Here is a 124,713-nt window from a genome sequence, read left to right on the forward strand (position 1 = left end):
AAAAGAGATTGTGGAGGGAACCACAAGATCAAGGTGCTTCCCCTCTCTGAGCCTCAGCATCCTGGCCTATGAAATGGGGCTCCTCGCACAGAGCAGAAGAGGAGCAGGCAGGGGAGGGTGGCGTGCCACGCTGGGGTGCAGCAGGAGAGGCCCAGCGCAGGGCAGCAGGGGCTTCTGCTGGAGGCTGGGTGGGTTAGCAGCAGTCACCACAGCCACGATGTTTATGCCATGAGCAGGGGGTGATGACATGTCCTGGAACATGTTGTTGTTGTCTCTAGAGCGGGAAAACTGGGTCATGGGGGCAGTAGAGGGGGGAGAGGGAGGGTGTCACAGGCCACAGTCACCAGGCGGGGCCTCCACACCCGAGGCCAGGAAGAGAAAAAGAACTCCCTGATACCAGCTCCTGACCCATGCACCCCCAGCTGTGAAGGCCAGGGCATCAGGAGGCCAGAATGGGAAGTCGCAGACCCAGAATGAGTTCATATGTTTGTTCATTCATTCACCAAACGGGCACCAGGAAGCCAGCACTATGCTACATGCTGGGGACACAATGTTAAGCAAAACAATCCAGGTTGCTGCCCTCATGGGAGGAAAACACACAGGGAGCAAATAATCACACAAGTAAAAGCATGACTATATCTGGGATAAGTGCTTCTAAAGCAAGGTCTTGGGTAGCAGACCATGTCAGAGAGGTCAGGGAGGGCTTCTTGGAGGAGGTGACATTTGAGCTAGCTTTTAAAGTGTGTAGAGGAGTTAACCAGGCAGAGAGGTGAGGGAAGGGCATTCTAGGTAGAAGGGACAGCAGGTGCAAAGGATCCACACATAGTATGGCTAGACCACAGAAGGCAAGGGGGTGCCCCTGGAGATAGGGCTAGGAAGGTGGGCAGGGCTGGGCCTCAGGGAGGGCTCTGGACTTTATTCTAAGGATGGGGAGCCACTGAAGATTATTCAGCAGGTAAGCAACATAACCTGAGTTGTCTCAAAGCATCACTCTGGGGAGGATGGATTGTAGGAGCAAGGGTGTGATGAGAAGGGGGGACACTGTGAGGAGCCCTACCACTGAAGCCATGACACCGTGATGGGCCAGGGTAGTAGCCATAGAGATGGAGAGAAGGGAGTCCAGTTTGGGACTTGAAATTCACAGGATGTAGTGATGGATAAACTGCCAGGGAATGTGGCAAGGGGGGTGGTCCTATAAAAGGTCAGTTGGGTGGGTGGGGTGGTGAAAGGGGAGTACCCCTTTGCCTTGAGTGAGCAGGGCGGCTCCCAAACAGGTGGCTGTGTGCTTATAAGCCCAGGCATCTTCTGCCTTCAAATGGCATCCATGAGCTGGCTGGGAATGTCATGTCCAGGGATGAGCCTCATGGGTCAGGACTGACTTTGTAGAGGAGAGGCAGGATCAGGCCCAGAGGGTGAGCCGGGGAGTTGTCATGGGGCAGAGCTGGTCCCAGACATGGCCGGAGGAGGCTTAGCTGCAGGTTATGTTGCAGGTAAAGCTGAGCTTTGGAAAAACAACGATGAAGAGAACTTGGCCATAGTCGGGAAACAGAAATAAAGTGGCTCATTTGATTGCATGATGGAAAGCACCAGATCACTGGCTCTGTGACCACAGGGCCCTGTGCATTTTGTCTATTGCTGTGTGTCTTGGATCACATGGTAGGGGCTCAAAAATGATGTTAAATAAAGGGAGGGATAGGAAGTCAGTGTGGAACTTTGCTCTTTGCAACAGCAACAAAACGAAACCAGAAAGCAAGTACTGGAATGTGGTCCCACCCTCCTGAGGCCCTGGGTTCAGTCCTGCAATGGCCAAATGGCTCAGGTGGGAGGTCCCTTCCTATCTACCCTTAAGAGCCTACAGCTCAACCCATGTTAATTCAGAGTTTCCCAGAACAGGGATAGGAGTCCAGCAGGTGGGAAAGGGGACATGGGGGAGTGGTGGGGGGAAAGGAGGTCACACCGTCTCTTCCAGGGCCAGGTAACTGGAGCGCAGCACATAGCTGGGCAGCTGAGCAACCAAGTACTCAGCAGGCTCGCAAGGCAGCCTGACCATCTGCCTTCCCCAGTGAAATGTGATCCACTGCCCTGGGGAGCGAGCAGGGCCATGGATGCTCAGCCCATTACACCCAGCCTCATGGTGCCCAGGAATCCCTGTCATGCCAGCAGGGCTCTGCCCTGGCTGGGTGTGGAGAGGACTGGAAAGGAGGCTGGCCACAGGAAGGGCAGCTGCGGGCAGCCCCCAAACTTGCTGTGGCCTTCCCGTGACACTGTTCTTTGCTGCTAACATGTCTGCTGGGCAGCTGGTGATATGCGAGGTCCCAGAAGGGTGCAAAGCACACAGCACAGTGACGGAGGGACCTCTGGGACAAGGGCCAGGAGGCCTGCGTTCCAGTCCTGCCTGGTCTCCCATTTCGGCCTTTATCCAAGCCCAGGGCTCATCTGTTCTGCGCATGAACAGTGAGGGTGGCTAGACCGTAGGAAGGAGCCCTCCGTGGACATGTGGAGACGGGGGTTGAGGGGATGGAAAAGCCATCACGGCTCTGCTGCAGCGACAAATCTAGGGGAGCCCTGTTAGAGCCAGGAGACAGGTGAGGGCACCCTGAGGGAAGCAAAAACCTGGGGGCTGTGACCCAGAGTCAGAGAGAGGCTGGACCAGACCAAGAGGCAAGTTGGCCTGAGGGGGCCTCGGAGGAGCCTCTGGCCAGAGAGGAGGCTGAGCCCCCTGGCTGCTGCTGAGCCGCAGGGGCTGAGTGTCCACAGCCAGGGAAGCCCGGGAAGGGGTAGGCTAGCACCCCAGGCAAGTGGGGCACACAGTGCCCGAGGGAACTACAGCCAGAAGCCCAGGGTAGCTTGAGTTGCCTGAAGGGCCAACTTCAGACCTAATACTTGGCCCAGAGTCGCTGAGACCTGAAGCCTGTCCCTGACAAGTCTCTGTCCTTTTCCCACACTCCATCTCTCCCCATCTCCACATCACTAGACCTTGTCAAGCCTGCCTCCTGAACATCTCAGGAACTCACCCACTCCCTTCCACCTCACTGCCTCCTCTCCCCACCAGGCTGAACTCAGCTGGAGAGCAGAACCTGGCAGCCTCGTAACCTGCCTGCCCATTTTTGATCATGCCTCCCTCACCTACTCTCCTCAAAGCATCCACTCTGCTCAAAACGCCAACCTGGGCCTGGCCCTTCCTGATGTAATGCCCTTCAGTTTCTCCTGAGAAGCCAAGGTTAGAGACCTGTAAGGTGCACTTCCCCCACCCCAGCCTCATCTGTCGTCACTCCCCACATCCTGCATGCTCCAAAAGCCTCCAACTCCCAGATCACCCTGTTCCCTGCTGCCTCTGGGCTTTTGCATGTGCTCTTCCCTTAGCGAGCATGTTCTTCCCACCACCCTCTCCACCCCAACCCGGATGATCCTATTTATCCAATGGTTACTTCCCCCAGGATGCCTTCCCTGCTCCCCCCAGGCTGGGCAAGGGGCCCCCCCTAAGCTCCATGTTCGAATACCAAATACACTGGAATTGCCCTTCAACCTGCTGAATACCCTTTCCAACACCTGCTCTGTGATCTCCTGACAACAGTCCCTGGTCTGGCAGGTTCCTGGGGCAGCCCAGCAAAGGCCTCAAAAACTATTTGACTGATTGTTTTCAAGCTGATGGAGTGCTGACTGGCTTGCTGTTTTCCTGCCTGATTTCCCTCTCGCCGGAGTGACAGCTTGGGGCAAGCTGACAGTAAAGTTGTGGGGAAGAGGGTGAAGGGAGGGAAAAAAGACTCCCTAGCCTAGCCTTACCTCAAGGAATCAAAAAACCACTGGGGACCTCATGCAATTGGCCCTGGTGCACAGGGCCTGACCTCCAACCAGGCAGCAGAGCATAAGGCTTCTCCCTCTCAGGCCTCTCCTCCTCTTCCTCCTCCTCATTCACATGCCCTCCTAGGCCGCAGGCCCTGCTCCCCTGCTCGGAGCAGCCATACACCAGCTGACAGCTGGACGCGTCAGCCCCTGCCAGCCCTTCCCAAGGGTCAGGTGACCTCCCATCCCAGGCCCGCTGGGCGGACCTGGGTCTAGGCAGACCTCTCCACCAGCGCCGTAGTGGACAGTGAGCTCTCTGTGCTGGGGCGCCGGGAAAGGCCTCTGCTCAGGGCCAGCAGTCGGCAGCCACCGAAGGAGATTCTTTTCCACTGGACCTTCTCTTCCACACACTCCCTGCTGTGCTTCCAGGAAGGAGGCCCTGGTGAGTGCTGCCTCAGTGGATAGGGTGGGGAGGGCCTCGTGGAGCTCTTGGCGGTGTGGGAGTGAGGGTCCACCCAGGACAGGACAGCCCCCCACCCCCAACAAGGGGTCTACCCCATGGAGGTGCCAGCCTGCTCATTTATGCGCGTCTATACAACTGTGTATGTGGGGGTGCTGCTGGGTTGGCTCACAGCAGAAATTCTGTTGTTTGCTTGTCTCTCATCTCTGTGCCCTGCCCTTGGAGTCACTCATCCCAGCCTTCCTAGGCTGTCCAGGAGTCTTTAACCTGGGCTCCTGCACGTAGGCAGGGTGGGTTCCGCAAGCTGGGCCTGCAGAGGAAGCTGGGTGGCAGGTACAGGGGTGGGAGCCAATGATTCCCACCGTTTAACCCTTCACAGAGGCAGCTGTCTGGGGAGAAGCAGGCAGCACCCCCTGGGCTCCAGGGACAGTGTGTCCTGTCCCGGCAGCCCCACCCTCCATGGCGGGGGAGGGGTGCACGAAGCCAGGATGACCTCAGCCTGTGGGCAGTGGGCCTATGGCCTGGGTATCGGGTGCCCCCGTGGAGTGCGGGTTGACCACGGGGACTGCCGAGGGCCCCTGCCTGGGGTGGTGGCACAGTTTTGGGGAGCCCCTCCCCATGGACTCTTCTTGACCTCAGTAAATCTGAGACCTGAACCTGTCTGAGCCTGTCATGGTCCTCAGGACCTCCAGGGGATCTAAAAACATCCATCCCAGGTTCCCCCTCCAGAGATTCGGATCCCCTGGGGCAGGGCCCAGGCTTCTACAGATTTTTAAAGCTACCAGTTTATAATTTAACCTTTTTACCATGAAAAACTTTAAGCCTACAGGAAACAGCAGGGGGAATGATATATAATGAACTCTTGCATATCCTACCCCAGGATTCACATGGTTGTGTGACCTTTACCATATCTGCTTCATTGACTACCCTAAGGATAAAGTACTTGAAGCAATTTTTGGACATCAGAGCATTCCCCCTGAAGTACCTCAGGAGGTTCTTACACAACCCCGATGGCCATTATCCCACTGACAAAATGAACACCTCCCGAAGAATGTCCACGTGGAGTTCATATTCATATTTCCCCGATGGCCCCCTGGGTGTTTTTTATTGCTTTGTTTGGACCAGGATACAATCAAGGTATGTGGGTCTGTATGTCTTTTAAGTCCCCAATCTGAAAGTGTCCCTGCCAACCCCCCACCCCCGCCCCGCCTACCCATCACCACACTGACCTGCTAAATGAAAGGGCCAGTCATCCCACAGGAGTGAGAATCTGGCTGAGTCAGACACCTCTCAGTATAGAACAAGCAACTGAGGCCCAGAAAGAAAGGGACAGGGAATCTGAGGCAGGGCCAGGTCTCCTAGTCCCTTCCTGTGCCGTACTCCCCAAAGCCAGCTCCTTATCGAGGATCTGAGAAGCTCCTCCACTGCAAAGGGCCTGAGGCCCCTGGGACCCTCCCAGGGTGCTGCTGAGGACCACGTTCCTCTCAGCTGGGATATGCCCTCTAGGTCCTACGCGCAAACCCCTCTTTGGCAAGCCATATCACCAGCTTTGGGGTCCCTCACCCTCTGAATGGAGCCAGGCACCCCACTCCTCAGAACACGCCTCATCAAGGGCAGGAAGCTCCCCTGCAACCAGACACCCCTGAGAAAAAGTAGGGTGAAGTGAGAGGAGACCGGAACGTGGAAGGACATCGACCTTGAAGGTAACTCCTGAGCTCTTGAAAAACTGCCCCTGGGAAAGGCAGGGGCCTCTCAGCCGCCCTTCTGGGCTCTCTGAGGACAGGCCCAGCAAGTCCAGGTCCGGAATGTGTGACCTGGCAGAGGGCCAGGGCGGGTGGGCTGGCTGTGGAGTTTGGGCTGGCATGTCTGCTGCTGCCCTCTGCTGGGGAAAGGCCCGCTCGCGCTCTCCCTGAACAGGCTGGCTCGGCGGACTGGGCCGGTTCCACCCGGTGGTCTTGCAGCATCAGGACCTCTCGCTCTCACGAACACATGCACTTACACATTCGTCTGCACGCTCACACGCTTGCTCCACCCATTGCTACATTTTAACCTTAAAAGGATGTTTCTTCTTGCAGCCATAAAGTTGCCATGCTAACCACTGACAAAACCTCCTGTCTAGCTCAAAGGCCTCTTATGTAAGGCAGGTGGCTGCTGATCACAGTACTTAGAGAAAGGTGTAGAGGCCTGGGGAAGGGTGTCGGAGGTTGGGAAATGTGCCTGTCTGGGTGGTAAGCAGCCTCCAAGATCCCAGATGCAGCTTCTAGGGGGTCAGGTCCTAAGGGAATTAGGGAATGCTGCTAGAGCCATCAGTAACCATGCCCAAGGTACCCGAGGGCCCATGATGCTGTCACGAGGTTAAGATACCATAGGGGTGAGGGAGGAAGAAGCCTCCAGCCTTAGCCACCCCCGGAGTAGCCCTTCCAGTGGCACTGGGATTCTTGAGTCATCTTTGCCCCATGCGTCTCCCGCCCTGACAGCAAGCTCAGAACATTGCTGCTGCTGCTGCTGCTAAGGACATTTGTCAGTGGCTGAAGGGCTTCTAAACTAATAATCGCTATATTAAAATCGCATTTGGTCCTCAAACTGGAGGAACATTGGGAGATTTTACATGTTAAAGGAAAAGGAGAGGAAAAAAACTTCTCTCAAAGGATAAAATCAGCCCTGAAATAAGTTTGTGTGACAGAGGAATATGAAGCATTTCTCTGTGGTTCTGGCTATCAGGCCTTCCCTGGGGAACAGATGCTCCGCAAAGCCACATATTTCAGCCATGGCTGAGAAGGTGATGTGTGAAGTCCCCCAGTGTTCGGTATTGATCCCATTGGGTAGAGGACCACACAGATGGAGGGCACGCCATCCTACAGCCCTTGAGTCATTTTTAGAGTGGATTTTAAAACATGGCTTTTTCCCCCAGAAAATAATCTTGTGCTTTCCCAGCCTGGATGGCCCCAGATGATACACAACCCTCTGCCACATGAGAAACTCAAAATCCTCTTGCCCATTACAACCTAAGCAGTTTTAAATGGTTTTCAGGTCCTCTCTTCTCTAATAGATTAAAAAATGCTCCCTTGGGCATCACAAAGACATTGAAAGGTACTTGTATCAAATCTCTGGCTCCAGCAGGCCTACGAAATGTACAGTAGAGCTTCAGAGTAGAGAGGGCAGGCCATAAACCATGCTGCTTTTGAATCTGCAGCCTGACACATCTTATACTGCAGTCTTCTTTTGATACAAGCTGTTTCTTTCTTTCTTTTTAAAGATTTATTTATTTATTCATTCAGAGAAAGTGAAGAGAGAGGCAGAGACACAGGCAGAGGGAGAAGCAGGCTCCATGCAGGGAGTCTGGTGTGGGACTCCATCCCCGGTCTCCAGGATCACACCCCGGGCTGCAGGCGGTGCTAAACCGCTGCGCCACCGCCACCGGGGCTGCCCCAAGCTGTTTCTTAATTATCTCTTCCCAAAACACTTCCTGCCCCGCCAGATTTATTGGAATGCAATCCTGAAGGCTTCCTCACCTCACCTTCTCAGGCAACCCCCTCCTCCTTGGCCTGAGCAGGACCAGACAGGCGCTCCCCTGGGCTGGGTGGCCAGGCCTTCTCTCCACCCCTCTAGGCCAGCAAGTAAAGCAAGCCAGGGTTACTGCCACTCACAGCCCTCCCTCTGGTCTCCTGGCCAGCCCTGGCCACTTCCCTATTGCTTCCTGCGTCCCCTCTTCTCCTGAGACAGGCCCTTTTCAGCCTCCCCCAGACACAGGCACAGCTGGCATCTCCCCCTGCTCAGACCCTATCCTGGAAGTGTGACACCATGCCTGTCACAGATGACAGCAGTACCTCTCCTAAACCTTTTCAACTAGGACTCCATTTCAACATAATTTGTTCCCTACGAGTCCTCCTGCGATAATCATTATACTTTTAGTATCCACTGATTGAGAAAATGATGATAAAAACTACTAGGAACTCAAATAGTGCCTTTAAATGAATCTGTATTTTGGTAATCTCCAAAGTGTTCATATACATTTGAGAGGTTATCATGCTCCAAGAGTATAACTGTTCTGGTCTAAAGATGATGCTTGTGGCGGTGTGGCTTTGGGAGGCTCTAGACCGTCCCTCAGGCAGCAGCCCTTTGCCCCTGGCCCTGCAAATCCACAGTGCCGAGCACCCCATCAGACCCTCCACCAGCAGTGCACCGCCCAGCTGGGTATGAGCTCCTGGAAGGCTCTCATGTCTGATGTAGGCCACTGAGGCACACAGCATGAAGAGGGCCTCAGACAGGATCCCAGCCCTGAGGCCTTTAGAGTAGACAGTCTTGAATCCCAGCTAGAGTGCTCAGTAGCTCCTCTAACTGTGCACAAGGTCTTCAACGTCTCAGACCCTCAGGTTCCCCACCTGAGAGTGATTCTCTTCAGAAATGGTGATAGTGACTATAAAGCCAGTGATCCACAGGAGATGCTTCATAGGAGAGGCTACTATTATATAGGATATATTTGGGCATGAAGTATCTGACTGCCTGGTTCAAGTGAGGTCACTTTCCACTTCCTGGCTCCATGATAGGAATCTGGCTGTGAGCTGGTGCACTGGTCAGGAAGCATGAGGCTGTGCTGCATAACAAACCACCCCCAAATCACAGGGGCCTACTAGCACAGAGATGTATTTCTCTGTCAGGCTACATATCCAACATGTATAGTCAGTCACTCAGGGAGTGATGGTGCTTCTGAGATGGGCCAGAGAGAGAGGACATGGGCAATGACTTGCCCTTAAAGTTCCCACTGGAAATGACATCTGTCACTACCATGCACATCATGTCGGCAGAAGCAAATCACGTGGCTGCACTTACCTTCAAAGGGCAAGGGAAGCGCAATCATACCACATTCCCACAGGAAAAAAACAGACTATTTGTGAACAGCGCTGACAATGACCACAGTCAGCCAGCTTGTCTCCAGATATAAGGAGCTGACAGGCTCTCATAAGATACAGTTCATGACGAATTTCGTCTAAGTTTGAACTGGTACAAGTTTGATTTGTGGTCTTGCCTGCCATCTTCCCTACAATGGGAACGGCAGGCTTAAAAAGGGGCAGAGCTTCTGTAATTTTTAATGAACCCGGGTTTAGCATGCAGCAGAGATTATATACACAGACTCTCAGGAAATAAAATGTGCCAACTGGTAGTGATGAGCCACGAGGCACTCATTCCCCTCAGCCTGCTGGTGGCCTCTGTCCCTGTGTCTGGCATCACTGGTATTGTCATCTGTCCCCACTCTGGAAGCCAAATACAAACCCAGGCCCTGCTGTCCATGACCCTCCTTTCAGTCTAGGGAGTGTCCTGCAACCCTGTGGCAGGCTGGCTGTCACTCAGGTCCCAAGGGGCTGCAATGACCGAGGCAGCCCCACGGCGGGGTGGGGGAGGAGGGGCTCATTTAATCACCAGCTGGACAGTGGGGCCCATCAGGGATTTTAGCCCTTGAGTCTCCTGGAGTGAGCCCAGAGTTTTTCATTCAGGACACAACCCAGTGACAGAAGAGGACACAGGGACCTGAGGTCATTTGTTCACTACTCCTGGGGAGGGGGCTCTCAGCTGAACTCTTCTGGCTTGGGGCATCTCCCTCCCTGCCCACCCTCCCTCCCTGTCTCCTATTTCTCCCTCCCCAAGAACACTAGGGTGGGATGCTGGGTGAGGGGCCGGCTGTGGGGCTACAGGGGGAAGTGTGGGCTGGAGAAAGGACATTTGTCTCCCTCTGACACACTGAAGGGAGCCCAGTGTACTCAGTGAGTGTGTCAGAGGGAGCGGAAGGTCCTGTCTCAAGCGGGTGCCTCACCTGCCTCCCAGCACCCTAGCTGAGTCAGTCCTGAGAATAACCCACGCAGTGACAAGCCTCGGTGGCAGAGACACTTGGGAAGAGGACTTCACAAAGGAATTCTGTGCATTTTGTCATCTGAGTATCATGACAAGGCTATGGCAGTGGGTGGGAAATCAAGACTCAGATGAACATTAGGAGTTCATCCTAGGGGCCTCATGAGGCTAGTGGGAATGCCTGCAACAGATCTGGGCTCCTGACTCCCTGCACAGTGCTCTGAGGAAACAGAGCACTGATCAAAGGCCACGGCCCATGCATATAACAGACGTACCTGCATGTAGCAAAGGGAAGGTCTGGGTTGAGAAAGACCTGTCAGCTTGAATTATTTACTTGGGACTTCTGAGGGAGGACTGGGAAGAATGGAGGTCTTCCCTAACTCATTCCAGAGAATGGGAGGTTGCACAACAAAGATGGTGACAGAGAACAACCTCAAGCTTCCTCGGGAATGGAAGGTCAGCATTAGTGCCAATGGGAAGCCACAGAGTGCCTCCCTGAGCAGCAGCAAACCCACCTGCCTAGCTCAGGGGCTGAGGCCACCGCCCTAATCCTCCTCTACCCTTCCCACCAACCTGTGTCAGAACCACAAACCATACAGCTCAGGAGTAGGAGGACCCTCAGATATCGCTTCACCTATACCTTCAGATGACACGTGAGAGGAAGAGCCCCAGTTTCCCTACCTGTTGAGTCTAGATTTTTTTTTAACATTTTTTAAAAAATAAGCTCTATGTCTAACACGAGGCTCAAACACACAATCCCAAGATCGAGTCACATGCTCTATTGACTGAGCCAGGCAGGTGCCCCAAATCTAGAGTTTTAGAAGTATAGGCTGACTACCCAACAGATACCCCATCACTATCAACTCACCCTAAGTTTGCACTGTTGTGCCATGGGCTGCTTGGATGCCCCTGGCTTGCTCTCTGCTCTCTAAGAAGGTTCAGGCAGGGCTCCTGAGAACATCTGGGAATGACAGTGCCTCTTGGGTCTTGTTGAAACCCCTAGCCAAAGAGTCCCAAAAAAGTCAACACCAAGCCCCAGCCCTGCATTGACCTGCCACGATGGTTTCTGTAGAGGTGCGGAGCCCACCCACCACTGGGACATGCACTTACTCCATCAGGTTGGAGAAGAGACAGGCCTGGGGGAAAGGAAACCTGTGTCCTGTCCCAGCAGAGCCAGTGACTTACAGGTGACTTTGGCCAAGTTCCAGTCTCCTTGGGGTCAATTTTCTGACTTTCAAAGTGAATACACAGTAGCCCTCAACCCCCCTGCTGCATGGTGGGTAAGTGTGCTATGGGGCACAAGTGTCTGGGTTCAAATCCCTGCTCCCTCCTTACTGGCGGGAGGCAGTAGGCAAGTTATTTAACCTCTCGTTTTCCCAATCTCTGAAACAGGCTGATAATACTACCTCATGGGGTAGTTGTGAAGGTTAAAGGAGTTGATCTATACAACACACCTAGAACATTGCCTGGCACCCAGCAAGCTCTCTGACCTTATTACCAATTATTGCTATTTCCTCTCCCACACCACCACTGCAAGGTGACACTGATCTCCTAAGGGCTCCTTAGGGAGAGAGGAGTGTGGGGAGGGAGGGTGGTGGGCTGCTGGCATGGGAGCATGAGGGCTCGCCTGGGATACCACCTGGACACATCGGCACAGCTGGGCTGCCTTGGCAAGGCCAGGCCTGGTTGGTTGGTGTTGGGCCACCTTGGTTTTCTCTTCTTTCTTCTTTCTTGCCTTCACCAAATTTGCAAGTAGGGCTGGGTTTGCCAAGCAGTTGTGCTATCTTGTCATATATCAACTTATCCCTGAGCCAATTTCTGATTTGCATCTGCATCGAGATGCCTCCTACTGGCTTCTCAGCTCATGGAACAGGCTCAAGTGGGGCTCCTTCTTTACAGTCTGAGAGCAGACCCAGGGTAGGCCTAGGCTGTGGTGTCAGCACAGCCCCTTACCATCAGGCCTCAGGCTCCCTGAACCCCTAATACCTGGCCCAGCAACCCTAACCTCCCCCATCATGCTCCAGCCATACAGGCAGCTCTTAGAAGCCTCATCCTACATCCAGCAAAGCAAATGCACATACCAGGCAAAACACCTCTCCCTTCCTAAAGGGGCAGGCACTCTGTGGCCCAAAAGACAGTAGCTAATGTGAGAAAGAGAGAGAGAAAGAGAGAGACACCCCTAGGGGGTGAGGGGGTAATAAATGGGCCAGGCTGAGGTTTTCAGCGCCACCTGGTGCCAGAGGTACAGGTGGGTGGCAGGAAGCTCTCTGAGCTGGGGTCCTGAACAAATTGATAGGCACTCCATGCATGGAGCCAGCTGGCCATGCCGACGGTCTGGACTGAAGGTCATTCAGGGCATTAATCACGTCCAGTGCTGCCTAGCTTGGAGGCATCCTTGGCTGGGAGTCCAACAGAGGAGAGAGTATTAATAACTCGGCAGTGATGGGCACCCCTGTAGGAATGTCCTCTCAAACAGGACAGGACAAATGTGGCCAGAAGAGCCTCCCCTCACACTGTCTCCTTGGCACTCTCCTGAGACAAAGTCAGGATGTCTTTCGGCGCTGCATTTCCAGCCCCAAGTTCCAGCAAGCCTGCCCTTAGGGAGGAGGGGGAGCTCTGGCAGGTAGCAGAGAATAAGGCCCAGAGACAAGCAGCCTCCACTTTCCTCCTGCCTCGCTCCTGGCCCGCACCAGGGCCTGGTCAAGGCATTTCAGACCTTGCTTCTCTCGTGTGCAAAGCGGCAGTGAGAAAGTCTGCCTTCCTTTCAACCCAGAGCTGTTGGGAAGATATAACTACCATGGCAATAATGCTAGAAATAACAATGATAAATTACATTTATGGAGTACTTAGCTCTGGGCCCTCAGCTAACCTTTTCACAGTCTTTATCTTAATTTTGTCCTAAGTCCATGAAGTATCCTTATTATTTCATTCTACAGATGGGGAAACAGAGGCGCAGAGGTTTGGTCACTTCTCAAAGTTACACAGCAATTCTGTCGTGAAGCCATGATGTAGATTGACGTGCACAGCTGTGCTGTACAAAAATGAAGCTTTCCTGTACCCCCTAAGCCCTTGCAAGAGGCTGAGTGCCTGGATAGCAGGGACTCTGCTCTCTTCTTGGGCCTGTGACCAATACTCCCTAAGGAAGGCAGGAAACACAACATGAGGAGTTAAGACAATCTGTGTACTCTGGATGCCTACGGTTATGTGTACTGCTTGATTTTTTTTAAAAAATGTTTTAATATTTAAATTCAAAGGGCAGAGAACAGTATTTAGAGAAGTCTACCTCTCATCCTGGCTTCCTGGAGGCAATCATGGTTACCAGTTTCCTAGGACAGATTATTCTAGAAGTGACAGATGCCTCTTTCGAGTCTCGTTCAACTACTGGTGGGTCGTGGCTGGGAACTGTGGGTCCTTCTGTTCCTCTCAGTACACCATCTCCCTCACACCATTTCCACCTTCCTCCTCTGCTTTCCAGGGGCCCACAGACAGAAGGACAGCTGTGCTATGACAGTGACAAAGGCCAAGAAGGAGAAAGCTGAGGACCACTGACGGCCTTGCCTCCTGTCCAGGAACTGCCTCTTCTACCCCAGACCTTCTTCCTGTGGATAGATACATGGTTGTGCAGGACAGCACGGATGCTGGGGATGCCAGAGTGGGCGTGCGGCTAGAGCCCTTCCTGCACCAGGTCGGAGGGCATCTGAGCGTGATGAAGTACGATGAGCACACGGTATGCAAGCCCCTCATCTTCCAGGAGCAGAGGTTCTACGAATCCCTGCCTCTGGCCATGAAGCGATTCACTCCACAGTACAAAGGTGAGTGTCCAGGCAGCCAGACGTGGCTCTGCGCCTGCCATACTGGGCTGGGCTCGTGTGCACGCACCCACTGCTTCCCCAGGCACTGTGGCGTGTGTAAGAGTTGCCATGGAGATATGCCCCTCTCCCACAGACCAGTTGGCCTTCCCTGTCCTAGTTTCTCTGAACTCTTCAAGCCTCCAGGCCCAGAGTCTAATGCCACTTGGCATCCCTACAAATTAGCTCAAGCCACCAGGCTTTGAGGAACTGAGAATGGACTAAAATGACACCCCAACCCCACCCTGTGCTTCGGAAGTGCCACGGCTGGGTCCTGTGACCAGGGCTGGGAAAGACATGGCAGGCTGAGGCCTCCTTCAGCTCCCTCTGGGGACCCAAGTGGGTGGCAGGAACCTCAGGCCTGGGTCAGGGCATGAAGGAGCTGGGACCTGATGAGGAAACTGATGGGAACTGATGTTCCTGATGTTGAGGAAACTGGGATGGGAACATCCTCATATAGTGGCCAAGCCAGGGCCATGGGCTGCCTTCCAGGTAAAATGGGGGCAATGAGGCAGAGAGCAGTGTCTGTTCTGGATCTGAGTTCAAGATGGGTTCAGGGGAGTGAAGGCTGGGTGGGGAGGGCCACCATTTGTGGACCTCCAGGCAGGGGCACTCTGGGCAGCTGGCCAGCGTCCATGGGGCAGGCTTTTTGTCCACACTCAGCCTTCAGGGCATGACTCTGCCAGCCACCAGCCCCTCAACAGGATGATGAGTGCCCAGAGAAAAGACCTCTTTCAAAGGTTTTTAACTGTTGTGACTATAAGCTTCTGTGCTCGTCATCTAAGTATCTGCAAAAAAAGTGATGAGGAAATCCAAATAAGTCAGTCAAAAACTCACTTGCATTTCAATGATCAAGATAACCGGGAAGGACACGGCCTAGCCCTATGAGTGTTTCTCAGAGTATGTGCTGGGATTGACCAAGGCTGATTGGGGGGCGGGGGGGGGGGGGTTAAAATGCATATTCCCAGGCTCCCTTGCAGATCTGTGCACCAGAACCCCTGGGATCAGGGCCTAGGAATCTGTATTCAGCATGTCCCAGAGTGAGATTCATTCATTCATTTATATGCCTTGAGCCCCAGGCACTGCTTCAGTCCTGGCTTGCCAAGACCTTCCGAGAGTCTGAGGCAAGATAGATGTATATGAGCACCACACACAGAGAGGGAGGGGCAGACGGCTGGTGTGCAGTCTGTGCATACCTCCCCTGGGGTCTCTGGAGCCGCAGGCCAGTGTTGCCCATCAGCTGTGGGTCACTGCCCATCCTGTCAGAGCGCCCACTGGAATGAACGTCTGTCCTTTCACAACCGAACTCAACCTAGTAAAAGGGTGGCAGGATCTTGCGTGGGGTGGCTCCTGCCCGCAGCATTTCACGCTTGTTGGACACAGCTCTGGAGCTGAGACAGACCGCCAGGGCAGTCACAGGCAAAGAAGGGAAATGTAAGAGGCTGCTTAGTCTCCAGGACCCCATCCTGATGCCTTCCCTGTGTCCTGTCTACACGTGCCCATTCCTCCACGGTGGGGGGTGTAGTGCAGCCCCACTCTCGGGCACCCTCAGGCACTGGTCTCCTGTCTAGACCCCTACTCTATACTCTGCCTCCTAATCCAGGTCGGGCTCATCTCTGGTACCTCCTGCTAATTTGATAGATTAATTGAAGCCAAGGCATCACAGCTGCACGTATCAGCGGTCACAGAACATGCTTCAACTTCTGTCCTGGGGCTTCACCTGGGGGATGGTGTTTCCACACGAGCCGGGAGGGGGCTGGGTCGGGAACCACAGGACACCCCTCAGGTGAGACCACATAGCCCTGCTGAGGGTGAGGCAGGGTCCACGGACTCGAGTGACTCCCAAACATGAGGTTTCCATGGTGCAGAAACGTGGATTCACTCAGCAGCCAGAACGTGATCTGCAGGGTGCCGTTGGCCAGGCACCACGTAATGAAACACACATCTAGGGAGACAGTAGAGAAAGGCCCAGAACCAGAGCCCTCACACTCTCAGATGCCTGAAGCAGGTGGCTGAGGTCAGGTTTTAGGTGGGAAAAGGTCCCTCCCAGGGCTCTCAGGCTGCGCAGGTTCTCGTTTCACCAGATAAGAAAAGTGGGATCAGCTAACCGTCGGTGCTCACTCAGTGCAGAACACACTGTAAATGGTTTCCACTATCAACTCAATCCTCACAACAACACTCTGAGGCAGGTACTACTACGATCCCCATTTCACAGGTGAGGAGACGGAGGCCCAGAGAGGTGACAGGACTTGCCTGAGGCCATGCAGCCAGTGAGAGGCAGAGCTGGGATTCAGAGCTTCGAGGTCTGGCTCCCAAGGGTAGGCTTGTGGCCATCAAGGCCTGCTCTACCAGCCACTGTTACCCAGGAGACGGGCTCCTCGGATGCCGGGGCTCAGGGGTCATCTAGCCCAATGAAGGAGGGGATGTGATTTGCCCAGTCACTCAACTGGTGACCTCAGGTCAGGGGGACTGCCACAGGGGGCCTCCCTTTTTCTCCCCCATGGGAAGGGCCCTAGAGAGAGGGGCAGTTTCTGTAGTGGCACTGTATGCCATGGAGCACAGCCTCTCCCTTCTCACTGCCCTGCTCTGATGGCACCCGGGAATGTAGGGCATGGACGTCACTCCAAAGGGTAGCCTCCCCATGCCAAGAGCACGCCCGGGCCTTTTGCTGGGCTCCTCGGCACAACGGCATCTCAGGGCTGCATCCCTCTGCCTCCCAGCGTACCTGTCAGCTTTGGACATGCAAGGACATACTTCTAAGTCTGGCTGGTGAACAGATAAGCCAGACTCATACTACAGACACCGGCGAACAGATGCTCTCACGAGCTTAAAAATAAATACAGTGGATGAAAAATCTAAATGTGACACAAGATTCCATCAAAATCCTAGAGGAGAACACAGGCAACACCCTTTTTGAACTTGGCCACAACAACTTCTTGCAAGATACATCATGAAGGCAAGAGAAACAAAAGCAAAAATGAATTATCGGGACTTCATCAAGATAAAAAGTTTCTGCACAGCAAAAGAAACAGTCAACAAAACTAAAAGACAATCTACAAAATGGGATAAGGTATTTGCAAATGACCTCTCAGATAAAGGGCTAGTATCTAAGATCTATAAAGAACTTATTAAACTCAAAAAAAAAAAAAGAACTTATTAAACTCAACGGCAAAGAAACAAACAATCCAATCATGACATGGGCAAAATACATGAACAGAAATTTCACCAAAGAAGACATAGACATGGCCAACAAGCACATGAGAAAATGCTCCGCATCACTTGCCATCAGGGAAATACAAATCAAAACCACAATGAGATCCCACCTCACACCAGTGAGAATGGGGAAAATTAACAAAGCTGGAAACCACAAATGTTGGAGAGGATGCGGAGAAAGGGGAACCCTCTTGCACTGTTGGTGGGAATGTGAACTGGTGCAGCCACTCTGGAAAACGGTGTGGAGGTTCCTCAAAGAGTTAAAAACAGACCTGCCCTACAACCCAGCAATTGCACTTCTGGGGATTTACCCCAAAGATACAGATGCAGTTAAACGCCGGAACACCTGCATCCCAATGTTTCTAGCAGCAATGTCCACAATAGCCAAACTGTGGAAGGAGCCTCGGTGCCCATCGAAAGATGAATGGATAAAGATGATGTGGTTTATGTATACAATGGAATATTACTCAGCCATTAAAAACGACAAATACCCACCATTTGCTTTGACGTGGGTGGAACTGGAGGGTATTATGCTGAGTGAAGTAAGTCAATTGGAGAAGGACAAACATTATATGGTCTCATTCATTTGGGGAATATAAGAATTAGTGAAAGGGAATAAAGGGAAAGGAGAGAAAATGAGTGAAAATATCAGTGAGGGTGACAAAACATGAGAGATACCTAAAACTGGGAAATGAACAAAGGGTAGTGGAAAGGGAGGTGGGCGGAGGGTTGGGGTGACTGGGTGATGGGCACTGAGGGGGGCACTTGATGGGATGAGCACTGGGTGTTATGCTATATGTTAGCAAATTGCACTCCAATAAAAAAATAAATTAAAAAAAATAATACATACATACATACATACATGCGTACAGGACAGAACATTCCTGGAGGCTAGGGAAGCTGCTTGGCCAACCCGAAACTGCTGAGATGCTCTGGGCGACACTTTTGCCTGTAAGCATTCCTGTGCGCTCAGCTGGCAAGACTGCAGGTTGGGGAGCCTGGGGGCTGGTGACAGGCTCACAAGGCTCAACAGGCGGGGGCCGCACAGTGCCGGGAGCCCACATCCCTGCAGGCCCAGCCCCCATGGAAATACAAAGCAAGCCAGAAGCCGGGCCAGGACCGACATGACTCCTGACCAAAAACCAATCCAAGCCCCAAGGAGTCTTGATCCCACTGATATGCTGCTTTGGTGAATTGCTGGCAACTTGAAGTCGTCTGCAAGGCAGCTATCTGCTACAGGTCTCGGGCTTCAGAGGAAGGTCTGGGCTGAGATGGAGATGGCTGTGGGAAACGCAAGGAAGATGGACAGGCAGAGACACAGAGCCACAGGCGTGCAGAAAGGCGAAGCAAGGAGGCAGGGCCATGGAGTCTGGCTGGGTAGCTCTGACAATATGAGGAGTAGAAATGACTTGGATTTTATTGGGGCTATTTTGCAACTCTGCTCACCTCCATTTATTTAGACACTCAGATCTGATGAGATCAGACAAGAGCTGGAGCCTAGAGAAGTGGGTGAAGGTCACATTTCTTGTCCTTCCAGGGAGGCCTCCTGAGGCCGGGGGCTCCCCGAGACAGTGGTTTCTGGCAAGAGTGATACCATAGTCCCACCACGGGGAAGACCAGATGGTGAGCTGACCTTTACAAGACCCAAAAGGGCCTTGCCCTTGTCTGGCACACATCCTGGGCTCCCCAGGCAGCTGGGAGGCTCCAAGCTCCCCAAGGACAAGCACAGAAGCCAGAGCGCTCTCCTTTCCCCACTGTGGAGGGGTCGGCTCTGGGACCTGGTGCTGGCTTCCGGGTCAGGCCCTCTCCAGGGAATAAGCACAGCAACCCTCCAAGCCGAGGAACTAGGAATGGAAACATAAACACCATGTCCTGGGGCCTCTTGGCACTCCCAGCCCTCTGGACTGATGACCCTCTAAGGTACTGGGATCATGGTTTCTCTGTTCACTCTCACGGAACAGACTGGCCAAAACAAATCTGATAGGGACACAGCAGGAGTGTTCCTCACCTACCCACAAGTAAACACAGCATGACGACACTGCTCTCCCGATAAAAGGCTAAAGACCTCAGCTCTGTGTTACAGCTTCTCCCTTCTTCCATACCCACGTGGAGCATGGCCTTCTCAAGAGCTCCACCCCTACTGTGTGACCTTAGGCACCTTATTCCATCTCTCTGAGTCTCAGTGACCGCAGACAAGGGCATCACAGGCCTGCTAGAACTAGGTAGTAACAAACGAAAAGCACAGAAGCAGACACCTGGCACTGATTACTACCACCATGGTTCTTTCTCTGACCTGCCATCAGTCCCCTGTTCTCATGAGCGGAACACCTCTGGTGGGCTCCACCTGGGGATGCATGCCAGTGTTCAGGGAAACCGCAAAATGCCAGGTTCACGTATGGTATTATTAGTAGTATCATTATTAATTCACAAGACTCAGGGGCCTGACATGAGCTAAGGAAAAGCAGAATTCTTTTTAAGGAGCTAGAGAGAACTGAATGTCACTCTTGGGCTGCAAATTTAGGGCACCAGGAATCTGAGATGACAGGACTAGACCGGAGAGACCGCTGAGCTAGGCACAGATGGCCTGAGGAGTGACTTGCTGAATTATAGAGCAGCCCTGAAAGCAAGCGTCTGCACTGACCAGCCAGGGCAGGGACACAAGCAGGAAAATCAGATGCCCTGAGTGCTGGTGCAGCAGAAATTACCACATGTCCAGGAAAGTGACCAAGTGGCCGGGGGAGGAAATAAATACTTGAGAGGACATGATCACGTGCAGCCCCCCCTTCTCTCAGTCAGAGTGCCAGCAGAAAATGAGTGGTATATTGAAAGGGGTTTAAATGAGGAGAATTTTCAAAGGGACGGCTCATAGGAGTGCATGCAGGATTAAGAGGACAAGGGGGGGCTGATGAGGCACAGAGGGGCCAGCAGCACTGAAAGGCTGTGACCACCCCTAGGCCCGAAGGCCACAGAGAGGGAACGGTATTACTGACCCAGCAAGAGGGGGGCCCTAGAGGAAAGGATCATGCTGCAGCACCAAGGGAACCAGTAGGATAAATACCTCCACCTTTCTCCTGCCCCACCCCATCTCCTGCCAATGTCCTTCACTGGCCAAACCCCTGGGAAACCAGGGGCAAGGAAGCCACTGGTACACTCCACAGGGTCAGCCTTGCAGGCACAGAGAAAGGTGGGGACAGGTGGAGGGTAGCTTGGTGACAGAAGGAGCCAATAGAACAGTCATGGCATCAGCTGCAGGAAGAAGTCTAGAGATCCAGTCCTTGCAAAGCCATCTGTGTGGCTGTCTCCCATGCCACCAGCAAGAGTATAACTCCGACTCCACCAGAACTTGGGTGAGGCCAGGCACCCACTTAGCTCTGATGCTAAGCCTACTCCACAAGGGAACTCCTAGACTGTGCCACCAGAGCAAGAAATCCAAAGTGGGTGGCCACGGAGTCATTGGCATTCGTGCCAGACCTAATTACGTGACCTGGCCAATGTCCCGGAGGAGAAGCCCAATTAGCACATTTGTCCACTGGGTTCCCTTGCACTCTGACTCTCACAAGCAGCGAATGAAGCAGGCTGTTGTGTCTCCATTACAAACACCAACAGTCAGGAGTTACCGTAGCTGGAGAAATCCTACAAGTCTCCTGTTTCCTATCAAAGAACCATGTTCCATTAATAATATTCACATGCTGTGTGTCTAGCTGAAGGAGATGGCAGGCATCTGTGTTAAAGCCAGAGACCAGGGGTAGGGGTGGGGGTCTAAATGAAGGTGACACAGGTCCTGGAAGGCTGTCTGAGGTGGGCTTCCTGGAAGAAGAGAGAGGGAAAGGGAAGGGAGAGAAAGGATGATGAAGGAGGCAACGGGGAGGAATGGGATGGGCCCCAACTTCCCTCACAGCCACCCTGAGGCAGAGGGGTCCTCTCTACAGAGGACCAGCTCCAATGACGCCAGGTTGTGCCCCGTGGAAACAGCTGTTTTGACGGGGAAGGTACCACTACTGAGGAGCCAGAAAGTGAGAACAAAATGTATGGGACTGACTTTGTCCAAAGCATGAAAGGGCAGAGAGATGCAATGAAGCGCAGCCTGTGCCCAGATCAGCCCAAGGCTATTTTCTGCAGGTTCCATGGCCCTGGGCTCATTCTGGAACAGTCCCCATAACTCTTCCTTGAGAGAAGAGTTAGGGAAGGGGTGGGGGGGTTGATCAGTGACATTACATTAAACTACAATTCAAAAGGATGTCACCTCTTGCAACACATCCACCAGGTAAATTCCATCTGGTTTCCCCCTCCCTTCCTCCCTCGTGTGCTCTGCAGGCACCATCACGGTGCACCTCCAAAAAGACAACCGAGGCCATCTCAGCCTGGTGGCCAACCCGCTGAAGGAGAACCGGGGGCCCTTCAAGGTCTCCACGGAGTCGGCGGCAGTGGCACTATGGCAGACTCTCCAGCAGACCACCAGCGGCAGTGGTGGCGCCCACTCCCTCACCCAGTGGCAGCTGGCACACTCGCTCGAGGAGAGGTGAGGGCCATGTGGCAGGATGGCAGAAATCCAGCAGGGACCAGTACCACTCCCACCTGCGCCAAAGCTAACGGCTCCCCAGTAGGGACAAGGGAGTGAGAGATTCACATGAAGTCTCTGTCTAGAAGTGCAATGGGACCCAGAAAAGGAATGGATTTTCTTTCCTGTGGTTTTAGAGGGAGGACTGATGTATTTACCTCAGAAGCTGCCGCATGTACAGAGTCCTATGTAGAGCAGGCATTCAGTACATATTTGTTTAATTAAATACCTGTTTCACCGAGACCAGGAAGTGTCTCTGGTGGGGTGTGAGGGTGGGGGCAACGCAGAAACCCAGAAGACTTGACACAAAGGAAAAGTGGCTAATGGCAGTCAGAAATCACCTTTCCCTAGCAATCAGGAAGGGAAAAGGAGAGGTCAGTGAAGTCCCCCCTGGGACCTTAGAGACACAGGCAGCTCAAGGCACCCGAGATCCCAGAGAGGTCTCCAAAACCTCTGATAATGTTAGCTGACCTTTCTCAGATGAAAAGGACCCCTGGGAACTTATAAAACATTTCTGGAAAACAAAAGGGAGCTAATACAATGAAAGTACCTCCCTTCCCCAAGGAGCTCAGCGGATCTAATTAAGCCTCTTGGCTCAGCGTCAGGAAGTAGGTACAGATTATCTCCATTTCACAGATGGGAAAGCCAAGATGCAGAGGACAGGAGAGAGGGTGGACCAAGGATCCAGGATTCCCACCCCTGAGGACACTTTGAGGTCTCAAGGGAACAATGACATGGCACACTCACAGCCTAAACCCCCAGTCTTCTGATTCTAGGGAGGGTTGCTCTCTCCACGCTGTGTCGCCTCAATAGCACAATAGTAATCCAGGTCACTTACAAGTGAATTTAAACCACCTCAGCCCTCTAAGGAGGAGATGACGTTTCCTAATGAGTTCTTCTGGGGTTCTGAGAGACGCCATGCCAGGGCTGCAGTGTGGACTGATCTGGTGCCCAGGGCCTGAATGGGGCAGGAGGGGCATACAGAGGCCCTGCAGGCATCCTGGAGAGTAGGCAGGGACAGTCCGTGTCAGGGCCCAACCCTGGAGAGCCCAGTCACAGAGATGGGCACCCTTCCCCAGTCCTCTGGCCATTGCTGGCCTATCATTCGCTTCTGTCTCCCATAGCCCGGCCACGACGCTCCTGAGGTCCGAGTTCCAACTCAATGCCCAAGTCTCCTCGCTGGTGGAAGATGCTAAAGGGAACCAGTCTGAGAGGAGGAGCTTTAACCCGTGGGGCCTGCAGTGCCATCAGGCCCACCTGACCCGCCTGTGCACCGAGTACCCAGAGAACAAGCGGCACCGTATCCTTGCTCACACTCCTACCACCTATCAAAGGGTGGGAGGATTGAAGGCGGGTGGTGGAGACAGACAGACGGGGTGTACACAGGGCCAGGGGAGGGGGAAGTGTGGGGAGACTGATGTGAGGGACACTTCAAGGCACAAGCCCTCAAACCTAGGACCTAGAAGAAATCTGATCTCTCCAAAAGAAAAATTAGAGAGTGTGGGGAAGTCAGACTGGAAATTGAGCTGAACACAGTGCCCATGGTCAGGCCACTGGCTGTGTCACTGCCACCTGAGCAGAGGGGGCTGGGCTGGGAGGTCTGTGTGTGCAGATAGGAATGATGACTGCCATGCTGGGTGGGGGCAGTGGGAGGCTCAGAGGGATGGGTCGGTTCCCCACACCCCAGCCTCCCTTTTATCCCTCCAAATTCTCCCTGAAGATGTCTTCCTATGGATCTGACGGAGTGAGGGGGGTGGTTCCCCCATCAGGGAAGTGCCCGTGAGGGAGACATTCCTCCCTCATCCTCAGGCTGCCATGTTCTGAGTACATGCAGGCTTGAAACGCCCCCTTTGTCAGCGCTGGGCTCCTTCCTGCAAGACGGGTGACTGGTTTCACAGTATTTACTAAGACACATCTGCAGCCCTAATCCCTAAGAAGCTTTTGCAGGATAATTACTCCGCTGAAATTAATATTCCTGCAACTCATCTCCAAAGCTAACATCAACCTACTTCTCCCAAAAGGTACTGGCCCGTTCAGTGACTCAAGGTTTTAGCCTTATGATTTTCTGCCATAAAATGTAAATTGGGCATGGTCTGCCAGGGATTTCACGCCTGCATTTAGATTTCAACCTCAGAGCAAAAAGGAAAAAGAAAGCTCACATAGTCATAAACTCCCCTAAATAAATGGACTTTTTTTTTTTTTAAATAAATGGACTTATTAAAGCAGCCTGCAAAGCTAATACTTGGAATTCTTAAGAGGGACGATGGGCTTGTCTGTAAGGAGCCGAAAGAGAAGGAATAGCTAGCTTTGTGTTCCCAGGCATCCGCCAAGGCATACTAACTGCCTCCGTAGGGGCAGTGGCCTTCATGTCGGCGGAGCCTTCCTGAACTTGGCATGACCAGGGTTTCTGCTGCTGGAAAACGTCGTGTCACAATATAAGCAACCCTGTATCCTAGACCTGAAGATGGGGACCCGGCAGCACGGGGATGATGTGTCTGAGGAGAAGAAGGCCCGCCACATGAGGAAGTGTGCGCAGAGCACCTCGGCCTGCTTGGGCGTGCGCATCTGTGGCATGCAGGTAGGTGCAGGGCTGGGCATCCTGGCATGTCCACTGTGGGGCGATGAGCGTGTCTCCCAGACACCTCTGTGTACAGAGCCACACAGGAGGCAGCTGGGCACAGCCTGCCCAGGCAGGAAACGCTATCTACCCTAGGATATACTGGGATTTCTATAAGAGCCCCTTTCAGGAAAGTGCTGCCAAAAAGTCACTTTTTTTTTTTTTTTAAACTCTGTCTCAGGGTCTCTGGCAGCTTAAATTTCCCAGTGGCCACATGGGTCCTGTCCATATTGACAGCAGACCTCTGATGACAGTGTGTGAGCAGGGGCTGGGGAGAGACGTGAAAAAGAGCTTCCCTGTGCACTCCGTGACTTTCTCAGTCTCTTGAAGGATAAAGCTGAACCCTCTCCTTCTCCAGTGCTGTACAGCACTCTGCTTTTTAAATTCTTAGAAGCCATTCCTTCTTCCTACTCCACCTTTTCTGGGTTTTTGTTGTTGTTGTTGTTGTCTGCTACCTGTTCTGGTTAATGAATTAAGCAGATCGTAGCCTGCTGAGGCAAAGGAAAGTTAATTTTTTACTGCCCAGACTCTACCCCAGTTTTGCAGCTCTGATGTGGCCTGTGGCAGGGGCTATAGGAAAGGGAAGAAATAAACTTTCCCCACTCGTTTGATTTTGCAGTCTATCTCCCCAAAGCAAAACCAGACACCAATTTGACGATACACGTTAAAGCTTTCCTTAATTGAAACTGCCACCCTTGAAGCTGGAAGTGGAGTCTATAAATTTGTTGCACAGATGTCCCTTGGAAGGTTTGGAATGCAGTCCTCAAGAGAATGGAGTGTGATGATTTGGGGTGTAAATGGAATCTCTCTCTGGACCTCCAATCTTCTGAAAATGATCTGATTTATTTAGACAATGACACCTGTCATGTATTTATGACAGCTAATTTAGCAGCCCATCTTCAGCCCTCCAAAGCAAGTCTATCATATCTTTCTGATTTTTTCAGCACTGGCTTCCCATAAACATACCACATAATCTGAAGGTAGGAAAGACCTGAGAAACTATCTTGGCCAGGTGTGGGCTGGCTGCCCTTCCCAGGTGTGCCAGGTAGAGGTGTGCCAAGTCACGGCCATGCTAGCCACTGGCCTTGGTACAGCCTCTGCCTCTGCCATCTGAATGAAATGGGAGCGGGTGCCACTGTCCCCCCACCCCCCATCAGCATCTCCTCCATCTGTTCCTTTCTGGTGGCCAAGACATGACAGGGGAGAGGAGGTGCTGGTGCCAAGGAGGAGCCACCAGTTCCCAGGGCTGCTGTGAGGCTCCCCTCAGCTGAGCTGGCTGCCTGAAAACCCCACCCATACCTGATCCAGCCCGTCTTTTGATCTTTTTATCTTCAGTCAACCCTGCTTTACCTCAGGAGCCATGATTGTTTCCTTAGAATCTGCAGAGAAAGGACTTTATAAACTTAATTAGGGAAATTTGAATCTAGTTGGCTTTCCAAGGCCATTGGCTGTGATTTCAGATTCCTACTGAAGCTTTCTAGCTTGGGTTTGCTAATATTTGAATTGAAGAGGGCCAGAAGCCAGGGTTTAAATCATGATTTGGAGGATGACACTGGAAATTCACAAGAAAGGTGATCCAAAGCTTTTCTTCCTGGGTGGAGGATCACCTTTGTGGGGTGAAGAATATTTAGACCCTGGATTCCTATTAAAAGCTTGCACAGAAAGCATTTTGAAATGTGAAAGATCCCCTGGTGCTTGATGAAAGATCATCCTTCCATTCATTTCAGCCATGCTTGCCCTGCATCTCCCAGAAAACTGTTTATATATCCTATTAGTTTCTGACACTGCAACCATAGCAGTTCCAAGTCTGTTCTTAAGTTGGCAATTCTTCACATTTTTTTTTATTATAAGGTTTATCAAGTTGATAAGAAGCACTTTCTCTGCAAAGACAAGTATTACGGAAGAAAACTCTCCGTTGAGGGGTTCCGACAAGCACTCCATCAGTTCCTGCATGACGGAACCCGCCTCCGGACAGAGCTCCTGGAGCCCATCCAGCACCAGCTCCGGGCCCTCCTCTCGGTCATTAGGAGCCAGAGTTCATATCGGTTCTACTCCAGCTCTCTCCTCATCATCTATGATGGGCAGGAGCTGCCAGAAAGGACCCCAGGAGGTCTGCATTCTCAGGAGGCTCCGCAGACGACCCATGGCATCTCTGCCGGAGGTCTCACCAAAGTTGACATCCGGATGATCGACTTTGCTCACACAACATACAAAGGCTCCTGGAACGAACACACCACTTATGACGGACCAGATCCGGGCTATATTTTTGGCCTAGAAAACCTCATCCAGATCCTACAGGATATTCAAGAGGGAGAATGAGGCTTGTTGGGCCTATCCAGATTTTTTTGGAGTCTAGATCTCAAAAGGGACCTACTGCCAGCCAGGGTACTCTAGAAACTGTTAGATGTCTTTGTAATAATTATATCCACATTCAAAAGCCATACATGGCAGGTATATTACTGGCTGCTAAAGAAACTAGCTCTGGAGGGAATTCCACGTATGCTGGCATCTTATACTAAAGCTGGTCATTGGAGACTGGACAGTCAGTGTGAAATGGCACCATTTTGCAGTACATTGGAGGGCTGCGGCATGAGAGAGAAGCCAGCATTACAGTAAGATTCTGGAGAATTTGCGTTGAAAATTTTTTTTTAAATTTTATTTATTTATTCATGAGAGACACAATGAGAGAGAGAGAGGCAGAGACACAGGCAGAGGGAGAAGCAGGCTCCATGCAGGGAGCCCAATATGGGACTCGATCCTGGGCCCCCAGGATCAGGCCCCAGACTGAAGGCAGTGCTAAACTGCTGAGCCACCAGGGCTGCCCCAAAAATGCTTTTTTGTTGTCACACTGAAGTCTTGGCAAGCTATGAGGCAAAAAACTCTACTTGAAGAAGACCTGAACAGTGAGTTCACAAGTGTATGATTTTTCTGGAGCTCACGAATGACTGTCTCCTACCTTCCCAAGAGGCATTTGGGTGGGGCAGGAAGGAGTGGGGCAGATCTGCCCATCTCACCAGCTTCCTACCCAGGGTCTGAATGGGCAAGGGCAATCCAGACACAGCCCTGGCAAATCGAGACCCCAGGTTCTCCATTTTTGCCCATGGAGACAAGGGTCTCTTTCTAGACTTCCAAGTACCTATTGGGAGCGATAACTTGACTAGATCCTGGCCACAAAATGGCTCTAACCATGAAATGCAGCTTCCAGTGGGGGTGGACTGCACGAAAGGATGAGCTACTGATGTTAAATTATACTATTTGCTTTCTATTTATTTATTTTGGGGGTAGGGTGGGGGAATCAGGAGAGAGAAGGCTGGAGGGCCGAGGAAACCAGGTGTAATGTTTACAAGACTGGTGGACAAGTGTAAATACGGAAGAGCAAACAGTCCTAATTAATTAGTTCTTCTGCAGTGTGGAAACCCATTACAATGCCCTTGAGTCGAGCATGAAGATACGTTACCCAATTAGGGAAATAAATTTGTTAATAAAATTGCTGAGGTCACCAGTAATTATTTGGTGTGCCTTATTACCCTTTCTGTTTGTTTTTTCTGATCACCACACTGTATGGCAGTTCCAATTTATGGGCGACTAGTGTGTACAGCAAGAACAGTTCCCTGGAAAAAAAAAAAAAGAAAGAAAGAACAGTTCACTGATTTCCTACAATCCTTTGGGGATCCTGGGTGGAAAACGGTAGCTAATCAAGTATTTCCATGTATCTACAAGGCAGGTACCAGACCTCATAAGTGGTCCTTTTATCTGAACTTTCTATAACATAGAGTTAAATAATTTTTGTATTCTCATGGCTAATTACCATCAACCTTCCAAAATCCACACTTAAGGAAAGAGTGGCTTGGATTAAAAAATTTTGTTTGTTTAATTTTAGGATATATTATATGGATTTCAAAGCAAGTTATTAACTTCCTTAAGTATGTGTGGCTGAGGTAACATTGTGATTAATTTGCATGCTCTGCACTCATGATGGGAGAACTGAGACAAAGTATGTTGGGTGGCAAAAAGAAGTCAACCAAAAACTAAATATTTGTTAAAGACAAAATGGAGCCCTAAATACTGCCTTTTCTAGGGCAATTCCTTGCTTAAAAATCTGGTTCAATCAAATCTGGAGCTCCCTGCCTTAGCTTCTGATTCCTGTCCCTGTTCTCAGCCCTGGGTATTGTGGGACCTGCCTGAAGATGGGGGGTGGGGGCGGTTAGCTAGAATATTAGTCTTTCAGGGCTGGCCATGCATGTCACTCTCCTGGCTCCTGTCCACGTGACCCTTTTTCCCTCAGCCAGTCCTTTATCCAACAGTGCCCTTCACAGGAGGCCTTCCCCCTCTGCCAAGCCCTCGAGGCCCAGACCAAATCCCACATACCCCTGAAGATGTCACCAACAAAGGTGGAGTTTGTTGCAAGGGGCAAAGCTGGCTACCAGTTTTAGACTGTGCTTCCCAGACTCAGAGGAGTCTGGGCTCCGGATGTGAGGGCGATCTGGCTGCGACATCTGTCACCCCATTGATCGCCAGGGTTGATTCGGCTGATCTGGCTGGCTAGGCGGGTGTCCCCTTCCTCCCTCACCGCTCCATGTGCGTCCCTCCCGAAGCTGCGCGCTCGGTCGAAGAGGACGACCATCCCCGATAGAGGAGGACCGTTCTTCGGTCAAGGGTATACGAGTAGCTGCGCTCCCCTGCTAGAACCTCCAAACAAGCTCTCAAGGAGTCTGGGCTCAGAGGAGTCACCACTGTCTAAAAATGTGTACAAGGCTTTGCTAACCCAGCTGAAAAAGTCCACTTGAGCACTGAAAATCCAGGCATAAGGAGAAGATCAGAGAGATACGGGAAGAAGAGAAGATCGTCAGCATGAATGCATTTGATATCCAATGGCAGTTTACTTTAAAATGGCAAAAGAGGTGAGGGGGCCCGGAGTATCCAGTAACCATTAAGAGTACACTGAACTAAGGAGCTCTTCCCTGTTTTTGCTAAGCACTGAAGAAGATCCAGCTCTTGGGAGCATAGATTCTAGTATTCTAGGAGGCAAGAATAACACGTGTGAACTAACAACAAACCGCACAAAGAAGGTACCCAGTGATACAGAGGATTCATCTGTGTGGTGCAGATGATCAATCCTAAAGTTCACAGAGGTCAGCTCACAGCTAACACAGAAACACAAATCACAGAAACTGTTGGAGAGGGTGGGACTTCATTTAGGCCCTGAATGGTGATAAGAATGGGGAAGGAGCTGAGTGGAGAGAAGGAAAAGTCCAGCATGCTCATGAGTCTGAACAGACCAACCCATCCAGAATGGGGATTTTGTAGTTGGGAGTAGTAGAATGAAGAGGAAAGAAATGGAGTGAGCCCAGATAGTGGAGACACTTAAAAATCTGGCTGAGTAGCTCATTCATTTATGATTACATTATTCTGTCCTTTCCTTCCATTCATCCAACCAATAAATATTTCCCCAGTGCCTGGTATATACGGCACAGTGCTGAGACCTGTGCCAGAAACAAGGAAGTGTGTGAAGATCATGTCGTTATCCTTAAGAACCTTATAACGTAATGAAAAGGTGAATACCATCATGTGAAAATATCAGGGGTGCTTCAAACAAGGCCTGGGGACCATTTGCTCAGCCATGCAGACTATTATCAGGAGAGGAGAGGCAGGGAGAACTCACAGCCATGTGGGGAGTTCATGGAGGTGGTGTCTGAGCTGTGCCCTGAAAGGGAGGCAAGTCTCAGAGGTTATAAAGAAAGCAGGTATTATGAACAAGCACAGGGATAGGAAGCAAGCATTTTGCTCAGGAAATAGCAGGGTAGGTGTTGGCCACAGGGGTTGATGTGAAGAGGCACCAAGAGAGAATAAGATGGAAGTGAAGAAAACTCAGCACTTGAGGACCATCAAGGACCTCCAAACCTCCCGCCTCTTCTCTTGTCTGGAAGCGCCTCCTGGCTGGCCTCCCCTTCCCTGGACTGGGGAGTCTCTTCTTTTCTAAACTGAGAAATGCACAATTATTAGTCAGGGTGGGCCATTATAACAAACAATCCCCAAACAACAGTAGCTTAACATTACAATCAGGTTTAGTCAGCAGAGAGAGAGCCTCTCTGCTCCACACAGTCATCCAGGGACCTTCCTCAATCAACCAAAAGGTCTAAAAGTCAGACACAGAAAAGGCACACCCACATTCCAGACACAAGAACTAGCCCTGGGCTCAGATGCCAGCAGGCTGAGATGTACTTTAACTATGAGCCTAGAAAAGGAAATAGGTTCGAGGAGACCCCAGCAAATCTGTTATAACCTCCATAATCCTCCTGTCAGCAGTGGCCTGATGCAGATCCTTCGCCCGGCTGCATCCTCACACAGTGAGTATGAGCCCAGGGAGCTGGTAGACTTGCTTCACGTCTCCCGACCCCAGCTGCCCCCCAGGAACTTTCACTTGGTCCTCCAGACAGGTGACATAGAGGAGCAATCTGCTCCTGACCTCCCCACCAGGGAGGACTAGGACGGCCTGGGAGACAGTCACCCAGACCTGTCTCCTCCCTCTGGCGTTCCTGGTGTGATTGAAGAGGAAGCTAAAGAGCAGAATGTTATTATAGCTTTTCCATGACGCGATGTCATCAGGAAGCCCTGGGCCTCTGGGCAGCACGCTGGCAGTCCCATCATTCTTCCCCGCCGCATGGAGTCTTGTAGCCCATGCTGGAAAGGGCAGGAAGCAGTCTCCTAAAACAAATGGCAAGGCAAGACCACTCATCAGCAGCTCTGCAAAATGATCTAAGCTTCTGACTTTTGATTTACATCTGCATCCACAGTGGCCAAAAACATAAAACAGAAGATGAGGAAAGAACTAAAATGAAGGCATGGGTGCCAAGAACTAGAGGGACGGAGGGTGGGAGGGAGGGAAAGCAGCTCTGGGACAGTACCAAGTCGAGCACCAGCTGGGCAGGCTGACCTGCAGCCAGGTTAGGTCCTTTTCATTATAATGTAATTTCATTTCAGAACTTCTCCCTACTGTGACTAGGCTGCCCTGAAACGGCTAATCCAAGCAAGAAATCTAGAGATCCACTTGCTCCTGATGTGTCCTCCTACCTTTCTCCCTCAGACCTCTAGAGAGGAGTGTCTCATGGGGGCAGGTGTCTGGGTGGGAACAGGTAGGCGGGGATATCCCAGCTCCAGACTCTGATGTTGCCGGTTCTCTTCAGATTCATTTAGTGAGAGGTGACTCTCTGCCAGGGCCTGCTGTCCAATAGTGACTAGCGTTTTGCAGGGACCAAGAGTAGCAGGCCTATTCCCTGAAATGGGGGCCAGGGAAGGCCTCTCTCTGAGGTGACCTCAACTAGAGCAGAGTGAAGGGAGGCAGGGCCCAGGGCAGATGACAGATTTCCCACAGAGCCAAGGAACTGTGGGTACATTCACTGGGCTGTGCTTTAGGACACCACTAGCCTACCCCAGCACACCTTAAATACCTGTGAGTCTTCTTTTTAAGATTTTATTTATTTATTTATTCATGAGAGACACAGAGAGAGAGAGAGAGGCAGAGACACAGGCAGAGGGAGAAGCAGGCTCCATGCAGGGAGCCCGATGTGGGACCCCAGGATCACACCCTGGAGCCACCCAGGAGCCCCAACACCTGTGAATCTTAAAAAGCAGCTCACCTCCAGAGAAAGGCAGCAATATACCACCAGCCTGCCCCTTCTGGCTCACCTTTATGCAGGGGCATTAACTGACTAACCTCTTCCATGCAAGTCCAGACCACTTTTTATGGTAACATATCTAGGTATTGTAGCCAATTGTTTCCTCCAGTTGAAAGAGTTGAAAGAAGAAAAATCAGGCAACTATGCTCCACAATACAGCTAAGTGTTTAATTCGTTTTTAATGTTTACATTATTAACACCAGCATTACAAAACGATATTTTTACTTTCAAGCGATTTAAATGTGCAATTTGGTGTCTCAATTACCAGGATCATTATAATTTGAAAAACTGAAGCAGTGCTTACTTTCTCCCCTCCCCTCCCCTCCCCTCCCCTCCCATGGTGTCTGTTTCTATAAAAAGCAACCAGGATTCCATAGAGCCCAAATACCCATTCCAAATGGGTCGGGAGGTACAGCTCTGGGAGGGAGTTTTCAAGGAGCCAGGGGCATTCACTGTGGAATGAGTGACAGTCAGCAGGTGGGTGTTAAAATGGTCATAACTCCCTGAGGACTGGAACTGCCAAGTCCCATTCCAGGCAAGGCTTATTAATGTGTCCAGAATGGCGCTGGGTGACTGACAAGCCAATGGGCCCAGACTCTGGCTCTGACCACCCACAGGCATCAGAAGGTGGGGGTCACAGGTAAAACAAGGCTGGAGGGCCCTAGAGCCCCCTGGGAACCTGTCACGTGTCCCAAAAGACACCATGTATGCAGTTCATGATAACACCGAAGGGGCCTCCTGACAGGGGGTGAGTGTGTAGGCTCTGGACTCAGTCAGCCAGGGTTCAAGTCCAGGTTCTGCCACTTACCAGCTGGTGACCTTGGCAAGTTCTCATCCTCTCTGTACTGTCTCCACCTCTGTACAATTGGAACAATAACAGTACTTGTCTCTGAGAGCCATCATGAACACTAAATGAGCCACTACTGTATGAGGCATTAGGACAGTGCCAAACACAGAGCAAATACCCAGAGAAGGGTTACTTTATCATTATAATTCCCATTTTAAGATGAAGAACTAAAGTTCAGAGAGATTAGGGCCGCCTGGATAGCCCAGCGGTTTAGCGCCACCTTCAGCCCAGGGCCTGATCCTTGAGACCCAGGATCAAGTCCCACATCAGACTCCCTGCATGGAGCCTGCTTCTCCCTCTGCCTGTGTCTCTGCCTCTGTGTGTGTGTGTGTGTGTGTGTGTGTGTGTGTCTCATGAATAAATAAATAAAATCTTTAAAAAAAAAATAAATAAAATAAAATAAAGCTCAGAGAGATTAAATAGCCCACTCAAAGCTGGCTGCCCTGAAGGCTTCTGCTGCCCCCATGCTAGGAAGCCACTCAGGTCTCTCTCATACACAGCCCTCCCCTAGACCACTCAGACCCACCCTGGCCCCAATCACTGTGCACCCAGCACCCTGCCTCAAATCTTATCTTGTTCACTTGCTAAACGACTTAACACATACAAAGTACTATTAGTATTGTTATCATAGTTCTGGGCAGCCCCGATGGCCCAGCAGTTTGGCGCTGCCTTCAGCCCAGGTTATGATCCTGGAGACCTGGGATCGAGTCCCGCGTTGGGCTCCCTGCATGGAGCCTGCTTCTCCTTCTGCCTGTGTCTCTGCCTCTCTCTCTCTCGGTGTCTTTCATGAATCAATAAATAAAATCTTTAAAAAAAAAAGTACTATTATTATTGTTATCATAGTTCTGTTCAGTTGTTGTCCATCTCCACCTACTTAAATATAAAACTCACAGGATCAGGCCCTCGCCTGTCTCGTCTACCATGGGGGAGGAGCCCAGGGCTGCTTCATGGGTGTGTGACCTGTGTGGTCACACAGAGCCCTGAGTGCCCAAAAGCCCCATACTGGTTTAACGCTTGGCTGTTACTGTCTTGAAATTCTTTCTTTCTTTCTTTCTTTCTTTCTTTTTTTTTTTTTTTGTAAGATTTTATTTATTTACTTGAGAAAGAGAGAAAGGGCATGAGCACAAGCCGGGGGGAGAAGCAGGCTCCCCACTGATCAGGGAGCCCGATGTGGGGTGCAATCCCAGGACCCTGAGATCATGATCTGAGCCCAGGCAGACACTTAACCCACTGAGCCACCCAGACGCCCTGTCTTGAAATTCTTAATAATATTTTAACAAGGAATTTTATATTTTCACCTCATCCTGGGCCTCCACAGATTACATAGATAGTTCTGAATGAATGAATGAATGAATGAATGAATGAATCAATGAGCAAGCCCACATTCCAACTCGGGTCTATAAGACGCCAAGGCCTCACTACTGAATCACCAAAACAAACAAGCCTCCAGCGGGTGAGAGAGGTGGGCAGGGCAGTCTGAACCAGGGACAACCACAACCCTTCTAGAAGACATTGTGCTAGGGAAAGGAGAGCCTGAGAAGGAGTTCCAGTTGTTCTGGAACTCAACTGTCTAGTTGTTCTCAACCTCTCAATCCACTTGTGCCTCAAGCGGAGTGAAAACTATTTGTTGCCACCTAATGCTACTCTTCCACTCACTGAAGACAGAGGGACCTCAGGCCCTGCCTCCTAGGGACTCTGTCAGCCAGCCAGGTGGTCTTCACAGCTGTGGTCAGGCCTCAGGCAGAATGACAAGACCTCTAGGTACCCAGCACAGCCCTAGGCACCCAGAACTTGACAGTAAACAGATATAATCCTTGACCTTTAGGCCTCATGGCAGCCATCAAAACTATGTGGCTATAAATACAGCTGATGAGGAGGATAGGGCTGGGAGGTACTGCTGGACTGGGAATGAGGTGGGGGTGCCCGTGAAAGCTTCATTTTCCACTCCTGAGCTCTCCTAGCCTCAGGTAGGCCCTCCCTGAACTCACTTACCTCAAGTGGGCAGTGCACACCCCAGGTCCCCAGAGGTTCTCATTCAATAGGTCTTTACTCTTAAGACCTTCAGAACAGTTCAAAGCTGACTCATTCCTGTTAAAACTACCCACTGATCTTTCCTCAAATTAAACCCCTCCCTCTCATTCCTGCCCCAGGCCTGGCTCTTGCTGCTCAGCAACCTCTTGTTCCCACTTATTCAAACCCTAACCATCCTTCAAGGTTCAGCCCAAATGCCATCTCCTCCAGAAGCCACCTCTGATCTTTCTCCCCTTACTCCCCTGACAGCCAGAAGTAGCATTTCTTCCTCCAAACTCCGCAGCATTGCCTAACACTTCAATCAAAGCCCCTGTCACTTTGAACCTGTGTTTGGGTTGTGTGTTCACTACTCAACAGTCTACCCCTTGAAGGCAAGAGTCTCCTGAATTTACCTTTATATAGAAGGAGGGTGAGAAGGAAGAGGCCTGGGGGAGGCGAGTGTTGCATGCAGGGGATGGTCCTGGCTAAATGCAGACAGTGAAAACAAGAGCCTGGCTCAGCAAAGCTGGGCTGCGGATTTCTTAAGGGAACTGGTGGGGGTAGCTTGAAAAGAAAAATGATGACATTCCACATGATGCTGCAGCTGGAGATGTATAAGAAAAGACTTCGTGAAACAAGTTTCCCAGGCTGAATCAACCCAGCTGACTTTGCTCAAGCTGGCAAATCTGCGCCTCCCAGGGACACGTGCCCGATGGGGGGTTGGGGGGGGGGACTCCGAAAGGGGTACCAACAGGGGCTGGGGAAAGAGGAACGAGAGCTGCGGAGCAGTGCCAAGTCGTAGTGACAAGCACAGGAGCTGCAGAGGGGAGCAGCGGAGGCGAACAACAACTCGAGCATGCTACGGGATGAAGTCCACACACATCTTCATCGAATAACAATCTGCATTTACATGCAAATATATTCGTTTATGCAAATCAGCAGAGGTCTCGGGGGAAGTTTTTTTTAGACTGTGCAGTCACTGAAAAGAGAAGCAAACCTGTCCCTGGGGGTGCTCCGCGTCTCACCCGCCCCTGGGAGCGGGGCCAGTTCGAGGACGAGCACTGAACCAGCTCCACCGCAGAGACAGGAGAACAGCGCCGCCATCCGGAGAGCCCCGGAGCGCCCGCGAAGTCGCGCATGCTCGTTCCTCCCTCCCGCCCCGCCTCCTCAGGAAGCCGGAGAGCCTAAGCGCGCAAGCGCCACCTATTGCGCGGGCTCCTCCCTCAGGGGCGGAGGCAGGCGGGGCCCAAGATGGCGGCCAGCCGCTACCGGCGTTTCCTTAAGCTCTGTGAGGAATGGCCAGTGGACGAGAGCAAACGGGGCCGGGACTTGGGCACTTACCTGCGGCAGCGGGTAGCACAGGCCTTTCGGGAGGGAGAGAACACCCAGGTGACCGGACTGTGGGGTCCGCCCGCAGCGGGGCGGCGGTTGGGGCGAGGGGCGGGAAGGACGAGGCGCGGGCGGGGCCTACGAGCGGAGAGCGGCGGGGTCCGCGCATGCGCGCGCCTTCCTCCCTGGCCGCACGTGCGCGCGGACCCCCCGCCCCGGAACTGCGGAGGGCGGCGACCCAGCTTTGTTACTCAGCGCTCTCGTCTGGCTGCCCTTGGAATTCCTGAAGAAGCTCCTTAAAAATCTAGATGTCCGGAACCATTCAGCCTTCGGGAATCAGAGCCCCTGGGGGCGGGGCTTTGGTCTCTATTTTTTAACTTTCACCAGATGATTCAGGGTGCAGCCTGGGTCGAGACGCACAGCGGTCGCAGGTGGCGACGGTCACAGGCCTCTAGCTTCCCCGACACGGTGCTTTCCTGGCAGTGTTGTGCAGTGACCGAGCTAAACCTCAAGGACCTCTGCAGGGCCCCAGCTAAGCCCGTGTGTGCTCCCTGCGCCCCGGTGAGCCCGGTGCGGCAGGTTCGGGACCTCAGCCCCTGTCCCTGTGTGCGTAGCCGACCTGCGTTGTTGCTCTCCTCCAGGTTGGTGCTACAGCGGCTCTGGGCCTCATTCATACACAGCACATACTCACTGAGCACCCACCGAGTGCTGGGAACTGTGCTAGGTGCTGGGAGACAGACAAGCGCCTGTTCGCCTGAAGTTGAAGTTTACATTCTCCTCTGGGACACAGTAAGCAAGTGGACATAGGTCAGTCCAGATCAATACCGTGCTGGCAAAGCAGAATAGCATGATCAAAGGGTAGTACTAATTGAGGTAGAGAAGGCCTCGCTCAGGAGGTGACACAGAGATGAGACGCGAGGGAAGAGGACGAGCTGACTGTATACTTGGTCGGAAGGGCATTCCACCCAGAGGTCCTAGGTAGGAAGCACACTGGCCTGATAAGGAACAAAAAGGAAGGTTTTTTCGTTTACTAAGAGTTGAAATCATAGGACAAGAGCCAGGCGCAGTACGGTCTTCTAGGCTCTGGTTAGGAGTTGGATTTTATCATAAGGCCAGCAAGAAGCCACCGAGAAGGGGTTGTGAAGACTAACGCGACCTAATTTATTTGTTTTAAAAAAATCATCTTGGTTGCGGGTGGTGAATGGATTATGGGGGCAAGGAGAGAAACAAGGAGGCTAGAGAAAAGGCTATTCTGGCAAGAAAGAGTAACACCAGATGTTTTTTTGGCCTGAGCAACCAGGTGGGAGGAGGTGCCGTTTACTGAGATGGGAAAGACTAGATGAGGAGCAGGTAGGGTATGGGAAGAACATCTTGAATTCAGTGTGAGACATTAAATTCAAGATGCCAAGTGGACTTACCTCCCAAGTGGAAATGTCAAGTAGACAGTGGGATATTTGAGCCTGGGGCTCAGGCAAGAGGTCAGAGATAGGAAATGTGATAAACACAGGACCTGAAGAAAGGACTTTTTGCCAGACTTGGCCACAACAAAGCAGGAACATGGTTTGGTTTGGTTTTGCAACTTAGCCCAACAAAGAGCCAAGCCAGCCCATCTCAAGGAGTTAGAACATGCCCAGTGGCATCAGTGAAACCAGATTCCAGATTGGGTGGAGGGCATGGATGAAGGGTCTGGCTTAGAGCTTGGTGGGGGCACTCGGCCAACACATCTTTTACAAGGGTCTTCACTGGCCCAACATATAAAGATCTTGAAGGCAAGAATTCTATCTCATCCCAGCTCTGCAAACACCCTAGACTTCGTAGGGCACTGCTCCCTACATATTTTTAGTGTGAGCCTCCTGAGAGTAGAGAAGGTGCTGTTTATCTCCCACCCCCCCGCCCCTGCCCAGTCTAGCATAGTTCTTGGTGCATAAAAGACAATCCGTAAATATCTGGATAGATTTTTAAGGATTTTTAAATTTATCTATTCATGAGAGACACAGAGAGGCAGAGACATAGAGGGAGAAGCAGGCCCTCTGTAGGGAGCCTGATGTGGACATGATCCCCAGATCTGGAATCACGCCCTGAGCCAAAGGCAGATGCTCAACCGCTGAGCCACCCAGGCGTCCCTAGATGAATAGATTAAATAAATGATCTGTTATGGCTCATGAGACAAAAATCATTTGAATGTAGTTGCAGGTGTGGTAGCATTAGATGGAGAGAAGCAGTGAAGAGTGAGAAGGAATATTTCTGTGTCCTGATGGTGAGAATTAATTTGAGAGCTTGAGTGTGTGGGGAACCTCAGGAACTCTAGAAGAGGGACAGTCTGCTCCTTACCGTCAAGAAATTTTATAGTCAGGTAGACATGCAATTTAATTTACTGAAATTCAAGTGGTGAAAGCAGCCAGCAGAAAAGCTGACAGTGGTTGGGCCCTTGGGGAGGTGAGAGAGTGTGACTTGACTTAGTGTAAGGGGATCCAGGAAAGGAGGGTAGAGCTTTCTCTTTTGGAGTTGTCATCCTTTGTCATCAGCTGGGGAAATAGTTCTAATCAGTTGAAGGCCCACACAGATTTGAGTCATGGTTTTAGATGCAAGTCCTGGCTCTGTTGATGGTTCTGGAGCCACTGATGAATGTATCCCTAGTAGAGCAAACCAACATATCATGATGGCAGCAAGCACATTACTCAGGACCACTGTCATGGTACCTCATCCTAATGTCACCTGAGAATACTTCTGGGCTTAGTAAATCTTGGTGATATTTTTTAGAGGGAGCAGCCCTCTTGCCAGAATTGAGAACATCACTGTGAGTCACTCCCACTGACACCCCCGGATCATTTATAAACCTTGAGAAAGAAAGGTGGTTCTGGTGGACTCCTCATTAAGCTGGCAGCAAGCAGCAGGCATTAGACCAGTTGGCTGATGGTTAGGGAACTCGCCCTTGGTTGTGCCAGTTGCCAGAAAGACCAGACCAGAGGGGGAGCCTCCTTGTTCCCGTAGAGGAGAGGGACAGGCAGTTCTCTCCGCCTCTTGGCTTCCTGCATCTGAACAGTAACACTGCACACGTGTTCCGTATGCTTTTGCATGCATATTCTCATTTAAATTAATCCTTAGTGCAGCTGAGTAAGTTGGCCATCACTTACTCCCATTTTACAGACAAGGAAACAAAATCAGAAACCGAAACCAGCTTACTCAGGGTCCGCTGGGAGTAAGTGGCAAGCCAAGTAAGCAACACCTGGTCCTGATTTGGCGTTGCCTCCTTGGTGCCAGATCTTTCCTCAGCTGCCATTTCTCCAAGTGGTTTCTTGCTAGAAAGTCTTCTTGATCCATGAACCCCAAGCTACTCCTTTTCCCTCCTGTACAAACCTTTCTGAACCAATGACAGTTTTGCTGAAAGCAAATATCACCCTGTGTTTACCCACCCGCTTTTCTTTGCCCCAGCCGCGACCCCCCGTAGTACAAATAGGAAGAAAGATGACTCTCAGGTAGGACACCAGTGCAGAAGGGCCAGACTCCCTAGAAAGCAAATCAGTCTTTCAGACTTGAAAGCAGAATACAAAAACCACCGCCTCCCAATTATTCCACTTGAGATTGCCCTTTGGGGAGTCTCACGGTCCACCCAGAACCCACCAAGAGGGAAGTGATGGTGGGAAGCAGGAACACACTTAACACCTCTTACACCCTCTGTCCTGTTGTGCGGTATTTTGAAAGTTAATGGTTATGGGTTTTGCCCCCCTTTGAATACAGTTTCTTCAAGAAAACAGGTCCCCTGCAGCACCAGGAGCTTTAATAAATAGAATCACAATGTGGGGGAAGGTGGCAAAACAACTCTAATTGTTAGCTTAAGTACAGGGAAAGGGGCTAGTCCTTCTAATGAGTTCCCTAGGTGCACAAGCAACCGCCTGAAAGATTCTTGACTGCGCACCAGCCAGAGAATTCTTGCATTATAGCCAGGGTTAAATCATACCAATCTCATTGGAAAAAAGTTGAACTGTATCTTGGGTTTGCAGTGATGTAAATGATGTTTCCAGTTCTCTGGGGGAGTATGTGAAGATTGTATATAATCCTGTTGTCTCGGTCATCCAGCAGAGCCCTGGTCCTTGGCCTTCCTCAGTGTGGCAAGGAGCTAGCCCCACAACTGCCTGGCCTGTGCCAGCGGCGGTGATACCATCTCAGCAGTGCCCACCCCCACATGTGGGCCTAAGGATGGCCTAAGGATAGATCATGCTATTTTTAGCTATAATATTGAACCCACTGCAAAACAGGAGTTGTGAGGAGAGTCTTCTGAGAGGGAATGCAGACGACTCCATCTTTTCTCTTCCCCGAGTTCCAGGTGGAGCCAGAGAGAGTTAAGGTAGTGTTTAGACCAAGGGATGTGAGTTTCTGTGCTTGTTTAGAGATGTACATGCTCTTCCTCCTAGAGGGATAAATTATTGATCACTTTCAGTGGGTGTGCACTTTGCACAGAGCTCTCTGGGTCTGCCTCTGCCTCCTGGACAAGTGGCAGGCAGGTTTGTGAGGCCTTCACTGTCCTCTGATCTTTGGTGCCAGCCTGTGTTTTGCCCCTCACCACACCCCAGCATGTGCCCTGGCCTCTCCTTGCCTCCCAGATTGGCCAGCATAGAAGTGGTTCTTAACCCTTGAGAATATAGTGCTCTGAAGACACCATCCCCCCAAACACACAAGGCTTGCCAAGACTTGCTGCCTTCCCATGCCCTCGAAGCACTCCTTGGCTCGCTTAAGACCCTGCTTTACCTAAAACACCTTTGTCCTCTGCTTTTTCATGGGTTCTCCCAGCCACATCCAGCTCCAGCCTTGCCACTGTACTCCTCTCCTCGGTGTGGTACTCTGGCTCCCCCTCACTCTGTGAACTGTCACGGCAGTGGAACCAGACCCCTGCCATACCTGCCCTGTTAGTCAAGCCTGGTGACTCCCACCCCTGATTTTCTGTGTCTCTAGCACTCAATCACACGCTGCCCCAGGGCCATGTTCGGTTTTTAATGCGTGCATTCCTTGTCTCTTCAGCTTGATTGCCAGTTTCTCCAAGGCCGAGGCCCAGTCTTTACGTCCTCTCACAGCCCCTAGCAGAGCAGTCTGCATAGTAGGTGCTCAAGAAATAGATTTGCAATTGAATTGAAGGGAAGAGGCTCCAGAAGTTCATTACCCAGCCGTGAAAACCTTTTTTCATAGATCCTCCTGGCCCGAATCCAGCTCTACCTTAATTAGCAAAGCAATTTGCAACACCCTTTTCCAAAAGTGCTTATGCGTCCCTTTGTGTGACTAGAATCAGGGCCGCTGTGTGTACCAATTGCAGTCACCACCCAAAATTCAATTTTGAAAATGGAAATCATTGCCTGCGGCCCTGATGTAGATTTGTATGTATAAAAGTTTAATATGGTAAAGAGAAATTTTCTGACAACTGAGCAGGGGAAATGCAAAAGGAGCAAAAATAGAGCCATAAAGGACACTATGTCAGTTGAACATCTATTTTATTCACATTTAAGGAGCAGAGCTGAATTTTTCATAATGTCCCACTGCTGCCTTTTTTCAAACCCAGAGCTGCTATTAGTCCTAAAATGTCCATAATCTCATTAGGTGTGAATGCAAAATCAGGTAATTTAAAGCTTGTATATAAGAATACTTCTAAAAGTGCACAGTACATTTCATCAGGAAAACTGTATATTTCAAAATTCAGAAACGTTTGTGCCAGAGTCTGAATAAAGTGTAGGATGTAGGAGTGTGGCAAGGTTTCTGGAATTAGATAGATATTTCTATTGATACCTTTTTAAGTGGTAAACGAGACTGTTTTCATTGCTGAACTTGGGGTTGGATGTGCCCAGGACCCAGAATTGGCCATGGCTGTTCTGCCCTTTGGCAGTAACAAGTGGCTAGAAGTTGGCATGCGTGGTTCTCATCACCTCCATCAAGCTGTGCTTACAGCCTCATACAGACACCTTCTGACCTCAAATAAGAAGTTGGGTGATTTTTTGGTGATTGGTTATTGTTAGGCATTTGGTTCCTTCTTGGATTGTCAATGGAGCATCAGGCATCATGTAAGATATCTAGGAGGCTGTGTCGTTAATACTAAAAGGAAGGAAGAGGACACCTGCTCACCCTTTTGAGGGTATAGTAGGTAGCTGAGCTGAGTAGACCCATGGTAAATTCTCACTGTTAGAGAAGTCAAAGGAGAAGCAGGAGGGGAATTTGCATGGGCAAGATTTCTAAGGGCGAGGAGCTGGTCAGATTGGGGGTTTGATCAAGAAACGTTGTTTTGCTGGCCTGACAGCAGTGATGGGAGCCCAGCAGAGCTGTGAGGAGGGCAAATCCCAGGTGTGAATGCCTTTCCTAAGACCTCGGTTGGGAAGGTGGTCAGATGGTGGTAGAGGGGGAAGGTCCAGACAAACAACCCATTGAGTAAGAAAGGTGCCACAGTTGACTGCTTATTTGGCAGAGACCCAAGGATCAGAGTTTCATCCCCACCGAGCTGACTGGGGTGCCTGGTGGCCGCAGGGACCACCAACAGGGTCAGACCCAACAGGGTCAGAGCCGGTGGCATGATCAGATGGGGCAGTTATCCACACCTTTGTTACTTCTATGCCTAGCCACAGCCCGGTGGTCACACCAGCAACACTGATCCACCCAGAATTATCTCATTGCCTCTTCCCTGGGCGTGTGCTTTAACTGGCCCTGTGCCTGGAGAGCCCCCACTTCCCTCTGGTAGCTGCTGCTCATCCTCAGCCATGACCCTCTGGCTGGCAGGTCTACTCTGGCCAGTGGCCACAGCACCCCTCATTCGCCTGCCCCAGAATCACCTGTCTCCAGGGTTGTCCTGAATGGTTCTACTCTTTCCCCTCATAGTCTGTGAGGTGGAGGCCTGCTACAACTGTTGACTACCAATAATACTAAGAAAAGCGAATCACTCATATTTATAGTGTTCTGGGCCCCAACTTCAGAGCAGTCCAGGCATTACCTCATTTTTTCCTCGCACTGCCCTCAGAAATAGGGACTATTATTATCTATTCTTTTAAAAGAAAGGTTAAGTTGGCAGGTGTGCTTCAAAAATATCGGTGCCTGAAAGACAAAGAAAGGCTGGCGAATTGTCCCAGCTGAAAGGAGAAAGATGTACGATAGATAAATGCCATGGGTGATGCCAGGCCAACAGAATATTTTTTTTCCTATAAGGATTATTACTGAGACAATTGACAGAATTGGAATATGGATGATGAACCAGATAAAAGTGTTGCATCAATGTCAGGTGTCCTGAATTTGATCACTGAACCATTGTTATATAAGAGAATGCCCTTGTTCTTAGGAAACATCCTGAAATATTATGGCATGAAGGAGCATCACGCTTCAACTTTCAAATGGATCAGAAGGGAAAATATGTATATAGAGATGGAGTGTGATAAAGCAAATGTGGCAGTTTTTTTCTAAAGTGTGGGGGATAGGGGGAGAGTGTGATTTGCCCAGCATCCAGTATCTGATAGGTGAAAGAGTCAAGATTCCAGGCCAGGCAGTGCAACTCCACTGCTCTTCATAGCCATGGAGACCTGCACATACCTGCAGGCCGAGCACGCTGCAGGTTCTGGATGCATGATTTAAAAAAAAAAAATTTTTTTTTTAAGATTATTTATTTATTTATTTATTTATTTATTTATTTATTTATTTATTTGAGAGAGGAAGGATGTGTACAAGTGGGGGGAAGGGACAGATGGAAGGGGAGAGCAGACTCCCTGCCGAGCAGGGAACCTGATGCAGCGCTCAATCCTAGGACCCTGAGATAGATCATGACCTGAGCTGAAGGCAGATGCTTAACCAACTGCGCCACCCAGGTGCCCGTGATTTTTAAATTTGTAAGTGAACTCGTTTACACAAGAATAAAAGCCACAAGCAGAAGATAAAAATGCTTGATTTTCTTTTGATAACCGACGTGATATTTAAACCTTGATGCTGGCATTCTTCTCTTTTTCCTTTTGTGTCTCGTACCCTGTTCTCCTAGCTTCCGTGTTAGCTCGCAGTTTTGCATGCTCTGCTGAAACCATAATGTTCAAAATGCTTTCCTCCAAAGTGCCAGCTGCAGAATTCTGTTCCAACTGGACATCCCCCCACACATCCCACCCCACCCACACCCCACTCTCCAGAAAAGCTGTCCTGCAGGGGTCAGAACCCAGTCCTGGTCTCATATTTTTCCATCCATTCTTTCTGTTTAGTCCACAGCACCAGTCCACCCAAGTAATGCCTTTGTTATTCAGCGAACACTGGCTACCTCCTCAGCCCAGAATCCTCTCTTTTCTGATGTGGCTACCTGAGCAATCTCGTGATGAGTGGCCTGAACCCAGGGATGGATCAAGTGAAACTACATGACAGATTGTCTTTTTTTGTTGGCTCTGAAGTGGGGAACCTCATTTGACACATGCACAGAGGCAGAAGCAGAACTGCCTTATTAAAACACTTAACTGCTGACTTATTTATGCTTTGCCTTCTTCAAGAAAGGATTTAAGTTGGAAAATCCATCATTTGAATTCTGGGGAAAAACATAAAAGAGAAAGGGTTTTGTTTTGTTTTTTTCTGGGGAGCTTTCAGAATTCTTGGCAGAATCATGTAAGGAATAGTAGGTAAATAATAGCAAGGGCAGAAGGAAGGGATAACTAAAAAGAGAGATGAACAGGGAAAAACCACCTCACATCTGTGTGTGTCCACCTTTCCTGCAATTTCCAGCAGGGGCACCAGGTTATCTCTTGGTTTTCTCCTCCTCTACTCTCACGGCATCAGTGTTCAGGGCCTCTCCTTTCTAGCAGGACCTAATTGGACTCTCCTCTGGATTCTCCTCAGTTCACCTATCTGATCTTAAACCACGGCCTTCGTCATGTTTCTTTCCTTGTAAAATTGCAATGGCTCACCACAGATGAAAGCTCAATTTATTTTGCCTTTCATAAAAAAATATTTAATACATTTTGTATTGAAGGTTTAACTCAAAAAGCTCTTGCTCTTTCTCCCACCCAGGCTCTTACCTACACATCAGGCCCTCAGCCAGACTGGTCTAAAGCTGAGATAGTATCCATGCCTCCGCTTGCTCATACCCTCCCTCCACCAGGAGGGTCTGCACTCTCCCTTCTGCTCCCCAACTCCTGTACATCCTTCAGAACCCAGCTTAGTGTCATTTGTGTCCTACACTGAGCACACGAATGCCCCCTCCGGTTTCTTGCAGCCCACACCGCCAAAAGGTTCACCCTCCTGATACTATATTTTCATTGTGGTGGCTTCCACTGCAGCCGTTGTAGTAGTCCACAGGTCACAGCTGCTCAACTGTGAGTACCTGATGCAGGTGCTCAACTGATGTTTGTTTGCCAGTTGATTGATGGAGTTTTTCTGAAGGTTGGAGAGTTGATCTGGTGGAGCCATTATGAAAAGGTGATTTCTAATAGCTTTCTAATAACTGGAGCTGTAGGCCAAGTTTGCTCCCCACAGAGTGGAGAAGCTAGTGCTAAGCTGCAGGCCTGCTTCATTTGAATGCCTTTATGTAAGTGGGGTCCATCCTGGAAGTACAGACCCTCCTTGTGGGAGGCAGGGCTTGTTTGCTCACATGGGGGGGTTTCTTTGTTTTTCAGATTGCAGAACCTGAGGCCTGTGATCAGATGTATGAGAGCTTAGCAAGACTCCATTCAAACTATTACAAACACAAGGTGAGTGGGCCGGTCTTTTTTATAACCCCAGCCCTCCTACTGGAAAGGACCAGTGAGAGTAAGTGAAAATCTGATTCTGCGGTGCTTTGTAAAGAATTGGGGTTTTGCTACTTTCAAATGTAACCAGTAATTTCAACCAAACTAACAGAGGCACCTGGTAGAGGCTTTTAGGTCACCTAAATAAAAGCTATTTATAGTTTTGAACTAAAGCCATGTGTTTTATAGACCATTGTATGCTCAGGGTGTATCTGACAACTGTTGGACCATACCCATATTTTCCCATCTACTCTGATGGAGCTGGCATTTCCCCACACTGGTGATAAAGAGGGATGCTTCGGGAAAGTCCTGTCAGACAAAGCTGGGCTTTTCCTCAGCCCTGACATGATTACTGTCAAATTCCATTTAATGTGGTTTTCCCCGAGCTGGAGTATGTTGAGTAACTCCAGAGATATACACAGCCAAATGCCTAGCCTGCAGGGAAAAGGGATTTCTTCTAAATCCTCACAACTCAAAGTGGGGTCTGTGAGCAGCAGTGTGGGCATCCCTGGGGAGCTGGTTAGAAGTGCAGAATCGTGGGCCACACCCAGACACGAATCACACAGGCAGGATTCTTGGGTCCATTCAAGCAAGGCCAAGTCTTTGACCTCTAGGTGGCGCTGCTCTTCTAGCCAGTCTCTGGTTTGTAGAGGCCCACTGGTGAACCGTGCCAGGAGAGCAAGGCTTCTCCCGGTTCGTCAGGTCTCAGGTTGTGTGCAGAAGTAATCCCTCCTCTGTTCTCTCTCCCCATGTGACCAGTACCCTCGCCCCAGAGACACGAGCTTCAGTGGCCTGTCTGTGGAAGAGTACAAGCTGATCCTGTCCACAGGTACTGAAGCCCTGCTGCCCCTTTCTGGTTGGTTTGCAAATGATTCTTTGAGTTTGAGCAGCCAAGGGGAATTGTCTATTAAGACTGCTCTGCTTGATGGAAAGTCTTGTGGAATAGCCCAGAGGAAATTCTGAAGCTTCAGGGCATGCTTTTTGGCCATAGAATATGGAGAAGGTCAAAGACATTTATTTAAAAAAAGAAAATCCATCTTTAGAGCTTTTAAATTCAAGGCTGGGCAGCAAGGAACAGGGGAATACATATTTGCAAAATGGAAGTAGTTTAAATCAGGATGGAAGGAAAATAATTTTATTTTTATGGTCCTAAGGGAGCTTTATAAACAATGAGGGTTTTAATTAAAACAAAAAGGTATTCAATAAACTTGTACAGGGATATCGTCAAAGAGTTTTTTGACCCAGGGGACATGGTTTGTGGGTTAGATATGGGTTTAACTAGGTACATTTGGGAGTTGTTGACAGACCTCAATTAACAGGAAAGGAAATACCCTGCCTAGACATCCCCTCCTTACTTCCCCATCTCCATTGTCACCAAAGGAAGAGATGGGGGTAGTGACAGTTGGAGCCTGGGTTAAAGTAGGCAAGTTCTGGAAAATTACGATTTGTATTGCCAAGGCTAGCATATACAAAAATAGGCTAACCTTTTCTGGGAGGGCATAGCCCTGAAACATTTGCCTTCCGGTACTCTGGAAATTTCTCTTTCCTATTCCTTTGGCAGCTTTTTAGCAACTAAATTTTGGGGATTTGGCCTTCCAGAAAACGCTTACCCTCTGAACAGGTAAAACCTGGTGGTGTCAACTCTGATCCTCTTTTTGTTACAGTACTCTGGAAAACTGGGGTAAAGATATTTTGGCCAAGCAGAATTACTTTATCAACAATTTTCTAAAACACATACATAAATTTATTCCCATCTCTGGGCCCACATAACCACCTGCATTGATGCCCTGTGTCACTCTTGAGGGTCCCAAAGGGTTTGAACAAAGTTTGGGCTTGAAACTAGAATGGAAATAAGTTCCAGAATCCCGGCCTCCATCCCCTTTGTCAGGGCCTGGACCCCTCTGTGAGTTGGGGGGGGCAACAGACTCCCCACTATCACCCTGTGCTGCAGCTTATTTTGGCCAGGAGTTCAGCTCCAGGAAATTTGCTGATAATTTGTTTTCACGATAAGCCTCATATTTTGTTGTGACTATGTGGCATAGGCTTACTGATTATTTCCCTGACAAGGCAAGATTACACACCGTACAGTGTTTGAGGGCCTGGCGAGTCTGGGGCCCAAGTGTGTTCACCTGGGCTTGGGGTCATGGGCGCCTCTGAAAGAGGCCTCAGGGCTTACACATGGATGGGGCCCCTCAGCATCCCACTTTGTGCCCCTGAGGAAACCTGGACTTCTGGGAAGGTTTCAGGGTGGGATGTTGGGCTCCTGGCTGCAGTAGTGTATGTCCTAATTTAGTCAAGAGGCCACTGATGATAATCTAAGTTGCCTTTTTGTTCCTAAAAGCTATTCTTTTTTCTCTAGAAGTTTGGTTAACCCGTGAAAATCCAGGCTGAAATTTAAACAATACTGTGTGAAAATCTAAATTTAAAATACAGATAAAATTAGGTAGTGTAGAACTTTAGCCCTGGAGAGACTTTAGACTGCTGGTTCTCCACTGGTTGGGGGGTGGGGGGTATGACAAAACTGCCACATTGCCATGTGACAGTGTCTGGAGACATTTTTAGATGTCACAGCTAGGGGCCGGGTAGGGGGCTGCTACTGACATCTAGTGGGTAGAGGCCACGTTGCTGCTAAACATCCTGCGATGATCATGTCAGCCCCACAAGAAAGGATTGTCTGGCCCAAAAGGTAAGTAATGCTGAGACTGAGAGAGCTGGTTGTGGTGCCTATGGATTGTGAGTGTGTTTGCGTTTGTGGGGTCTTGCGGGCCAGCGTACTGCCACCTTCGTAGCTATGAAGCTGGCCACCTCTTCTTGAGTGCAGGCCGGGTGCCAACACATTCTTCTATTATTTCCTTCCGTCCACGACTTTTGAGGCAGGAGTTTCAATCTCCACCAGATGAGGAACCTGAGGCTAGCAGGGTTAAATCATTTGTTTCCCAGTGAGGAATTGATTGGTGGGGATCCCATCCCAGGTCTGTTCCCCCACACCCATCCCCACCCTGCTCCACCACTTCTGAGCTGTGCGACCTGAGCAAATTACCTCACCTCCCTCTGCCTCCATTTGCACATCTGCAAAGTGGAGACGGTTAGGTCTATGTGACACAGGCCAAGTTTTGAGTGAAAGCCTCTGGGCCCCTGGGCCTGCAGGATGTGTCACTGACATGGCAGTGCCATTTCTTTGCTGCTCCTGCAGAACCAGGCAGCAGGGGCCCCAGCTTAGATGGGGGCAGAGACTGGCCATCGAGAGGTACAGAGTGCTTCGCATGGTGCCTGCTATGCAAGTGATTCATACGAGCAGTGATTTTTCTCTTAGCCCATCTGATTTGCTTATCAGAACTTGGGGCCGCACTCCCTCTCTCGGGAACACACAGTGTGAAAATCAAGGTATATCTGGATGGCAAAAGCCTCTGGGGCCAATTGACATCACCGAATTGTAAAACGCAGTCTATTTATGTATTTATTGTCTTCCCCTATTACAGACACTTTGGAAGAGTTTAAGGAAATGAATAAAGGAATGTGGAAGAAACTGCAGGAGAAGTTTGCCCCCAGGAATACCGAGGAGAAGCAGAAGGCCTGGGCTCGGTCCTTGTCTCGCCCGCACACCTAAGTGTGGAGTCTTGTATCTTGCCATCATAAATAAAACTGTCCTGATTTCCCCATCCTCGCAGTTTGGGAATCTTATCCAGCCTTCACAAAAAGGAAGCCCCTGCGCCTCTAAAGGAAGCTTCTGCCTTCTTTTTTTTTTTTTTTTTTTTTCTTTTTAACTTCTGCCTTCTTTAGAAGGGAGGCCATTGAGCATCCACCCCGCCCACTGGTCAGGTAGGGAAGTCTTCAGAGGAGAGGAAATGAGGGCCTCTGTCTGGGCCTGAGAAGGGAAGGTGAAGGGACCTCTGGGCAAGGTGCTTCCTGAGCAGCCACGGGAGCCCCACCTGCCAGCTGGGGGGTCTGGCTGGCTTCTGGCAAGATTCTCAGGCTCCCTTTTGTTGTAGGAGCTCCTGGGGGAGAGCCAAAAATAGCAGTAAATATTGAAGAAGGCATCCTGCTGCAAAGGGAAAGATGGCAGAGATGAGAAGAGCCCACTTGGCCCTCATTCTCACTGATTCAGGAAGATGCAGCTCAGTCCCCTGCCCCTGACCTTGTAGGAAAACCAGGTTGTTTCAGGTTGGCTTAAAGGCTGGGGCAGGGCTTCGGATGGGCCTTGGCCAAGCGGGGCCTTGGGTTGCAGTCAGCTTCAGCACTCTGAGCAGCTTCTGTGGGAGGCCACAGGACAAGAGCCCCCGAGCCAGGGCCACACATGGGATCACCTTACTATGGAACCTTAGCTCTGTATTCAGTGTTTGGTCCCCCACCTGCGCTTTCTTCTGTTAAGGACAGAGCTGAGAGAAGGTGTAGGGCAGGGGCTGACAGCACCCCTCGGGAACAAGGGCAGGGGAGTTCTTAGCCTCATCTGTACCCCTCAGTATGCTTTGAAATACATACAATAAAATACAAACCAGTTACAGTGCAGTACAGCTCTGTCCAGGAATTGCTGCGAGACAGGATGCACCCAGGGCATCTACCAGGAGCCCAAGGTGAGGTGAGGCCAGGGGGCAAGGGCTCAGAACCTGTCCTCTGCCTGGGTGCCACATGAAGCCCCTCAGCCCCTGGGGAGTGTCGGAAACCACATCCCTTTCTAATGGACTAGAGTTCTATTAATTTATTTAAGGCAATTGCCATATTAGTTCTCAGGCCAAAGGATTTGTAAAATGTTACACCAAGAGATCAAACAAGCAGTCAAAAACCAGCCACTCGAACACACCCCTGCCCTGTCCTCTAGGCCAACAACTCTTCTCAGCTGCCTACTAGGAAGAGGCAGGTCCCAGGAGCAAGGCTCTTTGTCCTCAGGTCACCAGTGTACCTGGGCCCGGGCCAGAGGGATGGCCTGGACAGTAAGGTCTCTGTGCAGTCTACAGCAGATCTGAGGCCCGGGGAGCCTTGCAGCCGCGGCCAGGGTTGAACACGGCACCCTCGAATAAGTTAAATAACGAAGCTCTAAGATCACTAGCAACAACAGCATTACTGCACCTCCCCCCGGGGGCGGGGGGGGGCAGGCAGAGAGCAAATGTAGTGCTTAGAATAAAGAGGTGACCTCACTCCTAATGACCCCCGAGGAGGAACACAGGAATGTCAGGTACTGTTCTAAGGGACAAAGCAGTCCTTCCGGAGACTTCCTCTAAGGCATTAGGGTAAGCTGAGTCCCAGTGACTGTCTAGTTGTCTCTCCAGCTCTAGGCAGGACTGCCGGCTCTGTGGCTCCCCACTCCGTGCTGGCCGAGCCTGGGATGGCCTGGGGGTGTCCGGCAGGGTGGAAGCCAGGGGCCGAGTGGGCACTGGGCCTTGCGAGGCTGGTGGGCTGGTGCCACCCGACCCATGGGGAAGGGCAGTATTCCAGTCACACTGTCCGGGATGACCATCCCCTGTCGGGGCCTCGGATGGCTCTCAGCGGCTCATGCAGTTCTGGACATCCACAAAGCCCAGGCGTTGCCTGCGTTTGCGCTGCTCCGTCATCTAGGATTAGATGGAGGCCTGCGGGTCGGATCGGGCTGCCCAGCACCCGCCCTCCACCTCACCGCCCAGCCTCTTGCCCACTGGGCCCAGCTGCTGTTCAGCACTGGCAGCAGGCCAAGCCCCCCTCCCCCCGCCCCCAGGGTACACGGAGGATGTCAACCCCAAACCCTTGTCCTTAATTGGTGCATCGCAAACCCCTGATGCGCAACTGGGAAACCAGCCCCCCACCTAAACGAGGCACTGCCTAAGGCCACTTAGCCACTGCCAGCTGGAAAGAAGGGTGTTCTAGGCAAGAGGAGGTCTTGACAAGTGGAAGGATGCCTTGACTTCCCCAGTCACTGGTAAACCCCTCAGAGAGCCTCCCTAGCAGCTTCTAGGGTAAGGGGTGGGCAAGGGGGAGGACCCCTCACACAGCACCAAGGCTCCACTCGGCCATGTCCTTCAGGGTGCTTACAGGGGCTGCGAACCCCAGTCTAGCTTTCCACGGGGGGAAAAGCGTACCGAACCTGTCTTCCACCCCAAACCCAAGAAGGAAAGGAAAGAATGTGAAGGTCCCAGCACCCTCCCCTCCCCGCCGTGGCAGGCTGGGCTGCAACCTCCCAGTGAGGGTCTGGAGCTGCAGAGTATGGGACCCTAGGGTGGGGCCAGCATAGGCCTGGGTACACACCTGCTCCTTGAGCTCGTTGAGCTGGGCAGTGAGGTGTGACACCAGCTTCATGGTGGAATTGAGCTTGTCCTGAAGAATCCGGATCTCATTCTGCTCCCCTTCCCCCTCATTGCTCACCAGTGACATGGCCCTCATCCGGGGGAACCAATCCAGGTTCTTGTTCTGAAAAAGATCCCGGGCAGGATGAGCAAGCTTGGGCCTGGCCTCGGAAGGCCTTGTTTATAGAAGCAGTAATGTAGGGGGAGCCTGCTGTCACATCCTGGACAAACTGCTCCCCAGGGATATGTCACGGGAAAATCTGGACCGACGGGGTCCTCCCTGGAGCCAGAGAGCTGGCCGTGAACCCTCAATGGGGTGTTGAGGCCAGAGCGTGGTGACAGGCCAGTTTCCATTAGACAGCCTCAAGTCCCACTGGTATTGACACCATCTGTTTACTCTCTTCACACCCCACGAGAGGTGGAGGGGGGCCTCTGCATCAGGCCCTGAAGCTCCTTCCTTCCTCCCTCCCTTCCTCCCTTCCGCCCCACCCCACCCTACACGCCCCACACCCCAGGAAGCTGCGAGCCAGACAGATGGCACGCTGAGGGACAGGAGGCTCTGCCGAGGACAGCTGGCATCTGACACGTGTCTGAGAGGCAAGGCCACGTTTCCCAGGACAGAGGAGACACAGGAGAAGACCACCAGTTTCCTGGCCCCTTGTCACAAGCCATGAGTTCTCAGACCGACAGATAAACCTATACTAAAGATCTGTTCAAATTACAAACTTAAGAAACAAATAGAACCCTCCCCCCGTCCCCTGCCCCTGCCATGCTGCTAAATACGTCTTTTCTCTTAGCCTGCAATTTATCCATTGTGCAAGAATTTGAAGATGTACTACATTTGATGGAATGGATGGGCTTCATTTCCCCAAAACACTGCAAGATTTTTTTTTTTAATTTACTGCCTTCCCTCCCTTCATCACTACAGAAATTGCACAGATTAACTTTGATTCCTCCTAGGTCTGATAGTTTCAAAGTTTTTCCAAAAGCTCTGTCTCAGCCTGACCATACAAAGCTCAGGGAAGCTGCCCTTCCTCCTGCTGAGCTGGCTCCCTGAGGATGGTCCACAGAGCGGTGGCCCCTGCTCCCCGGATTCCTCAGGTTCGGGCACCCACAGGCCCTGGGGACACCATGTACATTTTTCGGGGCTGGCAGGTCAGCTGTGGGCTTTTTCCAGACAACAGCGCCCAAGCAGAAGAGCTCAGAGTCCCCTCCGGCAGCATAGGCAGCTGGCGGGGCCCTGGTGAGGATGGCATCCCCACGAGCGTGCCCAACTGTCCCGCCCACCCCCGGGGTCACACCTTGATCATCTGGGCCACATAGCTCTCGGGCCCTGTGTAGTCCGTCTTGTTTTTCACTCGGACCAGCACAATGAAGTACAGGTAGTTCCACATGTTATGTTCAAACTTGATGTGCTCCTCAAATGACACTGTCTTGTTATCGAATTTGTCTCTCTCCAGACCTGTGGGGGTGCAGAGGGGGAGTGAGGAGGACAGAGAGCCGAGGTGGGGCCACCTGGTGGAGTAGACACCGCCTCTCGGTGTGTAGCGGGTGTGTGTCCTCGGCCTAACAGGCCAATGAAGGTGAGTGACGGCCCCCCCGGCCCCCACAGTCGCAGCCCTCCACCTGGGGGCGGAGGCCCAGGGCAGCCAGCGCTCCCAGCAGCTGGGCAGGCAGGAATGGCTGAGAAGGGTCTGTCCCACAGGTGACACCTGCTCCTTAGCCTGTGGTGAGCCACTAGCACTTCACAGCAGGAGCGGGAAAAGCCCTGGAACGGGGGTCAGAGAGCCTGGGTTTCCTCCATAAACTGAGAAGGCCCTTCTCAGGGCCTTTCTGAGGCCCTTTCCCACCCCTTCTATGACCTCAAGTTCAGGCAGGGTCCTGTTCACCTCAGGACTGGCCTGAGCAAAAAGTCCCGGAGCCACCAGCCCCAGGGCAGGGCCCTCTGGTGGCCACGCGAACCTGGGAAGGGCCAGACTGAGGCTGCCATGCCCCCCCCACACGCCCAGTCAGCCCGGGAGGCAGGAACCAGGCCTCACCACAGATGAAGCACGTGGTCTTGAGAATTTCTTCCTTCTTCTGCTTCTCGCTGCGCAGGTCAGCGAAGGTATCGATGATCACCCCAAAGATGAGGTTCAGCACGATGATGATGACAATGAAGAAGAACAGGAGATCATAGACCACTCGGGCTGGGAAGAGAGACTCCTGCAGGGGTGAGGCAGGGAGGCTGGGCCCAGTTCACCAGAGCAGGCCAGACTCAGGCAGGGGGCAGGGCAGTGACAGAGGAGGCCAGGCCCTCAGCAGAGGGGAATGAAGGCCTCTGGCTCCCAGGACCCTGAGGGAGGCCAAGCCCACCCAGCCAGGCTCACTCTGAGCAGCAGGACAGCGAGCACTGCAACCGCAAGCCCTGAGTGCAGGTCAGGAAAGAGCAGATGCCGGATCCCAGCTGGGCTGAGCCCCATGGAAGGAGTCCAGCACAGGGCAGTAAGGCTGGAGGTCGAGGCTTGTCTCTGCCCCTGACTCTTGGTTGGGGGCAGAGCCAGTTCTGAACTCCTCTGCCCCACCCTGGGGATGCCTGGCCTCACACATTCTGGAAACTGTCTGGCCCAGGGAAGTGGCTTCTCGCTCCCATGCGACCGGGGACAGACTGACTACCGGTGATGCCTGGCTGCCTAAGTCAAATCCTGAGGCCTCCTTGTGGAGCCAACTCAGCTTCCCCACCCTGCCCACCCCAAATGTGGGCTGGGGCCCTGCCTCACAGAGGAAGCCAGGGTTGCCGGGGATCCGCCCGATGTCTGACTCATGCCTTCCCTAGCCTGGGCAAAGCCTGGTTGCCAAGGTTTTAGAGCAGCTACGGTGAGCTGGTGGGGGGTACAAGCGGAGTGGGGCGGGGAAACCCAACAAGCTTGGGAGCGCTGCTTGACTTTGGCTCGGTGGGAGAGCAGAAGGGGATGCATGGTGGGGACCAGCAACACTGCAGATGGTGGGAGGGCCAAGCTGCTTGCTCTGCCGGCCTGTGACCTGAGGGCAGGACCCCACCATGGCTGGCTAGGCCAGGCCTTGGGCAGCATGGATCTGGGAGTGGGGCCAGGGATGCTCACGTCTTTGGAGGGCTTGCGGAGAATGTCGCCCACGCCACCTCCGTTGCGCAGCCCGTGGTTCATGACGGTGACGATGCACATCAGCAGAGTGTCACAGGCCCGCTCCGTGCTCTCCAGCTCTTCGTTCCCTACAAGCAGAGTGTGGGCGCACACCCACATCAAACCACCTGCCTCCACGCCCCTCCCCCAGGCTCCCTGAGACACACTGCGCTCACCTTCCAGGACCTCGGGTACCGAGACCCCGGAGTCACAGTTCAGCTGGTCCCCACTGCACGTGCCCACAAACGTGGCAGCTCCATGTGGCATCCCCAGGGGGCTGGCTAGAGAGGACAGGGCTGAGGTCAGCAGGATAAGGACATGGCTGGCCTGATGTACCATTCCCCTCGTCGTGTCCCCAGCATCACATCCTCCACGAAGCCTTCCCCCATCCTGCAAGCTCCCCACTGTCAGGCTACGAATGAAGGGTCTTCATGCCCTGTCCCCCCCGCCCAGCTCCGGGCTGTGTACTGAGGGCAGGAAGGGGGTCCACACCCTTGAGCCTGGCACACAGGCAGTCCCTGCAAATACTGAGTTTAACATGAATGCCAGGGTCTGCAAGCAAGAAGCTCCTTAGGGAGCCGAAAACCAAGGCTCTCCCACCCCCTCAGCCTGTGCCAGGGCGACTGGTACGAGCTAGCCCTCCACAGGACCCAGGAGGAGAAACTGAGGCAGGGAGCCTGGTTGGATAAGCACTCCCAGGGCCTGATCATTTGTGCAGCCCCCCTCCCCCCACCCATCACAGAGAGGAGCACCAGACCTCCTGAGTGATTGCCGGGCAGCCGGTCAACCTCGAGGATGAAGTCATCCTTGAGGAAGAGGAAGCCAACGATGGAGAAGAGGTAGACGAGGATGAGGGCCAGCAGGGCGGTCAGCAGGATAGAGCGGCCATTGCGGGTCACGCTCTTGATGACATTGAATAGCGTCTCCTCACGATAGATGAGGTCAAAGAGCTGCAAGGTGGGGATACGGCCTTGAGGGCCTGCAGCAGCCACCAGCTCCCGGTGGCTTCCCACAGGCTCTACCCGAAGGAGCTGCGCTCAGGCAGGTGGAACCAGCCTGGAGGACCTGGAGGGGGAGGCCACTCAGAGGAACCTGGACTTCTAAGCCCAAGGGAAGGGAATGGCCCCGGAGAAGGCGTAAAGGGTGAATGGGCAGACAAACCCGCACAGCGCTGGGGAGATGGACAGCTCCTAAAGTGTGCCTGCCATCTGCCAGGACATACTCTGTAGAGTTTTAATGCATTAGCTCATTTCAGCCTCATGACCATTCTAGAAAATAGGTGCTGTTAATTATCTGTGATTTACAGAGACAGAAAAGGAGGTGTAGGGCAATTAAGAAACTTGCCCAAAATTACAGAGCTGAGAGTGGCCGAGCTGGGAAACAAACCTGGGCAGTCCAGCTCCTCGGGAGCTGGGCCAGATGGGAGTCAGGAGTGGCCATCAGGGCTCTGAAGGCCAGGCTGGGGTCAGGCAGAGGAGGACTCTGGAAGTCCATGCCTTCCAGCCCCGCAGCAAGAGGACTGGACAGAAAGACCAGTGTGGGGGAACCGCTAGCAAGCTGAGGGGCACACGCCCCTGCCAGCCCCACCCCCAGCAGACTCACCAGGATGCTGTAGAAGAGCTCATGGACAAAGAGGCCCAGGACACTCGTCAGGATGTAGCCCACGTGGTAGAGGAACTCCACGTCCATGACCATGGCCTTATAGCCTCGGATGAACGTGCCGCGGTTGCCCACAAAGCTCACCACAAAGACGATCTTGTTGGTCAGCTGAGGGCAAGTATAAGGCATGGGGATCAGTGTCCCACCACCCACCCCAGATGTCCACTCTCTGCAGCGGTGCCCCTTCTGTGGAGCAGATCTGAGCTGGTCCTGCTCACACTGGCAGGCCTGGCATTAATGAGACTGCTTCTGGAAATGTATCTGGGCTCCTGGGATAGAATAGGGGAGAAGCCCCTGGGGCCCCTGGCTCCAGGAAGAAAGTGAGATATAGGTGAAGGAGGATAGAATCGGATAAATCAACCTTGGCCTTTATGGTGACTTGGTAAGTTAGGAAAAGGCGCCTGCCCCACCGCCCACCCTTGCTCCAGGTACTTTTTATTTCCAGCTGTCAGGAATTGTCAGAACATACACATCTTTGATGTCTACAGTGTGAATAGTGCCCAGCAGACACCATGTACACGGCAGCCCTGAAGCTGGTGCCCCAAAGTGACCCCTAGCTGACTGGCTCCAAGTGCCAGTTGCCCCAGGTTGTCTAAGGAGATGGAGGAGGCACAGATCAGTCCTGCCCCTGGATTTTTAACAAGCCTGATCCCAACACAAGGACAAGGGGGGCTGGGCAGAGCAGTGGCTGCTGGGAGGCGGCCGGCCTGCGTGAGGGCCAACAGCACCATGAGCATGGGGGAGGCATCAGGCACTCACATTGAGGGCACCCAGGATGTTGAGTGTGGGCCCAATGCCCAGGTAGTAGATGGAGCGCAGGATGAGTGCCACGATGAGGGGGCGGATGCTGTAGCGCTTGGTGAACAGGGCCACAATGGAGAAGCAGATGAGAATCCAGAACAGCAGTGAGATGAGTGGGGAGCCCAGCACACCTGGGGCAAGGGGGCAGGGGTGAGCGCTGGTCAGCTAAGCCCACCACAGCCCCAGCCCCCACAGACTCCAAGAAGCCACCCCCTCCTGGAAACCTTCCCTCATAGTATGTTCTTGGTCACCTGGTAATAGGGCCCCCACCATCACACCTGCCTGTCTAGGTTTAAGGCAGGAGGCCCTACCCAGCTGCTGCTACCATATCTGAGCTCTGCCTCATGTTTGTGTGAGAGAGAGACAGAGAGATATGTACTGTCTCCAGAGGTCAAGGACCCTGCCTGTGCCACAGACCACATCTCTCTCCCCACAATGGAGTGCAGAGCCCAAAGAGCAGTGCAGGGGTGCTCTTCCCCACTCAGCATCTGGTCCCCTCAGAGCCTGGCGGCCCCATGGCTCTGCCCAAACCCAGGGAGGGGGCGTGGTGGGCTGCCAGCCTTGCATCCCCACCTGTGGACGCGCCCTCCATGTAGGGGTAGAAGAAGGCAATGATGATGTTGATAAAAACTGCCAGGTTGAAGGAGATACTGCCCCACAGGGTCATGCGGCGGGAGAACCAGTAGATCAGTGGCATGCCTGAGGGAGGAGGGTGGTGGCAGGCTGGCGTGAGTGGGGGTCTCTGATCAACACTGTCCACCCACCGCACGCAGGCCCCTGGTGCCTGCACGAGTTCCAGGCCCCACTGCAGGAGGAAAACGTGGCTGGAGCCCTCCTAGGGGTGGCATGCGGTGAGACAACCACGGGTACGTGAGGGGGGGGTTCTGCAGGGGGCATCACTGAGCAGCTCCAGGCCCAGCCTTGCCCTCCCGCCCTGCTGGGGTCCTCACTGCGGAGCTTGCGCTGCCATTCCATCTCATTGTGCAGGAACGAGGACTGGTCGAAGAAGTCGCTCACTTTGCTGCCCTGCTCATCCTGCTCCGTGGTGGTGAAGAGCCGGTGCTTGGTCTCCTCGGTCAGGAACTGACAGATGCCAGGCACCGGAAACACGATCTGCTCCATGCTGCGGTCCTGCCGCACAATCTGGGTGCACACAGGCACGTGGTCACACCTAGGCCGCAGCCACCGAGGGCCAGGTTCACCGCCATCACTCACAGCCCCCTGCTGCCCTCAGGCCCACCTCTATCTGGGAGGTGTGGTTCTCGTAATAGGCCAGGGGGTCCTCCTCCTCCTCCTGTGCTGGCGCCGAGGACTTGAGCATCTGGGACAGCTGCTTGTTGTTGAGGCTGAGCTGGGGGTAGAGGGGCCGCTGAGTCAGGCGGCAACTCCCTACTGCTAGGCCTGGCCCCGGAGCCCAGCCAGACCCAGCCCAGCCCAGCCCAACGAGGATGAAGCCCCAAATTAAGAGGGGGGAGGGGGAGAGCCATGTCCAAACAACCCCACAGGACAGTCAGCGCCCTCCGCTGTCCTGCTCTGGGCTTCCACTCCGTCCAGGTTTCACCCGGGGCCACCAAGGGCCACCGGGCCGGCTCCTCCCGCCCTCAGCCCTGTCCTCTCCCCCCCAATTCTAGCTCTTTACTCAGCTTCAGGCCACGTCCCCGCCGCACTCCGCCCGGAGCCCCTGGCGCCGACCCGCCTCATCCCGGATTCCCACGGGCGCCCATCGCCGCCCTCAATCCCTAGCCTCACCCCCAGATACCGGCCGCTCCAATCTCTCGCCCAGCCCCGCCCCTAGATCTAAGCCCTGCCCCACATCCTGCCTCATCCTCGGGCCCCCACCATGGAAGAGATGCCCTCGGCCTCCTCCTCTTGGATGCGCTTCACCGGCTTCAGCAGGTGCTGCAGCTGCTTGTTGTGCCTAGAGAGCTGCGAGAGGGCGGGGCCGAGTCACGGGGCGGGGCCGAGTCACGGGGCGGGGCCGAGTCACGGGGCGGGGCCGAGTCACGGGGCGGGGCGGGGCGGGGCCGGTACCTGCAGCGCCAGGATGTAGATGTTGTGGCCCACTTCCCGTGGGCTCACCTCCGAGTTCTCACGCTCGTCCTCCTGCAGGTAGGCTTTCTTGATGACGTCCACCTGGTGGGACAGGGCCTGGTTGAACGCCGTCTTCCTGGGGCTAGGGAACTACCTAACACCCACCCACCCCAGCCCACCCGCACCTCCCCCAACTCCCGCCTTCCCACCTGACCCCTGGCCCAGCCTCACCAGCTCCTGGGGCCGCAGGCTGATGAGGATTCGCTCCGCGTTTTCACTGTCGTGCCGGCTCTCCATCAGAGCCAGGAGCAGCTTGGAGGCATTGTCCTGTGGACAGGTGGGGAGGAGGGCAGGCCACAGTCTGAGGGCCCCCATAGTGACCCCCACAAACCCTTCCTCTGTCTACTTCACAACAGCCTCCCCCGGCCCGCAAGATGTGTCACCACCTTTGCATTCCCCACTGTTCCCCAGGACTTGCTGAGAAGTGCCCTGCAACGCCAGCCCACCCGCTGGCTGCCTTCACCCCCACCCTGAAGCGGGTGCACACAGTCCCCCAGATAGCAGACACCTACACAGGAGGCCCTCAGATAAACCCAGAACACGTTTGCTCACACTCTCATTCGTGTATGCTTATGAACACGTACACATTAAACACATCACCACACCCCAAATGCACACTCAACACATGCACCCACGTCACATGCACACTCGTGTGAGCTGCCAGGAGCCCCACCTTGAGCTGCAGCACCAGATCCATGCGGTACTTGCACAGGGGACTGATGTCATTGAGAATCAGCGCAGTGATGATGTCTATGCCATTGGACTCGTGTGTCACGATGCAGGTCTGGCAGGAGGCAGTGGGGGTACATGGGGCCCGGGACCCTCAGAACTGTGGCAGCTCCGGAGCCCTCAGTCTCTCCCCAGCCCTGCCTGCTCCATCCACCCACACGTCCACGCTGCCATGATGGCTCACCTGGTTCTCGTGACAGGGGCCCTGGCAGTACTCAGTGAGGGTCTCCAGGGTCTGGATGACGAGGCCCACATTGTCCTCATTGATGTAAAGGCCCAGCAGCCCCAGGCCGCCGGTGGTGCTGCCGCACATGATGTCTAAGAACTGGAGTGTCTCACACACCAGGTTGTAGTTGGTCTTGTTGTTCTGAGAGCGCAGGAAGTTCTGCAGGGCACAAAAGGGTGGGCACAGCCGTCACAGGGAGGGAGAGGCCTGGGATGGCGGCCCTGTGTGCGGCAGATGGCAGGCGTGGTGGTGGAAGGGGCAGGTGCTCACCTGCAGGTCCCGGTTGTGATTCTCACAAAGCAGCTGCAGAAAGCGCAGGATGGGCTGCATGATGAGCACGGACATGCCCATCTCGTTGCTCTGTACGCGCTCACCCACCTCGTGGCCCCGGCGCAGGCTGGGGCCCAGTGAATAGCGGGATGGGGAGCCTGGCATTGAGAAGGAAGCCACGCGACCTGCAGGGCAAAGCCTGGTGAGGCTGGGCTGCTGGAAAGGACCTCACTCTCACCCTATGTTCACCCTATGTTCCCACCCTCAGGCGCCTGCCTGCACCTCTTGCCCTGTGACCACCGCACCCTATACCCTCTGACCCCGGCCGGGCACCCCCATCCTGTACCGCCATGACCTCTGACCTTTGGTGGTGGGGCCTGCCGGTTCCCGGTCTTCACGCGGCTGGCTGCCCAGGTCGTTCATGTTGACAGCCACCGTGGACTTGGTCTCCTGCTGGGCCCGCTTCATGCGGTCGTGCAGCACTTTGAAGAAGCGCTCTGACTTCTTGTCAGTCATCATCAGGTTGTAGAAGGATTTCTGGGGAAAGGGTGGCTCTCAGCACTGGGCCTGGCTCTGAGCAGCCCCTGGTGAGTCCCTGGAGGGCTCTATCCCTTGCTGCAGGGATGAGGTGGGGCCACAGATGGGTCCCCAGACAGGCTCTAGGACTACTGCTGGGGCTGGGGTGGCCGGGATTGGCAGAGGCGGAGGGGAAGGGTCCCAAACTGCTATCACAGCGATGCTGGAGGCCTGCACCAGCCTCCTCACACCATCTGCATGTACCCTTGGCCCTCCATCAGCTCCCCACACAGCAGGTGCCCCTCGGAAGTCTGAGTCTTGTCCTTCCCCTGCCCGAAACCCTGCAGTGCCCCATCTCACCCACAGGAAAAGCCGCACCTCACAGCAGCCACAAGGCCATCTGAAGGCCTGCTACCTCTCTGACCCCAGGGCCCACCACTCTCCCCTTCTCTCCCTTCTCCTGCCACATCAGCCACTTCCCCTTCAAACTTGGCCCCAGCTGCCTGCTCCACCCTGATTGTTGTCCCAGCACCCCCTTGGCCCTTCACCACTGTCTAACACACTCTCTGCATCGTGTAGGGATTGTAGTTATTGGCTAGTGTCCCCCCCAGGATATAGGACCAATCCACAGGATGTATGGATTTTGTCTTTCTTGTTCACTGCTGAATCCTTAGTGCCTTGAACACTGACAGGCACTTGGAAGGCATGAGTATAGCCTTATTAAAACAACACGTGGGGGCAGCCTGGGTGGCTCAGTGGTTTAGCGCTGCCTTCAGCCCGGGGTACCATCCTGGAGACCCAGGATCGAGTCCCACTTCGGGCTCCCTGCATGGGGCCTGCTTCTCCCTCTGCCTGTGTCTCTGCCTCTCTCTCTCTCTCTCTCTGTGTGTCTCTCATGAATAAAAAATAGATGATAGATAGATAGATAGATAGATAGATTAGATAGATAGATAGATGATAGATAAAATTTAAAAAAAAAAAAAAAACATCACATGGAGGGTGCCCGGGTGGCTTAGTCAGTTAAGCATCCGACTCTTGGTTTCGGCTCACATAGTGATCTCAGGGCCGTGTTGGGCTCCACGCCTGGCAGAATCTGCTTAAGATTCTCTCTCCCTCTCCCTCTGCCCCTCCTCCCTTGCTCACTCTCAAATAAATAAATCTTTAAAAACAAAACAAAACAAAAAATCCAAGGCCTGAATGAACGAATGGGGCTAGAGCAATCCTAGGGGACTTTTCAGAGGAGGCAGTCCTTCAGTTAGGCACCAGAGGCCAAGGAGGATGTAGAGGGGGAGGCAAGGAAGCCTGAGCAGAGGCTGAGAGGCAGGGATGATGGATGTGATGTGGGCAGTGTGCTAGGGAGACAGGCGCAGGCCTGGCTTCAGCAGGATGGTATGCGTGGGTAGAAAGAGGCCACGTGACACGGGGACAGTCACGGGGGGGATGTGTGTGGACCCGCCCACGCACAGCCAGACCGTGCAGGCCCCCAGCGCCTGGCCCTGCAGCCAGGCCCCGGTGGTCCCAGCAACATGGCACACCGTACCTCCTCCTGAGCAGGGGGTGAGCCCCCCAGCACCCCCAGCCGCTCCACACCTGGATCTCGGTGTTGCCACCATCCAGGAGGCGGATGGCCAGGCCAATGCTCTCCTGGAAGATCTTCTCATTCTTGGTGCTGGTGATCAGGTCACATACCAGCTTGGTGGCCCCCTCCTTGTCCAGCCGGCACTGGGTGGCCGCAATCGCCGACCAGTCTTGGTCCAGGCCTGCAGTTGGGGAACCCACGTGAGGGGGCGAGGGGCAGGGGAACAGAAGGGAGGGCCACCCAGAGGCCCAGTGGCAAGGAGGCAGTACTGACCGGTGCCCATGGGGTCCGGGAGGTCCCCCCTAGAGCTGGACTTGCGGTTCTGGAGATAGTTCTGTAGCAGCATCTTGCGCAGCTGATTGCCCTGTGGGGAAGGGAGTGAGGCCCCACACTGGCACATTTCACCCTTTAACCACCAGCCCCGGAGCTGGCCCTGAGTCCTTGGCCCTTCTGGCCGGGCTCTCATGACGTCCAGCTCACCGGGGCACTCACCCGGTCCCCGTACTTGGCCTTCTTGAGCAGCATTTGCTGCAGGGTCCGCAGCACCTTGACACACAGCTTCTCCTCCGACTCCATGAGGTCCTTGGTATGCTGGATCAGCCTAGCGGGTGAGGAAGGGGGGCACGCTCGGGGCATCCCCAGCCGCCTCCCTGCAGCCACTCCCCCTGCCCCGTCCCCGGCAGGAGCGCACACGGCCCTCCGCCCGGGGGCTGTCGGTCCCCACGGGCCCCTTCCTGCCCTTTCCCAGGCTGCCTTGCACCTGCCGCTCCCACCCCCGTGCCCGGCTCGGCATCTCGCTCACTTGGACAGGAAGCCCCCACTCTCGCAGCGCTGGTAGGCCTCACTGCCCTCCAGGAAGAGCAGCTCAGGCCAGTGCAGGACGTCCACCAGCACAGACAGCTCAGCCTGGACCAGGGGCCGCAGCCGCTCCTCCAGGGCCGTGATGATGTCCTGGGCAAGGCACGGCTCTGTCACTACTGGGCCAGGTGCAGGCCACCCAGGCCCAAGAGAGGAGTGAGGCCATTTCTCCATATCATTGCTCCTGCCCCCACGCCAAACAGCCCTGCGATTGCTCCCAGCCTGTGTGAGGGGCCCTCACCCACAGAACCACCCTGAACAGTGCAGGTTGTCTGCGGGCTCAGAGCCCCTGACTGGGAGCCACCCACCCAGGCTTTTCTCCCAACCCCTCCTCTGGCTGTGTGACCTGGGGCAAACCCCTCGTCCTCTCTGAGTCTCGGCCTCCTGCTGTGGATAGTAAGAAGTGTGTAGACCGTGGACTGGAATGTGTTGCATAAACACGAAGTGTTCTCAGGACTGAGAGGTGTCCTGACCCCCTTTACGAGCACCCACCCTACTAGGGGATGCCTGGGTTCTCCTGGCTTCCCCTTAATGATGCCCCACGGTCCCGTGCCCAGGGCCAAGCCCCACAGCCACCTGCAGCTTCTCGATGATATTCTTGTAGTCCCACTGGTTGGCAGTGGGTGTGACGCGGGGGAAGGCCCGAGTGGCCGCCTTGTAGTTGGACGCGTTGCGCTGGGCAGCGGCTACACAGCTGGCACTGCTGCTGAGCAGCGAGCTGATGTGTGCGTCCAGGTCCATAGGCAGGGAGATGGCCCGGCCTTTGGCTGGGGAGAGAGACGGGGGCGCTGGAGGGCACTCGGGGTGCAGGCTTGGCCAGCCAGAGGGGCCAGGGCTGCCGTGCTGGGGGCAGGGAGAACTAACTGAGACTCGGGGACATGCTGGCCCCCACTTGGCCTGAAGTGCCCTCTTCCCCTTTCCAGGCAAAAGGAGGGAGTGTCTGCCTCTTTGATTCTACCCTGCTCCACCCTGACCCATCCCTCCTGTCTCCCACCTCTCAGTCCCCTTCCCCAGTGTTCCCCAGCAATCTGCCGGCCTCCCTTCTGCCTGAAACCATCCACAAGCATGCAAGAGACCTTGGCTGGGGGATGTCACACAGCATTGTCCTCCAGGGAACTGACTCAAAGCTCAAAGGAGATAAAGCTTCTGTCAATTGCTAAGATGCCAAGAAGGACTTACTGAGAACTACCTGGGAGCAGATGATGGGGGAGCTGAGGAGTACCGAGTTTTATTTGGAGGGCAGGTGTCCCTGTGGTGAAGGGAGGGGCAGGGGTTGGACTTAGCCAGTCCCCAGGGCACACTCACCCACCATGGCGAGGGTCCGGATGCAGGCCTCCACGGAGCCCTTGTGCTGCTGCTGCAGCCACGGACACTCGAGCAGCCGTGTGGTGGACTGCAGCAGCTGCACCACAATGGTCTGGTGTGTCTGCAAGAGGCAACACAACCACTGCTACAGCCTGCCCACCCTCTGCCCTGGGCAGCCCTAGGCCCGTGACCAGGGCCCACTGGGAGTGGGCATGACGGAGGAAGAAGGCTTCTAATAGCTACCATACGTCTCTGTGCCGGTTGGAAGAAGGCACCCCTTTTCCTCTTGGAAGTGCACAACCTGCCCAACCGTACGTGCAGCCCTGTGAGAACTCCCTGAGGTCCAGACCTAGGGCTTATAGACCTATTGCTGAGCCTTTACTTCCTTTAAAAAATTTTTATAAAATAAATCAATATTGCAAAAAGGTGATATAATCCCATGGTTCAAAACCGAAAGTATGCAACACAAAAGCATGACTTTGAAAAGCCTCACCCCGGCCTTGATCCCATCAGCCCATTCTCCCACTTCTGCCCGGGACGGAGAGGTGGGAAAAGCTGACACAAATCGTTCATAGTCCCGAAGAGGTCCCAGGGTCCAAAGACGTGTGTGTCAAGACAACCCGCCCTTGTGGACAGACGAGGACCCATTCCACCCTCAGGCCCTCTGTGTGTAGGTAACCCCTCTGTGGGTCTCTTGTGTCCATGCGGGGACTTCTGGTGTTATGATTTATGATTTGTTTTGCGGGCTCCCTCCTCCAGGGAACCTGCCTCTCTTGCCTTCAAGGGGCTCTGGGCTATGAAGTCTGGGGATCCGAGAATAATTGAGGGGACATGACTCTTCAGTGACCAAAGGCAAACTTCTGCTCCCTAGCCTCGAGCCTTTCTGCTGATGCAGGTGAGACTGCAGAAGGCTGTCTTTTCGGGCCTGGGGCACCCGATCAACTAAGCCAACACCAAAGATCTCTGCATCGGGCCCTCTGGATTACTGCTCGGGCTCTGCTATCCATCACAGTAGACATGACCGCCCTCTCTTTGGTGAGGCGGTGCTGCCAGCTCTCCCCTGCCACCCTGGGGCCCGTCATGCGAAGTCAATTTAGGAATTCCTGTTCCAGGGTACTGTCCCCACTGTAATTCCTGACCCACAGAAGTTATAGGAGAATAAATGTTGTTTTTAGCTGCTAATTTTGGGGGCAATTTGTTACACATACACAACTAACACACACATGTGTGTCCTTGTGCTACGTCTTTATGCGCCACAAGCAAACATGAGTATTTACTCTCCTTTTCCCCTTCCCTGCACACAAGTTGTGCGGGTGGGAGAAGCTCACCTGCAGGGAGGTGCTGTTCTCAGAGAATGGAGAGCTGAAGAAGGCATTGATGGTGTCCAGCACGACTGTCAGCACGTACTTCTCCAGGGTGGGGTCAGCCAGGCGCTTCTCCCGCTTACTGCAGACCTGGGGTAGGAGACAGGCCCCTCCACTCACTCCCCCTGGAAGGCTGCCTGGACTCCCACCCATGACCCTGCCTAGCACGGCGCGCCCACAAGCCCACGCCGCCCCCCGGGGACAGACCCGAGCCATGTCCAGGGTGAAGTTCTCAAAGAGTGTCCAGATGTGATTGCTGGTGTAGATCTCCTTCATCTCCACCTCTGTGTCCACGTAGCAATGATTCACAAAGTTCACGTAGGCCATTTTCACCTGAGCAGCCAGGAGCCAGGTCAGGGGCGCTAGGGGGGGCACCTGCCCAGGCTCTCCTCTGCACCCTATCAATTCTCCCCTGACCTCCCCGCTTGGTCCTCTGGCCATGCCCCTCCCATCACCCCATGCTCCTTACATCCCAGGACTGAGAGGCTGCCCCCGCCTGGCTCTACCACTGCCCTCCGCCGCCTCTACCCTGGCCCTCCTCCACTCCCCCACGGACCACCTCTCCCAGTCCCCAGAAGACCTCCGTGATGCAGTCCTCATGCGTCACCACAGACACCACATCCTCCAGGGGCAGCAGAGAGGTGCACTTGATCTCAGTGTAGACGTTCTTGCCCTCAGCGCAGGCGGCCAGCAGGTCCACCAGGGAGATGTGGTACATGAGTGGGCTGTGGTCCTCCACGCCGTCCCGGGCAGCCTTCATCATGTCCAGCAGGTGGGCCAGTGAGGCCTTGTCATTGTAGAACACGACCACGTCGTCACCTGCGTTGGTCAGCTGCAGGCAGGAAGGGTGCCCCGTCAGACCCCCCCGCCTCCCCAGTCCAGCAGGCAGGCCCCAGGCTCCAGGGAGAGATTGGGACTCTGACCCCGGCCCTCACCTGACTACTCAGGAACACCTTCCCCTGCATGGCCCCCAGGGCTGTGGGCTGATGCCTCAGGCCCTCTACCATCAGGGCTGAACCTGGACCCAGATGAAGTGCCCCCTCCTCCAGATGCTGGGCCCATACAGAGAGCATGAAGGATGGTGCCCCCCTGACATCCCCCAGGTACACATGGCCCTTGGCATACAGCAGCTGCTTTAACAATTTTTAAATACGTGATAATAAAAGGATAAAGAGAGGAGTGTTTGGGTGCCTTCAGGCCTGCCGTCTGAGTCCTCCTAGACCTGCCCCTGTGACCTAAGTTCTCCCTCCCCTGGGGCTAATGCCTTCAGTGTCCCTTCTGTGACTCGCTATCTGACTTGTCTTAACTTTGGATCCTGCCTCCTGAGTTCCCTGTCTGCAGCCACCAGTGGAGCTCCCCTGCGCCCCTTGGCCTCGTCCTCACCTCGGTCATGATCATGTCCTGGCACTTCTTGACGTACTTGCCCTCGGCCTTGATGACAGTGTGCAGGAAGTCCAGGTACTGAACGTGCCGCCCGTGGGTGGCCAGCAGATGCACAAAGTGCTGCAACACGGGCTCGCTGATTTCCGAGCACAGCTGATAGTTGTTAAGGAAGATGTGCTGCATGGTCTCCGCCTCCAGGAGCTGTGGGCAGGTGGGCAGTCATGAGAAAGGGGGATCCAGGTCCTGCCTCCCCCCGCAGCTCCTCCCACCTTGTGCCCTTACTCCCGGCGTGAGGAAGAGGTGCAGGTGCTTATGCAGCAGGGCCTGGTTGCCGGGGTTCCCTGCACAGAACTTCTGCAGAAACTGGTGTGTGTAGCGCAGGATCTCCATCATCTTGGCATCTCCCTGGGTACCGGGAGAGGAGGGGGAGTGAGGCCGGGCCTTGGGCCTGAGGTCCAACAAGTGTGGCAGCAGGTCAGGGCTTGGGACTGGGACCACAGGGAGGCCGGGCTTAAGGTGAAAGCTGGGCCTCCAGGTCAGGATAAGGAAATGTGTGAGGGGCTAAGGGTCAGAGGCTGAGGTGAGGCTGGCATGGGGGAGCAAGGCTGAGGGGTCAGGGTCAGGGTCAGGTGAACCCTGGGTGTAGGGCTCAAGAGCCAGGGAGAGGCTTGGCACACATCAGGATCAAGGTCAGTCAAGGTGAGGCATGGAAAGTCAAAAGGTGAAATGATGCTGAATTTGGAGTCTGGGGCCAGGGTGTGTGGGAGACAGGTCAGGGTGAGAGATCAGAGCGAGGCTAGGGTATGAAATCATCATCAGCAGTCATTATGAGGAGCTGACCTCATGAGTCACAGACAGGCTGGGATCGGATTAGGATCAACATGGCTCAAGATGCAGAGACAACAGTCAGAGGTCACAGGGAAGCAGAGATGGTCAGGATGTAGCCAGAGAGGGAAACTTACTGGGGTCAGGGTCAAGGATTGGGGTGAGGCGGGGCTAGGTCAACATTCGGGGTTACTGTGTGGTCAGGGCCTGGCGGGGAGCTGCCCCAGGGAGCCAGAGGTCAGAGGTCACCTTGTCATAGGGGATCTGCAGCAGGTCCAGCATGACCTTGTGGGCATCCATGTTCTTGAGCAGCCTCTGCTGCTTCTTCCTCATCTGCTCCCCGACGCCGCACATCTTGTTCAGCCGCTCCAGGATCTGGCAAGGGTGGGGCGGTGAGCCTGGAGCGCCTTCCCTCCGCCCTGGCCCCCCTGCTCAGGCTGGTCAGAGCCCCCTGCCGGCCCAGCCAAGCCCCAGGCCACATCAGGGACGGGAAGGGGGAAGGAGGCCACGGTCACTGAGTCAGATCACCGCAACAAGGCAGGGGAGCACTAAAAACCCAATTCTGCCCATAAAAGTAAATAGAACAATATGACTGTGAAATGGAATTTCATTAAATTCCTTTAGCTTTAAAATACTTCCATCTGGACCTTGGCAGGGTTGTCTTTAAGGCACATGCAAAGCCAGAAGATGTGTACTTTGAGGGCCAGCGGCCGGCGGAGTGGGGAGGCAGGAAAGGCCCGGCTCTGGGGCCTCCGGGGGACCTCAGGGCCCCAGAATACTCACGCCCTTGACGATCTGGTAGTTCTCGCTGCTCTTCTCCCCAGGTGGGTGCAGAAAGCCCTCCTCGTCCGTGGGCCGCTGGGGACACAGGGAATGGGGCCGGGGAGGGGGCAGGGGCAGTTAGCCAGGCCCAGCCTCGCCGGGAGCCCTGGACTTCCAGCTCCCTGTCGCCCCGCTCACCTCCTTCTTGTCTTTGGCTGCACCTGTGTCCACCTCCTCGCCCTTGCCGCTGCCCTTCTTGTCCACCCACAGCTCCGACTTTTCCACCATGGTCCGCAGCCGGTCCAGCTCCGATTTGATCACCTTGTAGTTCTCCACATCCTGAGCCGAGATCAGCAGCTGGACCTGAAGGTTGATGGAGGGCGTGCCAGGTTGGACGGGCACCCCGGCTCCACCGCCTTGTAGAGACCACCCCCCATACTCGGGGACCTGCCCTGTTCCAGGCCTCCACTCCCGGCATCTCCATTCCACTTCTGCTCCTACCCAGGGCTGATGGCTCCGCCATGGTCCACTGCCTCCAAGAAGCCTTCCCTGATGGCTGGAGGCTTCCCTGTATTCCTCATCTCAAGCCGCCCCGCCCCCTGGCTTCAGTTACTCACTGACTTGTGCCACTAAGGCCTGTCACTTGGTCACTTCGACCCCGAACAGGGCAGAATCAAGCACACTGGCATCACTGAATGCCGGCTACAGGAGGTACGTGAACCTCGGCTCCCACTTCACTCGCCCTGGTCAGGGTGAGGGAGGAAAGCTTCCTGGGCCTCCACGCCCCCTCCATAAAACAGGAATGAGAGTCGTAACCACGTTGCCAGGGGCTGCTGCATGGTGCCTGGCACCTGCTGGTGGAATTTCCGGGGGCGGGGGGGGGGGGGAAGCTGTCAAGACCACACGACACAGCAGTCACAGAGCCAACCACCTTAGCGAGAGCTGACTGCGTGCCAGGAATGACTTGAAGCACCCAACAAAGGCGCATGTGGTACGGTTTGTAAACTCTAAAGTGCTGTCCACCTCATAAAAAAAGTGACAGGCCTTACGTCAGGCCAAGAGGTCATAAAGGTGGCCAACCGCGGGCCTTTCTCTTTAAGGACCTCAGCAAGACCGAGAACACGAAAGAAATATCTTGAGCTCCCCTGAGCTGTGAGCTCCTCTGCGGTGGTCAAGCCTGAGCGCCCAGCACCAGCCAGAGCAGGGCTGGGGCACCCCACCACCACTCGCAAGCCCCCCAGGCCCAGGGGCTCAGATGGGAGCGGCACCTGCTTGAAAGTGTGCATGGCCTCCTGGCGCTGGCTGAAGTGTTTGAAGAGCAGCTGCAGGGCCCCCGAGACGAGCGGCGCATAGTCGTGCATGGTGAGGTGGATGAGCACACGCAGGAACGTGCGGCCGCCCTCGTCGTCCACCTCCAGCATGCTGCTGGTCTTCCTGTGATGCCGGACGAGGGGCACGGTGGGCACACGAGCTCCCCACACCCCTTTGCACATGCAGCGCCCAGTGTCACACTCGCTCAGGACAGTGATTTCTGCCCAGTGTGTGCAGAGCCACCAGCCCCGAGGGATCCCCACATCCGCTGAGACCCCGCAGGGCTCCCCTGGATGAAGCAGCTCAAGCAGCTGCTCCCCGTGGGGAGACCCACACTCACCCCCAACAGAGGTTCGTGGGGATGGGCTGAGGGCCAGGAACGGGGTGGGGAAAGTCACATCTCTGGGTTGACCTGCCTCCAAAAGGCAGTGTTGCCTCCAGCGAGAGGAAATTAGCAGTACGTATGATTTTGTCACCGAGAAAAATCATAGATGTTCTCACACCACCTTACAGTTGTTACAGGAATTGTGAATACCGTTTACATTCATCACTACTTCGAAATCATGCTCCTAATTATACCCCCGGCACAGCTCGTTGCTTAATGTGTTAATAAAGAGCCAAATATCTGTCACTTCAAATTTGTTTTCTTCAATATTTTGATAACTGCATCTCAAAGCTCTTGGTTTCCTTTGTAATTCATGCACTTTATTTTGTGAATTTATAAATGCCATTCCGAGCAGGGTCCAAGAGCTTCACTAGGTTCCAAGGGCAGCAGAGAAGTGGTTAAGAGCGCCCAACCCCCCGGGGCGACCCCTCCCCATCGCAGCCCTGCCTACAGGCCCTATCCTCCTCCCTTCGTCCCCGCCCCCCCCCCGCCCCCTCCGGCTCCTGGCCCTGGGCCCAATGCCCACACAGCCATGACGGGCCTGGTGAGGGCAGTGGAATGACCAAGATGACATTAGGGCCCCAGTGGCCCCCACGTCCCTGGGGCCAAGTAGGCACGAGAGAGCAAAAGCACACAGCCAAGGGGCTGCAGGGGGTGGGAGGAGCGGCCAGCCCCAGCCTTGGAGACCCAAGAGGGGGTTCTCACACCCGTGCTGGCACCACCCACCAGCCCCACCACCCCCCCGGCCTCACCCCACTCCGAACATGGCCTCCGCCTGCTCCCCGATGCGGTCCAGGTTCATGTTGGCAGCTGCGGGGAGCAAGTGGGTAGATGAGGGCAGGTGGCAGGTCCGTGCCCAGGAAAGATGGGGAGCACACAGCTGAGGGAACAGGGAGGACCCCAAACCACCCCAATCCCTGTACCCCACTTGCATGCTCCTCGGTGGGGGTGAGCCAGCCAGGGCAGGGGCCTGAGCATAGTTTCAAGCTGGGCCCCAGGAGACCTGGGTCCTGGCCTGGTTCAGCCTCTGACAGGCTGTGACCCTGGGCAAGTCCCCGCCCCTCTCTGGGCCTCTGTTTCTCCATTTAGGAGATGGAGAGAATGATGTCTGCCCTTGCCCCTTGCCGCGACAGTTGGATGATCTGGGAAACAGGCAGGGCTGGGGAGCTGGCCTCGAGGCATCTCCCAGCCTCCACCCCACTAATGTGCACCCCTGGGTGAGTCATGAAGCCTCAGCCTGAAGGTGGAAGGTGGGGGGAGGCGGGGGGTGCTCACTGGTGGAGTCGAAGGCCGGGGCCGTGCCATCAGCCCCGCTGTCCTGCATGGGAAACACTTCCACAAACTCCTTCTTGAAGACGGACAGCAGGTAGGAGATGCGGTAGTCCAGGCGGACGTTGAGGATGAACTGGAGACGTGAGGAGGATGGGAGTGAGGACGGGGCTGAGGTGGGGAGGCCAATTGTGCCCCAGGACGGGGGAGGGGGACCCAGAATGAGCTCAAGCACAGGGATCTCGGCACTGATGTTCCAGATACTGCAGAGCATCAGAAGCTAAGAAAATCCAGACTCTTCTCCCTGGGGAGGTCCAGAGCACCCTCTCCCCCGCTCCTGCCTCAGTGCTGAGGGACGATGACAGCGCCTCTCCAAATGAGGCAGAGACCACTCTGTCCCTCCTGCGCAGGGAGGACAGTGACGGGAATGAGAATGAAGCTCCCCGGACCCAGAGGCCAACCTCATCCTCCTACCCTGCTCTGCCTGGGGCTGGACGGCAGGGGGCTTGGAACTGAAGACCCGGGGAGGGGGTTGCAGGAGATGCCAGTGTGGGGCAGGGGGTTGGGGACAGATGGTTTGCAGACACCCTTGACTGGCCTCTATCCTTATGGGCCACAGAGCTTCTGACCACACCCCAGGATGCAGATCTGGAAGCCCTTAGCTCCTAGAATGAATCACATCCTCTGACTCCCCTGCCCAGGCCCCTGGCCAGCCTGGGTCCCCAAGGAGATCACTGCACTACCCTTCCCGTCCTCTGGTGGCAGCAAGGCAAACGCAAGCATCCTTACCAGTCCTGGGGACCCTACAAGCCCCTTCCCCAAGTGTTGGGGGGGTTCTCAAACAAGACCCAGAACAGGAAAAACTGTCTGCCTCACCAGGAAACGGGCTCTCAAAGCTCTAGCTTTGCTTCAAAATCTCTGGCCACTGGCAGTAAAGTCCCTGCTTTTCCTTTCCTCAGGTGTACAGTGGAGGGACGGAGCTAGGCTCTAGAGCGCACCAGCCATCACCTGGGAGACTTGTCACAGCACAACTGTGGGCCTCCTCAGGTGCTTCTGTTCTGCATGTAGGTCTGGGGCAGGACCCAAGAATATGCATTTCTGAGTTCCCTGGTGAGGCTGCTGCTGCTGTTGGTCCAAGGACCACAATTTGTTTTGTTTTGTTTAAAGATTTTATTTATTTATTTGAGAGAGAGAGAGAGAGACCGAGCATGAGCAAGGTGAGAGGTGGAGGGAGGAGCAGGCTCCCGACTGAGCAGGGAGCCCAACTTAGGGCTCAATCCTGGGCTTCTGGGATCATGACCCATGACCTGAGCTGAAGGTGGACACCCAACCCACTGAGCCACCCAGGCACCCCAAGGACCATACTTTGAAAACCATTGGGCTACACAACCAATCACTATGGAGCCCTACAGTACTTGATACTGTGATCTGAGCTGGGGTTCAGCTCCCCACAACCTCCTTGTCCCGGGACCCAGTCTCCTGCCCTGTTCCCAACACCTCCAACTACTGTCCTTGCCCAGCTACCTGCAAGATCTCCAGGATCTTCAGCTTGGTCTCCATCACCACAATATCTTCATTGTTCTCGAACTTGCTTCTGTCCAGTGGCTCCGTGGCACCAGTGCCCCCAGACAGGCTGGGGGCACCAAAGACAGATTGCTTTCGGCTCAGCACCATGGTGGACATCATGTGGCCCACGCCCTGGATGGACCGCCGCACGTTCTTGCCTGTGGAGAAGCATGAGGGGATCACAGGGGGTGCACAGCAGGGCCCTGCGGCCTTACTCTGTCTCTGTCAGCTGCAGGGCTAACCCAGAAAGGCTTCCTGGGGGAGGTGAGCTTCAAGCCAAATCTGAGTAAAGAAGGACTGGCCAGGGCAAAGGTACATTGTGTGGGGAAACCAGTGAGAACCCTCATGCAGGGCACCCTAAGGGCTGCTACAGAGCATGCACAGCCCAGGGGACACCATGTGCAGAGCATGACACACCAGGTGTCAGACTCTGTGCACATTTTGATTAGGGTTTATGCCCCCTAGGGATGTCCCTGAGGGCAGGGCCGTGGCTGCTGTCAGACGGTGATTCCTCCGTGGCAGGGCTATTTCCCCCACCTCCCCTGTATGACTGGGAGCCCCTCAGGCAGGGCCTGTGTCTCCCGTCTTCCCCCATCATCTCCCCTCAAGACCAAGCCGCGTTGGAAGGCGACTCCCCCAGACCTCGGGGTCTCCACAGAGCCTAGAGAGGGGCCCATCTGGTCCAGGAGAGGCCAGAAGGCAGGCTGCTCAGGGGGCTGATCAGAAGGGACTTCGGCACTAGGAGAAGATGGAGGAAGGCCAGGGCTGGGGGTGACCCTGGCCACAAAGCCTCACCGCCCGAGTCATCGTAGGCCTGCAGCATGGCCGGGGGGCCCTGCACACAGTCGATGATGCCCAGCAGCGTGCGGGTGAGCCGCAGCAGCTCACTGAAGCTGTAGAAGCCGAAGTAGATGAGATTGTGCGCTAGGCTGACCACCTGCGGGAGGGGGCGGGGCCGAAGTGAGGGGCAGGGCGGGACTGGACCGGAAAGTGGGGCCCAGCAGGTGTCAGGAGGTGATGAAGTTCCTCCGAAAAGGCAGGACCTCCGGGGGAGCACAGGGCTGCAAGGATGCAGCCGCCCACGGTGGGCTGATGAGGCAGCAAGGACCGAGGACCACAAGGAAGGTTACCCGGGGAGCCCCAGCGGTCTGTGCCGTCTCCCTGAAGTGGCTGGGGCATAGAGGGAATGGAGGTCATGGAACCCCGGGGACACCCCTGGGGACAGCTGACTCCTAGTGAGGGGGCAAACCAGAGGCCCCCTTGCACCCCCCTTGGCCAGAAACCTCGAAGGTGAGCTTGTTCTTCTCCTCATTGGCAAAGGGCACGGCTTCGCTGACCACGTTGTTGAGGTAGTCCTCCACGAAGTCCATGGTGCTGGCAAACTTGTTCTTCTTGTCATCGCGAGAGGCATTTAGGTTGGAATCATAGCTGGGGGTGAGGCAGTGAGGCATGAGGGTCACAGAGACGCCCCCCAACCCTGGCCTCGCCTGGCCCGCCCTCCCCTCCCCATCTCACTCCTTGATGGTGATGGCTGTGGGGATCTCAGTCCAGAGGCGGGCGAACTTGACCGGCGTGACCAGTTCTTGGGGGTCCCTGTCCACATGCACGTGCAGCATCAGGTGGCAGAAGGAGGCGCGTAGGTCAAAGGGCAGCATCTCGTCTGCCATGCACAGGAAGATCAGGTCAACACCCAGCTGCTGGGAGATCTCATCGATGGCCAGGTACTGGCGGTCCAGGCACATGCGGGCAAAGAGCTTCAGCTGGTACCTGCGGTGGGGGGAGGGGGCACAGGGTGAGCACACGACAGGTGAGGGCCTAGGAGGGCTACCAGTACTACCTGAGGCCTTGGGAAGGTGACCAAGGGATTTAGGGCAAACCGGGCACCCGCCAACGCAACAGGAAAGACACAATTCTGAGTGAGGATTTGCAGCTTTCCCCTCCTCGAGAAGGAGGAGGGCACTTTCTGGCTCAACCAGAACAGGTCATCATGGGAGGAGAGCTGGCTGAGCAGAGAGGCTGGGAGCTGCAGGGGAGGGAAGTGCAGCAGGGGGACGGGCCTCGGCAGGGCAGCAGGTACAGGGGTGAGCTCCGAGCAGAAGAGGGGCTGAAGGTAGGCTCTCAGGTGGTGCTGCTCTGCACTGGGTGCTGGCCTGCCCTCAGCTTCTGGCTCAGAGCCCTGCCTCACTCACTGTGGCCCTGACGCCAGATTTGTACTGTGGCCCACCACTAAGGAAGTGTGAGCTCTGGCAAGCTCTTTCACCTCTCTGTGCCTGTCTCCCTAACTTTGAGGGTGCTAATAGTCACAGGGCTACAGTGAGCCTTCCCTGAGTGGCCTGGGATATGGCCAGCATTTGCTAAGTGTTATCCACTAATTTTTTTTTATTATTATTTTTTTAATATTTTATATATTTATTCATGAGACACACACACACAGAGAGAGAGAGAGAGGCAGAGACACAGGCAGAGGGAGAAGCAGGCTCCATGCAGGGAGCCCGACGTGGGATTCGATCCCTGGTCTCCAGGATCACACCCTGGGCTGAAGGCGGCGCTAAACCGCTGCGCCACCCAAGCTGCCCTAATATTATTTTTTAAATAAATATGTTTGGGGACAGGTCTGGGGTGCTTTCAGGCCCTGTCACTGGGCTGAGCTCTCAGGGTTACACAGTCATCCTTCCCTCAGTCTCCACGGTGAAGGCCACAAAGCTGCTTGAGCTCATCCCTCAGCAGGGGTTGGCTGACAGCCTTCTGAGAAGGCCCAAGGGCATGGGGAGCGCTGAAGGACAGGCAATAGCTGGGCCCACAGGCACCTGTAGTAGCTGAGCACGTTTTCGTCGTGGGCATTGCCAGCCCGCGCCTCCTGAGCCAACTGCCTCACACTCTTCTCGTGGTGCTCGTTATTCTTGTCCGTCCAAGTGAGCCACACCTCCTCCTCTGAGTACTCGATGCTCAAATACTCGTGGGACTGGGCCATCTCCTTCACTGGCCGCAACCTGCAAACCAGGGCCACCCATCACAGGAGGACCCCCTGCCCAGAGCCCTCCCCGAGCATGCCCAGCCACAAAGACCCTGCCTGGAGCTCGGCCAAGTGCCAGCTCAAACACACTTCTTAGACAGTGAGCTTCTCCAGGACAGAGGACTTGGCTCATTCCCCAAGGCCCCTTCCTCACAGGGGCCCCCTCTGGTCCAGCAGAGGCCAGAAGGCAGGCTTCACAGGGGGTTGGGCACAGAGCTGGGCATGCAGCAGGCAAGGGTACACATCCAGAGAGCCCAGGGCCAGTTCTAGCCCAGACATGCACAGGGCCCAAGCAGGGCAAGGCAGCGGCTCACTCGGTCTGGATGAGAATGTCGCTGTTCTTAGGGTCCAGCACACACTTGCAGATGAGCTCCTGGGTGACGGCGATGGCGATGTGGTTGGACACACATAGGTCAGAGAGGTAGTCCAGGAACCTGGCGTGGTGACAGCAGGGGTGCGAGGGGACTCAGGAGCCTGTCCCCAGTGGGGATGAAGCCCACCCTCCTCCTCCTGTCCCCACGGGCAGCACAGGCTCCCTGGAGCTAATTTACTTGCTTCTGTTCCTGCCCCAAAGCTTGGGAGATGGGCGTGATGGACTCCAAGCTGCCTGGGGAGGGACAAGTCATGGGCATCACCCTGATCACCCTGGGCAGGGGGAAGCCAGCTGGGGATCCCGGGGGCCAGGGTAAAGGGGGCACAAGGACAGGAGGGATATTCAAAATATTTAACAACTGGCTAAATACAGACACCAATTTCGTCACCAGAGAAGGGTCTTAGGTCTTCTCCTGTATCGGGTGTCAACTCTCTTGTTCCAAGATTGGGTCAAATTTGGGAGGGGTCCAAGGAAGGGGCTGCAGAGGCCAGGATCTCAGACACGTGGACAATTTACCCATGGAGGCCATGGTTTTTCACTATTTTAACGACCAGCACCAACTGCCTCTGTGCCCTGGGAGGACCGGGAAGAAGGGAGTGGGCGCAGTCAGGGAACAGGTGGGCTCACCTGGGCTCCCGGTTCTTCCGCACGAGGCTGACGAAGGTCTCCACCTCCGTCTTGGTGATGTGCTTCTCTAGGAGCTTGCGGTTGTTGTGCAGGAGAGCAGTGATGGTGTCTTCGGCCAGGATGTCATAGCCGATCTGGGACTGCATCATCCCAAACTGCTTGGCAATGTGCTCCTGGAGACCAGACGAGCTGAGTGGAGGGGGGGCGGCTCTGCTCTAGCCCACTACCCCAGGCAGGGAACCCCAACCCTAGTCAGGTGGAGGTCTGGGAGAAGAAACAAGCACTGGGCAGAAGAGTGGGTTCACATAACATAGTTCTTCAGCTCACAGCCTGTCTCCTGACCAGAGGGAGGCCTCCATGAGGGAGGAAATTGGCTGGCAGGACTGGCTACATGATTTGTGCGTCCCTGTGCAAAATTAAACAGCCAGACCCTTCTTCAAAAACTGAGACTTTCAAGATGGCAAACCCATCTTGAGGCCCTTCTGAGCACGGAGCTGGATTGCACACCCATGAAGCTGATGCTCCTGTCTGGTTCCCTGCTGCATCCCTGGGGTCCTGAAACAGTGCCTGGCACACAGCAGGTGTATGCCTCAGAAAATGTTTGCTGAATGAACAAAAGCAGGAGGGAGGGAGTGAGCAAGGCAGTGAGCAAGGGAGTGGGGCTGCCCAGGCCAGGGAGGGTCAGGCCAGGGTGAGCCTAGCACCTGGTTCTTCTTCTTCTTCTTCTTCTTCTTCTTTTTTTTTTAAAGAGAGAAATGGTGTGGCGGGGGAGGAGCAGAGGGAGAGGGAGAACTTTAAGTGGAGCCTGACATTCACGGCCTGAGTCGAAATCAAGAGCCAGACCCTCAACCAACTGAGCCACCTGGCGCCCCAGCGCACCTGGTTCTTGCGGTAATCCTCCTGGGAATGCCGCAGCACACGGTAGCAGAGGCGGAACATGTGCTGGTAGGGAGCGTTCTTCTGGTCTGACAGCTCCTCCAGTCGCACCAGGGGGCCCTCACCACCCTTGTCGCGGAAAGGGGCCTTCAGAATGCCAAAGATCTGGGGGAGCAGAGAGAATAAGGAGGGATCCCCTACACCCCTCATTTTCCCAGGAATCCTCGGCCCCAAACTCACCCTGCCCCAAGGCCATACGGACATGAATGACCAAGCTGATTCTAATCTGGAGTGAGACCCCAGCCCACCCACCATCGGCCCCACTTCCAGCCCCCACTCCCTTCTCCTGGCCGATATCCCAACGCTGGCCTCAGCCCACTCATCCCCACATGACTAATCTCCACTCAGATCCTGGGCCTGGCTCAGCATCTGGGGCTACCACAGCTCAGGGGTCTGAGGCTAAGAGAAAAGGCAGGCCAGGTCAGTGTGGCCAGCACCAAAGAGCCCAGACACAAGCCTGCCTCATCAAAAAAAAATGTTGATGTAGTTAATAAATTTTAAAAGCATGGATTGGGTGAGCATGAAAAACTGTTCTAAAACAGAAACCAAAGAAATGCAACCAAATGGAATGAGAAAACCTTAATGAGATCCTGGCTCAAAAAACAGGCTTTTTTTCTTTTTTTTTTTTTTAAGATTTTATTTATTTGAGAGTGAGAGACAGAGATAGCTACAGAGAGCACAAGTGGGGAAGACAGGGAGAAGCAGGCTCCCGCTGAGCAAGGAGCCCAACACGGGGCCAGATCCCAGGACCATAGGATCATGACCCGAGCCCATGGCAGATGCTCAACTGAGTGAGCCACCCAGGCACCCAAAAAAAAAAAAAAAAAAAAAAAAAAAGAAAACAAGCTTTAAAAAGACATTTTGGGTAAAGGAGAGAAATATGGTACAGATCATCAGATCAGTATTATTACTAATTTTTTACATTTGATAACAGTATTATGTTTATGGAGGACAGTGCTCTTATTCCAGGAGATGCACACTGAAAAACTCAGGGGTGAGGTACACCCCATTTGGAAATGCCAGGGTGGAAGGGCAGATGTACACATGTACAGTTACATAAAGCCAAAATGGCAAAATGATAACAGGTGGATCCAGGCAGCGGTTGTACAGTGTTCCCTATACTATTCTTTCACTACTTTCTCAATATTTGAAAAGTTTCACAATCAAAACTTAGAAAAAAATTTTTTAAGATTTTATTTATTTAAAAAAATAATAAAAATAAAAAAATAAAGATTTTATTTATTTATTCATGAGAGAGAGAGAGAGAGGCAGAGACATAGGCAGAGGGAGGAGCAGGCTCCCTGCAGGGAGCCTGACATGGGACTGGATCCCAGGCCTCCAGGATCAGGCCCTGGGCTGAAGGCGGCGCTAAACCACTGAGCACCCGGGCTGCCCAGAAAAAATATTTTTTTAAGTAATCTCCACACCCAGCATGGGGCTTGAACCCATGACCCCAAGATCAAGAGTCACATGCCACCAACGGGCTCAGCCAGCCAGGCACCCCAGAAAAAAAAATGTTTTTAATTTTATTTAAAAGTAAGTGCACAAACAGAGGGGAGGGGCAGAGAAAGAGGGAGAGGTAGGCTCCCCCCTGAGCAGGAAGCCCAATGTGGGACTCAACCCCAGGACCCTGAGATCATGACCTGAGCTAAAAGTAGACACTTAACCAACTGAACCACCTAGGGGGCCCCTATTTTTTTTAAAAGCACAAGTTCTGAGGACACCTGGCTGGATCAGTCTGTTGAGCATGTGACTCTTGATCTCCAGGTGGTGAGTTCAAACCCCACATTGGGCATAGAGCTTACTTTAAAAAAAAAGAAAAAAGCACAAGTTCTGGACGAAACATCCTGAGTTCAAATCCTGATCCTGCTGCTTCCTAGCCTCATACTCTTGGCCAAGTTACTCCAATCTCTGTGCCTTCACCTCCTTACAGGTAACATGGAGATAATTACTGTACCTCCCCCAAGTGGAGAGGATCAACTGAGCCAGGACACATAGGGCACTTAGGGCAGTGCCTGGCATGTGATCAGTGTGCAACAGATACTAATTTTCTACAAAGGGGTGAAGAGAAGCTGCAGTGAGACTGCAGGTCCACGGCAGATGGGACAAGGCTCCTGTTCTGGACAACCCCCCCCCAAGACCTGGAGCTGCAGGGCCCAGATGCAGCCCACCCCATCCCCCACACGTGCACACAGGCACCTGTTTGAGGATGTTCTGCTCCCTCATCAGCTTCTGCCGCTCTCGGTTGGGCTTGGTAACCATGATGTCCAGCACGTTCTGCCCATTGTTGGGGACGTCGCTGACAAAGAACACCAGGTCCTCCAGCAGTTGGATGACAAACCTTCATGAAGGGACACCAGAGATGACAAGCGTGAGGCACTGATTCTGGGAAACACCCCCCGGGGACCCACCTGTCAAGTGCCAATCATGGGCAACCAGCCCTTCCCCAAACATGCTCTCATTGAGTCACCCGCCCACCCGGCTATCCAAAGCACAGAGCCCATCATCAGCCTTCAACTTCTCTTCCTGGCTTCACCCCAAAAGGCTCTCAATACATCCCTCGCACCGCCCCCCCAGCCCCCACCCGCTGGATTCCAAAGTGCCCAAGACAATGAATCTCAGTATACTCCATTCTAGAAAGGAGCAACAGGGCACCGGGTGGGGTTTGGTGTGACTCTGCATTTCCATCCTGACCCTGCCACTTACTAGCTATGTGACCATGGACAAATCTCTTAATCTCTCTGAGCATCAACACAACATCAGGGTGAGTTCTGGGAGTACATAAGCAATAAGGCAAGGGCCTGGGGCCCACATCTATCTCCCCCATCCCAGCCAACCAAGCCTGCCCAGCATCTTCTTTGTTCATGAAACACAGACCCTTCGAGGACCCCGCCCAGCGGCCCACCTGCGATCATTCTGGCTGATGAAGCCCTCGTTGAGCTTCTCCACGGCACTGGCCAGCATGGAGCTGGCATCGTTGGCAAAGTCCAGGTCTCGGATCTCGGATACAGGAACAGACACGATGGCAAAGGCCTCCTTGTCCTCCTTGGTCGGGCAGGTGCCCAGCTGCGGGGACAGAGGTCAGCAGGGCACCCAGGAACAAACCAAGGGCCCAGCCCCGGCCCCCCCAGCCCTGGGCGGCCCGCACCATGAGCCGAATGGGCCGCTCCTCCTCAATGTCGATGGGCACGTTGGTGCTCTGGATCCATGTGTTGGTGCAGAGATGCCGCAGCCGGACATAGGAGTTCCTGCAGGCGGGGCCGGGGCAGGACACAGGGGGCATGTCTTGGATCATATCCCAGCCAGGGTCTGCTCTACCCAAGGACGGCCCCACATCCCCCCTGACTTCACAGCCATGGGCGGGAGGAGCCCAGGCCAGAGCAGAGGGGCCAGCAAACAGCCCCCAGGCAAGCGTCTCACCTCCACTCCCAAACCCAGAGCATCCCAAAAGCCTGAGCTTGTTTGTAAACTTGAAACCAAGATTCATTTAGACAAATGAGACTATTTAGACTATTTATCCCACTTAGTGTTGAGATCCACACATCTCAGAGCAGAAACACTCTTGTCTCTTATTATGAAATGTAATTACCTTTCTGAAATAGAAAACAATCTGAATCTGAATCTCAACATGCACCTGGCCCCAGGATTTTCAGGTAAGGGTGGGTGGGCCTAACGGTGACTCTGTCACTTCTCCCAGCAGCCCTGTCTAGGGTGGACTCCATATGCTCACTTGACAGAGCGGGAAGTCAGGGCAAAGTGATTGGGTAAGCTGCCCGAGGTCAGACAGCTGGTAAATGCTAAAGCTTGAGTGACAGCCAGGAAGTTTGTTGATGCTATGTCCTAGCGTTTCAGGGTTGGGAAGGGCCTGAAAGATCAGGGAGCCTGCACCCCTCAACAGTGCACCGTGGACAAACTGGTGCAGCCTATGCTTGAATATGCAGACCAATGGGGGCAGGTGGCTGATAAGAACTCTGGAGAGAAGGCATTTTGACAAAGCAGCTGGCACAAGGCAGCACCCAGCATGCACTGAACCCAGGGTCAGGCACACAGTGAGTGTTCGTGGTGGTCAGCTGTCCCCAGCTCTGAAAGCTCGGACCCCAGAGGGACAGGACACGCAGGTCCTGAGGCCAGAGGACGTCAGGAGCACAGAGGAGGTAGGATGCAGGGAGACAAGGGACAGGACAGCACAGCCTGGGCACCCCCGTCAGCCCTTGGGGCACATGGCACTTACTCACCGGGGCACAAAGGAATCAGTTTTCTGCAATGTGGTGGGGTCCAGCTCAAAGAGGGAGGCAATGTCGTTGCCATGGGGCACAGCCACCAGGCGGTACTTGATCTTCTCCCCAGCATTCCGGCGACCTATACGACCCTGAGCACCCTGGCATGAGCATCCCAGCTCAGAAGCCCCTCCTTGCTCTTGGGCCCCACGAAACCACCTGGGGTCCCACCTGAGAGTCCTTCCCCCTCCAGCTCACCTCCCAGGGTTTCATGGCCAGCCCCCATGGTCCCTCTTCCCAGGCCCTGGTCCTCACCATTCCTGCTGCCTTGGGTTCACAGACATCCCCCTTGTAGCTGGGGTTCTCCTGGATGGAGACACAAGGTGGGGCAGCTATTGGACACTGAGCTATGCTCACATGACCCCCATCCCAAAACAAGGTCCACACAGAGCCCTACGCTGGGGCAGAGAGCCTCCACCGTCCCAGGGGTGCCCACCCCAGCACTAAAACCCAAGTCACTCCTGAAGAAGCCACCAATAAGAGCCCCCAGACCCTGCCCTTCATGCCTCTGTTCATGGTTCCACAGATGAGTACACACACACACACACACACACACACGCCCCAATATGCACGAATGCCCCAGTATACACAAGCCTGTGTGGTGGACAGACATACATATGGAATGTAAGTTATACGAGCACTGGGAATCTGGCTCACTGTGGTACCCCCAGTGCCGAGAACAGCTCCTGGCACGTAGTAGAGGCCCAGTAACATTGATTAGGCTTATTTGCAGTCACACAATTATCTGATAGTATTTGTTAAATGCAAGAGTGCAAATAAGTCACAGAGACACGTGTGACTACGTGTGCAGACGTGTACCAGGCCCGCATGCTCATGCATGCCCACATGCATACAGCCTGAGCTCCCAGGGGGCCCTCTACCTCCCCACTCACCTCAGCAGCCAGGTAGTTGCCCGTGGCCAGGTGCTTGAAGCGGTACAGGCCATTCCAATGGCCAGCTCCTCCGCGGCAGGGGTCGTGGTGGACCACCTGGGGGGTGCAGGGGTGAGGCTGGGAGGAGACACTGGCCAGGGAGGAGTGGCTCACACTCTAGGGAGGCCTGGAGAGCTCTGGGTCAGCGGCACCCAGATCCCTCCCTGGCTTCACACCCTCTCCCCTATAGGGTGATGGGAGAAGAAGGGGCGGGCCCAGGGCTGGAGAGGAGGGTTGGGTCTGGGGTAAGGCACAAGTTCTGACCTCCACCTCCCAGAGGGCATTGGAGCTGGTGGCCGAGGTGGCAGACTGGCGCAGTGTGGTGCGCAGAAACACCTGCAGCTTGCCCTTGTACTCATCACACGTCAGGAACTTCTCCTGCTCCGCGTGGAACAGGCGCACCACATCACCCTGCAGGTGTGGGTCACGGGCTCAGAAGGGGCCAGGACCTTCCCGGGGGCCAGGCCCAGCACCCCCACCTCAGATGCAGGGGGTGAGATGCATGCTAAGCCCCACTGGAGGGTGGCCAGGGCCAGAGGCACTCTGCCCAGATCCCACATCCAGAACCTCCAGATCACATGGTCTTATCCAAAGCCTTCCTCGGCTTCCTCGGTCAAACCCACCCTTGATCATCTTCTTCCCTGAAGGGTACCTCTAGAAACCCACTCTATGAAGGCAGGAGAGATATCACCCCGCGGGGGTCCCCCCAGGCCCATGGCTGTACCTCCCTGGGGCCCCTTCTGCCTGAATATAGGTAGTTCTTGCCCATTTCTTCTGCTCCCACAGGACTGGGACAACTGGAGGGCAAAAACTGTGGCCTATTCATCTCCAGGGCTTTGGACACAGAGACCAAGCATGGATCCTGGTTCTGCTTCACAAGCTGTGTAACCTTGGATAAGCCCCTTAACATCTGTGAGCCTCAGTTTCCTCTTGTGTAAAATGGGGATACTATGGCCTCCTTGCAGACACTGCGAGGATTAGAAATTAGAATTCACAGTTTTTTTGTTTGGTTGGTTGGTTGGGTTTTTTTTAGTGGTACACTCAAGATGCGGTGCGACCATCACTTCTGTGTACTTTTTTTTTTTAAGATTTTATTTATTTATTCATGAGAGACAGAGAGAGAGACAGGCAGAGGGAAAAGCAGGCTCCATGCAGGGAGCCCGACGTGGGACTCGATCCCAGGTTTCCAGGACCAGGCCCTGGGCTAAAGGCTTCACTAAACCGCTGAGCCACCCAGGCTCCCCAGAATTCATGGTTTAATGAAGTGACACTGTATGCTGCCCACGTGCCAGCTGCGGTGTGAGTACCTTACACGGACTTTCTCACTTGACCCTCACACAAACTCCCCGGCTGCATATATCATTATCCCCACTTTACGGGCGGAGAAACTCAGGCAGAGCAGGTAAGTGTCCTGTCTAGGTCACATAGCTAGGGGCACTAGTTAGATTCACCGAAACCAGTCCAGGCAGCACCCTGCTTTATTATCTAAGTGCCACACAGATTTGGGACGGGAATGTGTAATCAGAGAAGGCTTCTGGGAGGAGGTAGCACACAGACTGAGGCTTGATTGGTATGTGGATGGTATGCAGGCTTAAGGGAGGGAAAGAAAGGTACTTGGACAGAGCATGGTGGACAGGAGATGGAGGGGGGCGGGTGATGGGACACAGTAGCCTGATGGGGGCAGTAAAGTCTGACACAACAGCCTGGCTGGGAGCAGAGGGTAAAGGGAGCCAGGGCAGGCTTCTAAGCAGGAGAGGATGCAATGAACACAGAGCAGCCAGCCTCCTCGGGTGGCTGCTCTCAGGCCTGTCACCTGTCACTATGTGTCCCTTTCACGGCCAGGTGCCTGCCAATTCCCCTAGCTGAGGAGCCTCACCCTCTGCTACCCCCAGATCTGCCCCTCCCATCTGCCCCTCTGCATAGGACCTCCACTCCAGTAGGCTAGTTCGATGCCCTAAAGCCCACCTAAACCTCTGAGCCCCCCTCTCTCCACCACATCGCCACATCACCACATCGGGTTTTCAGGGCTTTTCTACTGGCCTCTCCAGCCCTCCTTCCCCATCACTCTGCTCCCTCCATAAGTCATTACCACACTACCCAGCAGTACCCTGCCTCACAGGCTGAACCCCTCTGTATCTGCCAACCCCTATGTCCCAGCACGCAAGCTAGCAGGTCTGGAACCAGGGCACAGGCCCTGACTCACCAGCCTCAGACCCTTGCCTAAGAGGGCACAGGGCAAAGGGCAGGGCGCCGGGCCTGGATCCATGGAACAGGCATGGGGGTGGGGGAGCTGGAGAGGTCAAAGGATGCAGGCCCCCATGGTGAATGGATGGGGACCCCTAGTCCACTGGCACACCCTTAGCAAGAGACAAAACTGAGGCTAGCCAGGACCCCGAAGGGATGGAGAGGGAGGAAGCAAGGTTAGAGACAAGAGAAGGGGTTGTCCAACTTATGGAGGGGGGTCTGGGGTGCCATGGGGGTGGACGGTGGCTGAAGAGGGTGCAGAGCCAGAGACAGAGGCGCATGGAGGGGAGGGCCAGAGGAGGAGCAGAGCTGGGTATGGGGAGGCGGAGGGAAGGTGAGAAGGGGGACCTGCAGGGGAGGGGCTGGGCAGCCAGCAGGCAGGTGACAGCAGTGGGGGCCCCCAGTCCTTACCCCTTTCAACACCTCCTCCAGGTGGTCTCGGAACTGCATGAACAGGTTGATCTTCCAACTGGTGTTACAGTTCACGGAGTTGACCTGGGGAAGGGCAGAGTGAACCTAGATGCAAGGCTGACCCCCAGCGGTTGGAGACTGGGGCAAGTGAAAGGCCCCAGGTGAGGGGAAGAGCAGCCCATTTCCCATGAGGGCACCAGGAAGAGGTGTCTGCTCTCAGCCAGGGCCCCCCAGGCCCCACCCGGCTGCCCTGGGGCTGCCAGCCCGGAGGGTGCAGAATAGGGCAGAGGTGGAGAAACAGGCAGAGGAATGGAGAGAAGCAGTTCATGCAGCAGGCAGTGGGGGATGGGGGCTGGGGGGCTGGGGGATGAGACTGCAGTGAGGAGGGGCTGTCTAGGCCCTCAGGGACCCCACTAACCCACTCACCTCCTTGCAGCCCACATTGTCACTGAGCTCATAATTGCTGGCATGCAGAGGCTGCCCGGCGTTGACAGGATTCAGGATCACCTTGTCCCCCACAACCACCTATGGGGACAGGCGGGACAGGTGGAAGGTGGGGGGGCCAGGTCTGACCCCTCTAAGAAATGGCCATGACCTTACCCAGTCCTCTCATCAAAGACCCCTCTGGAGCTGTGGCCTGAGCCTCCCATCAGGCCCCTCCAGCCAGGCCCTGTCCTTACATTGTCCCCGTTGCTCCGCAACTTCCAGAAGGGCTGGATGAAGAGCCAGGAGCCTTCATTGCCTGTTGCATCCAGCGTCACCCGCATGGCATTCTTCTCCAGTAGGGCAGGCAGCCGCTTGTTCACGGTCAGGTACTTATTGCTCTTCATGTGCAAGAGCTGGGGGGCAGGCAAGGTGCAAGTGAGGGTGCCAGGCCCCAGGAGGCCAGCTTGTCAGGGAGGGGCACTCTAGGGGGCCCACTGGTCACAGCTGGACACACATACAGGGTCAGATACACAGACATAAATACACAAATGGAGACACATGCAGCCACAAGCACAAGAACACATATCTTCCCGCATCAGGTACCCAGGTGATCACAATAAAGGAAGCCAGCATTTCTAAATCCTTTCTCTGTATTAATTCGTATAATCTTACAACAATCAAAAGGGAAGTACTACCACTGGCCTGATTTTACAGATGGGGAAACAGAGGCACTAGGAAGTTAAGCAATTTGCCCAACCAAGGTCACAGAGCCAAGATTTGAACTCAGACTCCAGAATCTGTGCTGGTAACCAGTGTGCCAGAAACATGCCCATGGGCACAGCTACTTGGGCCACACAGCAAGAGGTGCACACAGAGCAGATATGCAGTCACAGAGACAGTCCCAGGGCCACCCACTGGGGATGCAACCCCCAGAGGGCATGCTGCTGGCACCCCCACCCAACACCAGCCCAGTCTCTTCAGGGGGAGATGCAACTGGGTCTCACCTGGATTACACTGCCATACTTCACAACATCCCCATGCACCTTCTTGTTCTCTGTGTCATTCTGTTTCTGCTCCATCTGGGCTGCATGCTGCATAGACATGCACAGAAGTGGAAGGCAGGCTCAGAAGCCTGCTCCTGCAGGGTGACATCCCCTACCCCCACACATGTACACATGGGCATGCTCACAAACACATAGAGCTCCTGGCGCTGGACTCAGAGTGACCCTCCCACCCACCCAGGGGCTACCTAGCCTATTCCCTCCCTCTGTTGATAGGGTCTGATAGTCAGGGTATGGAGGGTCAGTCGGAGGTCGGATAGCATGAGGCCCAGGGAACTGAATCCCAATCCCCTGCCCCTTCCTCCTCACCTTCTCTGGAGGGGGCATGCCAGCAGGCCCTTGGGCTCCCTATGCCCTCTGATACCGCCAGCAGACAACCTAAGCTGTGCCTCACTACCCCCATCTTAGCAGACTCCTGATGCTCCCAACACAGAACCCCTGCCACAGTCCAAACCCTGACAGATGTGCCTGGTGCTACTTCCTCCTCCTCCTCCACCCCTCTCCTCTAAGACACTCCCTCCCAAAACTCTATGTGCTCCTGGCCACTGCCTCCAGGAAGCCCTCACTGGTGGGCCATATCCCACTCTGGCAGATCCAACTCTAGTGGCCTTGAGGATTTGGGTGGCTTCCCATTAAGGACCTTTTTCTAAGCACTTCTGTCACATCTGACTGGAAGCTGCCTAAGGATAGACTGACTCCATCTCCTCTGTCAGACTGGGGTTCCTGGAGACAGGGCTCCGTCTCCTCCAACAGACCGGCACTCCCTGAAAGCACCGGCCCCTCTGCCCCATCTTCTCCTCAGCCCCATTATCCAGGCCTCACGGCTGAGACTGGGATGAGGGTGGCTGTTAGGGAAACTAGCCACATACCACATGACTTCCCACCAACCTACAGTGTGTGACGATATGACCATGTGTGTGCACACATGTAAGCGCCCTTACACCCAGGCCAGGTCCCCAGTTCAGTCTTGGCCCATGTTGGCAGCAGGAAGGAAGCCTGTGACAGCCCCCAGCCCGGGAAGAAAGACGGGGTATTTACAACAGACCTCAGGCAGCCCCCCCCCACCGCCCCGTCTCTTCAGCCCAGCTCACAGCTCTAGGGGGAGGCCCACCCTCTCCCATTTCCCACCCACCTCATCACAGAAGGGGACACAGGGAAGCAAGGTCTACAGGACAGGGGGTGGGGCACCAGGCCTGAGGGAGGGCCTCAGAAAACAGGCTGCAAAGCTGCTGACCATCCAAACCCTCCTCCTCTCTTCCCGGGGACTGGGCCGGGGCCCTGGGGTCTGTCTAGAGAGGGCTATCTAGGATGTCAGCTGAGCCACTGCCCCCAGGAGGCCCATGACCAACCACCAGGCACTTCCATTGTGCACTGTCCGTGTGTTCAATGAGCCCAAGGTGGGTCAGAGACCTGGGGCCATTCAGGCCCTACCACAAACTCACAGGATGAGCATGGACACCCCGGCCCCCTCTAAGGGCCCCAAGATCCAACTCCATAACATGAGGGAGGAGGTAAAGATTGGTTCTCGGGGTGCCTGGGGGGCTCAGTTGATTAAGCATCTATCTTCACTCAGATCATGATCCCAGGGTCCTGGAATCAAGTCCCACATGGGCACCCTGCTCAGTGGGGAGTCAGCTACTCCTTCTCCCTCGGCCCCTCCTCCAGCTTGTGCTCTGCTCTCTCTCTTGCTCATTCATTCTCTCTCTCAAATAAATAAATAATTTTTTTAAAAAAATTTTATTTATTAAATCATGAGAGACACAGAGAGAGAGAGAGACAGAGACACAGGCAGAGGGAGAAGCAGGCTCCATGCAGGGAGTCTGACGTGGGACTCAATTGCAGGACTCCAGGATCACTCCCTGGGCTGAAGGCAGCGCTAAACCGCTCAGCCACCCTGGCTGTCCCAATAAATAAAATCTTTAAAAAAAAAAAATGGTTCTCAAATCAGGTTCCCTGGAGCCACGGTCACCAGGAACTACTGGTAACTCCATGTTCAGGCTGTTCACTGCACCACAATGTTCAGCTGAAGGGTTGTAGGGGAGCTGAAATCTAGTCTACATTCCACTCACTGAGCCATGTGCCCAGAGCAGAGGGCTATGCCAGCCTGGAGGAAGGAGCACCTTCTCCTAACTGGCACAGAAGGTCATAGAGATGAGCGGATCACCGGGAAAGCACTCTACTTCCCCTCTTTCACCTCATTCACAGCCCAGCATACCCATTGCTCTCATACTGGGGTTTTTGACTAGGCCACGGCCCCCTTTGGCTTCGATGAGCAGCGGACCCCAGTGTGTGCCCAGTTCCCGCAGTACACATGCAGCTGCACACCTGAGCACACCCACCTGCAACTTCTGGAGAAGGACCACATCGGCGATCTTCTCCTTGTCCTGCTTGGTCTGTTTGGCCTTCCAGTACTGCTTCTGGGCCGAGTAGCGGTTCATGGGACACACCTTGAAGAGGCAGTCTGTGGGAGGGCGATCAGTTCACGCGGGGCTCGGCCCGTGACCCGGCCCCCAATCGCACCTCCACTCTCCCCATCCCTCCTCAGCCTCTCTGCCCCACCAGGGTGGAGAGCTAGTGGTTGGAATAACCCCGAAGAACTTGGAGAAGGCGTGAGAGCAAGATCCCACATGGAAGGCAGACACGGGCCCTCTCCCCCATGGCAGATTCATCAGAGGCTCCTGGGGCCCCACCCCTTGTCCCATCTGTGCCAGCTCTTGTGGACATTGGTGGCTGCCAGCTAATACCTGCCATCCTTCTCTGACCCACTGCCTTGTCGCCCACAGATATCTGGGAAGTTATAGCCTATCCCCCACATGGCTCAGGAACAGCTCGCTCCAAGTGGCTGACACAGGCACAGAACCATCTGGCCTCTGGAGGTGACCCGTCTGCACTGCTGGTCACTCCCCAAATCCCCGCAGGACCAGGCTGAGGTTCCTATTCGCCCTGAAACCACATCCTTGCTTGGCTCTTCCCCTGCCCTGAATGGGCAAGGCTCCCTCACTCCGTCCTCTCAAGACCCCTCCTTAATCAGTTCTGCTTCCAGGGATCTCGACCTGAGATCAAGCCCATCAAAATTTCAGAAGCAGCTTCACCATTCTTATTTTTATTTTGCAAAGTAGACAAAACACCTATGATTTTATGTAAGCCCAAACTCCAGATAGGGCGTCCGATGTTTCTACTTATCCAAAGGAGGCATGAGTTGGAAAATCCTATTCTAAAGCACGGCAGGGGCACCAGGGTGGCTCAGTGGACTAAGCATCTGCCTTCGGCTCAGGCCATGATCCTGGGGTCCTGGGATCGAGCCCCACAGCAGGCTCCCTGCTCAGGGGGGAGTCTGCGGCTCCCTCTGTCTCTGCCCCTCCTCCTCTGTTCGTGCTCTGTCTCTTGCTTTCTCTCTCTGAAATAAATAAAAAGTGTGGCAGGAGGAGATGGAAGGTTCTGGGTCATGGGGAAGTGCTAGCACAGTGGCTGGGCCGCGTTGACAATGCCATGGGCTGTGCTACGAGGCAGCAAGTTCCCTGTCACAGGAGGGAATCACAGCCTGGACAGGGAGCTGGGTTCATGGCCCGTGAGACCTCTGCATGACTGCTCAGGCTCCAGGGGCATGTGCCCAGGACGGGGATGGCTGTGCTGGAGCACCTGGAAGGGAGCTGCTGGGGAGCCCCTCCTTCAGGCCCTCTCCTTCTGCCCTCCGAAAGAAGGCCAGATGCCTGCTCGGGTCAGAGCTGGTCATCCAGCCCCCAGGAACTAAAAGCAAAACTGGGTTTTCTATCTAGCCCATGAACAGGCAGAAAGACTGAATGAGTCAAAATTCAAAGACAGAATTTCCAAGAAGGGAGGGGGGAAACACAATTCCATAAGTGGATAGAGTCACCAAGGCCTGCCATGCCTGGCCCACCTTGGCACCACCAGCACGAACGGCCATCACTTCTGGAAATAAGCACTCAGTTTGCTGGGGAGAGTATGTCTTTACAAGGACCTGCTTAGCACTCAAGAAGCAGCTCAGGTGTCACCCCCTCCAGGAAGTCCTACTGCTTCTTCAGGCTGGGTTGGAGCTCCCAAGGGCTCCCCAGGTCCCCCAGTTACCACATGGAGGCCACCAGTTCCCAGCAGAAGTCGGAGAAGGGGACCATGCCAGGGATTGTTTTGCGAAGGGGTAGGGAAAAGTGGTTGTCCCAGTAGAGGTAACAGTGGGCGTTCAGTGGTCAGGACAGGGATGCTGACCACCTGCACCATAAATATTGTCCGGCATGACTCCTGCCGAGAGCATCCTGCCACACTCTGGCAGGTAGATAGCCGCGGGCAGGGCTGTGAGCCCAGAGGGGCACACAGAAACACAAAGCATTTTCTGCATGGTTTTAGCAAATGCTGAATTGTTTGGGAATGCAACTCAGATATAAACTGAGGGAATTTGTGTTCTTTGTATTGTTCCAATTTTACCAGGAGTTTTTTTGTTTTTCTTTTCATTTGTTTTGCTGTTTCAGAGAATGTATCACTCGTGGCTGGACCACATGCTTGCGTTTGTGGCTGCCCTATTCATGATTCACAGGCAAGCTCTGACTGCTTCCTTGGGTCTTCTAGTTGTGTCCAACATCTACTTCTAAAATGTGTATTATTTCATTATAAATTGCTCCCCTTTATTCTTTTTTATCACACTTAGGACATTGCATTGACCTCGCTCCCTCCTCCCAGCTCCAGGGTCACTCAGACCCTGCCCCTGGACGCCCATTTTATATTGCATAAATATAGACATGCATCGATTGTGTTATTTTTGAATTCTACTTCATAATACTCTGATTCTGACAGGCTCATCTGCAGGTGGGCAGGGCCATGTGGAGCTCATCACCATGTCCCCAGCCTCTAGCCTGGGCTCAGCGAGTATCTGCCAGATGAATGCATGAATCTAGAAATGACTCTCTCATGTGGATGAGATGGGGCTGAATTTATAGCCGAGAAGGGAGGAAAGGGATGAGGCACTGCAAATGGAGGGACGGGCAAGAGAGTGGTGGAAGGGGCAGTGAAGTGTCAGCAGCCAGTCACACTTGGGGTCTGGCCAACTGGGATGGGCGGAGGCAGGCCAGGGCCCTGGGTCTGAATGAGCCTGGAGCCCGCAGGTCTTGGTGATCATGAGATCCCTGGTCTCCCTGCACCCCTACTCCTCCACACCCCCACCACTCCCAGTCCAGAAAGGTGAACAGAAGGAAAGAGAGATGCTGCCCCAGGTCGCCCTAGAGCAGAGGTTCTCAAGCTTTCTGAACTGGCTCACCCAGGAAATATATTTTTGGATCACCATTTCATGAAACAACATGGCAGGAGCGTCTGTCCCTGGTAAGGGGGGCAGTCTCTGACAGGGCTAAAAACCGTGGTTATGATATCTTTTGGATCAATCCAACCAGAAAGCAACTAACACAACTGGATTTTTCAAATGGATATTATTTTAAGACTTCTTAAAGAACTGACAAAATAGTGAAGAATTATTGGGCCCAAGCAGAGGATCAAAGGGAAGTCAGAAAGATATAGAAACACCCAAGCTACTTTCACCCTGAGGATATTCACTGATTCCAGAAATAGGCTTTTATTTGGATGGCTTCATCAGGTGATGGAGGGTGGTGGTGCAGAAATCCAAACCCAGGCCCACAGAAGGTGAGAATCTAAGAGGATACCCTCCGTTCAATAAGCTGGAACTGCGCTGGGCTACACCCCCAAGTGAAGGCTGAACCCGAGGCAGAACAGCTCCTTCTAGAAACCAGAGCCTTGCTAGAATCTCCTGGATGCTACAGAAACCCCAAACCTGAGCCCAGCTTCAGGCAGTCTTGGACAAGTGGAGTGCCAGGAGTCTCGTAATAGGATACACACACACCCGTCCTCTCTGGAGAAAGGTACCTTCCTCCTAGTCCACAACCAGTCACACCAATTTTTTCAAACACTGACTGCACTCCAGTGTGCAGTCAAAGCTAACCAGGAACTCTCAGGAACTAGCTGTCATGAGAGAGAACCAACCCACCAAACAGAGAGTAGAAACAGACGCGAAGAGACTTCAGGCACAGACAACATCTGCAGAACAGATAGCCTACTCTGCTTAAATCCACAAAACTTTGAAGATCCCTGCAGAGAGGAGGAAACTATAAAAAGTAACATAAGTAACATCAAAGGCTGAAAAAGAACGCCATGGAATCTCTAGAAATAAGAAAGCTTCAATAACCACATTTAAAACTCCTTGAACATATTTAACAGGAAGGAAGGAGCTGAAGGAAGAATTAATGAAATATGAACGACCCCTCCTATGGTGATGCACTCGAATTCTATTCTATGCAGGTCTTTAAAGGATGGTGGAGCCCCATTAGAGGGACCTCACACGGCCACTAAAGGGTCAGAGCCTGAGTTTGAATGAAACACCCCGCCCAGGAGCATCCTGGGAGTGGGAAGGAAGCCAGAAATGAGCCCTCCCTACTCCCGACTCTCCTGTCTTGGAAACAGACTCCCTAGCACTTGTCTAACCTGTCTCTTTCTCTCACACACAGATCTCCCTTAGAGCCTTGCCCATAATACCTGTCAGGAAATGCTTGTTGGATGAACGAATGACTTGAGTCCCCTAAAACGTCTGTGGCCCATCTCTACACACACCTCCATGCTTTCACGGTGCTTTCGGCCCAAAGGCAGCCCTGCCAGGACCCCAGAAGGGGCTGGAACCTTTCTTCTCACCAAACCACAGGGCAGAAAGGCAGAGAAGAAGAAAGATGGGAGGGTGGCCAGGAGACTGGGCTCACACCGGAGCAGCAGCATCGAAGGCCAAGAGAAAAGTCTGGGTCCAGGGAGGACTCCAACAGTAAGGACTGTGTGTGTTGGGGGACATGAACTTGCAGTTGAGGGGGCACAGGGCCTGTGAGGCTGCAGACAAGAGGATATTCACATAGTAAATGAAGTCGAGTGACCTTCCCTTAAACTCAAGTTTGTAATACTCCAAAAGCTACTGCCAGTGGGGAAGCTTTAGAAAACAAACTCCTGGGGCACCTGGGTGGCTCAGTCAGGTGAGTATCTGACTCTTGGTTTCAGCTCAGTTCATAATCCCAGGTCATGAGATCGAGTCCTGGGTCGAGCTCTGCACTCAGCATGGAGTCTACTTGAGATTCTCTCTCTCCCTCTCCCCCTAACCCTCCCCTAGTTCATGCTCTCTTTAAAATAAATTAATTAGGGACATCTGGGTGGCCTTCAGCTTAGGCATGATCCCAAAGTGCCGGGATGGAGTCCCACATCAGGCTCCCTGCATGGAGCCTGCTCCTCCCTCTGCCTGTGTCTCTCATGAGTAAATAAATAAAATCTTAAAAATAAAATAAGTAAAATGAAATAAATTAATTAAATCTTAAAAAAAAAATACAAACTCCCAGGTCCTGCATAGATTCATGAGCCTGAGGGGTATGCATTAGTAAAGGCACCCCTGACCCCAAATAGTTCTGCTGCTCCAATACGATTCAAAAGTACCAGTGCTGAGGACTCGAGATGAGAACAGAGCACAGGGAATAAAGTTCTACAGTCATAGTCACATATAAGCTCAGTGTAAATCATGTAAACATCTGCTTCTAATTATTTTCGACAGTTAGAGACTCGACCTATTGAACAAAACACGGAAGACTTCATTGTGGTTACAGAAGAGAAAGGCAAGGTTGTTCAGTCTCTATGTAAAACTGAAAGTGCACCTGATAGCAGAGGGAGGGGGTGTGGGGCAGCATCCGGGGTTGCTGGCTGCAGAGAAATGAAGGTGGAACTGATGATCCCTGGGTTCCTGGAGGTGACAATGGGGAATCGCCACCAGGCTGCCTAGGGAGGATGGGGCAGAGGAAGTGGAGGAGTGGCCAAGGGAGCTAAATTCTCCTGGAATGAGCTAAAACACTGAGAGATCTGGGAGGGAACAGAAGGAACAATGGAGAGTTGGAAGGGGCTGCCTTCTCCTATGACACTGATTCCAGCTGCCCCTGCCCCTCGACTCAGCCATCTCACTGCTGGTCCACCTTCCAAGAGCGCACCTCCGTTTGTACAACATGACAAAAGACAAGGGTCTTCACCCACAGCACTATTGGAGAAGATGGAGATTAGGAAGAGCCCAAGTGCCCATCAAAGGGGACTGGCTGGGATCCCTGGGTGGCGCAGCGGTTTGGCGCCTGCCTTTGGCCCAGGGCGCGATCCTGGAGACCCGGGATCGAATCCCACGTCGGGCTCCCAGTGCATGGAGCCTGCTTCTCCCTCTGCCTCTCTCTCTCTCTCTCTCTCTCTCTCTCTCTCTCTCTCTGTGACTATCATAAATAAATAAAAATTAAAAAAAAAAAAAAAAAAAACAAAGGGGACTGGCTAAATACATTCCAACAGAGCCACATAATGGAATGCTCTGCAGCTGCAAAAGAGAGAGAGAGGTCAGAAATTCTGACACACACTACACGTGAGTAAACCTTGAGGCTGTCATACTAAGCAAAAGAACCCAGTCACCAAAGGACAAATATTGGATGATTCCACTCATGTGGGTACTGAAATAGTCAAATTGATAGAGATGGAAAGTAGCATGGTGGCTAAGGAGGAGGGATGCGGTGGTAATTATTTAACAGTTTAGAGATTCAGTTTTATAGGAAGACAAAAGTTCCTGGATGGTGGTGGTGGCTGTAAAACAGTGAGAATGTGCTTAATGCCACTGAACCATACACCTAAAAATGGTTAAAGATGGGAAACTTTTTCTTTTTAAATTTATTTATTCATGAGAGACACAGAGAGAGGCAGAGACATAGGCAGAGGGAGAAGCAGGCTCTCTGTGGGGAGCCTGATCCAGGACTCGATCCCAGGACCCCAAGATCACGACCTGAGCCAGAGGCAGATGCTCAATCACTGAGCTACCCAGGTGTCCAAGGATGGAAACGTTTTGTTATGGATCTTTACCACAATTTTAAAATAAATATTTTCTAAATGTTTCAAACCAGGCAAGTCGTAGAAACACTATTTTCACACAGTTGTCTGGGATACAGAACAAAAATGAGTGTTTAAATGAAGGAAAAAACAGAGAAATCTCTATATGCTAATATGAAAAGGTCTCCAGTAGGATCCATAGTAAGCTTTATAAAGAACAACAAAAAAAAGAATGGCGTATACAGAATCCTACCTTTGTGTAAGAAAAGTAGGGGGTGGGATCCTGAATATATGTTTATATTTGAAGAAACCTGGAAGAAGCATAAGTAACTCAGGAAAGTGGTCACTGGCAGGGATCATGGTAGAGGAGGGAAGTGAGGAGACCACGCAGGTGGGAGCAGACCCTCTATACTTCTTTGTACAAGGTTTTGATGTTTTAACCATATGAATAAATTACTAAGTCTGTTTTTCTATATGGTTGCCCCTGGAAAGTGTTTGCATTACTTTTATAAACTGGGGGTGCGGGAGAGGGTGGGCAGGTAAGTACAGAATTTTAAGTGGCCAATAAACATGAAAAGATGCTCCATTTCACTAGTCATCAGAGGAATGCAAATTAAAACCACAGTGAGATGCCATTTCACACCCAGCAGGCTGGAAGAAATTTAAGTGGGACAGAACCAGATGTGGCAAGATCGCTGGTGGGAGTGGGGGGGGGGGGCGTGCCCACAATCTGTAGGGGGATGAGCACACACAGCCCCAGAGGAAGGCTCAAAAGGGCCTCCTCACACCAGGGCTCCCCCTACCTCGGAACACACCCAAGAAACTCTCGGGCACACGGGCCCAAGGAGACATGTATGGGAATGCTCACTGCAGCATGGCTGCCAGCTGCCAACAGCTGGAGATGAGCTAAATGTCCATCCACAGGAGAAAGGATAAATGGCTTGCAGTTTATTCACCCAGTGGAATATTACACAGCAATTAACCAGATGAACTAGAGCCACATGCATCAACATGGAGAAATCTCAAAAACAATGCGGAATAGGGACGCCTGGGTGGCTCAGTCAGTTGAGCGTCTGCCTTTGGCTCAGGTCATGATCTTAGAGTCCTGGGATCGAGTCCCACATCTGGATCTCCACTCAGTAGTGGAGGAGGGGTCTGCTTCTCCCTTTCCCTCTGCCTGCCACTTCCCCTGCTTGTGCTCTCTCTCTCTCTTCATGTCAAATAAAGAAAATATTTTTTTAAAGTGCAGAATGAAAAATGTGCAGAAAAAATTTAATATACAGGGTTATAAAAATGGGAAATACTCTGTGTTAGTTATAATAGCCCTATGTATTAATAGCGAAAGTATAAAATCAGGCTCTGGAATGATACACAACAATTTCTTTTTTTTTTTTTTTTTAAGATTTTACTCATTTACTTGAGAGAAAGCATGAGCAGGGGATGGGGGGAGGGGCAGAGGGTGAGGGAGAAGCAGAGTCCCCCCTGAGCAAGGAGCCCAACATGGGGCCCCATCCCGGGACCCCAGGATCATGACCTAAGCCAAAGGCAGACACCAACCTGACTGAGCCCCCCAGGCGCCCCGATACACATCAATTTCTGATGAGTATTTGCCTCTGGAGAGGGAGGGAGGGAAGAGGGGTCAGGGAGAGGACCGAGGGCCTCAGCGACAGGCATAAGATGCTTTAAAAATGACAAGGTCGGGATCCCTGGGTGGCGCAGCGGTTTGGCGCCTGCCTTTGGCCCAGGGCGCGATCCTGGAGACCCACGATCGAATCCCATGTCGGGCTCCCGGTGCATGGAGCCTGCTTCTCCCTCTGCCTGTGTCTCTGCCTCTCTCTGTGTGTGTGTGACTATCATAAATAATAAATAAATTTTTTTTAAAGGGTCATTTAAAAAAATAAATAAAATAAATAAAAAATAAAAATGACAAGGTCTGGGCAGCCCCGGTGGCGCAGCGGTTTAGCGCTGCCTGCAGCCCAGGGCTTGATCCTGGAGACCCTGGATCGAGTCCCACGTCGGGCTCCCTGCGTGGAGCCTGCTTCTCCCTCTGCCTGTGTCTCTGCCTCTCTCTCTCTCTCTCTCTGTCTCTATGAATGAATAAATAAAATCTTAAAAAAAAAATGACAAGGTCTGGGGTACCTAGGTAAGTCGGTCGATTGAGTCCAACCCTTGTCAGGGCTCACGGATGTGGATGGAGCCCCACATCAGGCTCTGCGCTCAGGGTGGAGTCTGCTGGAGACTGTTTCCCTCTCCCTTCCCCTCAGCTCCTCCTCCTAGCTGCGCTCCCCCAGCCCCCCCCATATATATAATAAAAAAACAATAAACTGGGCTTGGAAGGCAGGACATGTAGAGCAGAAGCACAGCTTGGGGGAGTTGGGGGGCACCCAGCCATATAAACACAGGAAGGCCGGTTCATCAGCCTCCTCCCCAACACCAACTCCCCACTGCAACAGTCTCAGGGGGTAAGTGGCCCCTACATACATTCCTGGGGTCCCTGTAGCTTGGTGTATGGGCTCTGAGCCTCCCTAAGGTAGACTGGGAGGCGAGAGCTGCCCCTCCCCATGCCCCCACATGGGAGGGAACATGCCCAGGCTCTGGACCCAGTCAGCAGCACACAACTCAGAGCAGCCATCTCCCCAAGACTCCTACAGCAAAGCAAAGGTCAGGGATGGTGGGCTGGAGTGAGGTGCCCTACACATTGGAGCACCAGTAGCCTGGGCCTCCCCACAGCCTGCAGACTCTGGAAAGAATTCCCAGAACATGTGAGGGCTTGGAATGGCCTCAGATGATGGTTAGAGCTGAAACCACAACCAAGAAGCCAATCAGGGGCTGATGGAGGCAGGCTGGAAGCTTCACTGGGCTTTGCCCACTCAGCCTGGGGGCCTCCAGGGTCAGCATGTGAGGACAACCAAGCTGTAGCAGGAGAAAGGGTGAAACCAGAGTTCCTCGCAATGGCGGGGTCCAGCCCAGGATGGCAGGACAGTACTTACGGGGCCTCAGGACACAGCCATCTCTAACAACATCTAGCCAACTTCCAACACACCTGCCATGGTCCCCATGGCTCTGCCAGGACCTCCTTCCAGTCCAGGGTATTTAGGGAGAGATGCAGAACAATGAGAACCAGGACTCCCAGGCGTGAGGCCAAGCTCTGCTTTTCTCTCCTCCGGGCTTCAGTCAAAATGAACACGTTGGAGGCCATGTCTCTTGTCCCAAGTTCTAACACTTCAACTGTACACACCAGCCACTGGGCTGCACAGAGCCTGGGTTCTGTCTCAGAAAATCAGTTTTTCTCAGGTCCAAATAGGGCCACAGGGAGTTCAGATGGGCCTCTGCTTCAGGACACCTGGGGCAGAGAGGGCAGGGAGGAGGCTGGAGGCTGAGTCCTCTCTCCCACCTCTCTGAGCTGGCTGGGCACGGTGAGGCCACAGGGACCATGGGGCATTTCCCTCTCCCCCCACCCCGACCTTGGGGAGGGCCCCACTCACAGGCTTTGGGATGATGGAGAGGAAGAGAAAGAAGAGACTAGGAAGGACCAATGGGAGAGGAGGATGAGAAGTCAAAAGAGTATTTGTTCTGCTGAGCGGCTTTTTTGTGTCAGAAATTGGCCCCAAACTCTGTCCACTGGAACTCTAGGGCAAATCTTTCTCTGTCACACCCACCTCCCTGTCACCACTGTCACACCACACAGCTGGCTACATACACCTTGACACATGCACACACCTTCCCTTTCCAGTCCCAGGCCCCTCTCTGCCCTGGCACAGCCCACCCTAGGGACCCTCACCCTTACTAACTTCTTCCCAAGAATTTACCTAAATCCCCCAACTAGAGTGGAAATCTGCCCCTCTGTCAGTGGCTTCAAAGCTCTCCTACTTTTTTTTTTTTAAGACTTTATTTATTTATTCATGAGACAGAGAGAGAGAGAGAAGCAGAGACACAGGCAGAGGGAGAAGCCTGTAGCAGGCTGTGTGCGAGAAGCCTGATACAGGACTCGATCTCCAGACCCTGGGATCATACCCTGAGCTGAGGGCAGATGCTCAACCTCTGAGCCACGCAGGCATCCCCAAAGCTCTACTACTTCTGCCTCCAGGAGAGACACAGGCCCCGTCTCAATCATCAGGACCCAGAAGCAGGCATGGTCAGAGCTGTGCCTCCAAGCAGGGCACCCCGCACGAGCACCCTGAAATCCCCAAAGCCCGGGCCCAGTGCCTTCAAGGCTGGGTTCAGCTGAGAGATTCCGGACGGGTCATCACAGCAGTGGGAACTAGAGCAGCCAGGCCTGAGAGAGGTGGCAGGGGTGGGAGGAAGCCTGAGGAGGGGCTGCTGCCTGCATTTATTCCTCAGATGTGTACCACCCACTGAAACAGTGAACAAAACAACCAGAATACCTGCCCTGGTGGAGCTGACATTCTAGCTCCACGGATGGAAAACAAATAACTAAAATACGCGGAGTGTGTCAGACTCATGCCGTGAAGAGAGGGAAAGCAGGGAAGAGAGACAGGGGTGCAATTTTATATGAGGTGATCAGGGACGGGCCCACTGAGGACAGGAGACTGCCGTGCAAGCCAGGTGAGTATTTGGAGCAAGAACCTTCCAGGCGGAGGGAACGAGTAAAAAGGTGCAGAGGTAGATACATGAAAACAGCAGGGAGGCAGTGTGGCTGGAGGGAATGAGACAGGGCAAGGGGTAGGGGAGGAGGTGAGAGGGGCAGCGGGGCCAGATGGCGCAGGGCCGAGGCGTGTTCAGTGGTGAGGCACGTCCAGTGCCAGAGGCGGTTCCCACACACCTGGGCACAGCCTGACCTGAGACCCCCACACAGCCCCACTCAGAGGCCTGGGAGAAAAGCAGAAGCAGAACAGCAGGTACAGGGCCCCCCTGCGGGCGAGGAAGGTCCCCCTCCCTCTCCTCCACCCTCCGGTGGATGGGCAAGGCCCCAGCAGACAGACGGCCAAGGATGCCACAGGATTATCTTAAACCCCGCTTCCCTCCCAGCATCCCCCTGGAGGACAATCCCAGCTAATCTCTCCCCAGAGGAGCAGCCACGTGGGCAGGCAAGGTGGCAGCAGCCCGGCATGTCCCTGCTTGCTCCCACCCTGCCCACCACGCCCAGGATCCGTCTGATTGTCTGTCTCAGCCTCATAGGCAATCACAACAATACCTCACCCCGGCTGGGCACGGTGACAGCAGGATATCATTTAATTCTCTCAGCGCCCTTGGGCCTGCGGGGCGGCTGAGGAGCCCACTGACCACGGAGGACACGGAGGCCCCTGCCCAGTGTCAGGCAGCAGGGCCCTGCCCGGGATCCATGAGTTCCCCCAGGGCTGGCGTCATCCACATGGGGCTGGGGACACAGCAGGGGGCAGGAGAAGGGCCCAACAACCTCACCAGGCAGATGAGGAGACCAGAAGCCCCCAGGAAGAGCTCTCACCCTGGGCCTCCTGAAGCCTGAGGAAATTCTCCCACACCCCTGCCAGCTAAGAAAATGCCCAGTCAGGCAGACAAAGGTGGCCTTGTGGCTGATGGGGGGTTTGGGGGAGGACGGCCCTCTGCCAGAAGTGGGTATGCCCTTGAGAAGTTGGGGGCGGCCCCAGACAACCATGGGGGGCTTCCACAGAGAGCAGCATGAGGGCTGCCGGGCCGTGGGAGCGCTGGCTGGGGTTGAACGGGCTCGTCCCAGGTCCAGGACCTACAGCCTCGGAGGGGAGGCTGGTATGGGGGCGGGAGTCTCACCTCGGAACTTCTTAGGGGGGTTGTCCAGGTCCCCCGCGGCCGGCTCCACCACACAGCGGTCATCCACCAACCTGAGGGACAAGGCAGCTCGGTCAGTGGGAGGGAAGACGCCATCTCCCCAGGGCAGGGGATGCCAGGGCACCAGGGAAGCCTCCAAAAAATCCCTCTCCATCACTGTCACGCTCCCCCCTCAACGCATCAAGGCTTTCCCTTTCCTGGCACGGAGGTTAGAAGACAAGGTCTTTGGGGGCTGGGGCTGGGGGACCCCAGGAAAAGCACAGAGACACACCCAGGCCACCCCCTCTGCCTGACAGAGCTAGAGCTGTCTTGTGAGGGGGGTCTCCTCCAGCCTGGGCTGCCACATGCTGTAGATGCAACTCCCGTGAAAGCCCTGAGACCCTGCCGCCCCGACCTAAGGGCAGTGGGTAATGGAGGAAGGAGAGGGAAAGGCGCTAAGAGAGACGGAGATGAAGTCAGACAGATCAGAAGGGAGAGACAGAGAAAGAGAACAGAAAAGATCAATAGAATCAGAAAAATAAGTAGGATACAGAGGCAGAGAGACACTAGAGATAGACAAACAGAAGTTTATGAGACCTCAAACTAGGGGGACAGTCCTTTGGTCTCCAAGACAGGACAATGAACCTTGCACTTTCTCAACCTCAGTCAGGCTGCATTCCATTCCCTCCCTATAGGCCTACCCTAGGGCCCCAAATCCCCTCCCCCCTTAAACTGCAACTGGGCTTAATCCTGAATCTCTGGAGGACATCTACCCACCCACCCATCTATCTATCCAGCCAGCCACCAATCCATCCATCCACCCACTCACTCACCCACCCATCTACCCTTCCTTCCATTCCTGCATTTAAAAGTCTTCAATGCCATCCCAGCCTCTAGGATACAGTGATGATAACGATCCACCATTTCAGAGGCCAGGTCTATTTCAGCACTTCACAACTGTTCCCTATGAATTCTCACCAACTTCCTCCCAGGGTCTAGTCATTAACACCATTTAACAGAAGAGGAAACTGACTTTGAAGGTGAGATAATTTGCCTGAAGTCAAAGAGCTGATTCCAAAACCTCCTTCTCCTCCCCTCCTTGGGTTGGCTAACAAGGTCTTTTGTGGTCTGACCTCTATCCATTCCCTAGCTAGCCTCACAACTTCTTGCTCCAACCATGCTAAATCTCCAGTTGATCCCAAGGTCCCTGGAGCTCTCATCTCTACAGAGGTGACCACCTCTGCAGTGGCAGCCTACAATGCCGTTCATGCCCAACCCATCCTGGCTTCCCACCAAGACCCAGGCCTAGCAGACCTCACTTAATTCTTCCACACTCAGACCCTCCCTCTACTCTGTGAAACCTTCCTTGGCCAGTGCCAGTGCCCTCCTTCCCACTGGGCCTCCTTCCTCCATGTTCCCGAAGCACCTGGTCCTGCCCCCCCCCCTCTCTTTTTTTAAAGATTTTATTCACTTATTCATGAGAGACACAGAGAGAGGCAGAGACACAGGCAGAGGGAGAAGCAGGCTCCCTGTTGGGAGCCCGATGCGGGACTCGATCCCAGGACCCCGGGATCATGACCTGAGCTGAAGGCAGACGCTCAACCACTGAGCCACCCAGGCGCCCCGGTCCTGGCCTCTCCTGTTGCCATGTCTCTTCCTACTGCAACTAGTTGCCATGTCTACACTATGGGCTTCTTGAGGACAGGACCCTGTTTTTCTCTTTGGCATCAACAGCACTTATGTCATCAATAAGAATAATGAAAGCAAGCAGGATTTTGTTTCTAATATTTTCATATATCATTATTTAATTTTCTAAATCCACTTTGTTATTATTTCCATTTGGTGAGCAGGGAAGCCAGAGTACAGAGAGGTAAACAATCTGGCCAGGGACACACAGCCAGCAAGCAGAAGGATTGGTTTTGAAGCCGGCTGAGAAGCGTCAGAGCAGATGTTGTGCAGGACCTCACAATGATGGGGAGCAGAGAGGCAGCTTGCTCTGTGAGGAGGACCCTTTGGTCTCCTTCCCTCTCTCTGGCCCGCAGCACTGGCTCAGAGCTTGGCCCTCTTCCCTCTGCTATCTGCTCGCATACCCTTCCTTGCACATCTCAGCCACACTCACAGGTTCAAAGGACCACTCAGACACTCATCAATGACTCCCATATCCATCTCCCCCACAAAGGCCAGATCCTACATCTAACACCTCTGCTTGGCTGACCACGGGGATCTCAGACTCAACAGGTTCAAAACTGAGCTCCTCGTCTGCCACCTAAATGGGCTCCTCTTAAAGTCCTCCCAATCTCAGTTGGTGGCAATCCATCCTTCTCACTGCTGGGGCCAAAAAACCTTGAGCCAATCTTTGGCTCCTCTTCCATTCACCTCTCACACCCAATATGTGAGGAAACCCTGCAGGTTCTATCTTCCAGATCTGTGTGGAGTCTGACCACTTTTCATCTTTGCCACCACCACCTGACCCCCACCAGCTATCACCTGGATGTGAGTAACTGCCTCCTCACTGACCTCCTGATGTGCCCCCCTCATCTCCCTAAGACCTGTTCTCCACACAGCACACACACACACGCCTCACACCTTTACGTTAAAAGGTGAGTCAAATCAAGAACATCCTCTGCTCACAACCCTCCAGAACTACCTATCTGGGTAAAAGCCAAGAATTCACAATGGCCTGAACCTACATGACCCAGCCCTCACCTCTCTGACCTCATCCCCTCCCTCTACCCCCTGCCCACTTCACTCCAGCCCACAACCCTCCCCTAGGTTCCTCAAACCTTCCAGGAGATTCGGCACTAGTTCTTTTGTCTGCCCTCAGACACCCTTCTGGCTCCCTCCCTCACCTCCTTCAGATCCCCACTCAAATGGCCATTCCCCTGAACACCCTCCCTTCCTAACCATTTCATTTTCATTTTTTTTTTAGGATTTTATTTATTTATTCATGAGAGGCACACAGAGAGGCAAAGACACAGACAGAGGGAAAAGCAGGCTCCCTGCAGGGAGCCCGATATAGGACTCGATCCCGGGACCTTGGGATCACAACCTGAGTGGAAGGCAGACGCTAAACCGCTGAGCCACCCAGGCACCCATCTCCCTATCTGTTTTTGTTGTTGTTGTTTTGTTTTGTTTGTTTGTTTGTTTTTAATTCATGAGAGACACACAGAGAGAGAGAGAGAGAGAGGCAGAGACACAGGGAGAGGGAGAAGCAGGCTCCATGCAGGGAGCCCGACGTGGGACTTGATCCCAGGTCTCCAGGATCAGGTCCTGGGCTGAAGGCGGCACTAAACCGCTGAGCCACCGGGCTGCCTTCCCTATCTGTTTTAAAACTCAGAACTGCTCTTTCTCACACTCCTCATTCTTCGCCGCCGCCTCACTATGCCCATAATATTTCTCATCACCTGACCTGTTGTATATTTTACTTATCTATTTTGGTTACAACCCCCCTACACTTGGGATGGAAGATCCATGAGGACAGGGATGTGTCTGTTTTGCTTCCTGCTGTATCCCCAGAATCTAGACCACTGCCTGGCACAGAGAGGGCATACATGGAATGAATTAATTCATTTGACTAGCTGCTGAGGAAAGTATTTGAGAAGCAAAAGGTAAGGTGGGTCCCTGACTCGAGGAGTTTAAAAATCTCCTTGGGAAGACAAGTCACATTCTCAGAAGAGTTAATGTTATGAAGAATATGTATTAGTGCCAACTGGTGGTACCAGCTGTGGATTTTGTCCAAATTTAGGGAAAGAACAGGTCAGAGCTTGGCCAATCAGAGAAGGTGCGAAAGAAGAGGCAGGAGCTATACAGAGCCTTGAATAATTCATAGAGTTTCCTGTGAGACATTAGTGAATCAGATTAGCTGCTTGTCTCTTAGCAAAGCCCTGAAGGGAGGGAACCCGAATGGCTATGTTTGGATGGGGGAGGGGAGGAGGCCCTGGCCTAGGACCTGGCACTGCCAAGGGTGCTGGACAGCCACAGGGCATCATGGAAGTGAGTGTGGTTGAGGGCAGGCTGGGGTAGCCCGTAACAGCCCCTATCTTGTCCAGCGCTCAAGCCTTGGGGAGGCCACCTCCTCAGAGCTTCTCTGACCGAGGAGAAATCCATCCTCAGCCTGACCCCTCCACAGCAGCCCTGGAAACTCCTCGTCTGGGCCACACGTGCAGGAAAAACACACGAAAATTCAGATGCCTGGCATGCTTTTCCTAACCCCCCTGGCACAAATCTACCCCGCGTTCCGGGGCTGTCCGTTTGTCCCCTCCCACTCTGGCAGGGCTCCACGCAGCCCCTCGCAGTGCACTGTGGTCTACAAAGCATGGTATATTTTGGGAGCGTGAGCTGAAACCACATAGGGGAAGGCAGGGATTGATCAGGAGGGGGACATGGCCTCAGGAGGACTTCAAACAAGGTCAGGAAGGAAACCATCCTGGACCCGCCGCAGCTGAGGGACCTTGTGTAGGAGGGACCAGAGGAAAGAAATACAAGAGGCAGGGGTGTTCCCCGAAGGTATCAGGAAAACAAGGGCAGTAGACGGGGACTTCAGGGGTTCCTCCTGGTTCTAACGTTGCACAGCCTGCGGCCTCCATGTGCGGTGGGGGTAGTGCACAGTCCATGCGGCCTGGGGACGCTGGGCTTCACCCCGACCCCGTCCCCTCCCCGTCCCCAGGAGCGTCTGACCGCGGCCCCTTGCCCTACTCATCGCTTTATTTCCCACCTGGTGCCTAGGGCAGCTCCCCACGTGGCCGGCAAGCAGAGAAGCCATCGGCAGGATGTGTGGAGTCCCAAATGTCCCCAAGCGCCCCGCGAAAGCCTCCCTCCATTCCTGTGTGTTCTCATGGGCCGGGCCGGGCCGAGGCAGCCCCGTGGGAGCCCGGGCGCCGGCGAGGGGAGAGCAGGCCGCGCCTATCCGACGGGCTGCGGGGAGACCGGGCGGGGGGAGGCCGAGTTCTGCGGGCGCAGCGCCTCGGAAGGGAGCGCGCTGGGGGGCCGGGCGGGGTCCGCTGGGTGCTCTCTGCCCGCGCCCCAGCGAAACCCGCCGCCCCACGCGCAGCGTCGCCCCGCCTCGCCCCGCCTCGCCCCGCCTCGCCCCGCCTGTCTCGACTGCAAGTGCGCGGGGGCGGGAGGGTGACGAGCGCCGCGGCCGCGTTCCCGACCTCTCCCCCCGCACCCCGCGCCGGCGGCACCCACGGCCAGGGCCGCACCCCCCACTCTCCCTCACCGGGGCATCTGTATTTATTAAACTGGCCGGACCCGGGTCACAGGTGCCCGGCCTCGGTCCGCACCTGGCGCCGTGACCAGAGCCGAGCTCTCCGGCGAAAGCGGCGGCGGCGCCTCACCCTCCCCAGCCCTCCCGAGAGCCCCGGTCTCCGCCCAAGGTCCCGGCAAAGGCCCGCTCCCACCCCCCGCCGCCCGCTGATCTCATCGTCCCACGTCCAGGCGTTCGCACACCAGAGCCCTGTCCGAGTCCTGCCAAGTCCTGCCGTCTTCAAGGCCGTGCCTAGGCTCCTGCAGAGTTCCCCGCCTGGTCCTACCACCGACGCCGCCCCTCATCTAAAAGCAGGTGGCACCCCAGCCTCGACCACAGTAGAAAATCCAACCTTCCAATGTGCTGAACCTGTTTTAATTTATAAGCTGTTTTTATATCCAATACCTAATTCTATTCTCACCACAGTTTAGTGTGAGGTTCACTGAGTAAAACTCAACACCACACCACCATCCCCAGCCCCACCCACCACCCCATGCCCCTGGCCGGCACTCACCCCGCTCTGGTCAGTTGATGGCACATGTACAAGCTAGATCTCCATGCATTCAACAAAACCTTACAACGAAGCCATTACGGGCGAGGTGGAGTCAAGAAGCTCATAACCACCATGCTGATTGCCCTGAGGACAGGGGCCACTATGTCCTAGACCCCTGCATCTACCCACCTCAGGGCCTGTCCAGAGGAACTAGGGAGCTGTGAGGACAGAGCCTGCTAGGAGCCTTCTACCCACTGGGAGGCACAAAGCCAGTTTGAGCCTGGACTACACAGGGCCCAAGAGGCCATCAGCAAAGTGGGCAGTGGGATGAGGGTAAGTGGGGAGGGCCTGACAGGAGGCCTGTGTTCAGGGCTGCCCTGGACCCTTTGTTGTTTGGGGGTTTTTTTGTTTAAAGATTTTATTTATTTATTCATGAGAGACACAGAGAGAGAGAGGCAGAGACACAGGCAGAGGGAGAAGCAGGCTCCAGGCAGGGAGCCCGATGCGGGACTCGATTCCAGGATCCCGGGATCATGCCCTGGGCTGAAGGCAGGTATTCAACCACTGAGCCACCCAGGGGGCCCTGCCCTGAACCCTTTGAAAGGAGATGGTTGACAAGTCTGCACTACAAAGTTGTGGAGGAGGGTGCCGTCCTTGAAATGCCCATGGGGTCTGCACCCCAAGAGCTTGTTTGGGGGGAAAAGAGGAAGGTAGATGCATCCAGTGACCTGAGTGGCCCCATTTTGCCCTGGCTGCACTTTGAGATCCAGGTGGGAGCCACAGGAAAGGCAGTGAGGCGGGTCAATGCTGTCTGGAAAGATTAGATAAGAAGGAAGAATTGAGCTAGAGGTGGAGCAAGTGACGATCAGACGAGTCTGAATCAAAGCCTGCACCCACCAGCATGGCCACCCTCAGAGCAGCCACAGGACAGGGAATCAGAGACTCTAGACAGCCCCCCCCCCCAATCTAGCTTGGAAACTGAGGCACAGAGGGGAAACTGCCAAGGTCACACAACAAGTCAAAGGAATAGCCAGTTCCAGACCCCAGATCTCTGACTCCAGCCCAGGACACTGGCCACTGCCCCACAAATCTAGGCCAGACTCAAGGAAGGCCACTCCCAATGAAGCCACTGTTAGACTACTGGGATTGGCTTGTGGTAGACACAGGCCTTGGAGTCCCTTTCTCCAAATACCCAAAGTCACACCCACTAGATGGGGGTGGGGAAGAAGGTTGGGAGAGGAACCTAGGTTCACTGGCTGGGATCCCTGGCTCATCAGGGAAAAGAAATTCATTTCTGCATCCCTGCAAAAACATCCATTTACTTAACCTCTCCCTATCTTTCTGTACCAAGGATCCACCATGTGCCGCCAGAGGGGCCAGTATATGTAACTTAAATGAGCATGGATCAATAAATGTTTGTTGAATGACTTCATGAAGTCCGACGAAGGCTGAGATATAGACTCTGGACCAATAGGCAGGCAGGTAGGCTTTCTCTTCAGAGAGCTTACATCTAGAAAGGACAGGTAAGCCACATGCTCAGGGAACCCCGAGAATCTCTCCAGTGATGCATGGAGGTGGCAAAAATGACAAATTTGGCCCAAGAGAAAGAAAGATCCCTGGCTAAATGTACAAGGCTAAATGTACAAACCTTCTACCCACAGGCCTGGGTTTCTGGCTCTCAGGACTGGTGGGCTCTGGCAAGGGCTGGGGTCTCAACAGTGCTGCTGGGGACACAGGAAGATATGCCTCTTAGGCTAAGAAGAGGGACAGGGAACTAGAGAGACATGAGGGGAAGCTGAAAAGGGACAGAGGAGGTGCAAGCAGGAGCCATGCCCCTGGCCGGCACTCACCTCATCCACTGGGCTTGCCAGGACCAGGCCTTTCTCCTGCTCTCTGGACTCAGCCTGTCCTGCTCGCCAAAGTAACTGAAGCCTCAGGGCTCAGCCAGGCAGGCCCCAAGGCCCCGCCACCCCGCTCTGGACTGCCACAGAGCTCTCTGGGAAACAGGGCAGCAAAAACAGCCCTGACAGATCCAGAGAGTGAGACAGTCTATGGCATAACCAGCCCTGTCTTGTCAGGAACTCAGGATCATCATGGCAAAGAAAGAGGTGGGGGCCTAAGAATCAAATGTAACAAGAGGTGGGGGACTAAGAATCAAATGTAACACATGGACTTTTTTTTTTAATAAAGATTTTATTTATTTATTCATGAGAGACACACACACACACACACACACACACACAGAGCTCGCAAGAGGCAGAGACACAGTCGGAGACACAGACAGAGGGAAAAGCAGGCTCCACGCAGGGAGCCCGACATGGGACTCGATCCCGTGTCTCCAGGATCAGGCCCTGGGCTGAAGGCGTCGCTAAACCGCTGAGCCACCCAGGCTGCCCCAATAATGCGTGGACCTTGACTGGATCCTGAACTAAAGAAACCAGTGGTCAAAGACACACTAGGACAATGGGGCACATCTGAGTTCAGGCTGGGCATCGGATAAATTATTAAAGGGTGTGATGCCAGTACTATGGTCACACAGGAACATATCCTTATTTCTTGCAGCTGTGTAATGAAGTATTTAGAGGTGAAAACACGCAATTATGTAATTTACCATAAAATACTTGGGCAAAAAAAATGGATTCATCATATATGGCAAAATGTGGACAATTATTAAGTCTAAGTAGTGGGCATTTGAGTGTCTTGAATTATATGTATGCCTCAGGCCAGTGGTGAGGGGCCAAAGTGACAGGTAAAGGCCAGAGCCACCGCATAAGAGCTCAATAAAGTCTACCCACTACCAGCAGCAGCAGCATCTCGGAGATGCAGACTTGATTCTGCCTCCCATGACCTAAATCACTCTGGTCACCCATTTCTAGACTCACGGCCTGAGAGGACAGCACTCCTGCAGGCTGGAGGAAGGGGGTGCTAGCTGGCTGGCTGAGTAATGGGAGGGATTTGTGAACCAAATACACACAGGTGTCTGCACCAACACCTGCAGCTGCCCACCCCCACCCCCCGGTGGAGGGGGGGAGCCTGAGATTTATGTTCACTGCCTCTTCTGGCTCTACCCACCTGCCAACCCCCAAATGCCCATATTTACACACCACCGGGATCATTGTACTCTGCTCCCTGCAGATTCCCTCCCTGCCTATCTCCCCAAGTGGAAACCCCTCTGCAAAGTGTCCCTACCCAGCCCCAGCCCCCACCCACACCCTGGGCTCGCTGAGTTGTCCAGACGTAGACTCATCTCTGTGGCCCACAGTCACTGGTGTGAAAGGCCCTGCGGCCTCCTCTCTACAGACCCGCGCTATGTGACCCGGGGCAAGTCCTTTAGCCTTTCTACCCCAGGGGTCTTCACTGCAGGGAACTGTGACTGTCGGGGGCAAATGCTGGGTACCAGTGCCAGCGTGACCAATGTGACACACTCAGGGCAGCTCAGAGCTCACACTCAGAGGCCAATGATGAAACTTATTTGAGATCTGGGCTCTGCCCTACTCCCCTCTCCCAGACCTCCTCTCCTCCTCTCTCACAGCCCCCACTTCTAGGGCGGAGCCCCTATCTCCACATGGGGGTGGGGGGAGCATGGACAACAGGCCTGGAGTCGACTACAGAGACTCCGGACCCAGTCTCAGAAGCAATCAAAACTCAGAAACCGCCCCCTGAGCTGTGAGCAGAAGGCTGGTGTGGCCTCACCTTAAAATCCAGCACATCACCCCACCCCCAACCCAAGCCACTGCCCCACCCACCCCACAACCCCACTGGGAAGGGAAGGGGATGTAGGGTCAGGAATGTGGGGCAGGGCAGAGTGTGAAAAGTGGCTACAGCAAGATTCTTTAGGGCCAGGGAATTGGATGCAGCCTGGGTCCCTGGCGTCCCACGGCCGAACCCCGGGGCCTATTCTGTCCTCGAGCAAACCCCACACAAGCTCCTCTCCTCACTTCACCCCTCTCCATCACAGCCACCACATCCAACTTCAAGGGCGGAGGCTGATCTTTCTCCCCATACCTCCTAGTACCACACTCTCAAATTTAGGCCATGAAGTGGAGTCAGAACCCCCCTGGGGCACAGGGCCACCTTTGCAGCACCTCTACCACCACATAGACAGAGTTAGAGCCTATGAGGGAAAGATGGACCTTCCTTTTGATCTCAGAATTCCACTGCTGGGAATTTAGCCCGAGAGGATAACTGGACAAGTGTTCGGGCATGTATGGACTAGGATGTTCTGTGCAGATTGTTTATAGTGCAAAAATTTAGAAACAACCTGAACGCCTAAGACTAGAGTTGCTTGAATTAATTAGGATAAATCATACCGTGCGATGCTGTGCAGCCATAACAATGGCCTGTCGGCATTAGAAAATACAGCTTAATGTATCCTCCCAAAATGACAGAATACGAATCTACCTGTGCAGTTTGACATCGTTTTGTAAACGTTTGTGTAGATCGAAAGTTTAAAAAAAAAAGAAGACTAAAAGATCCACATACAGAATGTTCATGTAAGTCACAGTAGTATCACACATAATTTTTTATTTGAGTTTTTCCAGTTTTTCCATGGGACATACATTATTCTTGAACAAAAAAGAAAACATATTTCTTTTAAGTGTGTGTTTTTGTTTTTGTGTTTTAAGTAGGCTCCATGCCAAGCATAGAGCCCAACATGGGGCTTGAACTCAGGACCCTAAGATTAAGACCTGAGCTGAAATCAAGAGTAGGATGCTCAACCAATTCAACTACCCAGGTACCCCCCAAAATATGTATTTTTAAAAAATAAGTTACATGAATCAGCCTAGCTGAGGCCAAGACCCTGCCCTGGGGCACAGGACAGGGGGACTTCCAGTATCTCCAGGGAAATCACGATTAAAGGAGAGCCAAGGGCAGGTCTGAAAGTTGCCCCAGAAATGCAGTCTGCATGAGAGGGGCAGTGCCCTCCCCCCTGGGATTACATGTGTCTCAGAGATTTAAGGTTGAAAGGGCCCTTCCAGACCTCCTCACCCAGTTCTCCCAGGGTATAGACTAAGACAGGCTGGAATTATCTTGGGTACTATTGATTCCCCAGTGCCTAGAACAGTGTCTGGCACAAAGTAGGTGCTCAATTAATGTTTGTTGAATGACTTACTGAAGTCTGAAGAGGGCTAAGAGATGGGCTCTCTGGAGCAAGGGGCAGGTGGATCCAACAGGTAGGCTTCCTCACAGCCTATCAGCTGAAGAGGGCCTTTAGATCAGGGATCCCCACCCAGGTAAAATCCCTGGGGAGTTTAAAACAACAACAACAACAACAACAACTGTCAGATCCCAGCCCTAGAAATATTGATACAATTGGTCTGACATGGGACTCAGAAGCTGAAATGTTTTTTAAAGAATCCAGGGGGATTCTCGGGTGCAAACAGAGCACCTTTAGAGGCTATCCAGACTGACAGAAACACACTCTGAGAAGGCAGTGCCCTGCCAAAGTCACCCAGCGAGTTAGTGACAAGCCAGGAAAGCTGGGCCCCTGGGGCTGCCAACCCAAGGGTCCTGACCCTGGGGAACTGGGCCTTCTTCCACATTTACCTCTGTGTTTTCAGGGTGCTGACCTCCAGTGTCCACCCTCCTGGGGAAGTGAATCAGGCTGGAAGGTGGACAGGGAAGCCCAAGGGGAGGCCCCTTTGGACCCTACTCCCTGTGATCACCCAGCCCTGGGTGACGCAGGTTCAGAGGCCCTGAGACCCCCCCCCCCCAGATGGTGCTCCAAGGCACTTTGACAAATGTCAGGAGCTCAGCCTCAAGACCCAGCTCACCTACCCTCCCCAACTGATTCCCTGTGGGTGGGGGCCCACCCCTCTGGTCACCCAGAGGGATCTTCAAGAAACTGGATGTCAGACTCTGAGCGGCCCACCCTGCACACTCAGGACCAGTTCCTCACATCTGCTGGCCAGGAACAATCATAAATTCTCTACCTTTCACTGCTCCTTTTCAGTCACTCCAGCCCTGGCCTCACTCACCCAGGGTGAGTTGTGAGGCAGTGGCCCTGGCCACACAATCCTGCCAAGAACAGGCGTGGGCCTGCTTTCCCTTCCCTGCTGAGGTCTTGACCTGCTCCAGGATCTACGGCCCAGACCCCTCCCATCCTCCCAACCCAGAGTTAATGTACAATCTGCACCAGGAGCTCTAATTATTCAGGCAGCTCTAATTGACCTCCTCTACTTCACCCCATAGAGTCTGGCCAGAATCTGAAGGCTGCCCAAGACTCCCTCCTCCACCAAGGCCCCCCTTCCCACCTCCCAGCTGACCAGCCCCTCTGCCCACCAAGACCGCCCCTGTCTTCAACAAATTCATTTTGTCCAGCCTTTACTGGGCACTTCTCAGACATCAAGTGTTAGGCTAGCCTGGGAACTCAGTCAAATCAGCCTTCAGGGTTCACAGACATGGGCATCAAGAGCCAGGGTGAAGGCTTCAAAGGGGACCAGAGTTGAAGACAGGAGCAGAAAGATTCTAATGAGGGGTGCCTGGGTGGCTCAGTCAGTTACATGGCTGCCTTTGGCTCAGGTCATGATCTCAGGGTCCTGGGGATCCAGCCGTGAATCGAGCCTGGTTCTCCCTCTGCCATGTCCCTCCGCTTGCTCATACTCTGCTCTGGCTCTCAAGAAAGAAGAAAGAAGAAAAGAAAGAGAGAGAGATAGAGAGAAAGGGAGGGAGGGAGGGAAGGAGGGAGGGAGGGAGGGATCCCTGGGTGGCTCAGCGGTTTAGCGCCTGCCTTCCGCCCAGGGCATGATCCTGGAGACACAGGATCCAGTCCCACATCAGGCTCCTTGCATGGAGCCTGCTTCTCCATCTGTCTCTGCCTCCCTCTCTCTCTCTCTCTCTCATGAATGAATAAATAAAATCTTTTTTAAAAAAGGGTGGGGGGAGGAAGGAAGGAAGGAGAAAGAAAGATAGATTCCGGTGAGGATAGAGCAGAAAGAGTTTGAGTTAGAGCAAAGCAGCTCACACTTGAAGGCACCAAATGCCACGAGGTCCAGCACACAGATTTTGCGGGACGGGCAGAGGTCTGCGGTGCTGTATTTCTAGCTAGCATCTAGGTGAGGCTGCTGGACCGAGAACTACACTTTCAGAAGTGAGGACTTAGCAGGGTTTAGAGACCATTCTCTCACGGACTCTAAGTTCCAAGAGGGTGGGACCCACTGCTCCCTCAGAGTCTCAGTGGCCAGTACGGGGCCTGTGGACACGCTGAGCGGATGAATGGTGTAATTAATTAGTTAATCCCGGCAAAATGCCCAGCATTAGATGGCCCTACAGAGAACCCTCCAACTAATTGTGAAACACAATACCGGAGAGGAGTCTATGCAAAGCCACGCAAAGCACAAAGGAAGAAGGGTTAATTCTCCCAGGTTGTGGGAGGAGGAGCTGAATCACTCAAAAGAGGTCACTTTGCACTAGGTCTTAGAGGGTGGGTCAGATTTACCCAGGTGGAGGCTGGCCGAAGGGCGGGGGCAGCACAGGTGCAAAGGTAAAGAGACCTAGAGCCTGGGGTAGGTTCCAGGAATCAGAGTAGTGTCACCTAGAGCTGCAGAGTCTATGAAAGGGGAGGTAGGAAACACAAAATAGAAAATTAAGTTAGGGGGAAAAAATGCAGTTAGGGTGTGAGAGCACCAAGCTGGGAGGTGGGCATCCATCGGTGCAAATGGAGATGTTGGAGATGTTTGCACAGGGAACAGGCACCCTGGAGTAGAAGTGCCATCAGAGGTCACCAGGTCCTGCCCGGAGGAAGTGGGGAGGGAGGGAGTGCAGCAGAAAGAGCAGAGGCAGGAGGAAGCTATGTTGGGAGGCAACAGAATGTCTTGTGGGGGGATGAAACTTGTGTGGAGGGTGGAATGGGATGCTTTCCCTGACTCTGACAGATCTCACAAGTACTTAAAAACTGCCTACTCTGGGCTGCCTGGGTGGCTCAGTGGTTAAGTGTCTACTCAGATCATGTTTTCAAGGTCCTGGGATTGTGAGATCAAGCCTGCATTGGCTCCCTGCTCCATGGGGAATCGGCTTCTCCCTCTCCCTCTGCTTGCCGCCTCCGCCCCCCAACCCCTGGCTTGTGCTCCCTCTGTGCTGTCAAATAAATAAATTAGTAAACAAAAACAAAAAATCCACCCACTTTGTGCCAGCCCTGACCCAGGCACTGAGCAACGGAGAAGATGATCATTTCCCAAAAGCCCCCAGTGCTGTTCAGGCAGTAGGAGGGGGGCTTCCACCATCTGCCCGCATTTCCCCCACACTTGTCCTTCCCCCAGCGTTGTCAGAGGTGTTTACTGTGTGCCTACTGTGTGCAGGCTCGCTGCAAGCACAGCCCTGGCCAGAGGAGCAGTCAGGACCCCCTGGACAAGTGCTCTGGGGAGGCCTGTCCAGATGCTGCCCACGTGTGGTTCCAGCCCCATCCTCTGGGGAAATGAGCAACATCTGTCCGATCCAGTGCGGGGAGAGGCCCTGTGGCTAGGGAATCCACGACTCAGTGGGGAGGGGAAAGAAACGTGAAAAGGGTGGCAGGACAAGGAGGGCAGGTATACTGAAATTCCCAGTCAGAATCCCCTGCTGGCCGAGCTAGTCCTCCAATCCCCAAAGGCCTGTTGGATTCCCCTTTCCAATGGGACTAGAGCCAAACTCCCAACAACCCTGGGAGACACCAAGAGAGCCAGGTGACTCCCACTTCCCAGGCTAGGGGGAGCCAGGCCTGGGGTGAGGGAGGGTTCCAGGGCTGTCCTCCAAAGGCTCCAGGGAGGAGGGACCTTGTGGCTGGCTGGGGTCTGAAGAGTAGGGGGAGCAGAGGAGGATGGGTCTATCCTAAAGGACAGCTGGGTGCGGTGGGGAGGATGAGACAATTTAGCACAAGTCCCCGAAATGAAAATGGGACAGAGACAGCAGGCCCTGCCCAGAAGCCTGGCTGGAGAGGCGGAGAAACCACGCTACCCCCACCTCCAGCGACTCACCCAACTGCTCCTTTGAAAATAAACCTATTCGCTCTGCCTAATTCCTTTCCTGCCCTATGCCCCGCTCCGGGCCTAGACCTCTCCAGGGATCTGAAGAGATTCCCTGCTATCCAGACCCCGGGGGGTGACGTCCAGAATTAATTAATGTTTGTAAAGTGCCCGGGAGATCCTGGGACCGGGGACCCCGGGGCGCCAGGAGAGCCGCGCAGGAAATTAACAGGGAGAGGCGGGGCGCGGGGCGAGGGGGGGGCGGGGGCGGCCAGAACCTGGGACTCCTGGAAGGGGGGCGCGGAGAAGACGCTCCGACGAAAGCGGGCAGGGCAGGAGAGAGCCGGAGGGAAAAGGTGCGAGTGGACCGTCACTAGAGGACTCCGGGCTCCAGGCTGAGCCTGCCTTCCCCCACAGCTCCGCCCCACCCCCAGAGCCAGTCACGTCCAGGCCCGGATGCCTTTCCCCAACTCAGGCCCCAGCCACCCACCTGCCCCGCCCGGGACCACCTGCAGAGGAAGTGGCCTCTCCCCGGGCTCCGAGACAGGCGAGCGGGGTGTCTGCAGGGGTGCAGGCTTCGCGGAGGGGGCGCCCCCGCCCAACAACTCCCGCGGAGGGCTCCGACTTCTACCTGGCGAACATTTCACTTCCTTTCTCCAAAAGAGAGGCGAGCCGTTACCTCGCTCCTTGAAGTTGGGGACTTCCAGGTCTTCCGTCCGGGGGCGGCGGCAGACGCACGCAAATGGCACCCGGGCCCCCTCCCGGCCCGCGCCCCCTCGGACTCGGCTCACTCACCCCAAAGTGCTGATGAAGCCATTGACGGAGCCCTCGGCGTACAGGGAGACGATGTCCCCGATGTGAAGAAAGCTGGACATCTCGCTCATGGCTGCAGCCCGCCGGGGCCCCGGGGCGGTGGGGGCGCTCTGGGGCGCGGGGCCAGGCTGGGTGCAGAGGACGCCGGTGACCGCGGAGGCCGGAGGGGCGCGCCCCCACCCGCGAGCGGGGCGCTCGGCGCGGCCGGGGCAGACTAGCGGCCACCGGAGCGGAAGGCGGCGCGGCGCGGCCCGGGAGCCGCCGGGGGCGTCCGGGCGAGGAGGTGCCCGCGTCTCGGAGCGCCCGCCCAGCCCGGCCCGCGCGTACCTGCAGCGTAGAAGGAGCAGGAAGTCTGGGGCCGCCACACACACATGCAAATCCCGCCCGGGAGGCGGGGAAGCCACACCCCGCCCCCCCGCACCCCGCCGCCGCCGGCCCGCGGGCACCCATGTGCGCCTGCCCGCCTCCCTGCGCCCTGCGCCCTGCGCCCTGCGCCCCTCGCTCGTCCGGGGCCGGGCCTCCCGGGCGCGAACGAGCCGCCGGCCCCGCGCCGCTCCAAGGAGTCCTGGGGCTCTGGCGGGCTTCCCGTTTCGGAGTTCCAGCTCCAACGAGTTCCCAAACAGACTCGCGGAACCGCCATCCCCGGGAGGCCCGGCCGTGGTGGGGGGCTCCGCGCCCTCGGGGTTCCCCAGGCGGCCCTGCCCTCGGCCCTCGGGTCGCAGCGAGCCGGGGCGGGCGCGCGCGGAAGGGGTCCAGCGCCCCCGCAGGCTCTACCTGGAGCAGCGCGCGGAGCACCCGGGAGCGCCCCAGCTGAGAGCCGTCTCGCACCCAGAGGCGCGCTCGTTCCTTCGCAGCGCAAATCGGGATTCATTTTTCTCAACGTGAAAAGCCTTTTCATTGCACAATAGAAGGCGCTTGGGCTTAGAGGGGAAATGAAGCAATGGGGTGGGTTTTGTTTTTTTCTCTCCGCATTCCTGTGTACAAAGAGATCCAACTTCCGAATCAGTTCAGCCGCTCCCTCTCCAGGAGTTGGCTCCAAACTCTTGGCTCCTTCTATCTTTCTTTTTAAAGGGGGGTGGGGAGGTGACGAAAGAGAAAGCTACCTTCGCTGGTTAATAGCGCACCGAGTGCCAACAACGACAAGGCCGGTACCGGGCCTCTGGGAGTGACCCGCTGCGGTGTCGCCACCGAGCTCTGGTTCACGGAGTCCAGCCCTCAAACCCACGTCTCCAGCTCGCCTACTTTCTGTTCTGTTCCCGAGTGCTGGGTGTTTGCTTCTTAATCCTTTTATCTTAACTCCTGGAATCGAGTGTCCACTGCCATCCCCATTTAACTCTCTTCTGAAACCCCCACCCGGACTTCCTGGGAAGAGGGTGGGGTGGGGGGGGTTGTCCCTGGGAGAAAGGGAGGAGGGGACTGGATGGAAGCAGGAAGAAGAGAGACCCAGGGAGGGATGGAGGCAGTGAAGAGTAAAGAGACAGCTGCTGACCCCGGGGGAATGAAGAGAAGAGTTCTGGCTGTGTGGCTTTTCCACAGAGACCCCTAGAATGTGGGGGCGGGGGGGGGCACCTGCGGGATTGCTGAGCTCGATGTTTGACGGTTTGTTACCAAGACCCACAGTAATAAATACGTTTTACATCCACAGTCCACACAGCTATCTATATATAATTGAAACAATAGTTTCACAAAACAATACTTACCCTGATGACCTTTGATGCACTCTGATATTTTCTGTTCTATTTCTGTATTTTGTTTCATTTTACAATACTGATTGTGACCCATTTAATTGCTTTTTTTAATGTACCTCACATTTAACTGCAGTTAAAAAAAACCTCATCCAGATTTCTCTGCCAAAAAGAAATGACAAAAGCCCAGAGAAAGAGCACCAAACCTCAAGGTCACACGGTATATTCCTGGTAGCCCGAGCCAGAAGCCCGGCCCCTGACTGGCAGCCCCATACTCTCTCTAGAACTCCATACTGCACTGGACGGGCACTGTCCATGCCTGGAGCCCTGCTGGAACAGCCTCTCTGGCTCCCAGGAGTCAGGCCTCCACTGATAGGAGGTAAACCTATGCATTCATTTCATAAATGTTTATTGAGGGCCTACTGTGTGCGGGGCCTCTGCTGAGCACCAGCCTCTGATGGAGCTGAACCCTGGCCTGCTTTTTCCCCTCCCCACCCAGCAAGGATGAAGAGGGATGTGCTGGAAGCACCCTCTTGGTGGCCACACTCAGGACATGTGCCTCCCTTGCGCCCGCCACATCCAGGAATCCATGTTCTCCGCTCCTGAGATTCAGATGGATGGTTCCATAACTTAGCTAAGGCCTCCCAGCCAGGCAGTGGAGCTCAGGTCTACCTCCCCACAAAAGCACATGCCACTGTTTCTCCCTCCGTACCCAGCCTGGGAGTACTCTGAACCTCTGTCCCTCCACCAACCAGGAGGACTCGGGGAAAGAGGGAGAGAGCACAACTCTCATCCAACTGAGAAGGGAGGCCACTGCCAGCCTCCTGCCACACACACCACTTCCAGGTATTTTTCTGGAACATGACATCCATGCTGTGTTCCCAGGGGAGCCATCCCTGGGCTCTAGGCCCCCATCACCAGCTTCTGCCAAATCAACTCCACCATAAGCTCTTTTAGATTCTGGGTTCTGAATTAGAGTCTGCTTAAAGAAAGGTTCCGTTGGTTAAAATATATTTTTAATAAAACATTTTTATTTTATATTTTTTATAATATATATATATTTTTTTTTTTAAGAAACAGATGCTATAGCTAGAGTGAGTTCACTCCACTATTCCCCTGCTTGAAATCCTCCTGAATCTCCTCATCACTAACAGAATCAAGTCTACACATCTTAGCTCAGTGCACCAGATCCTGTCTGTCTCCACCCTTCCCCGCTCCTCCCTACCCCTGCTCCCTGGGCAGACACACAGCTCTTCAAGGAGGAACCATCCTGCAGACTGCTCAGAGCACAGGCTCTGACTCACAGGCTTGGGTTCGAGTCCCAGCCTCTGTTTCCATCTGGAAACCGGTGTGGTGCCAACATGGGAGGGAAGTGGGCTAAAGCCATCACCACAGCGCCCCCAGTTAGGAAGGACTAGGTGTTCATTCTCCCTACTCAGGGCCTCATCCACTCCTACCACTGCACCTGAGCTCAATGGTTTCCCTCTCCACTCCACCCTTCTACTCCCATCCAGGAGTCAGAAGAAAATCTCCTTCCCTTATGTTCTGGAACATCAGTCCCCTAAGCATTATTATGGAATATTTTAAGAAGTAATAATATTGGGCAGCCCTGGTGGCGCAGCGGTTTAGCGCCGCCTGCAGCCTGGGGTGTGATCCTGGAGACCCGGGATCGAGTCCCACGTCAGGCTTCCTGCATGGAGTCTGCTTCTCCCCTGTGTCTGCCTGTGTCTCTGCCCCTCTCTCTGTCTCTATGAATAAATAAAATCTTAAAAAAAAAAAGAAATAATAATATTAAATAAAATATTAAAAATATAGTCAGGGCCTGGTGCCTTTCCTCTAACTTCGCCAAATGTAAATATTTTGCAAAATTTGGTTCCAATATATTTTTTAAAGATCTGAACCTTAAGATGCAGCTGGGTGGCTTAGTTGGTCAAACGTCTACCTTTGGCTGAAGTCATGATCTCACGGTCCTGGAAGGGAACCCGAGCCCCACATCTGACTGCCTGCTCAGCTGGAAGGCTGCTTCTCCCTCTCCTTTGGCCCTGCCCTGCCCCAACTCATTCTCTCTCTTTCTCTCTCAAATAAAAAAATAGAACCTTTTAAAAAAAAAAAGAACTGAACCTTAAAAATTGAGTTGAGGTCCCCTATGTTATCCCTCCCCAATCCCATTCCCTTCCCTCTCCCTGCAGAGGTGACCACTATCCTGATATGGGTTTCACTTTGTACAGTTTTTATGCTTATGCCACATAGGGATGTATTCATAAATGATATGAGTGTATCACAACTATAATCACAATTCACCATCATTCTGCAGGGCTTTCCATTCTAGATGGCTTCAGATGGTTTCACCCTGTGTGTCTCTTTTAATACATGGGGCAGTAGTGTGACAGTGTGATAGTCCATTCCTGACCATGTCACAACACCATATCCATTTTGTTGGTAACCGTGAAAGCCCTATTTCAGTTTTTGCTGTGACAGCAATGTTGCAGTAAGCCTCCCTGTCTCCTGAGAGCATTGTTCAAACCATGGCTTGAAACCTATTAATGGGTCAAATCAATTTAGCAGGTGAAGATCAGCATTTTTAAAACTCGAAACTGATTCAAAAATAACATACATCACACGTCATCAGGGTAACTATCAGGGTGAGAACTGCATCGTCATGAACGTGCGATATATGCTTATTTGAGGATACTGTCAGAGGTTTTGAAAAACTCTAGAGAAAGAGCTTAGAAAGTAGAATTGCTGGATCACAGGGAAGTTCCTCCCTAGAACTGCCAAATCACTCTGCAAAGTGGCTGTTCTAATTCCCCCTCTCATCAGCCACTGGGAGTGTGCCCACTGACTCATGTCCTCACCAACACCTGGCATTGTCAGACTCTTTGATGTGGAATTTATACTCCCCCCCCCATACTACCAAGGAACATATCACGGGCTATCTTGAACTGTAATGATCTCTCTGCTTTCTGGCCCTCCCCCAGGCAACTGTGAGCTCTTCACTGGAGCAGGCCACTATGTCCACTTCACTTTATGTCTCCAGGCCAGGTCAGGCACATAATAAATGCTTAACAAAGCCATGTTTAATTTTTTTAAAAAATAAGCTGTACACTAACATGGGGCTCGAACTCACAGCCCTGAGATCAAGAGTCGCATGCTCTGCCAACTGAGCCAGCCAGGCACCCCAAGATTTGAACAGTCAAGGAGAAAGAAGATGGCGAGAGTATATAAATTACATCAGGAGGGACACGTGGGTGTCTCAGTGGTTGAGCGTCTGCCTTTGGCTCAGGGCGTGATCCTGGGTCTGGGATCTAGTCCCACATCGGGCTCCCTGCGGAGAGCCTGCCTCTTCCTCTGTGTCTCTCATGAGTAAATAAATATAATCTTTAAAAATAAATAAATAAATTACATCAGGAGATAAAATGATACTGTGGGAGCCCCAGCTCGGGGTGTCTGTCAGGTGCCTGGGTCTCCTAGGTGGAGGGCAGGGAACTTCCAGGGATGCTGAGCTAAGGAGGTGAAAAGAAGTAATGGGCCCCACCCCTCCTGGGTGGCTCGAGCAGGATGCTAGGAAGCTGGGGCCAAGTTCAGACCCAGGAAGGAGGTCACCACCATCCCCAGGGCAATTGGGTGCCTTATCCAGGCCCCAGTGTCAATGGCTGGATATCTCCTCATACCCACCTCCCACCGGAACCTCTCCCAGAGGGGGAAGAGAGGGGATGGCAAGCTCTAGTAAGAAATCCTGAACTCAGGATTCACAGGGAGCCAGCAATTGCAGGGGCCTCTAGGAGGGGGAACCAAAGAGGGGATGGGGCTCCATTGGGAGGAAATTACCTTTGGCTCACTCCCTTAACTTTTGAATTTTGGACTATGTGAATATACAGCTTCTAACCCCAAATAAATAGAAATAAAGATGTTCAAAGCATCACCCCCAAGTTCCAAGAGCCAGCAGGAAGACTTCCAGGAAGCCCACCTCCACTCTCTGTCCATCCTGGGCCTGTAAAAAAGAACTGGTGGTGGTCCTCAGACCCTCTCCCTGGATTCATGGTTTCACCTAGGAGGTGGGGGTGGGGGGACAGAGGACAATTGGACCTAGGAGGGGCTACCAGCTGTGAACCCTAGGCCTCCTTCACCAGTATGTCCCCACCCCCACCTCAGTTGCCTCCTGGAGACACGTTCCCAGCTCCCCTGTGACTTTGCACAGGGTACAGACAGACCTCTCTGGGCCTGTGACTTCTTGTAAAGAGAGTTCACATCCCCTTCCCAAGTTTCACCCTTGGCTCTGACTGTTCTTTAACCTCTTTCTGTCCCTCCATGACTGCAGTTGGGAGGGGTGGGAATGCTACCCCCATGTTAGCTAGCTGTGCCATCTTGTGGTTTGGAGCAAATAACAGGTAGTTCTGAAGGGCTTCCTCAGCCCCTCTCTCCTGATAGGGCAGCAAGAGGGCA

At 53.8% G+C, this 124,713-nt stretch overlaps 3 protein-coding genes and 1 long non-coding RNA gene across 11 annotated transcripts; 2 read left to right on the plus strand and 2 right to left on the minus strand.

Annotated features, from left to right (window-relative positions):
• Window positions 1-4,007: 4,007 nt before the first annotated feature.
• IP6K3 (inositol hexakisphosphate kinase 3) lies at window positions 4,008-27,829 on the plus strand. Of its 4 annotated transcripts, none has more exons than XM_072833422.1 (7): window positions 4,008-4,225; window positions 5,124-5,380; window positions 13,563-13,899; window positions 21,463-21,667; window positions 22,831-23,006; window positions 24,109-24,284; window positions 26,175-27,829. In XM_072833422.1, the coding sequence occupies exons 3-7, from the start codon at window positions 13,701-13,703 to the stop codon at window positions 26,640-26,642; spliced, it is 1,224 nt and encodes a 407-aa protein (XP_072689523.1). In that variant the 5' UTR covers window positions 4,008-4,225; window positions 5,124-5,380; window positions 13,563-13,700; the 3' UTR covers window positions 26,643-27,829. The 4 variants fall into 4 exon arrangements, with proteins under 4 accessions (XP_072689523.1, XP_072689524.1, XP_072689522.1 ...); XM_072833423.1 differs by having other exon boundaries at window positions 5,177-5,380; XM_072833421.1 differs by lacking the exon at window positions 5,124-5,380 and having other exon boundaries at window positions 4,010-4,225.
• A 1,350-nt stretch (window positions 27,830-29,179) lies between these two features.
• Window positions 29,180-33,907, minus strand: LOC140637194 (uncharacterized). Its single transcript, XR_012034439.1, has 2 exons — window positions 30,607-33,907; window positions 29,180-30,304 (listed from the first exon to the last, which is right to left on the minus strand). It is a non-coding gene; the product is annotated as an uncharacterized lncRNA (long non-coding RNA).
• Window positions 33,908-35,664: 1,757 nt separating this feature from the next.
• On the plus strand, window positions 35,665-49,554 carry UQCC2 (ubiquinol-cytochrome c reductase complex assembly factor 2). Its single transcript, XM_072833425.1, has 4 exons — window positions 35,665-36,245; window positions 45,785-45,859; window positions 46,655-46,724; window positions 49,375-49,554. Exons 1-4 carry the CDS (start codon window positions 36,108-36,110, stop codon window positions 49,500-49,502), a joined length of 411 nt encoding a protein of 136 aa, XP_072689526.1. The 5' UTR covers window positions 35,665-36,107; the 3' UTR covers window positions 49,503-49,554.
• Window positions 49,555-50,576: 1,022 nt separating this feature from the next.
• On the minus strand, window positions 50,577-118,818 carry ITPR3 (inositol 1,4,5-trisphosphate receptor type 3). Of its 5 annotated transcripts, none has more exons than XM_072833419.1 (58): window positions 118,568-118,818; window positions 103,099-103,169; window positions 90,825-90,946; window positions 88,429-88,515; window positions 87,679-87,837; window positions 87,425-87,523; window positions 86,999-87,082; window positions 84,608-84,754; window positions 84,305-84,400; window positions 83,667-83,717; window positions 83,370-83,512; window positions 82,283-82,382; window positions 82,040-82,200; window positions 81,334-81,475; window positions 79,078-79,239; window positions 78,199-78,371; window positions 77,513-77,632; window positions 76,993-77,175; window positions 75,701-75,952; window positions 75,469-75,613; window positions 74,981-75,122; window positions 74,144-74,343; window positions 72,626-72,755; window positions 72,103-72,160; window positions 70,923-71,088; window positions 69,853-70,017; window positions 69,676-69,750; window positions 69,142-69,267; window positions 68,350-68,472; window positions 68,068-68,268; window positions 67,241-67,516; window positions 66,892-67,017; window positions 66,649-66,774; window positions 65,321-65,441; window positions 64,592-64,782; window positions 63,960-64,108; window positions 63,650-63,758; window positions 63,431-63,521; window positions 63,169-63,338; window positions 61,425-61,599; window positions 61,063-61,247; window positions 60,751-60,951; window positions 60,511-60,621; window positions 60,009-60,104; window positions 59,778-59,879; window positions 59,586-59,672; window positions 58,987-59,097; window positions 58,697-58,889; window positions 58,320-58,445; window positions 57,705-57,877; window positions 56,889-57,053; window positions 56,044-56,236; window positions 55,463-55,567; window positions 55,248-55,375; window positions 54,186-54,351; window positions 53,448-53,608; window positions 52,109-52,270; window positions 50,577-51,441 (listed from the first exon to the last, which is right to left on the minus strand). In XM_072833419.1, exons 1-58 carry the CDS (start codon window positions 118,654-118,656, stop codon window positions 51,373-51,375), a joined length of 8,040 nt encoding a protein of 2,679 aa, XP_072689520.1. In that variant the 5' UTR covers window positions 118,657-118,818; the 3' UTR covers window positions 50,577-51,372. The 5 variants fall into 5 exon arrangements, with proteins under 5 accessions (XP_072689520.1, XP_072689521.1, XP_072689517.1 ...); XM_072833420.1 differs by having other exon boundaries at window positions 67,265-67,516; window positions 118,568-118,817; XM_072833416.1 differs by lacking the exon at window positions 118,568-118,818 and adding an exon at window positions 107,810-107,960 and having other exon boundaries at window positions 83,370-83,503.
• Between the last annotated feature and the right edge of the window lie 5,895 nt (window positions 118,819-124,713).

This window comes from Canis lupus, chromosome 7 (assembly GCF_048164855.1).
Source record: "Canis lupus baileyi chromosome 7, mCanLup2.hap1, whole genome shotgun sequence".
Classification (NCBI taxonomy): domain Eukaryota; kingdom Metazoa; phylum Chordata; class Mammalia; order Carnivora; family Canidae; genus Canis; species Canis lupus.

Excerpts from the sequence above, each read along its gene's own strand:
- IP6K3 (XM_072833422.1), top strand. The coding sequence starts at position 13,701 with ATGGTTGTGCAGGACAGCACGGATGCTGGGGATGCCAGAGTGGGCGTG. Across the intron at positions 13,900-21,462 it reads ATTCACTCCACAGTACAAAG|GCACCATCACGGTGCACCTC; the intron begins GTGAGTGTCCAG and ends TGTGCTCTGCAG. Across the intron at positions 21,668-22,830 it reads GCACACTCGCTCGAGGAGAG|CCCGGCCACGACGCTCCTGA; the intron begins GTGAGGGCCATG and ends TGTCTCCCATAG.
- UQCC2 (XM_072833425.1), top strand. The coding sequence starts at position 36,108 with ATGGCGGCCAGCCGCTACCGGCGTTTCCTTAAGCTCTGTGAGGAATGG. Across the intron at positions 45,860-46,654 it reads CAAACTATTACAAACACAAG|TACCCTCGCCCCAGAGACAC; the intron begins GTGAGTGGGCCG and ends CCATGTGACCAG. Across the intron at positions 46,725-49,374 it reads CAAGCTGATCCTGTCCACAG|ACACTTTGGAAGAGTTTAAG; the intron begins GTACTGAAGCCC and ends CCCCTATTACAG.
- ITPR3 (XM_072833415.1), bottom strand. The coding sequence starts at position 107,931 with ATGAGAACACACAGGAATGGAGGGAGGCTTTCGCGGGGCGCTTGGGGA. Across the intron at positions 88,516-90,824 it reads TCCTTCTCCAGAAGTTGCAG|CATGCAGCCCAGATGGAGCA; the intron begins GTGGGTGTGCTC and ends ATGTCTATGCAG. Across the intron at positions 83,718-84,304 it reads GCAACTACCTGGCTGCTGAG|GAGAACCCCAGCTACAAGGG; the intron begins GTGAGTGGGGAG and ends GTCTCCATCCAG.